Raw genomic sequence first — 144,179 nt, forward strand, 5'->3', positions numbered from 1 at the left:
CTTTGGTGTCTCTTTATAAATATGCTTGTATTCTCTGCAAGCCCACAAGAACGCAACGCCAATCAATACACTAAAGAAAGATATGAGCACATCACTCAGTAATGTGAAAATCGATTTCAGTGAATTGATATATTTCGCGCTCCAATGCAATGGACAACCGAGTGTTTTATGTTTCTAGGAATAAGACAATGAACGCAGCAAAGCAATTTGTTTTTAGGTTCTTCCGAAAGGAAGGAACTAATCAACTTAACTTTGATGTTCTGGGAATTTCATCAACAGTATTTCATAACGCAATTGCAACAGTTTGACAAAAGAAAAAAAGTAAAACTTTGGCAAGCTTCGTCATTGGGATCTTCACCCTAATGACTATATTTTTGGTAAATGGAGGGTCTCATGGGAGCCCTTATGGTGTGATACAGGTATCCCTACGAATTATAATCACAGACTAAATAGGTTACATCTTTAAAACCGTCAGGGTGTATGATTGATATATTATAGATAGAAAGGACTAAATATTAACAACCATTGCAAAGCTGCAGGTTTCCCATTGGAAAGTCATTACCCACATTTTGCCTTTGCCAATGCTTATTGCTGAAGCAACAGCTTTAGCAAAAATCTAAAAGCCCAAATGACCTGCCCCGATTTATGACATGTATGCCTATTTGAATTAACAGACAGAATTCATCAATGCATCATGGCACTGCCGCAGCCATTTGTAACGTTTAAGTTACAGTTTCAAGATGGTAGATGCCCATCCCATAGTGTTATTGTTAGATCTGCGGGTCTCTAGTTGGCAATGGTATTCACCTTTGTCCAAATAGGGACCCTTATTTCTAAATCAGGATAAGGGGATTACACTCCTTAATACCCCTCCTCACCCCCTTGGTAGCTTGGCAGGAGCAGACAGGCTTATCTCAGAGGCAGTGTGTTAATCATTGGTGAATATACACAGTAATACAGTGAAAACACTACAGATGGACACAACACAGGTTTGATAAAAATAGGTATTCGTTATATAGATTTAAACACAAGACCACAAACGACAAAAATCCGCACTACTACACTTAAGATTGCTTTAAAGATAATAAAAGTTACTTATTTCAAGTTGATGATAAATGCGACAAAGTTCTTAACAAAGTACCAGGATGTGTAACGCAAAGTAAGGAAAAGGCTCACAAAAGGGGAGATGCGTTGGTTCCGTGATCCGGGGGAGATGCTGTGTCGTGCCTCAATGCTTGCGCAGAGTAGGGGATGCGTCGTAATCCTTACCGGTGCGGAGGTGATGCGTAGATTCTCAGCCTGCGGGCCCGTTGCGATGCGCAAGATGGCGCCTTGATGCGATGTGATGATCCGGTTGCGATGCAAGAAGATGGCGCCCTTGATGCGGCGATGCGATGATGATGCGTAGACGCCCTGGCAGCCTTGCGGTGACTCTGTACTTTGGAGCCGCGACAGGCTCTGCGACACACTTCACCGGTGATGAGATGGCGACTCTCATGATGGGGTCACGCTTCTCCGGTGATGCGACAGCAGGCAGCTTCAATGAAACCACACTTGCAGGGAGATGCGGCGAAGGCTTCCTTCTCCGGCAATGCAACTATTTCAGCTGAGTCGGCGACATGCTTCCTCGCGATATGTCGCGCTTACAGCGACACGCAAATGTCTGGAGTTGAGAATTCCCTGCAAGGAAATTCCAAGGGGTGCTGGAGATGAAGTCTTTTGTCCCTGAGATCCCAGCAGGAGGCAAGAACAGTTAAAGCCCTTGGAGAATATTCTGTAGATGAAAGTCCTTACAAAGTTCCTTCTCCTTTCCCTTGGCAATGAAGCAACCACTGCAGGCCAACCCAGCAAAAAGCACACTGGCAGAGGGGCAATAGAACTTCTGCATCTTTCTTGGTTCTTCTCCTTGGCAGAAACGTTTCTTGTCCAGAAGTGATCTAATTTCTTGGGACCAGGGTCCCAATATTTATACCACAAAATAATTTGTTCTATGAAGGCAGAGAGGCCTCTGCCTAGTCCAAACCAGTTACTGAGCACTCTATTTACACTCTATTTACATGACTCTCTTCTTCCTTTCACTGTGCAGGGCAGAGACATCAGACACCCCACAGGAGGTGGAGCCAGCACAGGGGAGGGAAGATACTGCTCTGGAGCACTTTGTTGACATGATACCTTCTCTCCTTTCATAGTGCAGGGCAGAGACATCAGACAAGCCACAGGAGGTGGAGCCAGCCCTATTCAGGTCCCAGGTGCAACTCCTCCCTCCCATCTAGAGGCAGATCTCTCTATTCACCACTGGGCTGCCCCAGCCTGTCTCCTGAAATCCCCCAGCCCTGTCACTCACAAACCCAGACAAGGAATACACAACCAAGCAGAGGCAGGCCTGGAGAGTTAGGCAAGAAAATACCTACTTTCTAAAAGTGGTATTTTCAAACACAGAACATTAAAATCAACTTTACTAAAATATGTATTTTATCCATCCAAGCATACTAAATTCAAATTTCTACTATGTTCCCTGAGTCAGTTAGGATTATAAGAATGTAATCATCTAACTGCCCATTCTAGCCTACGGAGAACAGGTAGCCTTCAATAGTGAAAACGAAAATGGCTGTAGTTCACTATTAGGACATGCTACACACACCAGAGCCTTATACTTACAATGCACCGTGCCCGTGGGCCTACCATAGGGGTGTGTAATATGAAGCAAAGGGAAGGTTTAGGGACAGGCAAGTGGGTACACTTGGCCAAGTCGACACAGCAGTGCTAGACTGCACATAGGCCTTGCAATGGCAGGCCTAAGACCCACTTTACAAGCTGCTTCTGTGGGTGGCACAACCAGTGCTGCCAGCCCACCCCCAGCATTTGATTTACCAGCCCTGGGCACACATGGTGCACTGTACTAGGGGCTGACAGATAAATCAAATAACCTAATCATGCAATCACCAATTAGTACATTAATTTAACATAGGGAGCACTTGCACTGTGGCACTGAATAGCAGTAGAATAAACAAACAATATCTCAACAGTTATTATTGTAGAGACAATTAGGCATTTATGCTAAAAGCATTACTAGTGCAGAAATAAGGAGACTGAAGTCATTTTTAGTTTATGTGCATTGCATCATATAATCAAACAAATCTAGGGAATACAGTTATAGCAGCACTGTATAAAAATGAATCAAAAAACAACAACCCGAATTGCACTTGGTGCTTGGTATGTGCAAGTGACATAGGTGGCGACGCAAGTGACAATTGTGAACAGCGTGGACGGCGTGAGAAGTAGAAGTGTGTGCAATACATACAGTGAGTACAAACAATGTGACTCAAGGGTGATTCAAAGAGCACGATTTTTATGAATTGCACTTCAAATGAGCAACTGTAGGAGCTGCGCCATGTATTGCGCTGTGTTGTCGACGACATTTCGATCCTCGTGACTCGGGACCGTCTTTAGGACGGAGTTGTGTGGTTTATACAGTGCTGCCATAACTGTATTCCCTAGATTTGTTTGATACAAATGCACATAAACTAAAAATGACTTCAGTCTCCTTATTTCTGCACTAGCAATGCTTTTAGCATACATGCTTAATTGTCTCTACAATATTACCTGTTGGGATATTATTTGTTTATTCAACCCTTCTACCCAGATCCCAGTCTGGTTTATGGGTCACACTCCTGTAGTATTGTACTACTGAATAGCAGTGGCACAGTGCCCAAAGCATAAAACCAGCCAAAAAACATATCAAAACAGAGGAGGCATTCCATCAAAATGGAAGGGAGACTCACGCCAAGGATGCCAGGTGTAACAGTTACAATCAAAAATATAACAAGCATTGGCATAGCCAATAGGTCTCGCTTTTTGGACCTTATAAGTGTTTAGCCATGCAACTCTTGATGTTGTTGCATCAAGGATAAAGTGCAGGATAAGTAAACACTTATAAGGTCCCAAAGGCGAGACCTATTAGCTATGCCATTGCTTGACCATTTTGAGTTTTCTTGTAGTTCTGCACTTTGGTAGTTTTTTGTTTCTTCGGTTAGAAATGTAAAACGGATTCCGAAAAATTAGTTTTATGCACACAGGTGTCTAATCCAAGGAAACAACATGCACCCACTGCTTCTGGGTGAGGCAGACAAATAGACTGTTATTTGGAGGGTAGAGGCCCCGTTCAAGTCCATGGGCTCGGTGCCACTGCACCTGCTGCTTTACTAATAATCGTTACGCCCCAGAGAACAAGATGGGTAAAGAGTGGTACTGCAACTTCAAGACGTACATTGCTCACAAATAAATCATTGACTCCAGTTTCTTTGGGAAGCATGGGATGGGTTATTAATACCTCAAAATACTCAATAACTCTGAGGATACTAAGAACCCTCCTGCAAACCACGATGCATTTTTAAATGTTCGACATCTTTCCAGAGGCCAGGGTTATGGGTGCCAGTGAGAGCACTTGTCACTTACCTCTTAAGAGGCATTCTTGTGACCCCCAGTAGGCTCATCCTGCTCTCCACTTGTGAGCATCAAAGATGTCTGATTCAACAAATCTTGGCCTGAGGCAACCCAGTGCCTGGTGATTCATTGTTATTGCTCGTGTCTATTACCAAAGCCATGAAGTTCTGGAAGAACAGGGCATGAGCCCTAATAGACAACAAATGCAACAATATGCATAACAGAATTAAAGCAGAAACCTTTTACAATACTCATCAAGAGATGTGAACTCTGAGGGCAACCATAGACGCCTGGTTACCCAGCTGCGGCAGCATGAACGTACAGTTGCCTGCTAGGGGCGGGAGGGAGAGAGAGAGAAAGGTAAAGAGTGAGAAAGAGAGAGAGGGGGAATGACAGAGCAAGAGACGGGGAGAGAGAGTGAGAGAGAGAGAAAGAGCGAGCGGGAGAGACAGAGAGAAAGAGAGAGAGAGAAAGCGAGAGGAGAGAGAGAGAGAAAGAGAGAGCGAGAGAGAGAGAGAGCGAGAGAGAGACGAGAGAGAGCCCGGGAGTGCTGCATGTGTGCACACCCAGTCTGCTCATTTTTAAGCATTTTAAAACGAATTTAGTTGCGCGCACTGCATCACATTTGGTGATGCAGTGTGCGCAACGAAATTCGTTTTATGTATTTAAATGTTTACTTACCTGTAAAACTCCGTAATCCATACATTATTTCCCCCCACCCTGCCCCTCCTCCTGCCCACGTCACCGCCCTATAGAAACACCTACTGCCGACCGCTACTGGTAATGGATAGTACAAATATTACTGCCATTTTATTGTTAGCTCTCTCCCATTCGATTAGAAAGACTCAACTTCCAATTGATGGTAAACTATGTGCCCCCATGGTGTTGTGTACCTGTTTGTGCCCCATCTAAGCTAAACCCTAACTTTTTGTGGTACATGTCTGAATACATTATTCCCTTGTAATCCCCGTTACTTGACCTGCAATGGAAGAAAACGGATGTATATTTAAACTGGGGTCAGTGCAATTGCTGGAGATCTGACCTGGTTAACATTATGTATTGGCTATGTGATTTGCATAATTTGCCTTCGTGAAGATATGCAAAATTATGCATAGTTATACAAAAAGCAAATCAGTCCTGTTGCGTGTTAATCTAGGTTCCTGATCGATACTGTGACCTTATGCCCCTATTCGGCTATAAATACCTTTATTCCCTATATTGGCATAACCGTTCAAGTGCGATTTTCTGAAAAGTCATCTCTGGCCTCACACGAACAGAGCCACATTCCAGCATGACTCTCTGCTACTTCCTTTGCGACCAATTAGTGCAATGACAGAGCAGCAGTCACTATCTGATATTCCTAGATAACACTCCGAGTTCTTCAACAAGATAAAAACTTAGCAAACCTGGAAATCCCCGCTTGCTATGTTTTGATTAGTAATGGAACTCTAATGAGCAACTGATAACTATCACTTCCTAGTGACATCTTTAATTGACGTCTTATGTCCAGCAAACTTGCGTCAAACCCGGCACCTGTCAGGTATAAATATTACCAACTTTGCCTTAAGCAATGTTCGTTGCCTGTTGCTGATGCCAGCTGCCTGCATGACCCTGTGTTGGTAACTCTAGCACTCTGTCGCTGCAGCCTGCTATCCTGTGGTGGTGAAGCTGCTGATACCATTATCGCCGCTAAAGCGCGACCTATGGTGCAGTACGCTTAAGGAGCTGAACAGCCGTCCTCTGCGAAGACATCCAGCAGATTCCAGCTGCCCGCGGACGCTGTCCCCCCTCCTTCCTCGACGCGCTGAAGAGAGCCGCTGCCTTTCTCGTGCAGAGAAATCCAGTCCCGGCGCTTCCGGTTTACCCTCGCGGGTGACTGGGATATCGAGAGAGACCCCTGAAGGAGATACCAATCCTCCATCATTCTATTCAGAGGTATGGTGTTGACTAAACCCTTAGACGAGAATTCTTGAAACAAACCTTGGCAAAACCAACTTAACTTAAGCTACTTACTTACTCCCCTTTTCACGTGTTAGGCTTAGGTCAGGCACACTGGGGTAGGCTTAGTTAGAAGCACCAGTTGAGTATGTTAGCCTAATGTATATATGACTGTACATATGTTTTACTACTTTAAACCATTGTATGGCTAAGAAACCATATCAATGCTTTTACAGTTCTATTTCGCAATACTTATCTTACTGTACGTACTTTTTATAATAACAATTATTGCAATTGTGGCAATTCATTTCTCTTGTACGAGAAGAAAGACTGTTCAATAAATGTTAACCCTTTATTGACAAACGCCCGTCTCTCTATTCTCTACATCTCGTGAAAGTAAACTGCACTAGACTGACTGAGTGAAATACATGTCTATTGTTTCACACGACCCTAGAGATCGACTCTTGATCTGAGGAGCAAAGTTGTCATGTTGCACGGTTGTTGGAAAACTGAATCCCTTCTTGTCTGTGCCAAGGAAGCTGATCACTTCCTATGCAGAGTAGAAAGTTTCCAGTGACCTCTGAGCTAGTTGGTAACACAACCCAATTAAGTTTAGCATAGTCAGTGGAGGCCTGGAATATAAGCAGTTCCACGTCGATACTACTGTTTATGTTATTCCAATGCGCAGGGCCTAGTGGGAAACTAGGAACTACACTACATGGCGCCCAACGTTTGGTAAGGCGATAAACTAACGCAAGACGTTAGAGTAACTCAGTCGTGCATATTTCACACAGACCCCTTTCTCCCGTAAATACTCCAATAGACGTCTGGAGTGGGTGAAAGGTTAAAATCCGCCCGACCTTAGTAGGAAGAGATTCCTATGTAAAGCTCTGGTTTATTCAACGTTGAAGGATACAGTGTTCCAAAATATTGTGCACCTAATCTTTGTCTCCTTGGAGACCTACTCTGCAAACCTGCATTTTTAAAATGTCAGTAGAAAACAACGGAACCTCTGGGGCCGCAGTAGACGCGACTCAGCAAGGTCCCGAACAAGCAGACCCGGATGCTATTATCATCCCGGTTCACTTAAGAAAATCTATAACTTTAAAACTTATAGAAAACGGACTGACACCTCAAGGTGGTACAGTAATTTTCGTGATAGAGGCTCACGAGTATCGGCAGATAGAGGTATTCTATTCATGGATAAACTTTCCAGCGGCAAACGCTAGAACACAAGAGTTTCACTATTACAAAATAGAGGAACCTCCGGGAGAGTACGCTCCTTTCAAGGAGATTGAAATCCCACTTAAATTTCAAGAGCACCTGCTCTGGTTTAATGGCGCCCTAAAACACAATGATCACATAACTAGGCTCGGTCCACTAGGTAGACCAGGAGCCACGTGGCCGGTTCTAGCCAGCTACACACCACATCCTGACATTGCAAGAATGTCTAAGGAAGAGCTGTTAGTACAGCTAAACACATTAATAAAAATACATAGGCAATTAGTCCAATATGTAATGTGGACTGCAACAGTCCAGCCAGCTGTTAATTCACACCAGCTGACCCCTCATCAGGGGAACAGAAATAAAATTACACCACAGAACATACAGTCATGTCTTGGTAAAACACCCGTAAAACGGGAACAAATTCCTTTCTGGTTAGCACAGAAAATCACTCAAATAGAGGCAGTATTTCCTGATACTACCCCTATAGAGAAACACAGAATCTTGACCATCTGCCTTCCTATGGGAATCGCACCACACGTGGAGGACTGCGACACTTGGGGTACAGGCTTTGCTTCCATTTATACAAAAACACACGGTGTTCCGTCTATGGCGGTTATACCAGAAGTGCTAAAACAGATTCAAAATGAATTCGGTCCAGAGCCCGCTTTAAATCTAGGTATGAAATTACTGAAAGACTTCAAGCAGGTCACGGCTATATTATTAGCCAACATTAAAGGGGAAGCAGCATCTGTGGCGATTCGCCAGAAGTTGAAGGAAACAGATATAAAAGATCCTGTTGAGCTTGCAAAAATCATAGAAAAGTGCTATGAAGAATTAGGTAGAGACAGCTTGGGTGGGAAACCAGTAAAACCCCAACTGCTCGAAAGCCCTGAAAAATTATTTATTAAAAATAATTTAAACATTCCTAAAAAGAGCTGGGATGGAAATAAACAATCCACTCCCAAGGAAAAAGTTTTCCAGTCCAGAGGAAGGTCTCCTCGACGGAGGGAAAGAACTCCGACTCGAGAACGCCAGTCTCCCCAGCGGGAGCCCTCTGAGAAAAGATATAACCTTAGAAATAGGGATAATCTGAAAAAACCTGATAGATATCAAAGTATTGATACACGTCCCTCTCGATCTCTTCCACAGAATTCGGAAAGAAGAGGACGGTCAGACCCAGGAGAGCACACCAAGTCCAAAGACAAGGAACCTGCTCAGAGTAAAAAATCTCAATTTCCTAAAAAGAAGGTAGCCAGTATTAGAGTAATCAACCATGCCGAGAATACTGAGGACACAGTTGAAAAACGGGGAGTGGGCATTGACAATGTTGGACAGTGCAGCAGAAATCAGTATAGCGCGCAAGAACTTGATGAGTATCTGGAGACAGTGGACACGAATGAATACATTCAGGTTGAAACTGCCGACACCAGACTTAGCGAGCCCCATAAAATATACGAAATAACATTGCGTATAGAGGGTGATAAGACTAGGAAAATTAGGGGTCTATTTTGGGATAAGCTCTCAAAAGGCTATGATATTCTGTTAGCTGAAAAAGATTGGCCCCCGGAGTTTGTCAGGGAGTGCCCTCGTGGCGAAGAAGTGATTATGCCTGCCTTCTCGAATCACATACCGATTCACAAAAAATATACATATGCACGGAAATGGACAGTAGCACAGGCACCTGCATTGTATAAAAATCATGTAGGATGGGATGAGGATTCACCTCCTCACAAAATCCAACTAAAAAGTGAACCAACTGCCCAACGGCAGTATCCCATAAAGCAAGAAGCTAAAAAACAGGTCAGGGAGATCTTAGATCAACTTGAATACCAGGGGGTGATTGAAACATGCACCTCTCAAATGAACAATCCTTCGTTTCCTGTCTCCAAGCCAGACAATTCATATCGTCTAGTTTTGGACTACAGACACCTTAATACATGTTGCAAAACTTTTGCAGTACAAAACTCGCATAGTGCAGCCCTAATGAATAACATAGTTAGGAAAAAATATAAAACGACATTAGACATATCTAATGGTTTCTTTTGTCAAAACATTGCACCAGAAAGCAGATATTTGACCGCTTTCTCCGCATTTGGGTCGCAGAAAAAATTCTGTCGACTCCCACAGGGGTTCAAGAACAGCCCAGGACTATTCTCAGCTAGGGTAACAGAGTTACTACAAATCTATGATGATGAAGCATTTTCTTACGTAGATGATATTTATCTCACAGATGACGACTTGGATACTCACTTGAAGAGAGTGAACACCATTATACTTGGGTTTGCAGCAGAGGGTTACAAATTCAACTTTAAAAAGTCCCGAATTGCCCATCTGACAGTACTATTTTTAGGGTACGAATTATCAAGTGAAGGGAAAAGCCTAGCGGACAACTTCTTAGAGAAGTGCGCTGTACTCCAAGCTCCAAAAACGCTGAAGAATTTACAATCCATACTAGGTTTTCTGAATTTCGGAAGAACTTACATTCTAAATTACGCAGAGAGGGTTAAACCTCTCTACGAACTAATAAAACCTGATTTAAAACAAATCAATTGGACTCAAAAACACACAGAAATTTTAAGATCACTGCAAACAGACATGTTAGCAAAAACAAAATTAGACACACGTGACAACACGATCGATCTTGTAATCCGATTCATCCCAGGAAGATGCGGATTCACGTACCTAACCTCTAATGAGGGAGAAAAAGGTACCTATTTCAATTAAATCTCACTTGTACACACAAGCAGAAAAAACATTCAGTCACACAGAAAGAACTGTGAACGCAGTGCAAATCGCATTAGCAAATGAACGAGAACTAGCACACGGCAAAAGGATTAACATCCTCACAGCGGAATCCGCCTTCGAAGCGCTATTCAGCCCAGTAAACCTGCCTACAGTGTCACTGGATCCGAAATGGATACAGTGCATAGTTTCTCTAGGAGCGGAAGACGTGAAATACTATTTCGCCCCACAATTTGAAGAACTGAATGATTTAGAATATGAAGAAGAATATCCTCTGCCAATCGAAATTCTGCCTCTCCCACTATATGCCTGTATAATCTATACAGATAGCTCTGTACAGCATTTCAACGTAGAGAGAAAATCCTACGATGCAGCATGTGCGATCATTAAATGTCGTTGGCTGTGCGGTAAAATCAAACCGAAAATAACAAAAACTGAATCAGTAAAGTACTGTTCGGCTCAAAGAACTGAAATCAGATGTTTAAAGATGGCGCTCGAAAATGCAGAACGCGAATTCCCCACACTTATCGTGTGCGATTCTCATTTTTGCGTCAATTCTTATAACAATAAACTGCAGAGTTGGATCAAAAACGACTACAAAGATGACACAGGTGCCACAATAAAGCATAAAATGCTCTGGAACGAGGTAGCTCTTTTAAGAAAAGAACTACAAAAGACTCACGTGATTCACGCACAGAGTCTTCAACGTGATGGCGTTCACGTTGTAGGGAATTCATTGGCTAATACAGCCACCGCGGAAGCAACTAAACCGGCTTCCGTAGCCTCAAAAAAGTGTACAGATAAGTACATAGACGGGGAAACCATGCTGGCAGTAAAAACGACCGTAAAAGGCGACTGTGCAGCACTACCCGTAAACTATCCACTCAATTATGCATAGATAATCGATGCAAACTCTGTTCCTTTTTGCTCGAATCCCTGGAGTGGGGGAGTAATTCCAAACACGAACAGGAGAATATTTTTAATAGCAGACGCACATATGGGTTTGGGTCTGAGACACCAAACAATTAAGGTTTCTCTGACTGAATTACAATCAGTATACTGGTGGCCGGGAATGAGTGTAGAACACCAAATATATGCAAACAACTGTGAAAACTGCAATAGGGATCGCAGTAGTGAACAATGCTACCGGCTACCGATCAGAAAGAGCGTAACGCTGCCTGCACCCCAACCTGCGTCCTATTAATCAGTTAAGGCTAAACACACTTAAAAAAATGAGGCCCCCAGCACTCGGCTGACGCTAGAACGGTTATAAAAGATTTGCGAGTCTTTATCGGCACATACGCAATTACCACGTTCCATTCTGACCAGGGTCCTGCTTTCAGCTCTCGAGCGTATAAGGAGGCCATGGCTAGCATGGGAATTGGGTTGCGGTATTCTTGTCCGTCGCACCCCGAAGGGAATAGTGTGGTAGAAAGAAAAAACCGGGACATAAAGCAATCTATAACAGCGAAGGTATTAGGTTCAGGCGCTGGGTGGGTCAAACATTTAATAAGTGTCCAGACTAGTCTTAACAACATGCCAAGAAATTCTCTAAAAGGTTTCAGCCCATACGAACTATTGTTCGGAATTAGAATGCGAGTTCAGGACCTCGATAGTCAGATGCCAGTGGTACAAGAAGAAACAAAGCACTTTGATGTAAAGGATCGTTTGGCTGTTTTACAGGAACTGAATGAAACAAGAAAATCATTAAGCAACATAAAGTTAAAGCAACAGCCAAGTACCACTGACGAGGCACCACCCGCAACAGCCCCAGCAAGGCCTGTCTGGATTCCAAAGATTGGGGATCTAGTCAGAGAAAATATCGCGGTTAAGAAGGAATTTGGGCCTTCTTACAGAAAAGCAGTACCTGTCTTAGCAGTCACCGGAACAAGATCAGTTGTGCTACCGCCCCTTGCTGGTAAAAAGGAGAACAGAGTCGTGTCTATCGATCTGGTAAAACCACAAGCATGTGGCCTATAATCAACAGTAGGCCCAGTGGACTCCCAAGAAACAACAGAATACCCAAACTTGCAACAATCCAAGAGGTTCAAACTGAAAGACTAATCACATTCGATCAGCCTGCAGTGCACAATGAAGGACTATGCAATAATGCCATGGAACTCGTGCCTCTTGAAACACAGATTGAAACAGTTCGTCAAGAAACAACACCAGTCTACAATGATGTGGCATCAGAAAGTGCTACCGAGAGACAGATTGAAAGAACAATCCCATCAATTGACAGAACTGCCTCTGGTTATTTCATCAACTTCGACAACTTCTCTGAAGATTTAAACGACCCCGAAGTGATGCCAGAAACAAAAAAGATTTCTAAAGAAAATACAACAGGACTCCTTCAACAAATCAAAGAACTATATCTGGATTCACCGTTGATTGAGCATTGGATTATCTCAGGGGTATTCATACTCCTACTATGCCTAATTTTAGTTTTAATTTTAGGAAAGTTCATTACAATTGAATGGACACAGCAAGTCAGAACATCAACCTAGTCCTGAAACCACACAGATCATCCCACGTGAAGAAAAGAGAACTGTCAACAGTAAATGTCACAGCAATTCCAATACCTGGTGGGGTAGTATGGGAGAAAACAGACTATGAGATATATGGTCCGGTCGAAATCCTGAAGTATCCTCATCAACTAAAGGTTTCCTTAAGTGACTTTGTGACACCAAGTACATTCTCTGATGATTGGGACTTTAACAGTATTAATGACATGATGTCTGATTTAGTAATGTCAGCTAGATTCACAGATCATGATTATTTACAAGGTTCATCTAGTTATGAGCAATTATTCTGTTACACCCACTATGGGGATCATTACTTGCATAAATCTGCACAGCCTAGAAATGTTTTTATGTATAATCAATGGGAGCATTGTTCTACACCACCTAAAAGCAGTTCTAAAGCATTTTTTGAGAAATTCAAATACTTCTCAGGGTTTAACACCAGTGATGCAGAAACGTTTTATTATAAACTGTTAGATAAAACAGGAATGAAAACAATGCTGACAAATTCTAAATTGATATATTCAGAAGCATTTTATGACAAAATGATGACATTTGGTTTTGATTATTGGAAAAATAATATTGAAACGAAAACAATTTGGGGTACAAAAGATTGGCAGGTGCAAGGCATTGAAGCACTATTTAGAACCTGCATATACCTGAACAAATGTTATTTTTAAATGACACAATACACCAAACATCTTGTCTTGGCCTAGCTAAGATCAAAGACCTTAAAACACCGTCTATACCAAAGCCAATACATGAGAATGCAACCACAGATATTGAGTTAGACGTGTCAAAAATTTTACATTTCAACAGAACACAACCTGATTGGAAAAAGTGGTTAATCTGGCCTACTGACACAAACAGCTGTCAAGATAGATTCCTGAATAAAACACAGGGTTTAAAAATGACCAGATTAGACTCGAGATATTCCCAGAGACAACATCCAGGGATTATAACAACATACAGTGTAGGGAAACTCTGCCTAGAATGGCTAACTACATCCACACTGGCTGAAATTAAGCAACACTTGTCTTTATTAAAAGATGGTGCTGATTTGCGCGATTTCATTCTTGGACCACGCAAACAGCGTCAAAAGCGTTTCATAGCGACCAGTATCTATGCTGCTTACAACGAGGCTTGGAAAGTAAAGCAAATTGAAACTGCTGAAAAAATACGAGAAATTGATCGTATTAATTTGGAGAAATCACTTTCTGTGGTTGACAATGGGTTAACGACTCTGTCTTCCAGAATATATTCGTTGGACAATATTGTATCCTCTGCCTTTGATGTGATAGACAGAGATTTGCTTATGTTACAACATGGCCAGTCTCAATTACGCTCTATTATAGAATTAGGCTGGACGCTGCAAAATCTTCGTTCAGGCTATGTGCCTTGGCGTTTAATCAACACAACGTCATTATTTTCCAGTTTTAACCTTACTGATAAACAGATCAGTTTGGCGCAGAAAGGAGCAGACTATACAATCCTGAGCATCGAAAAACTCGAGAGATTACCATTGACAATGTCAGAGAGTCCTGTCATTGAATGGATAATACACGGAATTATCACAATTCCGATAACAACTTTCCGATTTAAAAAGTGCCTTGAATACATACCTGCTGGCCAGTATGAACAATTGGGTAAAGGATATGTAAAATCCGAATGGAAATTACCATACACTCATTCTTGCTATAGTGACAGCGACAAAAATGTATTTCTTAGTGGTGATAACTGTAAACACTCACTAAGCGGTATACTTTTGTGTCAGGGTATTAATTTACACGGAGCATGTGATGGAAATTCAAACAACCTTTCATGCCACCAGCTAGTCACACCTGCAACTCAGATAGAGCCCTTCTTTATGCAACTCGCGAACTGGAGTTACATTCTTAGAACGGATCACAGATGTTGTGGCCTGACGCCAGGGAAAAGTTATCTAATAGAAGTAACGTCCATGGTCAAATGTTATATGCAAGCATTGTTCCCGAGCGGGCCTCCAGACATAGTGACTCCCCTCTGGCCTCGTCTGAATCTCTATTCTATACGAATTGATACATTAAGCAAAGTGAAATCTGTACTTTTACAGACAACAGTGCCTATAACGTCATCTAAAGAGACGTATGATCTTCTAGTCGCAAGGACGGCTACTGAGGTTCATGACCTTTTATCAACAAATTGCCCCGTGCATTTCGTAGAAATGTTCAGCCAACTCCTTAACATGTCTAGTGCAACAAGCATCCCAGGCATATTTAAGACAGTCTTTACGGGACTGCTAACACCCTTCCAGGCAATTTTGGGAATCTTTCCTAATTTTGTGCACTCCATTTTTGGCGGCATACCATTATTTTTGGGACTCGTCGCAGGGATTCTATTTTTGACCCTCCTGCTACGTTATGGCAAGCCTCGGCTCAGACATAGCTCCCATGGGAATGGAAGAGACAATCCTAGCAATGCGCTACCGGGACAGGATAACTAACGTCCTCGGATTGGCCAGGCTGAGAGATCTAAACATGACCTGGTTCCTTTCATTCGGACCGATATGGCAAAATTGCATTTTACCTGTACTACGGTGTATGCTTTGCGGCGATGAATGCGTGTTGGACATCTGTCTTTCACTTCCATCAGCAGTACCAATGGACGTCGATACTTTGCTCAGTCCAATAACGGCTCACGCATTGTGTTGTCCCCAGCGGCTACCAATCCTGATGACGGCATTTGTGGAGACTCCTGTACTACAGCCAAGTGGTAACAGTGGAGCGAGTGACAAAAGCAACATCACCCAGGTACAGCGAGCTGTGAGCATTGCTGCTCCCGAATATGATGACAGCAATCATTCTCACACCTGCCAAGTTACAGCGCTATCTAATTTGGTTGAACTATCACCTGAATTTGTAGACCAATTCTTTGAGAGCCTGTCTGATACGATGTTCTCACCCGTAGAGAAACAATAACTTTTAGAAGCTTTCCGACACACAGCGTTCCCATGAACTCTGAATTCGGCCTTCAGTTTTGATCAACAAAAACTGCCAAGAGCTTTGGAAATCTATTTTCTTTGAATTGGACAATTTTTTCTAATATTGACCCTTTTTGGCACGAACAATTCTTTGCTTAACGTAAAAACGATTCTTAGAGAACAGAAGCTTTACACTTCTATTTTTACACACATCTAGAGACATAACAACATTACACCAGCCTCTAGCACACATGTTATTACAATGCATTTTTATGTGATGATTTATCTCGCATTTCTTCTGTCAGAGATACTTCATGTGTAATTCTTTATGCATAATCGTTCAATGATTTCATATGCAATATTTTTTGAATGATTACTATGCTTTAAAAAAAACGTACAGTACCTAAATTCCATGTATTACAAGTACGCCTATTTCGAATGCATTTATGTATTTTGGGGTGGGCAATGTTACACATGCATCTAATTGCTTAGTTTTAGTAATTTTGATGGACATTAACCCGTGGAGTGGGTGTTGCGTGTTAATCTAGGTTCCTGATCGATACTGTGACCTTATGCCCCTATTCGGCTATAAATCCCTTTATTCCCTATATTGGCATAACCGTTCAAGTGCGATTTTCTGAAAAGTCATCTCTGGCCTCACACGAACAGAGCCACATTCCAGCATGACTCTCTGCTACTTCCTTTGCGACCAATTAGTGCAATGACAGAGCAGCAGTCACTATCTGATATTCCTAGATAACACTCCGAGTTCTTCAACAAGATAAAAACTTAGCAAACCTGGAAATCCCCGCTTGCTATGTTTTGATTAGTAATGGAACTCTAATGAGCAACTGATAACTATCACTTCCTAGTGACATCTTTAATTGACGTCTTATGTCCAGCAAACTTGCGTCAAACCCGGCACCTGTCAGGTATAAATATTACCAACGTTGCCTTAAGCAATGTTCGTTGCCTGTTGCTGATGCCAGCTGCCTGCATGACCCTGTGTTGGTAACTCTAGCACTCTGTCGCTGCAGCCTGCTATCCTGTGGTGGTGAAGCTGCTGATACCATTATCGCCGCTAAAGCGCGACCTATGGTGCAGTACGCTTAAGGAGCTGAACAGCCGTCCTCTGCGAAGACATCCAGCAGATTCCAGCTGCCCGCGGACGCTGTCCCCCCTCCTTCCTCGACGCGCTGAAGAGAGCCGCTGCCTTTCTCGTGCAGAGAAATCCAGTCCCGGCGCTTCCGGTTTACCCTCGCGGGTGACTGGGATATCGAGAGAGACCCCTGAAGGAGATACCAATCCTCCATCATTCTATTCAGAGGTATGGTGTTGACTAAACCCTTAGACGAGAATTCTTGAAACAAACCTTGGCAAAACCAACTTAACTTAAGCTACTTACTTACTCCCCTTTTCACGTGTTAGGCTTAGGTCAGGCACACTGGGGTAGGCTTAGTTAGAAGCACCAGTTGAGTATGTTAGCCTAATGTATATATGACTGTATATATGTTTTACTACTTTAAACCATTGTATGGCTAAGAAACCATATCAATGGTTTTACAGTTCTATTTCGCAATACTTATCTTACTGTACGTACTTTTTATAATAACAATTATTGCAATTGTGGCAATTCATTTCTCTTGTACGAGAAGAAAGACTGTTCAATAAATGTTAACCCTTTATTGACAAACGCCCGTCTCTCTATTCTCTACATCTCGTGAAAGTAAACTGCACTAGACTGACTGAGTGAAATACATGTCTATTGTTTCACACGACCCTAGAGATCGACTCTTGATCTGAGGAGCAAAGTTGTCATGTTGCACGGTTGTGGGAAAACTGAATCCCTTCTTGTCTGTGCCAAGGAAGCTGATCACTTCCTATGCAGAGAAGAAAGTTTCCAGTGACCTCTGAGCTAGTTGGTAACACAACCCAATTAAGTTTAGCATAGTCAGTGGAGGCCTGGAATATAAGCAGTTCCACGTCGATACTACTGTTTATGTTATTCCAATGCGCAGGGCCTAGTGGGAAACTAGGAACTACACTACAGTCCTTTTGTGCTATATTTTAGTGCAAAATCTGTCCTTGTGTCAATTTTTGGCATGAGTTTGTATTTGAAGAAAAGCCCGCAAAAAAACAGCTGTTGTTGTTCAGTTGCTCCTGTGCATTCACAGTAAATGCTTACTATGAATTGTGTATTTGTGGTAACTTTTAACAATGAATGATGCATAATTACATAAAGTGACATAAAAGCATACTTTCAGGAATTCAGTGTAACAAGCATAATGCGAAATTCCAAAAATTAGGTGAATTACAACAGTGTAATGTAAACTTCAGCCAGTCCTAGTATTGCCTTTGCAGTGCCACCCTTACTACATAGCAGTTACTTATCAAATTCATTCATTCTGATAGAAAAAAGTCATACGTGAATGCTGACTAATCTCTGCAGTTTAGTCACGCAAACAGCCCTTGTGAAACACCGTACTCACCCCAAATCCCATGGCAGAGATCATCATGTAATTATATTGAACACGTTTTGTCTCTCCACTAGGTAATGCCTACTTGTTTACCGGATCGGCTTCTCCTATTGTAGAGCTGTAAGGAAGTATTGAGCATATTTTAATGTCATGGTCTAGAAAAGGCTGGATTTTCTTCCTCTATAGTGGCTGCCGACTGTCCACATAGCAAGCTAGCTATGGCCAGTTCAACCTACTAAGAGAGCAGTCTGGTTAATGTGACAGTCCATTCAACGAGATTATGTTGCGATTAGAGTAGTGCATACCAGCATCACACTACTTCTTAATATATTCATAACATCGTGGGGCGTTATTTTGGAAAACATCCTAAGAAATTACCGTGGACTTGTATTTTGCCAGTAATGGGAAGCTAGTCTCACCCTTTCACATCCTGCTGATTGTCCAAAGGAAATGAAAGGAGACTTTCTTCTTCTTTGTCAGAAGGGATGGGGGTGGGGGAGTAAGTGGTACATACTTCATGTGGAAGGGTCTCATTGTAACGTAGATCTACATACTTCCCGCTCTAGAGATTATATTGTAGAGTGTTCATACAAACACAAAGGTTGATATTGAGTTCTCATCATGAACAGGGGTGGCGAAGTGAGCTAAAGAACGAGGATGGATTCAAGCAAGATCTGTGACTGTGGGTTAGCGTATAAAAAGCTTCAGCGCTCCGTCAATCATCTCCTTGTGTTTGCTTTGTTCGCTCTAAGTTGGCAGAGTATGTCCAGACGTGGGTCCTTTGCTCACTTCGCCACTGGATCCAAGGTAGCCTGGCTGATGAGGAGTGTTACCCCAAAACTGGTCCGAGGATGCTTGTTTCCAGTCTAAGGCTGGCTGGACTATTGCCATTAGTAATAGGGTCAAGACTGATTTGCATATGACTAGGTCTGAACTGGGGTGGCGAAGTGAGCTAAGGTATGGGGATGGATTCAACCAAGATCTGTGACTGGGGTGAGAGTCTGAAAAGTTTCAGTGCTCCTTCCATCATCTCCTTGTGTTTGCTTTGTTCACCCTAAGTTGTTAGGGTATGCCCAGACATGGGTCCCTTGCTCAGTTTGTCACAGGATTCAATCAAGGCTGGCTGATGAGGGGTGTTACCCTGAAACCGGTCCCAGGATGCTTGTTTTCAGTCCAGGGAAGGGGCGTCTTTGCTAGAAGGACAAGGCATGGTCCCACATTAGCGGCTGCTGGGAAAAAGTGTAGTCTAGAGCAGCATGATTCAAATGAATGAGACTAATAATGATTCATATAAATGAAACAAATACATTCTTCATTCAAGTTTCTTGTACCTGTACTCTTGGCAGCTGTGTAAGAAACGTGCACATGGGCAATTCTTTTACAGGAAGGATATGTATGGCAAATTAGCAAACAGAAAAACACCTATGCTTTTCACAGAGCACAGGTGAAAAGCATAGGTGGCCCCTTGTCACTCCCAGCTTGGCAAAATGGCACAAATATGTGTTTAAAACACATATTTTTGCCATTTTGTCACCCCCTCAATGATGACACTTGCCACCCTCGGCTTGACAAAATGGCAAAAACGTGTGTTTAAAACACATTTTTTTGCCATTTTGTCACCCATCTCAGTGATGACACCCGGGGTGGCCCGCACCCACTGCACTCCCCTTTGTTAGACGGACCGGGAGGGTCGGCCGAGGACAATGGGAGAGGTCTCCAGGGAGAACCCCTCCAGCGATCGTACAGACAAGTAACTTCCCCCCCACAGACGTACACCACACAGAGATAAGGTTTAACGTTCTTTATAAGTGATCTTTAAGTACGGTAGAATGGTACAAGGAGGTCTGGACTCAGGGGTCCCCTCGATTCTAGTCTCTTGGATGGGAAGGGGGTAGCGGGACAGTCTTATTACCAATCTGGTAGATGCGATAATATGATGAATAGCTCACAATCCTCGAGCTCGGCGTTCTAGATGGACGGGCCGCGGCAGCGCCGGTAGGTCCCGAGATGATCGTAGGTAGCGACGGTCCGCCGCGGCGCCAGCAGGTCCCGATGAAGGTGGTAGTTACAACGGTCCGCGGCCGTGCCAGCAGGTCCCGACAAAGATGAAGGATGCAGAGGGTTGCGGCAGCGCCAGCAGGCAGGACGATAGTTCGCAAGGCAGGACTACGGCAGCGCCAGTAGTCCGTCAAGGATGAGTTCTTCACGGTGTCTCTCGACTCCAGGATACAACTGCCTTCCTGCTCTGGAGCTGCCCCAGTTATAGGTCTGGCGCCCTTTGATGTCCGGACCCTCGCACTTGGAGGTCGGGAGGTCCGGGATGAGGGAGTCCAGACACCCAGCAGGGGGGTGGAGCCAGCGCCCGGGGGGAGCTGGGTGCGATCGGCACCTGGCGGGGGAGAGCCATCGACACTTCTTTCTCCCATTGACCTGCCAAGTGGTCCGTTCACCTCCTGGGTGGATGGTGGTGCCGGGATGTCGGGGCCTGGCCAGGCCCAGGGTTAGGGTCGATCTGAGGCCACGCGGCCTCGTGGTGCAGTGTCCAAGATGGCGGCCGGGCCGGGCGAGGCCCGGTAGTGGTTCGGCCCCATGATACAGAGATGTCCGGGGGCAGGAGTCCCGTATGAGACGGGGTGCGGGGTACTTCTGTGGGTAACACCTGGAGGGCCGGGGCTCGGGCCCTGTCATGCTGGGAGGGAGCGAGCCCTTCCTGTGGCCTGTCCAACATGCGTCCCCCCCAGCTGAAGGCGGGGAGAGTCACCCATCCTCTTGGGGACTCTCCTCGTCGAGGCGGAAAAAGCGTGACAGGCCATCTGCGTTGGCGTGGTCTTGGCCAGGTCGATGTTCCACAGTGAAGTCCATCCCCTGCAGGGAGATGGACCAACGCAATAGTTTGGGGTTTTCCCCCCGCATCTGCATTAGCCACTGCAGGGACCGATGATCTGTCTGCACCCGGAAGTGGGTACCGAAGAGATAGGGCCGGAGCTTTTTGAGGGCCCACACCACTGCGAAGGCCTCCCTCTCGATGGTGCTCCAGCGCTGTTCTCGGGCCCGGAGACGTCTGCTGATGAAGGCCACTGGTTGGTCAAGTCCTTCGGGGTTCAACTGGGAGAGGGCCGCCCCAATGCCATGGTCGGAGGCATCCGTTTGTACAATGAATTCCCGACTGTAGTCGGGGGCCTGGAGCACAGGGGCAGTGCACATGGCGGCCTTCAGCTTCTCGAAGGCCGCTTGACAGTCTGGGGTCCAGTTGACCTCCTTAGGGTGGTTCTTGGATGTGAGTTCCGTGAGGGGCCCCACAATGCTGCCATAATCCTTCACGAACCGCCGGTAGTAGCCGGTGAGCCCCAAAAAGGCTCGGACCTCGGTCTGTGTGACGGGAGGCTGCCAGGACTGGATGGCAGCGATCTTGAGTGAAGAGGGGCCACCAGACCGCTTCCCACCTGGTGTCCGAGATAGGTTACGGACCCCTGACCAATTTGGCACTTGCTGGCCTTGATTGTGAGGCCGGCCCGTTGGAGGGCCTGCAGGACCTCTCGGAGGTGGTGGAGGTGGTCGGACCAGTGGCGGCTGTACACAGCGATATCGTCCAGGTAGGCGGCGCTGAACTCCTCGAGCCCCACCAAGACCTGGTTCACCAGTCGCTGAAAAGTAGCTGGAGCATTCTTCATGCCGAACGGCATGACCTTGAAGTGGTAGTGGCCATCGGGAGTGGAAAAGGAGGATCGTTCTTGAGCCCGGGGTGTGAGACCGATCTGCCAGTAGCTCGCCGTCAGGTCGAAGATGCTGAGGTAGCGGGCAGCCCCCATGCGGTCGATCAGTTCATCTGCTCGGGGGATGGGATGAGCGTCGGTTCTGGTGACAGCGTTCAAGCCCCGGTAGTCGACGCAGAATCGGAGCTCAGGGGTGGTGCCGGGGGCAGCAGCCTTGGGGACCAGCACGACCGGGCTGGCCCAGGGGCTGTCCGAAGGCTCGATGACCCCGATCGTGAGCATCTTTGACACCTCCTCTTGGATGCAGGCCCATACCCGATCTGGTACGCGGTACGCCCGATGTCTGATAGGGGGACTGTCCCCAGTGTCCACGTCATGCAAGCACCAGGGGGTGACCCCTGGGGTGAGGGAAAACAGGGTCGCGAATTGCAGCAGGAGGTCCGGGCAGCCTTGGCGCTGTTCCGGGGTAAGGGCATCTGAGAGTCGGACCCCGTCCACGGAACCATCTTTTTCCCCGGTCCTTAGGAGATCAGGGAGAGGCTCGGAGTCTTCTTCCGCTCCGCTGTCTGTAGCCATCAGGAGACTGAGCTCCGAGCGCACAAAGTGGGGTTTGAGTCTATTGGCGTGGAGGACCCGGAGGGGGTTCCGTGGAGATTCCATATCGATGAGATAGGTGACGGGGCTCTTGCGCTCGACCACTTTGAAGGGCCCCGTCCACTTGTCCTGCAAGGCACAGGGTTCGGTGGGGGACATCACTGTAATGACCGGATTTTCCGCTTAGATGGAATCCGCCCCTAGGGGCCCCTCCAACCCAGTCAGAACGTAACCACCTCTCTCCTTAGAACGTATTTACAATGAATATAGATACATATATGTACATCTCACACCTAAGGATAGGGGAATAGCAATAAACATGCATGGGTTTTCTATCATATCTTATACATATCAGCTAGTCTCGCGGCCACTCCGACCCAGACTAATCTACCCTAGGGCAGATATGACACACAATCTGGCGTGTCTACACATGGGCCTGCAGTCCCAATGCTCTCACTTACACTCGGTTCACAATCCGGCGAACCTCCACGTTGGTCTCCCCCCCAACGCTCTCACTTACACTCGGTTCACAGTCCCGCGAACCTCCACGTTGGTCTCCCCCCCAACGCTCTCATTAACGCCGCATATCAACGACGACCACTTTCCTATGAACACCTATGGGAGAAACTTCTCATTTATCTACTTGGGATAAAACTAGGACAATGTAAATTTAGTATGTTTCTTCTAATTGGAATATGTACCTTCTGTTCCCGACATCAAAGGTCCCCTCGCTTCCTATTGGCTTGATCACTCCTTACCTGATCGGGATTTCACATCCGTTCATGCAAACAATGCCAGACAACAAAGATCAGTTACCGCGATTGAACAGGAACACCAGGCACATGTTGGTTCACAATAAACCAGGGTATTTATTGACAATAATTACAAACACAATACTATGCAATATATATATTCTGCAAAGGAAAGGTAAAGGTTAGAATGAATTAAAGAAAGGGCGGAGATCACCTGGTTAATATGAAGTCGGGGCTCGGCAGTCATCTAGGTTCCCTTCTCGTCTCTGTGTCTTGGCTCGTCTCAGAGTCACACCCCAGCCGTCACAAGTACACGTCTGCACCGCTAGGCTCAAACTCGTCTGCTTCCCTCCAAGTCACTGGAACCTTGCTGGTTATTGGCTACCGGGTCTCTCTCTCTCTCTGTTTCTATGCGTTCCGCGCTATTTCTCCTTCAAACTTTCTCAGAGAGTCTCGGTGGTAAATCTTTCTCGGACTTCAAAGATGGCGACTGTCCGCCGAAGAAAATAATTAATGGCAGAGATGCTAACGGCTAGCTGCCGCCTATGAACTAACTCTCTCTCTCTTTAACACCTTCGCTAATATCAAAGCCTGTTCCTTCATGGAAAGTTACGGCCAGTAACCTGCCGCCCACCAAATTCTTGTACCTCCCCGTACCAAGGACACGTTCCCAGCCGGCCGGCCTGAAGTTGTGTCTTCGGAGTGGAGAAAAATACATTCCTTCGATAACGGCCAGCCTGAGCCGGTTCTCTCCAAGCGAACAACACCTTGAAACTAAAATATTACACTTGACCTAGAAAGCCTCTCAAGCTACCAGGCAGAGAGCAAGATGGAGTCTGTCCCGTTTAAGGCCTACAGGGCCCAGAATACGTATAACTCCATGGAAAATATCCTAACACACTGGGAAAAGGGTGGATCATGACTAATACTTATATATCTACTCCCTAGCTTAAATTCGTAAGCCCTACTCTAAGAAAAGGGGTACGAATATACCCTACCATGTCTCCCAGGGAGGTCCTACTTATAGTCCTAACCCCTACACTATAAGACTGATAGACTGGAGTCATTCTCCATCATTCTCCCTCCAAAAAGGGCCGGAAAAAGTCCGTCATTACATTACACCCCTTGACTCCAGTCTATTAGCTATATTCTATAAAGAGCTAACATCAGTGGAGGAATAATAGGAAACAAAACTAACAGATTTATATCTCTTGCCAATTCTACAAAATTGTAGTAGGGAAGGAATACACTGAATAAAGCAGCAAATAGCTATTAAAATACAAATGGAAACAATAATCCCCCCTAAAATCTGTCGTAAAGAATGCAAGTCAGGTAACCAATTAAAGAGCCAGTCGAACCAGCCCTGATCAATATGCTGTCTAATTTCTGCAGTCAAGTCGTGGAGTCTGTCAATATGGGCTTGGATTGATTTAGAATGGTCAGACAAATTAAAACAGCAGAGGCCTTCAAAGTCAGAACAATCATGTCCATGTTTCAGCAACAAATAGTCAATCGCAGCGCGATTTTGTAAAATGGCTCGTCTTTCACCCTGGGCATCTAATAATAAATCAGTTAATACAGTCGAGGTGTGTTTAATTGATTTAACCATCCAGCAAGCCATCTTGCCAATGGTTTTAGCATTGTAAACAGCCAATGCCGGGACACCAATAATAGAGAATGCTAAACTAAGATACTCCGACTTAGAGTAAAGATGAACGGAGGAATCACAGTCTTCTTGCAATGTCATAGAGTCTCGTACCATACGGGAATGGGAACCAGGGTGTGAGGAAAACATTAGTAAGCTCAGTCTAGTGATAGCACACGGACCTCCTGTAACATTAGCAGGAATATAGGGCCAAGAAGTATTGCCACAGGAAAACAACCAGCCATTAGACAACAACATAGGACGAAAATAGCTAGGAACAACTAATAAACGTTTACATGTCATATTATTTTTAACAGAAATACATGAACTCGGAAGTCTTCGTAAACAAAGTAATCGTTGGTGAGCAGAAAAAGTCGTGGCAGCCTGTAATTTTAAACGTAGGCATTCCGAAATCGCTTTAGGATCACAAGTAAAAATAAAACACAAGTCGCCCTGTGTAATATTATAGGTGGTAATTCGGGAAGGAATCGGAAGGGCAGAATCAGAAAGGGTAGAACATAGAGGACAAAATTCATGGGCGGGAAAATCGCCCAAAATAACATTAGGACGGGCACTTGACATATTGAAAATATGCTGTAGAGTCTCAGTGGAAGCAGGGACAGCAACCAGGCAGGTCGCTAAAATATCAGTCACAGATCTCATAGGGGTAAGACAGAAATGTGGAGAGTTCGTAACCCTTTTTGCAAGGGTGATCCAGAAATTCGCGGAGGCATCCCACGCAGCGAAGGAACGCGGGACTCGGGTTCTCCAATCAACCGAAGTCGGTGGGTCCTCTCCTCTCCCGGCGTAGCAGACCAAAAGGAGTCCAACGCCGGCACATCCTGCAGCAGCAGTCCAAAGAATGATCTAAAAGAATACAAACACAGGCCTTAATCATTCTCGTAAGTAACATTTGTCAGCTGGGACAGCTTCCCAGCTATCTTTCCCTGGCTTCATTACCAAAATGGTGTTGTCATGACCGGTCGCAATAACTTCAGCCTGCTCAGGGGGATGTTTCGGCGATTGCACCCATATCTTAGCTCCGGGGTTATCAGAGGAGCCGAAGCCCTTTTGGCCACGTGTCGTTAGCAACATTGGGGCAGTGCCTTTCTTAATCTCACCACTGAAGACAGGCATAATCAACAATTGAGCAACGCGGTCAGACTTTTTGAATGATAAATCAACCTCACTGCTATTAAGCAGAAGGACCTTAATCTCTCCCTGATAATCGCTGTCAATCACTCCTCCAAGAACTTGGACACCTTTTAGGGCAAGGCCCGATCTAGGGGCAATCAATCCAAAACTACCGGCAGGTATACAAATACCAACGCCAGTCTCAACAATGACTCGGTCTCTGCCTTTTAGGACAATGTCATCCATAGCATGCAGGTCCAAGCCTGCAGAACCTGGGGTCGCTCTGCATGGAGCCAAAGCTCCGGGGGTAATTTCCCAATACATCACGGATTGAACAAGGGTATTCGGTTTTGCATCAACAGCTGGAGGAAACAAACGCATTAAAGGAGATTCAGCATGCAACAAAGGACGATTGTTTAGAATCAACAATGCCTGCATTAAAATATCCCTCCATTGTTTGTAATGTTCGTCTGTTAACTTTCGCAACTGATCTTTTAACAAACCATTCATTCTCTCAATCAATCCCGCAGCCTGTGGATAATATGGAATGTGAAATACCCATTCAATGTTATTTTCCACACAGAATTCCTGCACCAATCTTCCACGGAAATGGGATGCATTATCAGATTGAATTTGAAATGGAACACCATAATATAAAATGAGTAATTCCAAGGTTTTGATAGTATTAATTTGGGTAGCATGTTTACACGGGAAAGCGACCAAAAGGCCACTATAGGTATCAACAGCGGTACAAATGTATTGACAATTCCTGCTCATAGGGAGCGGGCCAATATAATCAATTTGCCAAATTTGAGCGGGCAACTTTCCTCGATGTAAATGGCCCTGAACAATGTGAGGCACTTCTTTCTTTCTAGAATGCTGGCAAGTGGGACAACGCAGAATGACATCCTTGATCAAATGTAAAGGAATATGAATTCCTCGGTCAATAGCCCACCTGCTAGTGGCTCTCTCTCCAAAATGTCCCGCTTTCTGGTGGGCCCATTTCGCCAATCCCGCCAAATCAGAATCTTGCATGTCCACCACTGCCTCAGAAATTTTAGACTCTTCATCTGCAATATTATGAAAAAACTTGTCAAGGGAGTCTATCGGGGTATGAGCATCTACGTGAAAGATTGTCACAGTACTCTGTGGGAGCAAATCCCAAATTTCTTGCCATAATTCTTTTCCCCACAGCTCCTTTGAATGCAATTCCCAATTATGAGAATGCCAAGTTGGTAACCATACCGCCAGTCCATTAGCAGTGGACCAGGAATCAGTGAAAATATGACATGTGCCGGGTAATTCCTGTTTCAAAACTTGGTAAACTGCATACAATTCAGCATATTGGCTACTCTTTCCATCACCAGTGGTACTCAATAATTTCTTCGTAACCGGATTATACGACACTGCTTTCCAATGTCGTTTCTCACCAATGAACCTCGCTGAACCATCCGTAAACCACACATGTCTTCTATCCTCCACGGACAGATCATCAAATGATTTACCCCACTTGACAGGAGATTCCTGCACTACAGGTACAGAACAATCACTTTCAGTCTCGTTCGATGGCGCCTGCGCCACTCGCTCATGCAACACTGCCACGCCTTTCGGACCCATACGTGCTCTGTCCTGAATGTACCATTTCCATTTAATCACACTCGCCTCTTGAGCATGTCCAATCCGATGGGATTTTGGCGAACTCAAAACCCACTGCATTATAGGAATTTCAGGTCTCAAAATCACAGCATGACCTAAAGTCAATTGCTCGGTATCCACCAGAGCCCAGTAACATGCAAGCAACTGTTTTTCAAATGGTGTATAACGCTCACCAGCTTCAGGTAACTTTTTGGTCCAAAAACCTAATGGTACTTTTTGTCTGCCCTGCTTTTGCCATAAGCTCCAATTGGCATACGGACCTTCCACGGACACATTCAAATCAACATCACCGTCGCTCACCGGCCACAGATCCAAGGCGTACTGAATCGCTTCTTTCGCCAAATTAAATGCACTCTGTTGTGGTTCTCCCCATTCAAATGCATTCTTTTTCCGAGTGACTCGATATAATGGAGCCAAAATCTGACCTAAATGAGGAATATGTTGACGCCAAAAGCCAAACAAGCCAATGAAACTGTGAGCCTCTTTTCTATTCCTTGGAACTGCAAAATCTAAAATCTTTCGCTTCACTTGTGGAATCACTTCTCTGTGACCTTCATGCCAATTAATACCTAAAAATTTTACATTTTGGGATGGACCTTGTAATTTATCAGGATTAATTTCTCAACCTTTTGTTCGTAAACAATCAAGGATCTGGTCTAAATGAGACTGTACCTGATCTTGCGTCTCACCTTGAATCAAAATGTCATCTATATAATGGCACACCTGTATTTGTGGATTCGCGGGCACCTCAGACAAATGCTCGGCCACCAATCGTGGGACTATGTACATAACCTTGAGGAAGACTCCGGAACTTCATTTGACATCCATTCCAGGTAAAACTGAATTGTTCCTGACACTCGGGGGCAATGGGAATTGAAAAGAAAGCATTAGCAATATCAATGGACGCATACCATGTACCTGGATGCTTCTGAATTCTCTGGATCAAAGTAACAATGTCTGGTACTGCCACAGCTAAACGAGGTGTATGTTTGTTCAACTCTCGATAATCAACAGTCATGCGCCAAGAATTATCACTCTTGCGCACGGGCCAAACGGGATTATTCCAAGCAGAAGTAACCGGAGTTATAACTCCTGCATCAACCAAATCCTGAATTGTGGCACTGATCTCTTCATGACCACCTGGGATACGATATTGTTTCTGAGAAACCACTTTTGTAGCTTGGGGAATTTTAATGGGGGGCATCCGTAAACGACCAACCCGTACGGGTCTGGACGAAATGTAATGCTTAGTTCCAAATTGGTAACAGCCATCATCTAAATGCAAAGTCATTCCTTTCAAAATGTCAATTCCAATTATGTACTCCAAAAGCGGTACGACTAACACAGAATATTCTCTACGGGGAATCCTACCAATTTTCATCTCAAGTGTAGTCTGCACTGCGGGGGTCTCTTTCCCACCTAAACCAGTAATTGTGAAGAATTGTCCTTTGAATTTCCTTGCTTTACCATGAATTAAAGTGGCCTCCGCTCCTGTATCTACCAATGCTCGGGCCCTTTGGATATTACGATGTTTCCAAAAAATCTCAATATCGACATAGGGTCTGTTGTCTCTGTGAGCCCACCTACGTACTGGAGCTTGACCTACTTCCTAGTCATTTTAACTGCGTTCCGCTAGCCAGGACAAATCAGGATAAATGCTCTCATGTTTCTTGGGTATCAGAATTTCCTGTTCATATCCATCTCCATTACGAAATGGATTTTTGTCATTCACATTGTACTGTGAATTACGATCAGCAAGCCTGTGACGATCCTCCCTTTTCCTCAGCTCAGGGGAATAATCTCTCTCATTTCTATATCGGGTGGAAACACGATCATCTCTCCCCCTTTCTTTTACCCCCTCCCTCTCTCTCTCTCTCTCACGATGATGGGACCCATCACGATCAAAACGCCGGTCACCACGGCGATCAGAATCCACACGACGCCTCTCATCACCACTGTCATCAGAACCACGACCACAATCATTCTTTCGAACACGACGGGCACCCTCCTTCCGATCCAAACCACGCTTACGGAAAATATCCCACAAGCGATTATTAGGCTCCCCATCGATATCTTCCCTCTTCACACCATCAGCCAAAAGAGCCAGAAACATATCACGTCTAGAGAACTTATAATCTCCAGCAGTACGACCTTCAGGACGAGAAGGTCTCTCAGGTTTAAACCAATCACCCAACTCACCAAGCTGACGAACCGATTCAAGCACCGCAGACAAAGGATTGCCAGTCTGATTAATCAACAAAGTCATCATAACCTGCTTGTAAGCAACAGGGGACGAACGGATAATGCGATTGCGCACAGATGATGTCAAAAGACCGTCCAACAGTCTGTCAGAAGTACTGAGAAAAATAGCAGTTTTCATCACCTCCTCCTTCAAGCGTTGCGACGCATCACGCAAAGTGTACCACGGCTTGTCATTGACAGGCCAATCAGATTCAGTAGGATATTTATGGTTACAACCATCAGACGCAAGCTGGAGCAAAGAAATCTGACCAGCACCATTATAGTTCCGAAAATGATCTTGAATGGTAGAGTCGGAACTCAAAGAGCAAAACCGTAAACAATCAACAGCATCGAGCATAATACCGGCAGCGCCCAGTTCATAAAGGCGCACCATCCACGTAAGCAAAGCCTCACCAGGCCGTTGACGAAATCGTTGTAAAATGTCACTCACCTCCTGTTGAGTAAAGTCTTCAATACTATCCAGGGCAACACCACCCGGATTACCAGGAGCTTGTTGTAGTTTGCGACGAAATACAGGATGAGCAGAAACCTCCGGCAGAGCTCCCGAAGAAGCCCCGTCCTTAGATTTAGAAGGACAATCAGGGTAAGACATGTCATCGGAACGGGAAGAACGACCACGGTCGCTAGACTTGACATCTTTGTCACAAGAAGCAGATTTACAGTCACGTCCGGAGCGAGAAGACTCGCGCCTGTCAATCTCCTCAGCCGAGGAGTCAGAAGCATTAGAATCCCAGATATTACCATCCCACTCATCAGGGTTCCAATCAAGTCCGGCTTTCGCCACGACCATGCGCACCTTCCGTGTAGACACCCGACCACGACGATGTTTGTATTTATACCGCGCAATGCGAACTGCAGCCCGTTCGGCTATAGTTTGATAAGTTTCAAGTTTGTCGGCAAGCAACTTATTTTGACACCGCAATAAAGTATGCGCATTCTGCAACTCAACAACCTGTCCTTCCATATCCTTACTTTGCTTTCGCAACTGAACAAACCTCTCATGAAGGATCCGATACGCATGGAGTACAATCCAGCCTCTGCGTCCCAAAATAGGAAGCTCATCACCCTTCACCACTGGAGCTTTCTGCAAACAAGAAACCACATCAGCAGGCTCCGCCTGCTCCAAACAAGAAATCCAATTCTCACTCAAACCAGTAGAATCGGCCCACTCGCGGGCCAAAGCCTCGTAAGGCGTAGACTCCCAGCCGGGAATCTGAATAGGCAGTTTGAAAACAGAGCCTGACTTTTTCGAAAACATATCGATATACAAAAAGAAAAATATATACACAATATAAACAAAAATAGATACGTACGAGCCGAGCGCAAACCAACAAGAATAAAACAATACAGCGCACACAGGCTTCGTAAACAGTTCGTGACGCCAGATGTAATGACCGGATTTTCCGCTTAGATGGAATCCGCCCCTAGGGGCCCCTCCAACCCAGTCAGAACGTAACCACCTCTCTCCTTAGAACGTATTTACAATGAATATAGATACATATATGTACATCTCACACCTAAGGATAGGGGAATAGCAATAAACATGCATGGGTTTTCTATCATATCTTATACATATCAGCTAGTCTCGCGGCCACTCCGACCCAGACTAATCTACCCTAGGGCAGATATGACACACAATCTGGCGTGTCTACACATGGGCCTGCAGTCCCAATGCTCTCACTTACACTCGGTTCACAATCCGGCGAACCTCCACGTTGGTCTCCCCCCCAACGCTCTCACTTACACTCGGTTCACAGTCCCGCGAACCTCCACGTTGGTCTCCCCCCCAACGCTCTCATTAACGCCGCATATCAACGACGACCACTTTCCTATGAACACCTATGGGAGAAACTTCTCATTTATCTACTTGGGATAAAACTAGGACAATGTAAATTTAGTATGTTTCTTCTAATTGGAATATGTACCTTCTGTTCCCGACATCAAAGGTCCCCTCGCTTCCTATTGGCTTGATCACTCCTTACCTGATCGGGATTTCACATCCGTTCATGCAAACAATGCCAGACAACAAAGATCAGTTACCGCGATTGAACAGGAACACCAGGCACATGTTGGTTCACAATAAACCAGGGTATTTATTGACAATAATTACAAACACAATACTATGCAATATATATATTCTGCAAAGGAAAGGTAAAGGTTAGAATGAATTAAAGAAAGGGCGGAGATCACCTGGTTAATATGAAGTCGGGGCTCGGCAGTCATCTAGGTTCCCTTCTCGTCTCTGTGTCTTGGCTCGTCTCAGAGTCACACCCCAGCCGTCACAAGTACACGTCTGCACCGCTAGGCTCAAACTCGTCTGCTTCCCTCCAAGTCACTGGAACCTTGCTGGTTATTGGCTACCGGGTCTCTCTCTCTCTCTGTTTCTATGCGTTCCGCGGTATTTCTCCTTCAAACTTTCTCAGAGAGTCTCAGTGGTAAATCTTTCTCGGACTTCAAAGATGGCGACTGTCCGCCGAAGAAAATAATTAATGGCAGAGATGCTAACGGCTAGCTGCCGCCTATGAACTAACTCTCTCTCTCTCTAACACCTTCGCTAATATCAAAGCCTGTTCCTTCATGGAAAGTTACGGCCAGTAACCTGCCGCCCACCAAATTCTTGTACCTCCCCGTACCAAGGACACGTTCCCAGCCGGCCGGCCTGAAGTTGTGTCTTCGGAGTGGAGAAAAATACATTCCTTCGATAAGGGCCAGCCTGAGCCGGTTCTCTCCAAGTGAACAACACCTTGAAACTAAAATATTACACTTGACCTAGAAAGCCTCTCAAGCTACCAGGCAGAGAGCAAGATGGAGTCTGTCCCGTTTAAGGCCTACAGGGCCCAGAATACGTATAACTCCATGGAAAATATCCTAACACACTGGGAAAAGGGTGGATCATGACTAATACTTATATATCTACTCCCTAGCTTAAATTCGTAAGCCCTACTCTAAGAAAAGGGGTACGAATATACCCTACCATGTCTCCCAGGGAGGTCCTACTTATAGTCCTAACCCCTACACTATAAGACTGATAGACTGGAGTCATTCTCCATCATTCTCCCTCCAAAAAGGGCCGGAAAAAGTCCGTCATTACAATCACCCACACTTGTTGGCCAGGTTCGAATTCGATGGAGGAGGCATTTTGATCGTACCATTTTTTCATGTCCTCCTGACTGGCCTCCAGGTTCGCTTTCGCCATTTCTCTGAATCGCCTGGTTTGATTGCGTAGGGTCAGGAGGTACTTGAAGACATCTGGGGGGGTCTTTAGGGGGGCCATCTCCCAACCTTCTTTGACTAGGCTGAGGGGCCCTCGCACCGGGTGTCCATACAAGAGTTCGAACGGGCTGAAGCCGAGGGACTTCTGGGGGACTTCTCGATATGCGAAGAGGAGGCACGGCAGTAGCACATCCCACTGGCGACGGAGGGGCTCTTCCAACCCCCCAATCATTCCTTTGAGGGTGTGGTTGAACCGCTCGACGAGTCCGTTTCCTTGAGGGTGATAGGGGGTCGTGAATCGGTAGGTGACCCCGCACTGTTGCCAGAGGGACTTCATATTTTTTGAAATAAAGTTTATGCCTCTGTCGCTGACGACTTCTCGGGGAAAGCCCACCCGGGAGAAGATCCCCATTAAGGCCCGGCCGACCACCGGGGCTGTTACAGTTCGCAGGGGAACAGCCTCGGGGTAGCGGGTGGCGTGGTCCACCAGTACCAGGATGAACCGATGTCCTTGTGCTGTACGGGGGTCCAGGGGCCCCACACTGTCTATGCCCACCCTCTCGAACGGGGTGGTGACAACTGGGAAGGGTTGCAGAGGTGCTTTAAGTTTGCGGCCGCTTTTCCCGCTGGTCTGGCACGTGGGGCAGGACCGGCAGTGGTTGAGGACGTTGTTTCTCATCTTGGGCCAGAAAAAGTGGGTCACCAGGCGACTGTAGGTTTTGTCTTGACCCAGGTGTCCAGCCAGGGGGACATCGTGGGCCAGATTTAACAAGAAGTCTCTAAAACGGAGGGGCACCACCAGCACTCGACTGGCCCCTAACTCCGCGATTCTCTGTTCACTGTACAACAAGTCGTTGTCCCAATATATCCAATGGGCTCCGGTGGTGTCCCCTGCGCTCTGGGCGAGGGCTTGCTGGCGGAGTCCCTCTAGGGAGGGACAGGCCTTCTGTTCTTGACGGAACTGTTCTTGGGTGGGCCCCCCCTCTTGACACCACTGAGCCAGGCTGGGAAGGTCCTGGGGTTGAGCGAGCCCTTCGGGAGTTTGTTCCGGGGGGTCGGTGTCTTCTACTGGAGCGATCGGGGGAGGGGGTGCTGGCCATTCGGGTTCTTCTGGTCGGGGGATGGTACGGGCGGCCATGGACCGGGTGGTTACACACGCCCAGTCCGGGTGGCCCAACATCCCCAGGTGTTCTCTTCTTTCTACGGCGGCCCACGGGGAACTCTCAAGATCATTTCCCAGGAGACAGTCCACGGGGGCGTCATCTCGGACCGTCACCTTCAACATGCCAGATACTCCTCCCCATTCGAAGGGGACGCAGGCCATCCGACATAGACTCTCCGAATTGTCGGCTGAACGGACGCGGCAGAGAATGTTCGGCAGGATCTGCTCTGGGGTCACCAGGTGACAGCGGACGGCCGTCACACTGGCCCCTGTGTCACGTAGGGCTTCGGCCCTGCGCCCATTAATGTTCACCCACTGACCATATTTTCTGGTGTTGGCGGGTAGGGGAGCCCGCGGGACCATGTCTCTTCCCCCTAGGCACGCTAGAACCATGGCGGCCGGTTCCCACTCTTGTTGTTCTTGTTCGCACTCCTCCTGTTCTTCGGAGATTTGTTCTCCCCCCAGGGCGGCGGCAGCTACCTGGCGGGGTCTCGGAGTCTGGTTCTGTGGACAGTTCGGGTCATTGGCGTAGTGGCCGACTCGCTGGCATCGGTGACATGTGACATTGGCTCGGAACCCCGGGCGCACCGGGGGGTTGCCCCGGTTGGCCGGGGGCGGGGTGCTTGCAGCGGAAGCGGCCGGGACGGTGTCTCTTCCTCGTCCCTTGCCTCCTCCTCCTCCTCGGGGACGGTGCTGACCTTGGTTGTTCCGGTTCTGTTCGTGTGGCCCACTCCGGCCTACTCGAGTGCTCTCCCACCGGTCAGCCTCGGCGGCGAGCTGCCGTGGGTCAGTCAATTTACTGTCGAGGAGGTGCTGCCTGAGCTCGACGAAGCAGTTGTTAGAGAGGTGCTCCCACACCATGAGATTAAAAAGTTGCTCGTAGGTTGTTACATGGCTTCCCTTGATCCAACCCTCGAAGGCTCGGCTGAAATAGTTTACATATTCCACCCAAGTTGTACCTGGGATCCGGGTGCAGTCTCGGAACCTCTGGCGGTACATTTCGGGTGTGAGCCCATATCGGGTGAGGAGGGCCGCCTTCATGTGGTCATAGGAGGTCATCAGATGGTCTGGGAGCTGTAACAGGGCATCGCGGCCTTCATTGACGAACCTCCCCCATAGACCGGCTCCCCAGTCACTTCGATCAATCCGGTGGGAGGTCATGGCGATCTCGTAGGCCTTGAACCACTGTTGTATGTCGTCATCTCGGAAATATTCTCGAACGACATCCTTGGGGATGTGTACTTTCTTTTCTGTCGTTCCTGGGGTGCGCGGTTGCTCGGGCACCCCCAGTTCTTTGTTCTGTTTCCGTAGGTTTATTTCTGCTAGATTGCGCTCGTGTTCGTACGCTAATTTTTTTTCTTCAAGCTCTCTCTGCCTCTGTTTTTCTTCCCGTTCTTCTCTGAGCTGCAAATGTTCTAGGTTCAGTTTCTGTTCGGCTAATTTGAGCTCACTGTCCATTTTGATTCGGGCCATTTCTAACTCATGCAGTCTGCTTTTTTCTCTCTCTTGGATCTCTTCCTGCGAGAGACCCGTTCTTCGCTCCTCGGGAGCCGTGATGTTCCTCTCTGATGCTGCAACGTTTTGGTCCGGGGGTCTGACGGCCCCGGTTTCTGCCCATTACTCAATGGCGTGCTTGAAATCGTCTTTAGTACTCAGACCGGTGGTAGCAATGCCTAGTTCCATGCAGAATTGTTTCAATTCACGATGGCTGTATTCTTCCAATTTCTCCATCTGGAATTTCTCGGTGGATCCGCTCTCTTTGGTTGTCATTGTGTTTTCGTCGTGGGGTGAGCTACTCTCTGTACGATTACGCGTTGATTCGGATCGCGCCGCTGGCCACCAATGTTAGACGGACCGGGAGGGTCGGCCGAGGACAATGGGAGAGGTCTCCAGGGAGAACCCCTCCAGCGATCGTACAGACAAGTAACTTCCCCCCCACAGACGTACACCACACAGAGATAAGGTTTAACGTTCTTTATAAGTGATCTTTAAGTACGGTAGAATGGTACAAGGAGGTCTGGACTCAGGGGTCCCCTCGATTCTAGTCTCTTGGATGGGAAGGGGGTAGCGGGACAGTCTTATTACCAATCTGGTAGATGCGATGATATGATGAATAGCTCACAATCCTCGAGCTCGGCGTTCTAGATGGACGGGCCGCGGCAGCGCCGGTAGGTCCCGAGATGATCGTAGGTAGCGACGGTCCGCGGCGGCGCCAGCAGGTCCCGATGAAGGTGGTAGTTACAACGGTCCGCGGCCGTGCCAGCAGGTCCCGACGAAGATGAAGGATGCAGAGGGTTGCGGCAGCGCCAGCAGGCAGGACGATAGTTCGCAAGGCAGGACTACGGCAGCGCCAGTAGTCCGTCAAGGATGAGTTCTTCACGGTGTCTCTCGACTCCAGGATACAACTGCCTTCCTGCTCTGGAGCTGCCCCAGTTATAGGTCTGGCGCCCTTTGATGTCCGGACCCTCGCACCTGGAGGTCGGGAGGTCCGGGATGAGGGAGTCCAGACACCCAGCAGGGGGGTGGAGCCAGCGCCCGGGGGGAGCTGGGTGCGATCGGCACCTGGCGGGGGAGAGCCATCGACACTTCTTTCTCCCATTGACCTGCCAAGTGGTCCGTTCACCTCCTGGGTGGATGGTGGTGCCGGGATGTCGGGGCCTGGCCAGTCCCAGGGTTAGGGTCGATCTGAGGCCATGCGGCCTCGTGGTGCAGTGTCCAAGATGGCGGCCGGGCCGGGCGAGGCCCGGTAGTGGTTCGGCCCCATGATACAGAGATGTCCGGGGGCAGGAGTCCCATATGAGACGGGGTGCGGGGTACTTCTGTGGGTAACACCTGGAGGGCCGGGGCTCGGGCCCTGTCATGCTGGGAGGGAGCGAGCCCTTCCTGTGGCCTGTCCAACACCCTTCATACACCACTGCTCCCTCATTTGTTTGAAAGACAACCTTCAGCCTCCATTCTCCTGGAGTTTTGAGAAGAGCATTCAGGGAATAGAAAGTATGCCCGATTAAATAACCCTATTGTACAATAAGCAAGACTGCATGTTGACAGAGATGCATAGCCAAGCATTGCAGAAAGAGTATAGAGGGTACTTTTGCTGAACTGATGTTTCAGAGCTAGGCTATGTGTGCAAGATTTGTGAAAGGAGAGATAGTCAGCAGCATGTTCAATTTTGAATAGGGTGACTTAGTTTGGCAGAAAGTACAGAGCTTTGTTGAAGAACGGGCAACCCAGTGCCAGGGACTTTACAATCTGCATCTTTAAACACAACCATTGGCATAACCAGTAGGTCTCGCATTTGGGACCAATATAAGTGTTTAGCCATGCAGAAAGGCATTCTAATGATACAGTCAGAAAGACATGTGCCTCGATGCAAGTCAACAGCACTATAGAATTCTGCATCACTAGAGTATTGAACAGTGTTTGATAAAAAAGCAGTCAAGTACTTTCCAATGGTGGAGACGTCCCATCCTTCCACCCCCAGGTCTCTGTGAAGTAAGCTTTTCTTGTTGAATTACTTAAAATCATTACAATATACTATAAATATTAAAAGAAAGAAAGATAAAATTCCAAGCATGTTGCTACAACCTGGTAGGGCATAAAACCAAAACTAATATCAAAATCTGTTTATAAAGCACAAGTGCAAATGCATTAGACTTAAAAGGGAGGCTTGTCCGAGACTCTCTTGCTCAACTGGTTTCTTTTTGTAGCTTTATTTTCAGCGATAGTGCGGCTCGAATTGATTCTATAAATTTCCCCAGCCACGCAACTGTTTGAGCTGTGTTAGGAGAGAAAGACAAGTCTGAGACTTCTCTATATCGTATTAGGCCCTGGGCTCTGCAGAAAGAAAGAACTAGTCAATGCCTCTCGCTGGCTAACTTGGGACAACAGCACAGCAGATGGAGCCAGGATTCCTGATGGTAATTACAGAGTAGGCATGCAGCTAAATTGTCCTGCCGGGACCAACCTTGATTAAAGTCCACAAAGGGCAATGCAAGAAGTCTCATGTAAGTGATTTTTTTGGGGATGGGACTGTCAGTGCCTGCTTGAAATAAGGCTGTGGTTTTCCCACTATGTAGGAGGCGTCCAGTGATGAGAAATTAGAATGATGGTGTAAGCTTTCCAGATCTCTTTCATGTGATAATTTCTTGGCCTGTCTGTTCACTGATCTTTTCCATGCAGCTACTGGAATGTTTGAGTGGTGCACGTTTTGCACATCAATTTTTAACAATTTTGTGGCTGCTGTCAACTGCACCTGCCATGGGGATCCACTTTCTTCGAAGATTGTTTAAATTTGCGCTTTCAAAGATGTTGCTGGAGCTCGCAGGATACTAATATAGTATTTTAAAGTGTCCCCTAAGCAGGTAATGTCCGGACGAGTAAGACCCAGCTCCAGCCTTACTCTTGCTCTCCCTGGGGATTGTCTGATTGTAAACTTTAATAGACCCCATGAGGCCTCCCGTCTATTCTGGGATGCAACAGAGGTCAGAGAGGATAGGATAAGAGCAGTCCCCTTAGGCTTCTTCTACCCTCCACCAGCACCACCCAAGATGCTCCCTGAAAGGGCTACTCGCAATGCTATACCAACTAAAACCAATTCTATTAGCTCTTGGGCGACCCAAACAACTGGTATGTTACCTAAAACAAATGTAATACAGGGATGCGAAACAAGAAATGGTTTGGAGCTAACAAACAGGTTCTCTGCACTATCTAATTTGGAGGAAATTGATTGACTAGCTACTTGTGATATTACCAGTGACCCATTGCCCACAACTAACACTAGAAACGAAAGGGGTATTATCACTAACCTAATGAGCTGGAATATCGCAGGACTCCGCTCGAAAAGGGATGACACAAAATGGTTGAATCTATTGAAAAAGTATGATGTGATAGCCCTACAGGAGACATGGGATGTGGATTGCGATTTTTGGTTAGATGGGTATACATCCTATTTCTTAGCAGCACAACCTTCAAACTCTGGACGTAATAAAGGAGGGTTGCAGTTTTTAATATCAGTCAAAATTAATGGATCTGCGAAGATATTAAATACGCTATCCCAAAACTTTCTAGTTTTGGAAGTCACATTGATTAATAAATCTAAATGTGTTTATATTAATTTCTATAATGCCACCCAAAGTACAGGTGATATCGAAAATCTCAATTCCCTGAATGAGTTCATGTATAATTTTAAAGAGAGTCAAACCACGCCGATATATTTTATATTGTTGGGAGATTTTAATGTACATTTATGTCAACAAAACTGTCAGTTAAGAGACACTCTGAATTTAGATATGTTTCAACCCCCACATTTTGAACATTCTGTTAAAGGGGCAGCTTTGGAAGATCTTCTCCTTGAGAATGAACTTTATGAACCAGAGTTATTTGATAGTAATGAAAGGGTCCCAACCTACAGAGCTAGGGATTGCAATACTATCATTGATTACATATTTATCTCACCGGTTATGTTGCAGAATGTTATTTTTTATAATGCTATACACACCACACACAGTGATCACAACCCAGTTGTGTTGAACATGGAGGATCTTATTTTTATTTAATAAAAACCATGAAGTAGACATTGCTGCAGATATAATTACAAAGGATCAACGGAGACGGGTGAAATGGAGTAAAATTATTCCTGAGGATTTCCTTTACTCCCTTAATGAGAAAGTGGGTAGCGACATTAATGTCTGCAGGGAGCCACTGAAATTCAAAGGGAATATTATTGGGTCCTTTGAAGCCATCTGCCGCCAGGTGGCAGATGATCTAAAATGTAAATCCACAAAGAGAGAGAAAAAGGTAGAGGGGTGGTTTAACAATGAATGCTCCAAATCACATCGAGAACTACATAAAGCTTTGAAAAAGGTACCCCGTGATAGATCAGAGGTGGTAAGGCTTAGGAAACAGTATAATCTGGATATCCTAATGAGGAAAAGAGAAATAAAGAAACAGGCTTGGGAGGATCTGTATGAGAAAGCAACCTTGAGGGATAGCGCAAAATTCTGGACCATTGTCAATACACCTCTGTTCAATGGGAAAGAAAACGCGCCACTGGAGGTAAATATCCCTGAGAAGGAATGGCTGGACCATTTCGAAAGAATCTATGGCAGCAACCTCGACTCAGGACAATCAGACCTAACATCGATTGACACACAAGCCTCCCTACTAAGTTTTACCATTAAAGAGGTACAGAGTGCAATTGAGGATATGTCATCACAGAAGGCCCCCGGTCCAGATGGCGTACCCGCCGATATGTTTAAAACAAACTCAGCAATGTGGTCAGTTGTACTTACTAATGTTTTTAATGTAGTTGGTATAGACAAGGTAAGACCTCCAACTACCTGGTCACAGTCTGTCATCATCCCCATATTTAAGAAGGGTCAAAGGGGGGACCCTAGATGCTACAGACCCATATCTTTGTTAGATTCTTCATTTAAAATCCTTGGTAAAATTATACTAGAAAGAATCTCAGCTTGGACTACTGATAAAAACATCTTGTGTGAAGCTCAGTATGGCTTTCGATCTGCCAGAGGTACAGAAGATCAATGCCTTAATTTACACCTTATACTGAGCAAATATACTGTAGCATCAAGGGGGATGATGTATTTGGCCTTCATGGACTTGTCCACAGCTTTTGACCTAGTCAATAGGTCAAAGCTGTGGACAATACTCCTTGAAAAGGGACTGGACCGTGCACTTGTGGATTTTTTGGCGCGACTCCACAGTGATTTAAGGGCAACTATTCGCATGTCTCAAGAAGGGAACTGCACCGCCTTTTTTAAATCGGGAAGGGGAGTGCACCAAGGGTGCATTTTGGCACCTATGCTCTTCTCCCTTTATATCAACTCATTGGGAGAGTCCCTAAAAGCTGCCTCTACAGACGTGCCTCGCATGGGCGGTTCCGTGATGCCGGTACTGTTATATGCCGACGACACGGTACTGATGTCAAGGACCCCTAGGGGTCTACAACATCTATTAAATACATTTGGGGCTTTCATGCAAAATCTGGATTTAGTGATTAACGTAGGTAAATCACATGTTATGGCAGTGGGTAATTGCAAGAGTAACACCAGAACCCTGTCCTGTAATGGTTCCGCACTTACCAAAGTTAAAGCCTTCACATACTTAGGAGTGGTGTTCGACGAGAAAGGGACATGGGCACCACAAATCCAGAACAAGACCGCTGCAGTAAAACAATCATCTGCTGCTATACTGGGGTTCGCAAAACGCCTTGGCGGTAAACCACCAGAGGCTATACTATCAATTTATAAAGCTAAAACCCTGGCAATAGCCAGGTATGGAGCCTCTATTTGGGGTTATAAGAACACAACCCACATTCAAAGAGCAGAGAATATATTCCTGCGATCCGTCTGGGTTTACCAAAATCCACACCTGCATTCTCTATCCATATGGAACTAGGGGTGGGTTATATTGAAGACATGTTGTCCCTGGCACCATTAAGGGCATGGGTTAAAACTTGGCTTAATCCCAACGTAACACTTAATCACAAGATCATCAGAGACTGCATGGGGCGGGATCGAGTGACAGAGATTGAGTGGCTTTCATACATTAAAAAAATAGCAGGATACCTGGGCCGCCCTGATCTATATACTAACCCTGAAGGCCTAAAAAAAGATGACATTAGTTGGGTAAAATTGGAATATATAAAGAAAAGAGAAGCTGAAAGAGAATCATGCGAAATTACGAAGCCAACCGTGAGATCATATTTTCTGACAATTACATCTTTAGCTATCGAACCATATTTGGCGATAGTAAATAAACCTTTCCACCGGTGGCTCCTCACTAAATTTCGCTTCAATCAGGCTCACCTTTTGATGGGTGAATATAGTAAATGGTGTAAGCCCAACGAGAACGCCCTCTGCAAGTGTGACGATTTCTCAGATCAGGATTCTTTGCACTTTTTCTTTTTTTGTCCATTATTCAGAAATGCTAGAGAGAAATATATTAAGCCTATACTAAAAGATCAAAGGTTTACTCAAGTCAAACCGGCTTTTCTGTTTTTACAGCTAATGGAAACACCTTTAATTATGTATGGGGTAGCAAACTTTCTTACAACGTCTATTAGGTCCAGGCGAAAAAGACTTCAATCACCGATCACCTGATTTAGCTTCTTGTAAAAGTCTGTACGCCCTGTCAGGGTAGTACTAAAATGATTGTATTATAGGTCTGTAAATATAACTGCAAATAGATCATCCAGCAAAACTCCTTAGTACAATCTGTGTAAATGAAGTGAAAATATGAAGGAATCTATAGACAGTGTAAATATGATGTAAAATCTTTGTATATATATCTTGATTACTATTGGAAATTTGTACATAATGTCTCTTGTTTTAACGTTGTTTATATAAAAATTCTTTTTTATATCCCAGTGATCAACTTTGAATGTATAGCATACTTTTATGATTTTAACTTAATCGAATAAAGTGTTTTTGACTCTGACTCTCCTGGCCTTTTGTGGGATGCCTAATACTTTCTTGTATACCGAGATTTGATGGCTCATGAGGAAGTTAGTAAGGGCACCAGGGAAGATTAGGTGGCCATAGATAATGGAGGGCATTACTTTTGCTTTTAAACTTTCAAGATAGGTGCAGCAGTCGGGCTGTGTAGTCTTTGATTGAGACTTCTCAGGCTACAGATGATACCGGCCCCCTTTTTTCTTAAATGTTTCAAATGTGCTACAGTATGGCCCCTTCCGAAAGCCTGAGACCCAAATAATTATAGCTTTTGCAGGTTCTGATTTGCAGGTCACCTAGGCGCCATTGCACTGTCTTCTTTCAATAGTACTTCCCAAAGATTATTATCCTGGTCGTCTCCTGATTTACCAGCAGGTTATTCTTTTGATTAAATCTGTGCAGCGCTTTTAAGGCTTTCTGTAGACCTGTCCTAGTGTGATCCATGATAACAAGGTCATCAGCATATTGGAGAATTTGGAGTGGCACGTTCCCCAGCTTTGGAATGAGTAGATTTGCCCCCTCCAGGGCTTGTCCCAAGTCGGCTGTGTAGATGTTGAAAAGTAAAGGGGCAAGAACGCACCCTTGTTTGAGGCCATTGTTGGTTAAGACCTTAATTGTTACTGACGTTTGGCTAGTTTTAATACCCACCCAGGTCCCTTCGTAGAGAGCAATTATTGCATTTAACAGCTTTTGAGGAATACCCCAGGTCTCAATCCACCATGCACCCTCCTCCAGAGTTTTCCTTTGAAAACCCTGCTTGCACCATCCGTTTACCAGCAAGCCTCCAGCCCTGCCCTGTGTGAGCCCCCTGGGTATAGATCCTCTGGACATAGCAACAACAAGAAAATGCTCTTATTTGTCAGGTAGAGGGGAAATAATGAATAAATAAGGGTTGTGTTGCCATCACTTAATCTCCTCGCACCTTAAAACAACCTTTTTTACCTGACCTTGTATAATATAACTTGCTTCAATACCTTTAGGGTCAGTCAAGTTTTTAATCTATGAAAATGCCCCCTAAATTAATCTGACCGTGTGAAATTTAACTAGCACTCATGTGAAGCTCTTCAACACTTTTGGGTAGCTTGAGTTCACATTCTATAAACAAGTGTCAGAGAAAATGCAACAGGAGTTGCCCAAGCCTTGCACTTAACCGAGCTGCAATGTTGGGCTGCTGAAGGTCCGGTGACCGAGGCTCACTAAAGCAACAAGCAGCAAACAGGGAGAAGTTTGGGGGGAAATCCTCGCACTTTGAAGTCAGAGAAAATTAAGGAGTGGATTTCGAAAACAGGATCTAAAGCATCTGACATTTTATCTCAGTATTTGAATGGGAAGGTGAGATTAATTGACGGGCACTGAACGACCGAAGACGGGCAAACAGTGACACGAGCAGGAATCAAAGAAAAAATAGTCCCCCAAATGAACACATGAATGCAGAAGCATAATGTTAACAGTAATTGGGCGATGCTCTGTGGGAGGAAGCCAAATGCAAAAAAGAGGTACAAAGAGACGGAATTAACCACTAGAAAGCAACCATTTTTGAATTACTATCAAAGGACTGAATAAATATGCAATGGGAGGGCTGTAAGCCCACAGAGTGAATACAATATGTCTCAAAGAGAAAGTGCATGCAATGCCTATGCTCGACCTAATAAGACCTCTAGCCACTGAAAGTCAGTGACCCAGCTGGAGGGCCGGTGAAACATGGTCCTAAATAGGTAGGATAAGAAGTTACCTGGTGGCTGCAGTCTAATTTCTTTATAGATTGTTAAGTAGACAGAGATGGACTCTGATGCAAAGATCATTATTGTATTCTATTCAGAAGAGGTCCGATGTAATGGTGAATTGTATTCTTTGAGGGAAGCCTACTTATAAAAAGGTGTTGTGAAAAGACATGGAAAATAATGATCCATCAGTCACTTGGTTTACTTTTGACACAAAAAGAGGTTGGAGTGCATAATTAATGTCAAATTCCTCACTTGAGCAAAAGGATTTGGGGTGAATGGGACTGAGTGCCTGTATCCAGGAGGAGTGATAATTGGTCTTCTTTCCACATGCAAATATTTGATAAGTGTACCTTCAGATGTGTGATTTGCATCTACCGGTTATTAGCTTGGGCAATGGTATATGATATAGAAGTCAATATCTGCTTGGTTTTCCAGCTCTAGGATGATATATGTATCTCACAATGCAGATTTAAGGAGGCAATGAGGTCCATAGAGTGTTTAGAGAACAGTGGGACAATAGGGAAACCTGCTCAGACACCAGCTGTTGAGAACATGAGTAAGATATTGGGTTGTTGGTTGGGTACGGTAAAACCCCATTCGAGAAGAAACCACAATCTTTGTCAGAGTGAAGTCACAAGCAAACCTTAAATTAGCCTGTGCTCAACCCCCTCATAGCTTGGCATACGACAGTCAGGCTTAACTTAGAGGCAATGTGCAAAGTATTTGTCTTGTACTTCAAACAGTAGCACATTGAAAACACACCATACAAGAATCTGACATTTGTTTCGACAAAGAGTAATTTTAATAAATAAGAACAAGACCAAAGTGACAAAAATCTACAAAGTACAACTGGAAATATGCAGGTTTTAATTTTTTAGTCGAAATAAGGCCAACATGCCCAAAGTGCCAACTGTGGATATCTGGTCTTGACAACCAGAACAAAGTCACAAGTTCAGGCCGACTGTGATGAAGCACAGGCTGGCTACATGAACCCAGTTAGGCCAGCTGAACAAGAGTACCTTAGGTCCTGGTTCAGAGTGTTGCGAGTTCCCACGCATAGCATGCATCGCACATAGGTATGGGCGAATTTTGCAAATCTCGCGTTCGCGAATTTTGCGGATTTGCGAACTCGCAATCCGCAAAATCCGCGAATTCTCGCGAATTTGCGATTTTTTTTTTTATGTTCGCACGGGTTTCTGCAAGTTCGCGAGGGTTTTGTACAATTTCGCAAATTGCGAAATTGTACAAAACGCGTGTGAACTTGCAGAAACCCGTGCGAACACAATGTGCCCAGTAGGGTATGTGCCTCTTGTGTGAATAAAAGGTCAGAGAAAGATCAGTTCAGCAGATGAAGAGAAAGAAGCTCCTGGTCACAGGAACAGCACGGGTATTGCGCTCGTGAAAGTCAAGGATGCAAAGCCTATCCAGCATCACAGCTGATTTTCCACGGTAGATTTGGGAAGAAGGCACACCTGTCTAGCCTGGACGACGCTCACGATTGTTTTTGGGCTAATGAATGAGTCACTGAATTTGAGCATCAACTAGTTCGAGCGACCATGTGTGTGTTACTATGCAATCGCCCCAAAGGGCGCAGGGGTCCCTTGAGTGAGCTGCAGACCTGTGCCCAGCCATGCAACTATTTTACAATGGCGCCAGCAAGCTGCCAGCGCCGTTGTAAAATAGTTACAAAGTTAGCTTGCACAGGAAGCACTTAGATAAAATAAAGCAGCACGTGCTTCTTTTTATCTAGTGGTTCCTGTGCAAGCTAACTTTGTAACTATTTTACAACGGCGCTGGCAGCTTGCTGGCGCCATTGTAAAATAGTTGCATGAGTGGATTTTTTTTTGCGGATTTTGCAGAAAATTCTCAACATTCGCGGATTGCGGATTTCCCAAAAATCCGCAAAATCCGCGAGCGTAACGGATTTCCCGCTCACACTTAATCGCACAGCTGAGGCGATGCATCGGCTACAAAGTGCTCCGAATCTATGATGCTCAGTACTGGGTTGCTGTTGAGGATACCGCAGATGAGGGCTTGTGATGCGAAGTCCAGATTCTAGGATGCATTGTGCAGTCAAGTCAATGTGTTGGTTCTGAAGAGCTGTGAGGTCATGATGCGAGATTCTGCATTGTCATCAAGGCTGCCGTTGACAAGGGATTTGTAATGCAAGAGCAAACGTTGGGAAAGCTTCATACAGACGGTGACTCCAATACAGGCTGCAGGGTAGATGCGAAGTGCTTGAGTTAGGAGAACTCTCACAGCAGAAAGATATGTCGGTTCTGCTCTGAATTGTGCTGCACAGCAGATGGTATGCATTGGTACTGCTGGTTCCACACATGGGCGAGCAGAGCACATTCAGGCCCATTTCCAATATTCAGGGCAGAGGTGGTACTACTAAGCATTGTAGGACTCACAGATTGCAGAGCCAAAGTGCTGAGTTCAAGGTTGTTGGAGGGTTCTGTCCCTGAGGCTTGAGTCAGGAGGCTAGCCAAATAGCCCTTGGTGTCACTCTGGGGTCCTGGGTTCAAAAGATGCAGATCTAATCCTACTAACCTAGGCAAGAAGGCAGAAGGCATCAGTTCAGCACAGCAGGGCAGAAGTCCTTAAAAGCAGCAGTCCAGCCTAGTGGCAGTCCTTTAAGCACCATAGTAGTCCTTCTTCCTCGCTGAGTATTCACGAGTCCAGAAGTATATTGAGGAGGTGGCGTCTAAGGTCCAATTTTTATACTTGGTGCCCTTCCTCCAGAAGGTGGCAGCTATTCTAGAAATTGTCTTTGAAGTCCACAGGCATCCAGCCTTCCCTGTCCTGGCTTTAGGTTAACTACAGGGGCCATGTGGCCCTTTGTGTGGAGGCAGCACGCAGCCTATTCAGGGGTGCACAGTTCCTCCTTGCCATCCTGCCACTCATGGCCCATCCAGGCACACCTAAGCTCTCTATTGTGGGGCTGTCCAGGAGGAATACACAAAGCTCAACTGTCAGGTACACCCAGTCATGTGACTCGGAGACAGCTGACAGGCACTAAATGGTAAGGCAGAAAAATGGCAACTTACGAAAGTGGCATTTTCAAATTTGCAATTTAAAATCTGACTCCTCCACGAGAGAGGATTTTTCAGAGCATTTCCAAAGACAACAAACATGATCTGGTCACCTGCTCCCATTTGGAAATTATCACTTATTAGATGTAATAAGACCATTCCAATGTTAGCTATGGGAGAGGTAGGCATTTCAGTAGTTAAAAACAAATTCAGGTTTTTGAAGTAAAACTTAAAGGTGCCTGTCCCACTTTTCAAATACAGTACACCCTGCCCTCTGGGCTGTCTAGAGTCTCATTCAGGGGTGACTTGCATATATTCAAAGGACGGCTTTGACCTATGAAAAAGGTTTATTTTGCCAGATTGAATTGGTAGTTTAAAACTGCAAAAACATGGTGTTATGAAAGGTCTAATACATGCTTAAAGGGCTACTAAAGTTGATGGCACAATCAGTGCTACAGGCACACCAGTAGCATTTAATTTGTAGGCCCTGGTTACATGTAATACCACTTTACTAGGAACATACAATTAAATTAAATATGCCGATACGAGATAAGTCAATGTTACCATATTTTGAGGAGTGAGCATATGCACTGGTTAACAGTGGGAAAGTGCTTAGAGTTCTAAGCTCAGCAAAAATGAGATCAGCAAAAATAAGAGGAGGAAGGGAAAGCATTTGGGGATGACCCTGTAGAAAGTTTCAAGTCCAAAAACAGGATATTCATGGGAAAGGAGGAAAGGAGATAATAGGGGATTGCTGTAAGCTATATAATAGTCAATGTAATGCAGAGTAGCTCCACACATTACTTAACTATCAAGCCTCCAAGACACTGCAGAGTGAGGTGCAGTAAGAAAGGCAGATGAGAATGCTAAGGTTAGCTCAACCAATGAGAAACAAAAATGGACTTTAACTACCGCTTTTGGCCTGCCCTTTAAGTTTTCCATAGATCCGTGAAATTCTGAGAAAGGTGCCAATAGCCTTATCGCCCACATGATAGTATTCATTAGGGGCTGCGATTTTCACTCACCCTCATCTCTGATTTGGAACAAAAAATTAAGAATAAGTTTAAAAAATCATTCCAAGATCGGGAAAAGGCTATGACTGGTATAACTGTATATTTCTGCAGCTTCTAGCTGTAATTTTCAGCCATAAAAAAGTAAATGATAGACGTAAGAGAAGTATTGTCAAGTGATCGGAGGAGGAGGATGCTGATTCTGCAGTTGGCTACCAGGTTCTCGGCTCCTCGGATTTTGGAATGCTTCAAGGCTGTTTGTGGCTGTCAGAACCGAGATCTGCTGAGTCCTGGTCCAGTGGCTGAGGGCTTCAGGTTCAGACTTGCAGCCGTGGAGGTCACCAAATTGGCTGGTGGCTGGAGTGCTCGAGCTGACTGACAAACCCTGGCAGAGTAAGCCACTCCTGTGTATCCCGCACTGAATTGCTGTGTTCCTCGACCGTCCCTTGGAACGGCAGGGCATCTGGTGTGCCCCGGTAAGTCTCCTGGGAGAGTAGTGGGTGAAAAACGTATCAGGCTCGGATGGGCCATTCTGGGCAGCAGGTGTTGCAAGGTGAAGCCGAAGGCCTTTTTTGTAATGTTGCCAGATTTGAAGCTTGTTTACCCTTCTCTCTGGATTTAGGTTTAAAACTCTCTGTTGGGCTTTCTGACACCGCTCCCAGTCCCTGACTACCTCTCTACACACTTGTTGTAAAAGGAGGAGTAAGTGCAGAGAGTGGTGCTCTGATTAACATAGAGGGGCATATTTACTAGGAAGTGGTACAGTGCGGCGTTAGCCATCTTGGCTTAACTCCAGGCTCTGCCACTTCCAAAATGCAGTGCTGCATCATATTTTCAAGGATACGATGCAGCCCTGCATTTCCCCCAGCTCTGGTGCTAAATTTAGCTGCCTAGTGCCAACACAGACACCCTTACACCATAGTGCAAGGGTTCCTGCTTAGTAGGGTAAGATTATTTATGTGTAGGAAGGGACAAACAATCTTTAATGGCATTTTGAAACTACTATGTGTGCTGCTTAATGTAGCACACATAGAAGTTGTAATACATATTTTTTTTAGTGATTGTTTATGTGCAGTATGGATCACCTTCCTGCACACAAACAATCAATGGCCTTTTGCTGTTTCTATGGGTGCTGCGCAATGTAGCACACATAGAAAAGACAAAAACGAGGAGAAATGAACCATTTTGTCTCGTTGTTGCTGTTTAAGACAAGATTTTCCCTGGTCTTAATTTTGGCACTGCCCCATATAGGCGCTGGTCTTGTAAATATGGGGCAACATCAAAATCAATGGGTGTTGCGGTGGAAAGCCCACCGTAACACTCATTGCCCACCCTCTTCTTGCTAAATATAGCATGAAAGGCAGCCTTATTTACAAGGTAGGGTTAAGTCACGTTACCCGCTTAACGCTGCCTTGTAAATAAGGCGAAGCCCCTATTGCCACCACAATGTCACACAAAGTGACATTATGGTAGTGATATGCGCTTGTAAATATGCCCTAAACTGCTATATCTCTGTTGTTTTAAGGGGTAGGTGGAACTCTGCCAAATCTTGCAGAGTTTATTTGGAACTCCGTGCAATTCCACAGAGTGAAACTCCACGAGTTCTACCCACTCCTATTTGTTGTTTGTTTTAACATACAGTTTCCATATTTGTGTACATTTTAATCTAGCCTATATTCTGTTTTTTATCACAGTGAATATCATATCAAGTTTATAAAAAAAAAGCATAAGACGGAACTATGTTTATACAATTTAAAAACCGGTGTCGTGGATGCATGATGTCTGCTTATAGTGTACATTTGGGAGGTTTGACCCTCACTAATGACAAAAACATAAAGGTGTTCTATGCGAGGAATACTTCAGGAAAAACTTTCAAAAATTGCTGCAGTGGGAATAACAGTAATTGTCATTTTATATTCAATTGTAGGCAACAGTAAAGGCAAGGTCAATGAAATACCATCTATAGTGCAGGTTGTATAAATCTCAGTGATGAAAGGTATCAGTACTGGTGGCCTCGGCTGTGAGAAGTACATAACAGCTTGGCGGGAACCAACACCACAGTGGAAACTGAAAATACAAATCTACGCTCACCTATACGTGCATACCTAGACGATATAGCAGTAGTCAATTTTCTGCACTCAATATTGTCGCAGGGTGATTTTTTGTCACTCTATATTGTGAAATACAACCTAACATACCATCACGGCATGGCTCCAATCTGCAATGGAGACCCTGGCATCAGGCGTGGAGGCGCCCTGTGATAGATGACAGGTTTGAGGCCGTCTTAAAGGCAGACTGTGCCTTGTTATATCTGTGCCAACTTGACATAAGTCTGTAATGCACAGCCGCCATCCGACTCCTCTCAGCATAAGCACCCTCTTTCAAGAGAAGTCCCTCCACCTTTCTTCTGTCCTGAAAAGACGCACCGACTTTTGATTTTCTGCCCAGGCGGACCAACAGAAAATTCCCATCTCTGCACTCCTTGTTTACCATCTTAACGAGGACACGCCACGTCTTACAAAATGCTAATCCCTGAGTCAATAAAATATGGATGGCATCAACCGGCACGAGGCTCCCAGGAAGCATTTGACGCATTTGCATAGAAAGTGCTGTTTGACATTTCTGAGAACCTGGATTACTTTCTGTACGAAAGAGGCCTTTTTCAGAATTAATTGTTGCACAATCTTGACAAGGCCAGCAATACCACAAGAGGTAATAGATTTATTTTTGCAATGTGATTGTTCTAAAAACAGTCACGTGATGGGGCACAGCTAAATATACGTCCCCAAGGGACATTTAAAGCTTTTCAGACACTGACAACACACAGCAGCACGGTCTGCTGCCTTATGGAGCCCGCTCCTTCTCATTAAGAAATGAAATGTTGAAAAGAAGGCATAGTGGGTTTAGCATCTCAGCCTCACGCATACAATGATTGCAACTTAGTCGCCTGGTTTATAAGAGTGAAAACTGGGTTTACAGTTACTGACAACTCTAGGGGGCAAGGAAGGGATGCAGATGGGACCGAATGTGTATGCATCAATGTATGTATATATCAACACACATATAAATTCAGATTTGCACATTTTAACATATATTTATATATATATATATATATATATATATATATATATATATATATATATATATATATATATATATATATATATATATATATATATATATATATTCACTGAAAAAACCATAGGTTTGACACATGTTATAGTTAGCTGGAAATTTTACTGATATAAAACCAATGAAATTCCACGTTATAGTTAGTTGGACTCACTATAACTTGCGCGTGCAATGAGTGATGTAATATGCTGATGATGTCACATATTACATCACTCATGACATGGTCAGTGACATCACTCATGACATCACTGATGACACCATCCAGTGAATATGTGTCTTTCTGAAAAATAAATATTAGTGAGTAATGTTTAAATATTTAAATATATATATTAGTGTTTCACTTTGTGTATAAGTGGCTACATGTGTTGGTAAGTAGCTACATGCGTATGTATATGGGTTATTAGATGTTTCTCTTAGTATCGGTATGAGTGTCTATATGGTTTGGTGGGGGTATTACTTAGCACATAGATGCATGAGTGACTGACTCTCTGCTTGTATGTGTTTTGAAGACAGCATATGTGCAGGACTGTATGGGTGGATGAGTGTGTATATGTGTTTGTTAGTGAGTGAATGACTGTCTCACTAGTGTCTTTATCAGTAACTACATATGTTTTAATCAAGTATATGTGAATATTGATGTATATAAGTGAGTATATGTGAGAGTAAGAGATTGTAAGAGTTCTTGTTTAAATAAGTATGTGTTTCTATAAGTGATTGTTTAAGAGAATAAATATGTGTAATTTTCAATAGAAGTAAGGTGGAAGTGTGTGTATAACTCTATATTCAAATAAATGGATGTTCAATGGTTTATTTGCACGTGTGAGTATGTGTGTGAGTAACTTTTGGATGACTGTCGGTGTGTAACAGGATGTATAGGTGTATCACTTCATATGATGAGTGAGTATATGTATGAGTGACTATATAGAACTGTTGGTGAATGACTGGATGTGTATATAGATGGTGGAATTACTGAATTGCTTGTTGTAACTGATATGGGTATCTCCATTTTTTTTTAAATTTCAGTTTCTATTTTTGAATATATGTTTCAAGGGTTACATTACAGTGAAAGGAGGTCTGTCACTATGTCACAAGGATGGTGTCATCAGTGATGTCATGAGTGATGTCACTGACCATGTCATGAGTGATGTAATATGTGACGTCATCAGCAGTGCATTGCACGCGCAAGTTATAGTGAGTCCAACTAACTATAACGTGGAATTTCATTGGTTTTATATCAGTAAAATTTCCAGCTAACTATAACATGTGTCAAACCTATGGTTTTTTCAGTGAATTTCATAGGTTTTTTAAATGCTACTTCCTAACTATAACGTGTGTAAAACCTATGGTTTTTTCTGTGAATTTCATTGGTTTTTAAAATGCTAATTCAGAAATATGTAGTGTATGCAACCTATACTTTTGTCAATAAAGTTCTGGCAATATTTTTTTCGAAAACAAGCCGTTTTCTTCACTGTTCAAGTTGCATAGAGACTCCTTGTAAAGCGATACAGAATTTGAAAGTCTGTACCTTGCCTTTTTTTGAACGCATTAAAATTTGTCTGTAAATAAAAATAGCCTTACTAAACTTTCGTGCGCGACCCGGTGTGCGCACTCTCGGCAACAGTTGTCAATAAAATGGATATCGCATTTCCAGGCTTTCGTGCGCGACCGAGTGCGCGCACCTGCCTATATATTTCGTGAAAACTTTACAATTTGAACTTATTGAATTTCTTCATACACCCCTCAAAGAACTTATAGTACGTCAAAGAGACTGTACCTAGACTTCTTTTTTATTCTTATGAAACTTTTCAGTAAATGGAGCCGAATGTCTTTTTAAACTTTCGTGCGTTACCGGATGTACACACCTTGGTATTTTTTTTAGAAATATAAAACGTTTCATACTTTAACAATTGTGTGCTTATATCCAGCTCAGAAGATATACAAAATCAGGATGGTAGTTGGTTCAACCCGGACCGTTTATTAAAGGTAGATCGTCCGACTCCACCGGAGGACACCCCTAATAAAAAGGACATATATATAAAATGCGGACTAGCCGCTGTATCGTGCTAACAAACTATAACATATAAATCGTTAGAAAAAACAAAAGGAATCAAGCAAAATCAGTAGGCCACTGATGGGATCTCTTTTTGACCTCGGTAAAATAGAAAAATTAGGAACAACCCCTCATGAGAAATATGAAACTAGTGAGAAGAACCGAGCTCGACGCCATGATGGCTGCAAGACAGCTCGGCTCCGCCGCCCACCCCACCCAAAATAACGACAAACACTATGCAAATATTATAAATATATACAACACACCAGCAAAGTAACAGGGTAAAATGTTTTATTGAATTACTATTTACATGGCAGCCTGCTGCAACATGAAAACAACACTTTCAATTGGTTCTTAATAGTTTCAATTCTGGAATTTACACGCAGCACTCCACCCACTTCCCTCACTATCTTTTCTACTCTCAAGAGAGAACAACGTCCTACATCTTTCGGAAGACTTTGGTGAAATGGCTACCGTATCTCATTCATCTTCCGAATCTGACCAAAATGATCGACTACCTTTAATAAGAAAAAATAAATCTTTCATCTGGCAATTTTTCACTTATCCTGAAGATCAAAAGAAAGTGAATGCACTGAAAGTAACCTGCACGATATGTGACTTGGTTCTCTCAAGAAGAAATCCAGCAAAAAAATATTCCTTTTCCATACATACCATGGTGCGGCATGTCAAACAAGTGCACCCTGTGCAATTTGCAGAGGCAACGACAAGAGCCCTGACCACGCTATTACCATTAGAGGTGGCCAGCACATCTTCTGATCGACGACCTGTATCTCCATCGAGTGCAGAGATGGACTTCAGATATTTAACTATATATGGTCTATAACCTATGGTTTTTTCAGTGATTTTTCAAGGTTTTGTAAATGCTAATTCCTAACTATATATGGTCTATAACCTATGGTTTTTTCAGTGAATTTCTTTGGTTTTTTAATAGCAAATATCAAAAGCTTTTTTGTGGAAAATGACTAAAATTAGGTATACATAAGCAGCGTTCATTTATGTTCACCACAGCCACTGTTAAAAGTAAAGTGAAAGTCGCGAAACAGTGGCCACACCATCTAGTCCCTTTTAGGCCCCATCATGCACGTAAGTAACAGCCATTTTCTGTGTCATGGCCTCTCTGCCCACTGCCAATAGCCTATGATTGTTCGAAATTGGTTCTCTTTGGGTCATTCTCTGTTCACAAATAAGCACAGAGTCGCAATACTCTGTTTAGTTTTTGCAGATAGTGAAGTATAGGTAGTGCACACTTTTGTCCCCTTTGTAACCCGTCATGCCTATCTCTGCCCCGTTTGTTGGTAGTTGGTTCAACCCGGACCGTTTATTAGAGGTAGATCGTCCGACTCCACCGGAGGACCCTCCTAATAAAAAGGACATATATGTAAAATGCGGACCATCCGCTGTATCGTGCTAGCAAACTATAACATATAAATCGTTAGAAAAAACATGAAACTAGTGAGAGGAACCGAGCTCGACGCCATGATGGCTGCAAGACAGCTCGGCTCCGCCACCCACCCCGCCCAAAATAACGACAAACACTATGCAAATATTATAAATATATACAACACACCAGCAAAGTAACAGGGTAAAACGTTTTATTAAATAACTATTTACATGGCAGCCTGCTGCAACATGAAAACAACACTTCTAATTGCTTCTTAGTAGTTTCAATTCTGAAATTGAACACCCAGTACATCCAGAGGTGATGTCCGACAAGTTGTGTGGGGGGATGCCTTGCTAATGCCACCACCCCCACCACCTTCTGTAGGAAGGACTCTGGATATGCTTGGTCCCTGAGAGGCTTCGATGTCCCTGCCTTGCACAAATGTCATAAGTTCTGGATGTTGAGTGCCATACTTCAGGGTCCGACAAGTTGTGTGGGGGATGCCTTGCTAATGCCGCCACCCCCACCACCTTCTGTAGGAAGAACTCTGGATATGCTTGGTCCCTGAGAGGCTTCGATGTCCCTGCCTTGCACAAATGTCATAAGTTCTGGATGTTGCGTGCCATACTTCAGGGTCCGACAAGTTGTGTGGGGGGATGCCTTGCTAATGCCGCCACCCCCACCACCTTCTGTAGGAAGGACTCTGGATATGCTTGGTCCCTGAGAGGCTTCGATGTCCCTGACTTGCACAAATGTCATAAGTTCTGGATGTTGAGTGCCATACTTCAGGGTCCAAGAAACGGCGAGGGGTGCACTAGAAAGGAGAGGTGGCGCGAACGAGCCTCTCCCACCTCCCCAGGTGGAGGTTTCTTAGCTACACCCCAGCGCTTCACTCGACAAGCTGAGTTGCGCCCGCTTCTGCAGCACATTGCCTCGCTCGGCCAGCTGAATTGCACCCACTCTTGCTTGCCGGTGAGAACAACTGATCTGAAGAACGGCTGCCTGCGGTGCCTCCCTGAGCCGCTTGACGGAGGCCCCCGAGGGGCGGTGTGGTGGCACGGACTCGGAGGGGGCGCTTGGCTCCTGCCCCCTCCCCAAGTCTTGTTGCCCTGGTATGGCCTGAGATCGCCCACGACATAGGCGGCCGGCTCCCGGGGTCAGGCGGAACTTGTTGCCTTTTGATGCCTCTTCCATTCTGGACCTTGTCCCACAATCCGTTTGACCTAAAGACACGTCCTGCGGTGCCCTGGTCCAACCATCACATATACCTGCGCCAGGAGACGGCGTGGGGTGCACTGGAAGGGAGAGGCGGCGCGAACGAGCCTCCCCCACCTCCCAAGGTGGAGGTTTCTCAGCTACACCCCAGCGCTTCACTCGACAAGCTGAGTTGCGCCCGCTCCTGCAGCACATTGCCTCGCTCGGCCAGCTGAATTACGCCTGCTCTTGCTATTACAGCATCTCACCGCCATACGGCTGAATTGCACCCACTCTTCCGATACAGCGACAGGCGGCTGCCACGGAGCTCAGGAAATGGCGGTCGGCTCCACAGACTTGGGCCTGGCCTGCAAGGATGGCTCTGGGCAACCCTGGAACTCGGACGCTTGACTGCTAGGGCATGGGCCCCATTCCCAAAGCGTCCCCTCAGCCTTGAAGATTCTACAAGAGTCACCGAGGCCCCCGACTCCTGCAGACTTCCGGTGGGGAGCGACTGCCATGATTGCTCGCGGAATGGCCACGACGTAGCCACGGGGTGCTCTCATGCTGACGCCAGCTTCAGTCTGAAACATCCAGAAACACTGTAGACTACCAATTCGATCAGTTCCGGTGGAGCCCCAACGACGTATTGCGTTGTTGCGTAATGCGTCATATGACGCGCCGCGTTAGCGCACCCGGAAGTGCTCCGGTGCGCGAGGCGCGAAGCGCAGCTTCCCGGAAGCAATCCGGGGCGCGGCGCGGAGCGCGTAACGTAAGCATTTACATTTCAGTTGGTTCTCCCTCACAATATTTTCAATGTCACATAAAAGTCACCCATCACCCACTGCCATCTCTGGCTGTTTCCATGGTAACACCTCATTCTGCACCTGGCTGAAGGCACAGGTCAAAAGTTCATATCTCAACGTTCTACAGCAAAGTAACAACACTGTTTTCCCTCCAGAAACACCTGCCTATCCACAGCTCTGTTACATGTCATTTTTTTCACACCCAATAGTACTTTTAGTTTTACATAACATTAACATGCAACGTAGTCTTCAATCTTCACGTATTAGAATCAACCAATCATTTTTTGTTTTTCAACCACACCAAGCCTCATCCATTTTTTTATCCTGACTTTCAGCTTCTAACTGCCATTCCACTTGCAGAACCCATCGGAGTACGAGTGCATCTGCCTTGAAAATGAAGCTTTGGCTTTTAGGACACAGCTATATTCACTGGACTGGAAAATATGCAGCAAGCAGACGAATTTCCAACCTTGATTTACCAAATGTGCAAATAACGTGGATTGGCCAAAGAGGATTGAGATGTCACCAATTAATCCCATTGGTGAAAACTTTTATGCATCTCCCAGAACCAGACCTTATAATTGTGCACTGTGGTGGGAACGATCTAGGCACATTGACTGGGGTAGGTCTGGAAATGCTTCTAAAAGACACCTTTCAACAATTGATGACACTTTTTCCTCGAACTGCCTTGGTATATTCCAATATATGCTAAAGACAGAAATGGAATTGGTCCAATCAACATTGTGCACAAATTGAGAAAGCAAGGAGACATGTAAATAAATCTGTTTCTGCATTCCTCAGAGATTATAGCATGGGTTCTATTTACCACAACGACTTGCGTTACCACATGCAAGACATCTATAGGAGAGATGGTGTTCATTTCACGGATGAGGGAAACAGAATCTTCCTCTGCAACATCAGGCTCTGCATCGGTACTTACTTATAAATGCAGAAAAAACTCAATTAACACAAGGGCTCTTTTCAGAGCCACCTTATATCAAAGCACTCAAACTTCTGATTTATCTCCATTTTCACACTCTTGTAAATAGGTGTGCGCGACCGGGTGCGCGCACCACGCAACTTTAAAAAAATATATATATATATATTTTCGCCTTTAAGGGCCTAACTGCACACCCTGAGAAAACCTACGCAGCAAAACAATCTCTACCTTCTCCCCTTTCCATGTTCCAACGCTTTGAAATCAACAATATATTTACTCGCAATGACAAAATGGCGGTCAACACTTCCTGATTTCCTTCGAATCAAACGTTAACAGACGTCACGCAGCAAAATTCCGCTCGCGCGCGCAGCCGCTTGAGTGCGCGCACCGTCCGCGCGTATAGATATATAATTGACTTTAACTTTAATTTCCTCAGCAACTACTGAACGGATTTACACCATTCCAAAAAAAGCGTAATCTGCGAGCCGGACTGTACAGTTTTGCCTAATTTCTTATAAATCCATTCAGCCGTTCGATCTGTAGCCGAGTCTAAAGGTCCTATGGAAAATAACATGGAGAAAACACGTTTTGGGACCCCCCTTTTATCTCAGCCCCCACTTGACCAATCCCCCCCAAACTTTTAGGGAAGGAGCGCAGCGGACCGAGCCATCTTCTTTGAGAAATTCGCTAAAATTCTTCAACCAGGGCCAAAGTTATTCCAAATAGAATGTTGAGGATTTCCTATGGAAACTAGGTCCTAACTATAACTACCTACTGGCGACCGCCAGTAGGTAATATATATATATATATATATATATATATATATATATATATATATATATATATATATATATATATATATATATATATATATATATATATATATATATATTGTTTACCAATCCATTTCCCTCTGATTCAAGGAAGGCACTGACACCGTGACTTTAACTCAAGGAAAGTTTTTTAATCCGACATGCTGCACAGACGCGTTTCGGCGGAAGCCTCCGCCTTGCTCACTTAACTCTGCAGTAATTGGCATACGCTTATATACTGAAATTACATGCTGACACATCAAGAGCAACGTCATACAACATGATAGGTTGTTGGTCGTTATGACAACGGGTGAGTCATGGCTTAAACATACTACTGGCATAGACACAGAAGAGTCTGTAGTTTTTAGCGCACAAACATACATTTCCTCGCATTATTTCTACTACATCTCATTTGTCGTTAAATTACTACCCAGACGCTGCACGCTAAAATTTATAAGTACATTGTCTGAATATAAACTATATGAACTACCAAAGTTACCATGAAAAAACGCCGGTTTGCGGACAATTATTACATTGTGCTATGCTGCAGTCTATTGACTAGTCATGTTATAACACTTTGGTAAATAAATAAATTGATACAAATGATAATACCGATACCCGGTCAAAAGCGTCTAAAACATTATCTCCAAGTGGACATAATAGTTACTGTTTAAACATATAACAGTTATAAACGACATGTCTGTGCCTGACATTCAGATGTATGTATCCGTTGACTACCTTATCATGTAATAGTACTTGTATGTGGAACAGTGTCTAAGGATACTAGTAACAAAACCAAAAAATTAGCTCACAATGTGTCCCAATTACAGAAGTGAATTGTGTGTTCCAAAGGTGCAGAGTTATAAACTGGAATGGGATTATATTGTCGGGTTGGGCTCTACTTTGAATCATAAGTGGACAGTCATGGCTTCATCTGAGTTCAATCCATTAGGGATTTTTGAATTTAGCAAGATTATGTATCTTGACTCAAGACGTCGTAAGGCTAGTCTGCGATTTCCACCCCTTGGGTTTTTTGGGACACTGTCTATCACATAATAGGAGATATGTTTTATATTCCCATCATGTATAGTATTTATGTGCCTGGCCACAGGGTACGTTTGGTCGTTGTTTGTGATGGCGCGTAAATGTTGCAGTACTCTCACATGTGCTTGGTGGATAGTACTACCAACATATCGTTTGCCACAGCTGCAGACTAAAACATATACGGCATACTCTGTTTTGCAAGAGTAGCCGCCCCTAATCGTGTAAGTTTTGTTCCTGAAGGGTACCTGTACCTCCTTCATATTGAGACCCTGTTTACAAGCTTTGCACTTGGTGCACTTTCTGAAGCCTTTTTGAGGTGGTGGCCATGTGACCGGTTTTTTCAAAGCTGGGGAATTACATACCAGTTGGTCACGCATGGATTTGGCCTTCCTAAATGTAATGCTTGGTTTAGTTCCGCTCAGGTGTCCTATAACAGAATCATTTTTGATCAGGGGCCAGTGTTTCTGCAGGATTTTTCTGACCTGATTGTGGTACATGTTGAAGCCAGTTATCATTCTTGGGGGGTTACCAGTCATGGCAGAGGTTTTGGTCTCCAAACCTTTCTTGAATAATAAATCCTTTCTATTTTTGGTTTTACATTTGTTCTCAGCCTTTTCGAGGGTATGTGGTTTATATCCTCGATTGCTCAACCTGCCAAACAGATCTTTTTTGGCTTTGGTTGCTCCTTCCTCTGTGCTACAGTTGCGTGTCATACGCAAACATTCCGCATAGGGGATCGATTCTTTAAGTTTGGTGGGGTGGAAACTTTGTGCGTGAAGCACTGCATTTCCCGCTGTTGGTTTCCTATACGTTCTAGTTTGGATTTTGTTATTTTGCACATATAGTTCTATGTCCAAGAATTGGAGCATTTCTTTACTTGTTGTTGTAGTAAATTTTAAGTTTAGGCTGTTTTCATTTAGGTCTTTGGCGAATGCCTCAGCACTCTCAATGGTACCCCTCCATAGGATGAAAACGTCATCGATGTAGCGCTTATAAAGCACCACATTATGTGTCATTTCCATCTCATGTTTAACGGCCAACACTTGCTCCTCCCACCAGCCCATATGCAAATTCGCATAGCTGGGGGAGAAACAAGTGCCCATTGCCGATCCCTGCAGTTGTTTGTAGTGCAGTTTATCGAATAAGAAAATGTTATTATTGAGGCACCACTCCACCATCTGTAATAACATCAACGAGTGTTGGTGCAATGTTATTGGGCGTTTGTGCAGATAGTGTTCCAAAGCCCGCAACCCATCTGTGTGTCTAATGCTTGTGTATAAAGCTTGAACATCCAGTGACATAAACACAAAATCCTGTTCCCACTGTAAATCATATATGTGCCTTAAAAAATCACCACTGTCCTGTATGTAGGCCGGAAGGTCTTTAACAAAAGGTTGGAGAAAATAATCCACAAAAGTACTGGTATTTTCAAACAGACTGCCAATGGCAGAGATGATTGGTCTTCCGGGTGGTACCTTAGGGTCTTTGTGAATTTTGGGTATGAGGTATAATTGTGGAGTGGTCGGATAGTCGTTTTTTAGAAAAGCCAATTCTGCTTTACTTATGAGACCCAAGTTTCTCCACTTGTATAAGTCACAGTGATATCTCTCCTGTATGCCCACTATGGTGTTGGGGCTCACTCTACAGTAGCAATCATGATCTAGCAATTGCTTCATTGCTTCCTCATTGTACATACTTAATGGCCATAGCACCACATTACCACCCTTGTCAGACCACCGCACAACAATATCTGATCTTTTTTGAATTTTCACAATTAATGCACTGTACTCCATTCTTTTGTTGTGATCTTTGGTGCAAAATTGTCTTGTGCTCAGTAATGAGAGTTCTTTCAATTCTTTGATGACATTTTCAGAAAAAAGGTCTAATCCATCTTTCAGCAGTATAGGCATAAATATCGATTTCGGTTTGAATTTGGTTTGCACCGTTTGGTACGTGTTTAAGCCTGCTGCATTGGCTATTTCTCCTGGTGTCATTTGGCTTAGGGATTCCTCATATTCAAGGGCATTCATGTCTCCTAATACTGCCATATCCGCAATACTCAGGGTTTCAGCAATTCCTTGGCCTGTGGTTTCTGTGCCCGTACTTTTGCTGGTACTGTTTATAAAGTGTTTTTGTAGTTTGAGTTTCCTCACAAATTGGAACAGATCTATCCTGGTTTGGGTGTAATCAAAATTAGTTGAAGTACAGAAAGATAACCCCAGTGATAGAATTTGCATTTCCCTTGTCGTCAATTCCAAATCTGTCAAGTTAATAACAGTATTGTCTAAATTTTCCATTCGTTTGTCATTCATCATTGTTTCCTGTTCTTTCTGTATTTTGGTTTTGTTTGTTTTGTTGATCCGCCCGCCCCAGCGCCTGTCTTTTCTTCGTCGGCTTTTTGTTTTGTATTTTGTTTGGACTTCCCTTTGGTCCATTCTGTTTGTGACTGTTTCCGAGGCCTTAGCGATTTGAGGCGCTGTAACCGAAAATAACCCAGTTCCTGGGCAGGGTTGGGTATTTCTCCTGTGAGAACTAGGGAACTGACACTTTCTGGATCTGATTCCAAGGAGGCACTCAGGTCTGTTCCACTTGTTGCGGGCGTCATTTGTGACCCGCTCGCTGTTGCCGATAGTTGTTGTCGTTTGATATTGTCGAATTTCCGGGCAAATGTATAAATTCGGCCGTTAACATAGTCATTCCGGTCTCTTTGGAATTTTATCGCCTTCCTTTCCTTTATTTCCTCTTCCAATTTGGAAAGCCTGTTAACTATTTCTTTTAATGCCACAGTTATTTCATCTTGGTTTTCCCTGGATTCCAAATCCTTCATTATTTCTTCTATCCTGGTTATCAGTTTGTCACGGTCACTTGCTGCATATTTAACAAGGATTTTAAGCATGTTTTGTGATGCTAGGGCATTGTTGTCTGCCCAATCCTGTAACATGGCCGGATCAGGATTTTCGTAGGTGGGGGCAACTAATATTCTGAGTCCACGTGGTATTCTGCCCACGTCCAGGCATCTCTGCAATGATTTAATTTCCCACCATTTGGATACTTCCTTTTTTCTTAGTTTTTCTAGTTCTGCGCACAGATTTTTGATACTGTTGTCTTTATCGGTCACAGTTATTGATTCCGCCTTTTTGTTTTTCGACGCAGTGCTGGTATCTGCGTCCACAAATATATCCAAAGCGGCCGCTTCCCGCAATTTCTCCCATTCCGCAGACATGTTTGAAACAAGTATACGGATTTGTAAGTCTTCTTGTGAAAGTCACTGCCTACCGGTATGTAGTCGTCACACACTGTAGGACTACCTCTCCCATAAACCTCTGCAGTGTTATGCTGAGTTAGTAACACAGATTTTCGCCGTCTTACCTGGACGCCTACAACTGCTCTCCAGCCTTCGCAGGGATCCGGTTAGTCAGCTAATCGTCCGTGTCACCCACAGTCAGTTTCTTCAGGATTGCAGGTTTCGGGGGGCGCTGTGTTTCTCTCTTCTCGAAAGTTCAACCAAAAGATTTGTCCCAGTTCCACAGCGCTGCCAAAGCGAGGAGGGTCAGTGTAGGGATTCCCAGGAACTTGAATCCTTCGTATTGTTTACCAATCCATTTCCCTCTGATTCAAGGAAGGCACTGACACCGTGACTTTAACTCAAGGAAAGTTTTTTAATCCGACATGCTGCACAGACGCGTTTCGGCGGAAGCCTCCGCCTTGCTCACTTAACTCTGCAGTAATTGGCATACGCTTATATACTGAAATTACATGCTGACACATCAAGAGCAACGTCATACAACATGATAGGTTGTTGGTCGTTATGACAACGGGTGAGTCATGGCTTAAACATACTACTGGCATAGACACAGAAGAGTCTGTAGTTTTTAGCGCACAAATATACATTTCCTCGCATTATTTCTACTACATCTCATTTGTCGTTAAATTACTACCCAGACGCTGCACGCTAAAATTTATAAGTACATTGTCTGAATATAAACTATATGAACTACCAAAGTTACCATGAAAAAACGCCGGTTTGCGGACAATTATTACATTGTGCTATGCTGCAGTCTATTGACTAGTCATGTTATAACACTTTGGTAAATAAATAAATTGATACAAATGATAATACCGATACCCGGTCAAAAGCGTCTAAAACATTATCTCCAAGTGGACATAATAGTTACTGTTTAAACATATAACAGTTATAAACGACATGTCTGTGCCTGACATTCAGATGTATGTATCCGTTGACTACCTTATCATGTAATAGTACTTGTATGTGGAACAGTGTCTAAGGATACTAGTAACAAAACCAAAAAATTAGCTCACAATGTGTCCCAATTACAGAAGTGAATTGTGTGTTCCAAAGGTGCAGAGTTATAAACTGGAATGGGATTATATTGTCGGGTTGGGCTCTACTTTGAATCATAAGTGGACAGTCATGGCTTCATCTGAGTTCAATCCATTAGGGATTTTTGAATTTAGCAAGATTATGTATCTTGACTCAAGACGTCGTAAGGCTAGTCTGCGATTTCCACCCCTTGGGTTTTTTGGGACACTGTCTATCACATAATAGGAGATATGTTTTATATTCCCATCATGTATAGTATTTATGTGCCTGGCCACAGGGTACGTTTGGTCGTTGTTTGTGATGGCGCGTAAATGTTGCAGTACTCTCACATGTGCTTGGTGGATAGTACTACCAACATATCGTTTGCCACAGCTGCAGACTAAAACATATACGGCATACTCTGTTTTGCAAGAGTAGCCGCCCCTAATCGTGTAAGTTTTGTTCCTGAAGGGTACCTGTACCTCCTTCATATTGAGACCCTGTTTACAAGCTTTGCACTTGGTGCACTTTCTGAAGCCTTTTTGAGGTGGTGGCCATGTGACCGGTTTTTTCAAAGCTGGGGAATTACATACCAGTTGGTCACGCATGGATTTGGCCTTCCTAAATGTAATGCTTGGTTTAGTTCCGCTCAGGTGTCCTATAACAGGATCATTTTTGATCAGGGGCCAGTGTTTCTGCAGGATTTTTCTGACCTGATTGTGGTACATGTTGAAGCCAGTTATCATTCTTGGGGGGTTACCAGTCATGGCAGAGGTTTTGGTCTCCAAACCTTTCTTGAATAATAAATCCTTTCTATTTTTGGTTTTACATTTGTTCTCAGCCTTTTCGAGGGTATGTGGTTTATATCCTCGATTGCTCAACCTGCCAAACAGATCTTTTTTGGCTTTGGTTGCTCCTTCCTCTGTGCTACAGTTGCGTGTCATACGCAAACATTCCGCATAGGGGATCGATTCTTTAAGTTTGGTGGGGTGGAAACTTTGTGCGTGAAGCACTGCATTTCCCGCTGTTGGTTTCCTATACGTTCTAGTTTGGATTTTGTTATTTTGCACATTCAGTTCTATGTCCAAGAATTGGAGCATTTCTTTACTTGTTGTTGTAGTAAATTTTAAGTTTAGGCTGTTTTCATTTAGGTCTTTGGCGAATGCCTCAGCACTCTCAATGGTACCCCTCCATAGGATGAAAACGTCATCGATGTAGCGCTTATAAAGCACCACATTATGTGTCATTTCCATCTCATGTTTAACGGCCAACACTTGCTCCTCCCACCAGCCCATATGCAAATTCGCATAGCTGGGGGAGAAACAAGTGCCCATTGCCGATCCCTGCAGTTGTTTGTAGTGCAGTTTATCGAATAAGAAAATGTTATTATTGAGGCACCACTCCACCATCTGTAATAACATCAACGAGTGTTGGTGCAATGTTATTGGGCGTTTGTGCAGATAGTGTTCCAAAGCCCGCAACCCATCTGTGTGTCTAATGCTTGTGTATAAAGCTTGAACATCCAGTGACATAAACACAAAATCCTGTTCCCACTGTAAATCATATATGTGCCTTAAAAAATCACCACTGTCCTGTATGTAGGCCGAAAGGTCTTTAACAAAAGGTTGGAGAAAATAATCCACAAAAGTACTGGTATTTTCAAACAGACTGCCAATGGCAGAGATGATTGGTCTTCCGGGTGGTACCTTAGGGTCTTTGTGAATTTTGGGTATGTCATTTGAGATGTCATCAGTGATGTCATCAGTGATGTCACTAACCATGTCATGAATGATGTAATATGTGACATCATCAGCAGTGGATTGCGGGTGCGCGATATATAGTTAGTGGAACTAACTATATATGAAATTTCAATGGTTTTGTGTGAGTAAAATAAGGTTTTGAAAAGGCTAATCCCTAACTATATATGGTCTATAACCAATGGTTTTTTCAGTGAATTTTCAAGGTTTTGTAAATGCAAATTCCTAACTATATATGGCCTATAACCTATGGTTTTTTCAGTGAATTTCATTGGTTTTTTAATAGCAAATATCAAAAGCTGTAAAATGTCAAGTACGTGATAGGTAAAAACTTTTTCGTGTTTATGCACGCTGATGTGCTTTGAACGCTACCCCCCTCCCCTCTTTTCTCTTAGTAGTACTCTCTCTTTGCAGATAGTGAAGAGTAGTTAAAGCAGGCCTTTACCCCCGTTGTAATCCGTCGTGCCTGCTTGTCTCTCCATTTGATTGATTGTTATCCAAGCATTTACTGTTTTACAATTGATTCTCTTTGGTTCATTCTCTATTTACAAACAAGCACAAAGTCGCAATACTCTGTTTAGTCTTTGCAGATAGTGAAAAATCGTGAAAAATCGTGTAAAAAAATAAAATTAATCGAGCAAAATCAGTAGGCCACTAATTGGATCTCTTTTTGACCTCGCTAAAATAGAAATATTAGGAACAACCCTTCATGAGAAATACGAAAATAGTGAGATGAACTGAGCTCCACACCATGAGGGCTGCAAGACAGCTCGGGTCCGTCACCCACCCCGCCCAAAATAACGACAAACCCTATGCAAATATTAAAAATATATACAACACACCAGCAAAGAAACAGGGTAAAACATTTTATTAAATAACTATTTACATAACTATTTTATACTTTTTATTGCCCGATCCGGCTAGCTCAATCGATCGAGCATGAAACTCATGCACTCTGATAGCAAGCGTTGCTATTGATGCTATGCAGACCAAAACTGGTTTTCAGTTTGTACATTTTTCTAGATTTTTCCATCCAAGGTTGGTTGAGTTTGTAGAACGATGGCTTCAGATTTTCAACATACGGTGTGGTGGCGCGGACTGGGAGGGGGCGCTTCGCTCCTGCCCCCTCCCCAAGTAAGATTTTCATACGTGAAAGTACGTTAATGGTTTTGGTCCCTGAGTTGCTTCAATGTCACTGCCATTCTCAAATGGCATAAGTTCTGGATGTTGGGTGCCATAGTTCAGAGTTCTGAGCAGCGCTTGTAACACTGTCTGAAGCTTATTTCCACCTACTGCAGCTTCACTATTCTCAAAGTAAGTGAGTGTCGTTTGTGGACCTGACTGCATTTGAAAACAATGTTATATGGTACCTCCCTAAACCGCTTGACGGAGGCCCCCGAGGGGCGGTGTGATGGCACGGACTCGGAGAAGACGCTTGGCTCCGACCCCCTCCCCAAGTCTTATAGCACTGGTGTAGCCTGAGATCGCCCCCGACATAGGCGGCCGGCTCCCGGGGTCCGGCGGAACTTTTTGCCTTTTGATGACTCTTCTATTCTGGACTTTGTCCCACAATCCGTTTGACCTGAAGACACGCTGTAGTGGGGCGCCCCTTTACCGTTTTAGTTGCCATTCCGCCCGCTTTTGCTACACTGTGCCTCTTCCGCCATTCAGCTGTTTACCGCCCGCTCTTGCGACTACAGCGTCTCGCTCACCATGTAGTTGAGTTGCTCCCGCTCTTGCGATGCAACGATAAGCGACTGCCACAGGACTCTCAAAATGGCGGCCGGCTCTTCAGATTTGGGCGTGGTCCACTAAAATGGCCCTGGGACACCTTGGAACTCGGACGCTTCCCTGATAGGGCTTGGGTCCCATTCTCGAAAGCGTCCCCTCAGCCGTGAAGATTCTACAAAAGTCTTGGGGGCCCCCGACTCCCGCAGGCTTCTGGTGGGGAGCGGCTGCCATGTTTGCTCGTGGTATGGCCACGACGGAGCTACGAGATGGTAGTGCTCTCATGCTGACGCCAGCTTTAGTCTGAAACATCCAGAAACACTGTAGACTACCAATTCGATCAGTTCCGGTAGCGCCCCAACATGACCCGGTAGAGAAGAACTTGCCCTCCCCTCTTTGACTGATGGTTCTTGTTGCCTGTCCCTTCTGTTGTCATTTAACAGAACTTTTTGGACTGCTGAAAGGGGTTGTGTTCCGAACGCTGGTTGGTGGAGACATTTTGACTATATTCTTGACCTACGTTGTCGCGTAATGCGTTATATGACACGCCGCGTTAGCGCACCCGGAAGCGATCCGGGGCGCGGCGCGCAGCGCGTAACGTAAGCATAACAGGTCATGTGACTTGTTAATAAAACTTTTTATTGGTTCATTTTACTTTTGTTATTTTAATAATGAAAAGCTTGGTCATATGACCTAAAAAATACGCTTTTTATTGATTTCGAACTTTTTTTTTAAAAACATATATGTTATAATATTCCAGGCTAATGTACTTTCCCGGAAAATTTACAACTGTCCTGCAAGTAAAATATATTCCTTTTTCGAGAAAAAGGGCGTTTCTTCGTTCCATGACGGAGCCGTTGAGTAAAAGAGACTCGGCCTGCTGTCTTAGTCGCCGATACGCCTGATTATCAGATTCTTATCGATCACTTTATGTTGCAGGAGTGGAAAACACAACTGCCCTTGACCATTTATCTTTACTGCGTTCCTACATATTATACCTTTTATCCGTCATGTAATTGGACTGCTTTATTTCACTTGCCTTTTACTGATTCGAAAACAGTGACTAAAAGTAAAAACTTTACCAATGTAAATACTACTACCATGTTTTGTTTTAAAAACCTTTATTGTGAAAATGTCAGTATACAAATACGGGCCTATAACCACGTGGGCCGGCCACGGAGCAAACTGAAATCGTATATGATGAGGAGACATTTACATTATAGAGGAACGTAACGAGCGAGCCATTAGGTTGCAAGAACTAAGGTGTCTAACAGTTGCGGAATCGGTGGACTTACATTTTGTAATTAAAATACGACAGGGCCACTTACAAAAAAGTTATCTAGATATACATTTGCGTGCAAGTACCATGGGTGACGTTAATTCGAACTTTCAATAGTACAGTAATCAATAACACATCAGAACTTAATATCAATAGGGATGTCGAAATATTCAATCAATTCTCGTCCCCGCCCGCCATGAGCATCAAAACTGCATTCATATCTCGTGATATCAAGGTTGTTCAACCAGTACACAACAAGGAGTTACGAGTCCCATTTATACCGGCGCCATTTTGGGCGAGGCCGGGCAGGTCCAAGATATAGTCAAAATGTCTCCACCAACCATCGGCCAGACCAGAACCCCTTTCGGCCCTTTATGCTACAAGATGGTGTCTTCCATTCAGAAAATATTGTTGGCAGCATTTTGAAAGGAAAGATAAACAGCCGTTCTCCTAGTGAGTCTCACATTGTTACATTTAGGAAGAATGTTGAAGAGTAGTATGTGGAAAATCTGAAGCCATTTTTCTACAAACTCTCAATCAACCTTGGATGGAAAAAAAAATCCTGAATAATGTACAAACTGAAAACCAATTTTTGTCTGTATAGCATCAACAGCAACGCTTGAGTCAGCTTTGTGTCAAGCCGCCATTTTCATTCAATCAATAGCGTCCCCCTGCACACATTCAGGGACCTGGTCGTGTCTTCAGGTGAAACGGATTGTGGGACAAGAAGCAGAAAGGAAAAGGAAAAAAGTTCCGCCGGACCTCGGGAGCCGGCCGCTTATGTCATGGGCGATCTTTGGCCACACCAGGGCAATAGTGAAGCTGCAGCAGGTGCAAATAAGCTTCAGACAGTCTTACAAGCACTGCTTTTCTAAACATTTTTTGATTTTTTTGTATTTTTGCACAGTTTTATATATTTTTTTTGTTTTTGATGGAGGGGAAACAACAAAAAACAGGCATTGAAAAAGGCTCAACAGTGCAGGGCGCCTTGTGGTGGTTCCGACCTATTCACACATCTCTCCACTACTGACATCACCTCATAAGCCAACGGGGCACCCCACGCCGACTTTCGGCGCAGCATTGTAGGATGGCCACACCAGTGCGGCAACTTGCTGGACACCACCTCGGTGCCATCCGGATCTCGGCGCGTTCGAGTCACTGTACCGCAAGAGTGACCGGAACTCAGCTGGACACGCCGTCTTTCGGCGCAGCATTGTAGGATGGCCACACCAGTGCGGCAATTTGCTGGACACCACCTCGGTGCCATCCGGATCTCGGCGCGTTGTGCTGCCTTCGGCCTACTGTAGCCGCAAGTGCGGACGCAACTCAGTTGGACGGCGAGTGAAACGCTAAGGGGCGCTCCACTGCAGCCGAGGAGCCTCCATCTTGGGGGAGACGCACAGCCCCCACTGACTGACGCGACCTCACAGGCCAATGGGACGCCCCACGCCGACTTTCGGCGCAGCATTGTAGGATAGCCACACCAGTGCAGCAACTTGCTGGACACTAACTCAGTGCCATCCGGATCTCGGCGCGTTGTGCTGCCTTCGGCCTATTCGCACATCGGTCCGCTACTGACGCCGCCTCACGTGCCAACGGATTTTCTACGTTTTTTGTAGCCCTATGCCGCATAACAGGTCATGTGACTTGTTTATAAAACTTTTCATTGGTTCATTTTACTTTTGGTTTCCTAAAGATGGAAGGCTTGGTCATATGACCTAAAAATAACACTTTTCATTGGTTTAGAACATTTTTTTTTTCCCAAACGATGAAAGCCCCACCTTGTTTCTGGATGATTCAGACTGAAGCTGGCGTCAGCATGAGAGCACCACCATCTCGTGGCTCCGTCGTGGTCATTCCGCGAGCAATCATGGCAGCCGCTCCCCACCGGAAGCCTGCAGGAGTCGAGCGCCCCCAAGACTTTTGTAGAATCTTCACGGCTGAGGGGACGCTTTCGAGAATGGAGCCCAAGCCCTAGCAGGCAAGCGTCCGAGTTCCAAGGTGTCCCAGGGCCATTTTAGTGGACCAGGCCCAAAACCGAAGAGCCGTCCGCCATTTTAAGAGTCCTGTGGCAGCCGCCTATCGCTGCACTGCAAGAGTGGGAGCAACTCAACTACATGGTGAGCGAGACGCTGTAGCCGCAAGAGCGGGCGCAACTCAGCTGGATGGCCGCCACCTGGGGAGGCCCGTTCACGCCGCCTCCCCCACGCCCCCCCCGGGCCGCCCCACGCCAATTTTCGGAGCAGCATTGTAGGATACCAAAACCAGTGCGGCAGTTTACTGGACATCACCTGGGTGCCATCCACATCTCAGCGTGTTCTGCTGCCTTGGGACTATTCGCACAACAGACCGCTACTGACGAGGCCTCCCCCCGCACCACCCGGGACGCCCCACGCTGTTTTTCTGAGCTGCATTGTAGGATCCCAAAAACCAGTGCGGCACCCAGGTGACATCACCTGGGTGCCGTCCAGAACTCAGCACGTTGTGCTGCCTTGGGACTATTCGCACAAAAGACAGCTTCTGACCATTGTTGCTTTTTTTTGTCAAAAATGTTTAAATGTTTTTACAGTTTTTGTTCCGTTCGTTATATTTAAAAGTTAATAAAGTTTTATAATCCTACTTTGTTGGAGTGCTATATATTTTTAAAAAATCGGGTGAATGGGGCCTTGAATCGGGTTATTGTCATGTGTGGGCTTTGCAAGTGTACTGCTACAAGATCGGACATTTCAAACTCAAATGCACGTTCTTTTTCTTACCTTTCCGAAGCATGGAGCGCAATAGCAGGCAGAGAAAGGGTGATGCAAGTGTTGAACACTGCCTGGCCTGGCAAGTTGCTGGCAGTGCCCCCCCCCCCACGCCCGCTCCTGAAAGAGGACACACACACACCGCTGCCCCGAGTACTTCACAGATCTTTAAAAGACCATGCGCTTGTTCATGAGGCTTAAATGGTTTATCACCCCTTCTAGAACCCCTGCATCGACCCTCTGACGTTTCCTGGAAGAATTACCACGTAACACAATACCAAGCCTTGTCAGCTGAAACCCCCGAGGAATCGTGGGGCATATTATCAAGGGGGTTTATCTCCGCTTTTTTGGCTTTAAAAGCCAAGAAAGCGGAGATAAAATTATCTCCCTATTACCAAGCTGTCGCTAACACCAGTTAGTGACAGCTAAAAGGAGATAGCGACCATCTTGGGCCCCGCTTTGCATGTCAGTGATATTTATCACTAATGACATGCAAAGTGGGCGTGCCAAGATGTTAGCGACTGCAAACAGTCCCTAACATCGCTATCTCCTATTACCAACTTTTGGAGATATTCGCGCTAAGCGCGAATATCTCCAAAAGCTAACACCTGCCCTGAGCAGTTCTTAGCCATGTTATCCAATGGGAGGTGGATAACATGGCTAAGAGCATTTGCTCGATAATGCATGAATATCGCTGACTTTTCAGCGATATTCATGCATTACGGCCGTTTTTTATCGCATTTGCGATAAACCTTGCTAATAGCAAGGTTTATCTGCGATAAAAATCGCCGATGTGCGGCGATAATTTTTGTCTCTAAACAAGTTAGAGACAAAAATTATCGCTAGTTGTTGGTAATATGCCCCCGGGTTTTTGCTTGCAGAAATCGGGAGGCGGGAGACTAGCACTGAAATCAGTAGTCTCATGCCTGAATCGGGAGGGTTGGCATGTCTGGATTCTCTACAGCTGGGGCCATAAACTACATCCGCAGGGCTAGGTGATAGCCTGGGACCGGCCTGGCATCTAAAATGGCTGCCGTGCACGACAAAATTGTGGCATTGGAAAAAAGGCAAGATGGCGCAGACAATGTTTATCAATAAGGATTCATTTATAACAAAATATTTTATCGCACTGACAAATTGGCGGTCAACACTTCCTGATTTCCATCTAATCGAACGTTAACAGACGTCACGCAGCAAAAAAAAAAAAAGCTCACGCACAGCCGCTGGAAGACATGTATCAACATATATGAGCCTCCTCAGCCACCCTCAGAAAACATAAGGGATTAGGATATTATTATTATTATTATTATTAGTGTGTTTTGTAAAGCGCGCAGCGGCCCCAACGGGGCATCCCGGCGCTGGAAGACTCTGAAAACTAGAGGGACAGGTCGGAGGTACCAAACTAGGACGAAAAAAGAAGGGTTTTAAGGGATTTACGAAATACTGGTTCTGTCTGGCATGTGCGAAGAGCTAACGGAAGCTCATTCCAGTGCTTGGTAGCACAGACCTCAAAGGTTTTTCCACCAGCACGGGAACGCTTAAATCGGGGAGTTTCAAGGAAAAATAAGGAGTTGGAGCGTAGTGCCCTGGATTTGGTATAAGGGCGAAGAGTATTTTTCAGATGGGCCGACCCATTGCCTTTAGATGCACGAAATGCCAGCGTCATTGCTTTAAATACGCATCTTTTCGCAATGGGCAGCCAATGCAGTTTACGGAGGTGAGGGGAGATATGGTGTCTGGCAGGAATTCTCTCCACCAGCCGGGCAGCGGCGTTTTGAACCGTCTGCAATTTGTAACAAAGGCCAGCTGTGATACCAAGATAAAGGGCATTGGCATAATCAAGATGGGATATGATTAATGCCTGGATCACAGTCTTGCGGCATTCCTCCGGCAGATAGTTAATAAGCCGTTTGATTGTTCTGATTTTGGCAAAGCATGAGGCTGCGACTGTTTGTACCTGGGTATCGAAGCTGAGGTGGGTATCCCAGCGTACTCCTAGGTTTTTCACCGAGTTTTTAGGCGTGGGGGCCTGGCACAAGTCTTCGGGCCACCACAGGCTGGCATCCAAGGGAGAAGGAGAGTTGAAAAACAGAATCTCCGTTTTTCCTGCGTTGAGACGGAGGGAATTAGCATCCATCCAGTTGGAAATGTCTCGTAGGCAGGATTTCAGCGGGTCGAAAGCAGATGCAGAAGGGGTATCGAACGTGAAAAGTAGCTGGATGTCATCAGCATAAGATGTAGATTTGATCCCAGTCTGGGAGATCAGCTTAGCCAAAGGGGTGAAATAAACATTAAACAAAAGCGGGCTAAGGGAAGAACCCTGTGGGACTCCCCATTTAAGTGGCCTGGCAGAGGAAGTGAAGGGAGGGGTAAAGACTTGCTGGGTGCGATTAGACAGGTACGATGCCAGCCACTTCAGAACAGAGCCGCCTAGCCCTAAGTCCTCCAGCCTTCTCAGCAAGATCTTATGAGAGACGGTGTCAAATGCTGCTGAAAGATCCAGCAGCACCAACACCGCCCTCGATCCTCGGTCGAGTGTCCATCTCACAGAGTCGGCCATTTCAATGAGGGCCGACTCCGTGCTATGGCCCGACCTGAAGCCATGCTGGGAAGCATGGAGGAGCCCATTTGATTCGATGAAACTAGCCAATTGGGAATGAACCAGCTTTTCCAAGACCTTAGCTGGGGCAGGCAGGAGGGAAATGGGCCTGTAATTACACCTCCCGCACCCCCTTATACCTAGTAATTTAATTAAAACGAAGCACAAAATGGCGAATTCCCGTTTCGCTACCAGTTTGCGGCCCGGGAAGCGCTTCTACCGTGAAAAATATATATTTTTTTATTTTCCCCACGAGACCCTTTAATAACCCCAACAACATTCCTAGGGGGTCAAGAGGGGTATACCTTGCCCCCTTTCATTAAATTCCCCCTTCGTTTTTCACCTCTTCTTCTCTCTCGATCCTACCGAGAGATAAGATGGCGGCCGCTCCGGACTGTTTAGAATGTTGACAGACACCGGGGAGCCAATCAGCTTCGCATCGCAAAGTTCCGTTTCGCGAAAAGTAAGCGGACCGGAGCGCAGCCCGGAGCGCTATTACAGATATATATCTTGTTTTGAACGTTAATTTCTCAAAATCCACTGGAGCACATATATTGAGACCTAGCAAAGGCACATCGGGCTAACAGTCCCTACAATTTTGCCAAGTTTCGTGCAAATCCATTCAGCCGTTCGAGCTAAAAGTGAGGCCTGAGGCCCTATGGAAATTAACATGGGAAAAACGCGTTTTGGGACCCCCCTTTTTTCTCGGCCCCCCCTTGACGAAACCCCCCCCAAATTTTCAGGGGCTGCTCAGAAACAAAATGTGCCATTTTCCTGAGAATTTCAGCCGATTCCGTCCACAAACGCCAAAGTTATTAGACATAGAATTTTCAAAAGTTCCATAGACAAAAAATCCTAACTATATATACCTACTGGCGACACGCCAGTAGGTAATATATATTCACTGAAAAAACCATAGGTTTCACACCAGTTATAGTAAGGTGGAAATTTTACTCGCATAAAACCATTGAAATTCCCACGTTATAGTTAGTTGGACTCACTATGCACTGCTGATGAAGTCACATATTACATCACTCATGACATGGTCAGTGACATCTCACATTACATCACTGATGACATCATCCAGTGAATGTGTATCTTTCAGGCAGATTCGTCAACCGGCGCCAAAGTTATTCACAATAGAATTTTGAGATTTTGCATTGAAAAAAATCCTAACTATAACGACCGCCAGTAGGTAATATATATATATGTTTATATATATATATATATATATATATATATATATATATATTTAGTGAACAAGGCGGGAGTCAGCGCCTTCTTTGAATTAAAGTTTGGTATGGTAAAAAAAAATATATATATATATATATATATATATATATATATATATATATATATATATGTTGGGGCAAAAAGTCCTCTGCACTGAAAAGATGTGTATACCTGCCCAGAGTGCCAAACTGTGCTGATTTTTTGTCACAGGCGAACAAGGATCATGCATATACGCCATGACATAAGCCTGTCCCACAGATTGCAGTCTGGTTGTAACAAAAGGGAAACCCAAAGCGTAACATGCATAGTATTGGAATGCTATCACCTTCATCAGGAGTTAAGCTGACGTACTATAAAAATAACCTAAGGAGCTATACCTACCAATAGCCCCAATATCGTTTTACCAAAATAATCAGTCCGTTGGAAGTGAAGAAAGATCAATTGTTTATTAACACAAAATACTCTATAGAGGAGCCTCTCCGTCGCCACCCAGCCGGTGCGCAGAGAAGACTGCCGGTTCATAGTCAATACATGGCATATAGACCTTTATCATGATGCATGAGATCACCGTACATGGAAAGATACTAATTGGCACTGAAGCTAGAAGGAAAGACCATATACGGAACACAAGGCTAATTTGAAAGTCTGCTTCTATTATTATTGGGGAGGGTCAGGAGGGGTGACTCCCTTTCGTCTCGGCGCCTGGGAGCACAGGCACGGCGCCTTCAGGAATGCTCTTTTCACCTCTGAAGCCAGATGCGACCTTGGGTCTCAAGAAGAGAAAGAATAGTGTGCATTCAGCTGCTTCTTTTAACTCAACTAGCAGGGGCCTACTGACTACTTGGAGGACAGCACATGACCGCTGCCGAATCTAATGTGTGTACAAATAAATGGCGTCTGTCTGGTTCTCTGTTTGTGTTTAAGGAGTACAGGGAAACAACGGGTAAAGGAATTCCCTATCAACTTAACTAGGTAGATAAAAGCCATAGCGAATAATGGAGATTACACATACAGATAGATACATCATGCTAACAATAGATTACTGTTATTACAGGAAAATCAATTCTATCCCTCAAAGCAGCACAACTGTGGTGGTGGCAGCCTACCCTGAATTTATTTGTAAAGTTTTATATAGCGCGAACATGACCACCGGGGGTATCAGAGCGCTTTACAATATAAGAGGCAAGAGGATACATGTAAACAAGCAAGCGTAACTACAGAGAGGAGACATATACATACAATGAAATATCCAAGCAGGAGAAAATAGACGAAGTAAAACAATTACACAGTCCCAGCTGTCCAAACCTCCTTCAGAACCTTAAGTGTCCAACATGGTAAGCCCAGTTAAAATTTCACAGTCAAAAGTGATCACACATTCTCCTGAGTTATAAAATGTCAAGGCCATAATATACAGGGCGAGAATTCACCAAAATAAAGACCTAGCATTTAAATGGACCAAGGCCGTTGGGCCACGGATTGACAGTTAAGCCACGGCATCGAGTAACGAGGCCAGATTGAGGTAAGAATTTCTTCATTAGGAGCGTTTTGGCTTCTTTCTTGAAGAGGAGCGTGGAAGGATTCATCCTGAGTTCGTGGGGAATGAAGTTCCAGATCCTTGGAGCCATAACCGAGAAGGCATGGTTGTAGATCTTTTTTTTATTGAATTTATGGGGTTTGATTAATAGGGTGCTGGCACTTCCGGAGGCTCTCGAACCACATGAGGGCACCAATTTCAGTGCAAGGTATTGTGGAGTCTGATGGTGGATGGTTTTGTGAGCCATGCATGCGATTTTTAAGTGTATGCGGGCTTAATAAGGAAGCCAATTAAGGGCTAACAACTCCGGAGAGATATGGTTGATTTTTTTGTGCCAGTTATGAGCCTAGCAGCAGAATTGAGGGCAGCCCTAAGAGGAGCCATCTTCACTCTGGGCAGGCCACACAGCGTAGCACTACCATAGTCCAGCTTTGAGATCACTAGGGCTTGCTCTGCAACCTTAAGGTCAGGAGCAGGAAGGTAGGGTTTGAGTTTTCTGAGGATGTTGAATTGGTGATTCGCTCCTTTGGTGTGGGAACTGTGTTTCTGCATGTTTAGGCTTTTGTCTATGATGATCCCCAGAGAGGATGCCGAATCCACTAGGTCAGGTCTACAATGCAAGGCAGTAATCTGGGAAAGCCATTGATCCATGTTCAGGTATATTATCTGAGGAGAGATTAGGAGGAACTCAGGGCCTCATTTATGAGGCTGTGCGTCACTTCTACTCCACTGGTGCGTCACTGTTTGTGACGCACCAGTGGCGTAAAAAAAGTGCCTTGTTGTGCCATATTTACCAAGTGACGCATCTAGGTAGATGCGTCACTTTGCAAACCCCTGCGCCACATTATACCTGCACCAGGTATAATATATGCAAGGGGGGCGTTTTGATGTAAGAAAGGGTCATGGAAGTGACGCAGTGAAATCTATAAGATTTCACTGCATCATTTCCTGGCCCTCTAATGCGTCAAAATCTTATGCCTGCTTCATGGCAGGCGTAAGACTGACGCAGGCACTAACAAAATTTGACTTGCCCATGTGAAAGTACACATTGCTGGAGTTGCGTCACTTTTGTGACACACTCCAGCAATGCGTCACTTTTGCACCTACAGATACATCAGAAATACTGACGTATCTGTAACTCCTTGCGACATGATGCGTCATATTATAAATATGACACATCAATCATGTTGCAATTAGTGCGCACTGAGACATGACATATCGCTGCTTTCACGCAGCGATGCATCATTTCTCAAAAATGAGGCCCTCAGTTTTTGAAGCATTAAGCTTCAGGTGATTGCCAGCATTATGTTTCCAGCAGGATTAAGTTGAGGGATTGAACATCCTCAGGAAAAGCGATCTTCAGGTAAAGTTGAGTATCGTCCGCGTACATGTGATAATGAATGTTGGGTGATTTCAAGATTTCTGACAAATGCTCCATAAACAAGTTAAAGAGCGTGGGAGATAATGCTGACCCTTGTGGAACTCCAAGAGTAACCGGGGCCGGGTGAGATAGGGATTGGTTCACCTTAATGCATTGTGATCTATTGTAAAGGAAAGAGGAGAACCAATTAAGTACAGACCCAGACAACCCCATCCTATGTTCCAGGAGGACAGTTAGGTTATCGTGGTTGACCAAAAGGCAGGCCTCATTATGGTCCAACATTCTAAGTGCATCATCTACGATGTGCGTCAACTCTGACTCTATTCTATGACCTGCGCGGAAACCAGATTGACAATAGTCCTAGAGTTGGAAATGATCAATAAGTTTACAAAGTTGGGCGAGCACACATTTCTCCAGTAGCTTTGCCAAGGTGGGGATGTTGGAAATTTGGCGAAAGTTATGAAGATCCGTAGGATCTGCTGATGATTTATTTAGAATCGGGGTAACTTGGCCCGCTTTAAGGCAATCAGGAATATCACCTTGACTGAGAGAAGCATTTACGATCCGGGTCCAGAGTGTTAGTAGGGAGGATCTGACTTCCGGGAACAGGCTCGCATGTAAATAGTCGGTGCAATGATTGGAAGGTTTCAAGGACATCAACATTTTGCGAATAGTGAATTTACCCACCATTTGGAACGAGCTCCAGGAAGCATTGTTTTTGGGGAGATAGGGGAGCATATGGAGTGTATCTGCACTCGGGTGACATTGGGAGGTCTGTGGGCAGCTCGACAGTTGCTCAAGGGCTGTGCGTAAGTCAGAATCGATCTTCAAGGACTTCTCCAAGAAGAAGTTTGCAAACTGTTCACAACTCGGCAACGAACCTTGAGCCAGTGGTGAGAGGTTGGAATGACTGTGAGATTGAGCTATGATGATTTCGAACAGTTTTTTTGGTCGGTTTCTTGCTTGGTCAAGTTGCGTTCTGACGAAGGTAGCCTTTGAGCACATGATGATTTTATTGTAGAGGCACCTCCAGGATCTCAGTTGGTGTAGGTGTTCGAGGGAGGGATGGGAACATCATCGTTTTTCTGCCATTCTCAAGTTTCTTCTTTCAGAATTAAGACTCTCATTGAACCAAGGTTTGGAGGCTTTGGCGGACTGTCTTTTAAGCTGTACCGGTGCAACAGAGTCAAGAATATTAAGCATAGCCTTGTTATTGTGGTCTGTAAGGTCATGGACGTCCGACATGTTTGATGGCGGTGGCAGGATGTTATCTGAAAGGTTAGTCAAGTCTTGTGAGTTGTTGTTCCGTAGACATCTTTTCATCTATTTTGGGTTCTTAGTCTGGGCTCCATTTGCACTTCCCGAAGTCAGGGTGAGGAAGGTGATGCAGAAGTAATCTGTCCAATCACAAGGGAGGTTAGACTCCTGGAGGATGGTGTAGGGTGTGGCAATGAAAAGATCTAAGGTAGCTCCTTTTTTATGAGTAGGACTGTCACATAGTTGAATTAAGTTGAGGTCAGAAAGGAAAGATTTGAGGCTATTGACCCCCAGATCATTTCGATCATTCCAATGCAGATTAAAATCTCCCAGGAAGATCTGAGTGCCATGGAAATCCTCATTGTCGGCAATGATGTCCATGAGCTGTTCAATGAAGGGAAGGTTGTCTCTAGGTGGGTGGTAAAAAGTGGGCAATTTGCATGAATGCTTATTTTGAACGGATACTTCAATACAAAGGTATTCACACGAAGGCAGTGGATCAGCATGTAGTACCTTTACTGATATATTGCTACAGTGTAAACATGCAATGCGTCCCCCTTGGCCAACGCTCTGTCTAACCTGATGATATCAACATTGGGAGGCAATAGGAGGTCAAGGATGGGAGTAGCTTAGGGCCAGATGTAGGTGGCCGAAAATAGCCATTTACCGATCGGTAATGGCCGAATTCGGCCGTTACCGACCGGTAAATGGCCATTGACATGTAGGGGCCCTTAAATGTTGCATTTTCGGTAATTTTACCGAATCAGTAATTTTACCGAATCGGTAATTTTACCGATTCGGTAAATTTACGGATTCGGTAATTTTACCGAAAATGCAAGATTGAAATGTGGGTAGCCAATTTTCCATTGGCACATGGCTTTCAGAATCGGTATTTTACCATGGAATACAAATCCATGGTAAAATACCGATTCCTGTGTACATGCACATCTGTGCATGTACACATGTGCCATGTGACAGACAGACGTGCCCTTAGGGCATGTCTGTGTGCCACATTGCACACATGCCCGTTTTGGGGGTGCTAGAGGGTGTCAAAGTGACACCCCCTGACCCCCTTGACAAATTCGGTATTTACAGATTCTGTAAATACCGAATCGGTATTTGAATTGAATCCTATGGGCTTACAACATCATTATAGGATAAACAGCAGTTAAGACAGAGAATAAAAAAAGGCTTGAGGTTATACATATCATGTAAACAGATACTCGGAGAAAAGAGTTGAAATAACAATAAGATATGGAAGAGTGAGTTTAAGGTGCAGGTAGAAACCCCCAATATTTATTGAGGAGGTGAATCTTGAGATCTTTTTTTTAAAGCTGGTGTAGGAAGGGTTGCATCGTAGGTCTTTGGGGAGGGCATTTCAGATGTAGAGGGCATTTCAGGAGAAGGAGCGGGATTGAGTGGATTTTTTTTAGCAGGGGTGGGACAAGGAGGAGAGCGTTAGTGCTGCCCGCTTTGCAGAGTTTATTGGCAAGGTAAGGTGGTGTATTTTGATGGAGGACTTTGTGTGTGATGCATGCGTTTTTGTAGGCAAATCTGCCTTCGATGGGGAGCCCTTTTAGAGTTTTGAGGACTGGGGAAATGTGGTTGAGCCGTTTGCAGTCGGTGATGAGCCTAGCTGCAGGGTTGAGTACAGATTTGAGTGGAGCTAGGTGGACCTTGGGGATTCCGGTGAGGATGGCATTGCCGGAATTGATTTGTGAAAGGACCAGGGATTGAACCACTAATTTAAAATCTTCAGTTGGGAGAAAGGGTTTGATTTTCTTGAGATAACGGAGGGAGAAGAGGGCTCCTTTAGCCGAATTTTTGATGTGGACATTGAGGTTTAGACTGTTATCGATGGAGATACCAAGTTTTCTGAGTTGGACAAGGAGAGAGCAGTTGAGGGCTTTAAGGTCGGAGATCCAAGTTTGAATGGGGAGAGGGTTGTTTTTGGGGGAGAAGAGGATAATTTCAGTTTTTTTGGAGTTGAGTTTGAGATGATCAAGGTGGAACCAGGATTGAATTTTAGTGAGGGTGTTATTAAGGTGTACATGTGTGGTCAGTAAATGTACTGGATGTTTGTATGTTGACAGAAATACATTACATAGTGAGCGTATGTGCTGGCAATGCGTGTGTTTTAAAAAAATACACCCTGCTTAAGGACAGATAAGCATAAGTGCAATGGTACATTGTATGGAGCACCCTTTTGTTCCATTTTGGGAAGCACAGACCTGTCTGGTAAAGAAGTGCCAAATACATGAGGAGGAGAGGAATCCCCCAGACACATTTCTGTGAGCTGGGAGGGAACACACTGAAGAGAAAAGTATGAGACTCTTTTAATATTTCAAAAGACTGCTCTTTGATTCAGTGATAGATCACAAGGAAGAGGCTTGGATACATTTCAGGAAGGGAGATGGGACTGATAAGAGAATCATAAAGAGGAGGGTTGAGTGGTTTGGGATTAACCTTTTGATACTCATATCAGTGTGCCTGATATACAGGTAATTATAGTTAGGACCTAGCTTCCATAGGAAAAGGAATTTTTGCTTTTCAAATAACTTTAGCGCCATTTGACAAATCTTCAATAAAGTCTCAAAACTAGCTTTCCAATAACTTCAGCTGCTGTCTGGAAAGCTTTGGGGTGATTCGTCAAGCGGCGGCCAAGACATTGGGAGGGGTCTCAAAAAGCGTTTTCCCGTGTGATTTCCAATAGTTATGACTACAGCCCGAACCTCTGAAAGTAATTACACCAAGTTTGGCAGAAAGCTAGATCTTGGTCCAGAAAGAGTGTCAGGTATCAGCGATCACACAGACAGTAGCGAGGCTGCATGGACTGCCAGCTCATAGCTGCTACTTTTAGGTCTCATAAATAATATCTTCATCAGTAGTAAAAAAAACATAAAATTTATATTTTTAAATAAATTGCACAATGATGTCAAATGTTTCATTTGAAGTGTTGATTAAGTGAGAATGCTACATTGTTTTTGCTGATATTCACATTCCTTCTCCACCTGTTTTTTGGTTTACATTTTCGAATATACACCTTGTTGGCAGGTATGTTATTTTGATCCCTTGGTAGTCCCCGGGTGGTAATTTAGCATTTTTGATGCACCAGTTTGCATATCCTGTGTCAAAGGGATGTTCTTGTGTGCAGGGGGGAAAGTTCGGTTGAGGCAATGAGGTAACCCTTGCACTTAGAGCAAAGTGTCTCTCTTGTTTTTTTAGAGTTATTTTTACTACCTTCTTTTTGAAAAGACCAACCAAGGTTTGTATATCAAATCAAAGGGAAATTAATCATTATACAGCTAGAATATGGGCTGATCAAGTCAATAAACTGTGATATTTTAATTATGTAAACACTGTTGTTGTAAAGATCAGAGCTTTGTTTATTTGAAATGTTTAAAAATTATTGCACTCTACATAGCATTGTAAAACTCTCTCCTGTATTACCTGCTGTGTTATAGATATCATAGTTACCAAAGCAGAGCAAACCAGGGTGTTTGGGTATGTGAGTGGATGTATGGATCTGTTAGTGGTTGTGTCGGTGCATGACTGGTTCTGTGGAAGACATCATTAGTGATGTCACTGTGATGGGTCGCATTCCCGCATTTCCTATAGGGAGATGGGAGGTTGTGTTCATCCCTGCACCGTGTGGCAGACACCTTAGGGTACCTGTCACACGGTGCAGGGATCATCGGCCCCCGACCGGAGGCCGCAAAAAGAAGGGGGCCCTGCTAGAGGCCCCCAAACATGCTTTCATCCAGGCTTTCCTTGTTAGAAAACCCGGCATGGAAAGCCTGTCGTAAAGCGTGCATCATAATCCAGACGTCGGAAACACCATCCATTTGGATTACGGGCCGGTTTCTGATTGGCCGATGGGCTCGGAATTCAGCCAGAATTACCAGCCGGTTTCAATTCCAACCACCTATATTGTAATCAGCCAGTCGGAATTGAAACGTGATCATAATAGGCCCCTAAGACTGCAATATTTTCATAAGATTGGTTAAATAGATTTTACAGCATTAATTGTTTTATTTGTTATGCTTTATATTGTTTGATTGCATTAGCATTTTTCTTAATGATTATATTTTTTTGCAAATGTGTTTTTTGGAATTTTGACAATTTGTTATATTTTATTTATTTGTATATATTGCTATCGCTTTACTGTGAATGCATGTTATATATTTTATATAAATACAAACCCATATATATATATGCGTTTGTGTGTTTATTACCTACTGGCGGTCACCATAGTTAGGACCTCGTTTCAATAGGAAAAGCATTGTTTTTTTCTACTAATTACTTTGGTGCCATTCGATGAATTGTCAAAATATTTTCAACATTTATTTGACACTCACTTCAGATGCTGGCTGGAAAATGTTGGGGTGATTCATCAAGGGGTATCTGAGGAAAAGTAGGGGTCCCAAAATGTGTTTTCCCGTGCATTTTTCCATAAGGATTTTAGACAGGACTACAGCCCGAACTGCGGAATGGAAATAAACCAAATTTGGCAGAAAGCTAGATCTTGGTCCAGAAAGAGTGCCTTTTGTAATCTGGAGTAAATCTGTTCAGTAATTTTTGAGTAATTAACGAAAATGTTGTATGTATATCTAGAGATGTGTATCCACAAGCCAACTATAATTTCATTTATTGGCTGCTCACAACCTGAGAGAAAAGTTACAGGTGTGATTTCTGTGAATCAGTACACTGTTCCTGGGGGGAGAATAAAGTATCAATAGGATACACGCGGTCAGGAAAGACATATCTTGACCCTAAGGGGCTGATGGAGCGGGCTGTGAGAGTCACTTCATGGGCAAGAAATTGTCCAAAAGTGTGCAATTTTTGTGCATGAGGATCTGCTGGCCACTATGGCACTGAACGCGGCCCCGTGTGAGTCCATAGTGGATACGTGGATCTAGACCCCAAATAAAAAAAATCGCATACACCCACTTACAGACCCACTCACACACTCACGCATTCTCTACCCACCCAACCACTCACAAATTCATACAGCCACTCACACAATATCACACACACACCATACAGTCACTCATACATCCACTCATGGACCCAGAGAACCACTCACCCACTCACAAACCCAAACAGGCACTCACACACCCACACACACTCCCACTTACCCCACTTACACACCCACAAAACCACCCACATAACCACTCACACACCCACTCAGACACGCATACAGCCACTCACACACCCAGCCAGAGAAACCGCTCACATATCCATTTGCATACTCATATAGCCAATCACCCATCTACTTACAGACCCAGAGAATCACTCATACATCCACTCACAGACCCACACAGGTACTCACACACCCATTCTGACACTCACACACCCATGTCCATATACAGCTACTCACAGCCCCACACAGTCACTTACATAGCCTCTCACACACCCAGCACATACTTACACACACTTACACACTCACAAACCACTCACACACCCATACAGCCAGTCACACACCCAGTAAGAGACCAAGAAAACTCCTTGTACACCTATTCACACACCCATACAGCTAGTTATGTACCCATTTACAGACCCAGAGAATAACTCATATATCCACTCACTCACCCACACAGTCACTCACACGCCCATGTACACACAGTCACACACCCAGTCACAGACCCACTCACCAACCCACACAGCCACTCACAGATGTACTCTCACATACTCACTCACACACCCACTTACACACAACCACTCACACACCAATACAGCCACTCACTCACCCCCTCACAGATCCACAAAAGCACTCATACACCCACTCACAGACCCACACAGCCACTTATGAAACTGCCTCCCTCTCCCATAAAATGTTCGGGGTCCCTGGGGATAGGGTCCCCACTCCAAAATCGGCCCAGAGAGGGCAGATGCCTTCCCCCTCCCCGTTAAATTTGGCATTGGGCCCCAGAAAATGTGGTCCTTGAGGGTGAAGGAGGGCTGGGGAGGGGAGCTGTTCATCCCCATCCCCAGAAATATGTTGCCAGGTCCTATGGGATGGGGTTCCTGGGGCCAAAAGAGCCCGGGGTCCCGTGCCACCTCTCCCTAAAAATATACCCCCGGCTTTAGGGTTCCTGGGCCAAAAGCAGCTTGGGGAGTGGGCCGTTGGAGGGTTGGCTACAGGGCCTGACCTCAGGACGGGCATTGTGGACAACCCCTACAGGGCAGTATAACTATAAGGTAACTATAACTCATACCCTTGCCATGTACTGCTAATGGCCCCACATATTACATCAGTCATGACATATTCTATGACATCATTGATAATTTCACTGCAACAGTTGCAATAAAATTATTGATGAGAAAACTGTGCATGGTGGGGACACAAGTTATAGTTACCTTAAAGCACGAGCTACAGTTTCTTGACACAACTATAACTGCTGAATGTCTATGGGATTAAATGTGTATTAGTGGAATACATTAAATTTCTATATTAACATATGTAACATTTACTACTTTAAACTCATTATATTAAAAGATCTATATTTTGTCTGTTTTTGGATGCTTTTAGTGTCAATTATATTTTTTTCTGATATTTTTGTACTTACCATTATAAGTATAGGAGCACGATATTGTAGTAAACAATATTTTTGTTAACTATATTGTTTACCACAATATTATATAAGGGATCTGTTTAGTCAGTGGGAGTTGTGGGGCATGCATCTCAAAATTCTTTACTGAAAAAGCAATGTGCCACAGCCTGAATGGATGAGATGACCAAGATTTGGCATTGGCAGATCCTTTTAGGAGCGGAGTCAGTACTGATTTGCATTTGGTGGCCCTCTGGAGATCATTTGGGGCATGAAAGAAAGGGCACTCTGTTGCAACAGCAGTAGAGTGTCATGCCCACCAAACTCAAGGTCCACCCAATTTTGAGTCTGTTGACCTACTCGTTTTACACCAAAGAAGTTAAATTTGATCCATTGGTGCAAAACTTTCTTTGACAGCCCAATGGAGTAGCGGTAAGACATCTGACTAGCTGCCCTACTTAGAGTGGATATTTGGATTGCTTTTCAGGTTGCTGTAAGACAAACTCCTGCTTTAGCTGGTTTTTGACAAATTAAATACTTTGGAAAAATGTAACTGATGGCCTTCGTGTTTAATAGAGCCGTCTGTAAATATTTTCCTACATAAAAATGTATAGAGATGCCGGAGGGGCTAGTGGGCATCTCTAAATTTGGCAGGAGATTTAACGGCAGAGTGGCTAACATAAATTATGCTGCCACTCCCTCTGCCTTCACTCCATCCTCCAAACCCTAAATCAGGTCCTCTACCTAGAGTGGAACAGTGAGAAAATATAAGAATGGAATGCTACCTCTAGCTATTGCCATTGGTTAGGCTATTTGCAAGCACTTGCCTCATTACCTTTTTCTTCCTGTGTTTGTGAACTCAAAAAAATATGCAAATTCATCTCCATTCAAGGAGTACTTCAATGGGTGCATATTAACTACTTTTTTTGGCAAACTGGTTACTATATATATTGAAGGAGGCAGAGGGATGTCAGAGGAGTGACAGAACAAAAAACCAACAAAGCGAAGGGTGAAGCTTTGGAAGGAGCAGATATGTAAACCGGTTGCTCTCTTTCCTTAGCTCTCAGAGGGCCCTCAAGCCATTCACAGATCATCATTGACCATCCCCGGGAGCTAAGGGTGAGGAAAAGTGGGCAAGGGAAGGCAGCAGAGAGAGCTGAGAGAGGGGTCAGAGAGGCAGGAGTGCTGGAGCCAGGAGCACTGGAGCGCAAGAAGCTTGTAGGTACGAGAGGGTGGCAATTAGTGGCAGTTGCCGTCTTAGGTGGCAACAAGTGGACCTAAAAAAGAAGGTGGGACAGACAAGGCGCGTGGTTGCAGCACTGTGCCGAAGGCACAGCAAAGGCATAACAGCTGCACCAAAAGAGAGTGGGGAGATCTCCTGCACCGAACCACCCTACCATGCTTTGCCTTACACTGTATGGCTCTGTGGCTCCATTGCATCATGTCACCACCTTGCTAGTCACTGCCCCAGGACTATTATGACGCCTCATTGACCACGACTGACTCCGTTTATTGCCCTGGTACTTGCCCAGAGCTGAGCCCAATCCAATCATCCCAGATCATGGCCAGTCCTAGATACCAGGAGCTGCATGTGGGAGGAAATGGTGCACAGATGTGGCTGACTTAGGGACCGGTGTGGCTTGCACCCCTCCAATACCCTGAGAGGCCTTTGTGACTCTTCTAATCATTACTGGGACCCTAGAGGGTCCATCAAAAATGGAAACAACAGAAACCCTACAGCCGGAGAAGTAATCAATGGTGATCAAGGGTATAGAATGCAGCAAAGTTTGTGCAAACTAGCAACTAAACCAAATAAGACAATACTCACCCAAGACCAGACACATTTTTCCTACTATTGCTTAGACTGGAGTGGGAATAGTAAATGTCACCCCTCTGAAGTCCCACACTTTCCCTACTGCTGTGAAGAAGGGAAGTTAAACAGTACTAAAGAGTCAAATAACGACAAGGCATTTGCTCCACAGTAGAACAAAATATGATTGTCTCTGGAATATAAAACAAGGGGCAAACAGGATGCACTAAACCACACCAATATCCTCAACCTGTTGGCAGATACCCCAGGACATAACACCAACCGGGGAAATAGGAATGGTAATTATAATCACCAGCAGAACCGTTTTTTAGGGAACCGCCGGGGCAACACCCGTCCTCCATCAAGAGCACCCCAGACGAGGAACTACCGTCAGGGTCTGTGGAATTTTGATTTGCGATCTGAACATCATCTGCGCCAGCTTGTCACCTATGTATTACGTGTACGGCAGCCATTTTAGGTATCATGGTCTCCCTGTCCACGATCGATCGCCAGCACGTCCCTCTGACCTAGCAAGCATCCTCCGCGCACCCTGGCTCCCCCTCCCTCCTCCTCCTTATGAGCAGGACCCTTCTGCATGACCCTGTCCTTGGGAGTCACGCCAGCGCCTGACCAACACCTCCTCTCCTCCCATGAATGCCCCTCTGTTGACAAACCTCCCTCCTGCACTGGATTGTCCACGCGGCATGAATACCACTCCATTGATAGCCCCTCACCCCGTGTCCGACTGTCCACACAGGTCCGAGGCCATTGCCTAAGCCGGGAGATATCATTTACTGCCCTTTATTGTATGAGGTCGCTCTCCTTCAAAGGGCCCTCTATTGATCCAGGCCTCCCCACCCCCTGTGATATGATCAGGCGCACACATCCTAAGACTCGACGGAGCACTCAGCTGCGTGATGGTCCCCTGCTCTTATCAGCAGGTTGAGAACCTCTATTGTGAAGGTATATGGGGGTGGGATTGACACTAGGATTACGGGGATGTCTTTTTCTTGCCTCACAAAGATCTGATTGTATTAAAAGAAGGTCACATGCCATAAACCAGTGTATAAGAGGCCAGGCCTCCGAGAGGCTGTTAGAGCACCTTGACATGATACCTTGTTGTCTGATCTGATGTGTTCTGCTCCGTCGGAATAAAACTTCTGTTTCCTGCCTTCTGGTCTCCGGCGCCTGCCTCATTGCTTGGTAAACTCGAATGGTACAAGGGCGGTTAGCGCCGGGCAAATCTTGAGAAAGGTCCTAGCCCTACCTTTTTCTACAAATTGGCGTCCCAAAGCGTGGGGCCCATCAGCAACACGTGGATCCAGTGGGAGAGGTCCCGATGACAGAGTGAACGACTGCAACGATCGGGAAGAGCTCGTGTCCGATAGACCCTCGTCTGACAGCCGATCATCCGACCTTCACTAGTTCTGAACAGACCTCTCTCGAGTGATCTACGGTCCTGACTGGGAACCATCAGGAGTGCCGCGAACAACACGAAGGAGAGAGGACGATCGGGCGCTGGATCCAGAGGACAGGAAACCGTCCATGCGGTCCGGGTAAGGTCGTGTAAACACGACGAATTGAGGAAATTGTTTTTGTTTGGATAATACTAGTATTACGCTTTGTTGAAACCCTCTGGAGATTCACTGTCTGCAAACGGGGAAAAACAAACAGGCTCTCTCTTTGCAAGCAGTGAAGGATAGGTAACGCAGACTTTTGTCCCCATTGTAATCCGTCGTGCCTATCTTCCTCCCCCACTGTTTCCCGAACTATCGTTCGTGGATTATTGTCTGGAGATTCTTTGTCTGCAAACAGGGAAGAACAAGGCCTCTCTTTGCAGGTAGAGAAAGAGTGGGTAACGATAATTTTTCGTGCCCACTTATTCTCCCCACTGGATTGTTTGATTGGCCGATTATTCGGTATTGGTTCTTTTGAGGTATTCACGGCCTCCAAACAACGTAGAATAGAAATATTCTGTCTAGTCTTTGTCCGCCGTGATAAGATAGGTAGTGCAGACTTTTGTCCCCGTTGTAATCCGTCATGCCTGTCTTCTCCCCACTGGTTGGTAGCCTGTTTAGCCCGGACCGCTTATTAGAGATGAACCATCCAGCTCCACTGGAGGGCACCCCTAATAAGGACATGTTCACTAAGTATGGACTAGTCGCTATAGCTTACACTAAACTATGGCATAAATATACGAAAAAGAACCTTGAAAGTCAGTGGCCACTGATAGGTTCCTTTGACGAAAATAAAATAAAAACATTAGAAATAGCGCTCCAGAAGAATAAGACCACGCCCACTATGCTCGACAGTATCGGCATGTGGCGCAAAGAAACGGAACAACGAAAGAAAAGAGAAGAAGCAAAAATAGGGAAGGAATTACGAAAAGCAGCCCACCTAGCTGCAAAGCAACTAGAAGAAGAAATAAAAGAAAGGAAAAATACTATGCAAAACCAAGAATCAGGGTCGACAGGCCAATGTCCTGTTAGGACCCCCTCTGCGCTCTACCCTGAATTGCCCTCCAAACAACGAGCGAACGACGAGCTACTACTAGGTCCCCCAACCATCTACATGCCCCCTCCATATGCCCCCTGCCGACAAAGCTTTCACGCTCCGAGTGTGAGCGAAAGCGATCTCAGCGCTAGTGCACCAGCCCTCACGGCCTTTGCACCAGCCACATTAACAACCTCATCAGACGACCCCGAGTCTAGCAAACAATCATCGGCCAGACTAAATAGGTCGAGCAAAGATGAGCGGGATGGGATCGACAAAATAGCAAAAACATTAGTAGAACGAAGGGAGAGCGAAGATTATACAATGAACGTATATAATTCACATGCCGACAGTCACAGACGGCATTTCATCCTGCGATTCAGCTACTACACCCTGAACGCGTATGAAGATAGGTATCAGAGTAAGGGACCCGCTAAATTAACAACACTGTATAGGAAAATTGATGTTGGAGATGGGACTGAACGTGAGGCGACGGAACTCTTCATGCAGATGCTTGAGGTCTTCCGCCACCTTACAGAACAGAAACCAGAAGCCAAGGTTACGGTCCCTGAAACAACCTCGGCAGAAGTAGCCAATACTATGATGCCTATCAGAGAAGCGGCTCCTTACTGGATCCCGCCACGGGGCCAGGGAACGAGCGATGATATTAATAATGAAAATGCGAAGGGAAGGGTTGTGTACAATTGGGTATACCAACCATGGGACCGACAAGATATCCTAACCTTTAAGCAAACCCTGCCCGACTTAAGAAAGAACCCGACAGCATTTTATACCGAATTGGGTACAGCCTTGGGTTCGACAATAATGACTATAGCAGATATTGACTTGTTCTTTGGGCTATGTCTGCCAGCTGACGTGTGGAAGCAAATCCGGAAGGCTGACCACACGGATCTGTTTGGACATACCTGGGACCAACTCGGTAAACTAGACAGACAGCGAGAGCCGGGGAGTAAACCAGTGAAAGACATACTGGAACTCCCAGATAAAATAGTTCAGAAATTAAAAACACTGGTCCCGGAAAGAAAAGTAGACTGGTCGATAGTCACGGCCTGTCGACAGAAACCCCAGGAAGATGTGTCAGAATACTTCTCCCGATTTGAGACAGTGTTCTCCGACTACAGTGGCCAGGACATGACCACCGCAACCGGACAGCACCTGTTTGTGCAAAATTATGTAAAAGGACTGACTCAAGAAGTCTCCCAAAAACTACAGACGAGTGAGAGTAGTTGGGGGGCCTCCAAACCCGCAGCTATCCTTCAGATGGCTCAGTATTACGAGCACCAAAAGAATGAGAATGATAGGGCGTCCGAGAAAAAGAAGAAAGATTTGAAGGAAAGGGTAATGATAGCCCAGATACAGGGTATAGCGCTAGGACGGGAACATCAAAGGGGGAACTACCAATCAAACGCCCCCAGAGATCTACCTCCTAAGGATCACACCCCGACATCTCACACTGGACGAAGAGACATTAGCAATGACCAATGCGCCTTCTGCAAAGGGTTCGGCCATTGGAAAACCCAGTGTCCGGTTTTGCTAGAGATGAATAGAAATAGGGATTCCAGGGATGTGGCAGGTGGTCCGAGGAATAGAGTACAGGGACGAGGGAACTCCAACGACACTAACAATGACAGATCAGGAAGACTGAATACATTTGACCGTCCCCGACAGAATCAATATCAGCTATCCGAAGGTGAAAATGCCCCCGATTTTGCATAGGACTGCCAGGGGCAAGGGAGGGATCCAGTCGAGCTCAGTGTTGACCAGCAAGGTCCTTATGTCACCGCTAAGGTCTTGGGTACAGAGTCTCCATTCTTGGTAGACACTGGGGCGACACGTAGTGTGTTATCAAAACGACTGATTCCAAGGGCACCCTTGTCTGGCTCACACATAACGTCGATAGGATTCGATGGGACGCCCTCCACTAACCCCCTGTCCGTACCTATTACCTTTGACCTAGAAAGCAACACTGCTGACGCGACATTTCTACTCTCCTCCAACTCCCCTGACGCCATTATGGGCATTGACTTACTGAAACATTTTCGAGCTACCATTAGGTGTTCCCCAGATGGAATACGAGTCATTCTGTACGACAACCCAGACATGCCCAGATCCCGTCCCCCACGACACATGTGCTGCATAACTAACGCTGACCTGTCCCTGCTTGACACCCTGCCTCCGTACCTGTGGGCCAAAAATGACTCTGATGTGGGGCGAATGATGATTGACCCTATTCACATAACTGTACGACAGGACGCTATGCTCCCGAAACTCCCGCAATATCGGATATCCCCAGAGGGTGAGAAGGCACTGGTAGCGATCATTCAGTCTCTGGTAGATGCAGGAGTGGTTGAAGAAGTGGTTAGCAACGTCTGCAACAGCCCAATCCTACCTATTGTTAAGAAGCAAGGTGAAGGAGATGAGAAAGCGTACCGCTTCATCATCGACTTACGAGAGATTAACAAAGTGGTTGTACCCCAATATCCTGTGGTCTCTGATATTACCACCATTCTGACCCTCATCCCGTCCACTGCCACCACCTTCTCTGTTATCGACCTTAAAAACGCATTTTTCTCTATCCCCATCCATCCATCCATCCAGACAGCCGTTATCTTTTCGGCTTCACTTTAAAATCTCGCTCGTACCGATTTTGTAGAGCTCCCCAGGGGTACACAGAAAGTCCCAGCATTTACAGCCAGGCTCTCAAAAGACAGCTGGATGCCTTCCAGCTACCAGAGGGAGTGGTGTTGATCCAATATGTCGATGATATCCTTTTGGCGGCCGACACCACCCCGCTTGCAACGACAGCCACCGTCCAACTCCTACACTTCCTTGCAGAAAATGGCCATAAAGTCTCCAAAAAGAAGCTACAGTTCTGCCAGCCACAAGTAACTTACCTAGGCCATCTTCTGTCCAAGGAAGGGAGGAAACTTACCCCTGACCGAATCCAAACCATCCTAGACACCCCCATCCCAAAAACACAAAAGCAGGTCCGCTCTTTGGTTGGCCTAACCTCTTTTTGCAGACATTGGTTGCCTAATTACAGCCTCATTGTGAAACCATTACTTGCCCTGCTGACCAAAGATGTCCCCTCCCCGCTTCCTTGGACCACTGAGTGCCAAGCCTCCTTTAAGGAATTACGGGATGCACTCTGCTCAGCACCCGTCCTCGGAACGCCGGATTACTCCAAACCCTTCTCCCTCTTCACCCACGAAAGGGAGGGATGCGCATTGTCTGTCCTGACTCAATCGATTGGCCCTAAGCAGCGCCCTTGTGCCTACTTCTCCGCCACTCTTGATCCTGTAGCCAGAGCCTTACCTGCCTGCCTTCGAGCAGTAGCTGCCGCTGCTGTCTCCATCCGTCAGAGCGAGGGAATCGTACTTTCCAACTCCCTCACTGTATTAGTGCCCCATGCAGTTGACACCCTTTTGAACCAGACAAAGACCCAACACCTGACTAGCGCACGACTGACAGGGTACGAGTTGACTCTGCTTGCACCCCACATCACACTAAAGAGATGCACGACTCTGAATCCTGCCACATTGTTACCACTGCCCGAAAACGACCCCGACGTTCCTCCCCTACACGACTGTGTGACCCTCACAGACGAACAGACTAGGAGTAGGGGTGACCTCTGAGACACTGCTTTTCCTGACCCCGATGGAGAGCTATGGGTAGACGGCTCATGCATCAAACTCCCAGATGGCACCACTTCAGCTGCCTATGCAGTCACGACAGCCCGAACAGTAGTTGAGACAGCCTGCATCACACAACGATCCGCCCAGGCAGCAGAGCTGATAGCCCTCACCCGAGCATGCATCATAGCCGCAGGGACCACCGCGAACGTATATACGGACAGCCAGTATGCCTTCGGAGTGGTCCACCATTTTGGGCTCCTGTGGAGGGAGAGGGGATTCCTGACGTCCCACGGTACCCCAATCCTCCACGGAGATTTAGTGTCCGCTCTGATTGAGGCAGTTCTCCTCCCCGATTAGCGGTGATCAAATGTCAGGCACACAAAAGAGTGACAGACTTAGTCGGACAAGGGAATGCATTAGCCGACATCACTGCACGAACCACAGCTGAAAATAGGACAGTGACACGCATATATGTGACTAGGTCGCAAGCAGAAAAATGGAGTGACACAAGGGAAATGATCAGAGACATACAGTCGGCCAGCACCCCTCACGAATTGACTAAATGGGCAAGGGTGGGTTTGAAGGACGAAGAGGGTTGCTGGCGAACAAAAGATGCAAACAAATGGTTGCTGCCCGACTCATATCTGATTCCCATACTGACAATGGCTCACTCCCCCGCACACATAGGATCTGCACCCATGATCGAACTCATTTCCAAAGTCTGGCATAACGACAAAATCCCCGACTCAGCCAGACGCCTAGTTCAGCAGTGCCTCATCTGTCTGCAACACAACCCCGGGAAAGGGACTGTAGTACCCCGGGGAGGGTTCGGGACCCCCAATCACCCCTTTGAGGTCCTTCAGATGGATTACATCCAACTAGAGAGATGCCAAAACCTGAAGTATGTACTAGTCATTGTGTGTGCCTTCAGCAAATGGGTGGAAGCCTATCCAACCCGTGACAACACTGCCATGACTACTGCCAAAGTACTACTGAAGGAATTCTTCCCTCGCTATGGCCTTTGTCGGATTTTATGGAGCGACAATGGCCCCCATTTCATAGCTGAGGTTATCCAATTAATCCTAAAAGGGTTGGGGGTGAAGCAACGATTTCATGCGGTCTTCCACCCCCAATCCGCTGGTCTAGTGGAACGCCATAATGCCACGCTGAAGCTGAAACTGGCAAAAATAGTGGCCACCACTGGACTTAACTGGCCGGATGCCCTCCCACTGGCCTTGTTATCGATGCGCTCCACTCCCACCAAGCACCATTTGACCCCCTACGAGGTCGTGTTTGGGCGTCCGATGAATCTCTGGACTGCCCCCAAACCGACCTCCATTCATGACGTCCCAGACGTCCTACTATCTGATTATTTGTGCAAGTTAACTAAAACGTTGTCTGTCATTCATCAACAGGTGCAGCAGGCTATCCCCGATGCTTCCAGGGGCCCCGGCCACGACATCCAACCGGGAGATTTCGTATTGATACGAAATTTCCAGCGAGCCAAGAGTCTGGAACCCCGGTGGACGGGCCCCTGGCAAGTGCTGATCACCACCCGAACGGCACTCCGAGTGGAGGGGAAGAGGCACTGGCTGCACGCGCATCATTGCCGAAAAGTCTCTGCAAACCTGGCCACGACAGAAAACGTCAGCACCCAAGAAGAGCTCCTGAGCAAAGACCGACCGATATTGGACTGTTATCCCGATACTGGGGCACTCGAACTTGCAAAATTCTCCGATCCCACTGTGCCGTCCAGAGAAGGGTATTTCCTGCGTCGAAAGGGGGGAGTTTCGGCTAAGTAGGCCACGGACTAAGTTAAATCTCAGAACGGTGACCTAAACACAATCAAAGGTTGCCGGGAGAGAAGCTAAACGAAGTCTGTGGTTCTGCCCGCTACCGAGCTCCCTTGAAGGTGATGGAAGCGCCAGATAAGAAGATGATGGAAGCGCCAGATAAGAAGATGATGGAAGCAACAGGAAATACCCAGTATAGAAATCTAAAGACTGACAACTTGCACAAATCAAAGACAATCGCACTCTTTATTGTCTTCCTCTTCTGCCTCCTCCTCATGACCTCCTTCTGGATTCTGGAAGAAAGCACACCGGCTCATGAGGCATTGCTACCTACTGCACAGCCGACCCCCCTGAAAGAGCATCACCTAATCTCTCTGTCGCCTCAGCTCCGAGAAAGGCGCAGGGAATTCTGGAACAATTCCTTCGTGCAACTGTTGCACCAACACAACCTTGCTGCAAATGCTACGAACTGTTGGATCTGCGGGTTGCTCCCGCATGCCACTGGACACTCTATTCCCTTCATCCCTTCACCCTTCTCAGTTCACGGCTCTTGCCTCGCCTGGCTGATCCTCATGCAAGAGAGCCACAAGGACAACGCCACCTCTGGCCGGACAGTGTCACACTTCTACTTTGGGTTCTGGCTGAACAGAACCGGAAAGACCCCTGCTGCCCTGTGTCCTGCGCTCACAGGCGCCACCTTCATCAAAAACATTCCAGCCAAAGAACGAGTCGAAGTACAGGTGCTCCACAATCCAGCCAGGACCACCTTCTCTCATCTACAAAAACAAACTACCGCAACACTGACTGTGGCTCTGTCTGTCATCAATGTCACAGGTCTTGTGTGTCTCGAAGGCCATGGAACGCAGCTGGTGGGTCACAGCGCCTGCCAGACCACCAGAACATTGGACTCAGTTGACCCCCCTTCCTTTGTTGCTTCTCCAAACATGTACTTTGTGTGTGGCACCAAGGCCTACACCTGGCTCCCGAAGGGTTGGAAGGGTACCTGTTACATTGCCTTCGTTCTCCCACCCACATATGTAGCCCCTGCCAACCATCACAGGCAGAGGCGTGCAGACGACCTTGGACAAGCCGACTCCACCGGAGCACAGTTCCTAGACGCAGCAAAGGGACTTGTTCCTCTGTGGGGCCCAATGGCAAACAGCCGTGCTATCCGGCACCTGACCCAGGCAGTAGAAACAACGATCAACATCACTGCTGGTATCCTCGCCAACAACACTGCGGAACTTCAGGCGGTCCGCCTCGTGACCCTCCAAAATAGACTTGTCCTAGACGTGGTCCTAGCCGACCGAGGAGGAGCGTGCCGCATCATCGGATCCAGCTGCTGCACATACGTGCCTGACAACTCGCCTTCAGTCTACAAAGCCATTGAACACCTCCACAGACTTTCTTCCGAGGTTCACCAAGAACAAGAAGGATGGTCGCTTGGAAACTGGTTTTGGGACACTTTGAAGAATTGGGGTTGGAAGTTGTTTTCCTTTGTGTTGATACCTGTTGTGATCTTATGTGGGTGTTGTTTAGGTATCCAATGTCTGCCACCTTTGTGCGGCCTTGTTTCTAACTGTATGTGCCCAAAGACTTTGGACTTCCGAAACAAGCACATGAGTCCCCTCTATGAAGTAGAAATACGTGGCCTTATGGGGATAAATCCAAACTGACAAGTTGGCGAGATATGTTAAAAGGGAGGACTGTGGAATTTTGATTTGCGATCTGAACATCATCTGCGCCAGCTTGTCACCTATGTATTACGTGTACGGCAGCCATTTTAGGTATCATGGTCTCCCTGTCCACGATCGATCGCCAGCACGTCCCTCTGACCTAGCAAGCATCCTCCGCGCACCCTGGCTCCCCCTCCCTCCTCCTCCTTATGAGCAGGACCCTTCTGCATGACCCTGTCCTTGGGAGTCACGCCAGCGCCTGACCAACACCTCCTCTCCTCCCATGAATGCCCCTCTGTTGACAAACCTCCCTCCTGCACTGGATTGTCCACGCGGCATGAATACCACTCCATTGATAGCCCCTCACCCCGTGTCCGACTGTCCACACAGGTCCGAGGCCATTGCCTAAGCCGGGAGATATCATTTACTGCCCTTTATTGTATGAGGTCGCTCTCCTTCAAAGGGCCCTCTATTGATCCAGGCCTCCCCACCCCCTGTGATATGATCAGGCGCACACATCCTAAGACTCGACGGAACACTCAGCTGCGTGATGGTCCCCTCCTCTTATCAGCAGGTTGAGAACCTCTATTGTGAAGGTATATGGGGGTGGGATTGACACTAGGATTACGGGGATGTCTTTTTCTTGCCTCACAAAGATCTGATTGTATTAAAAGAAGGTCACATGCCATAAACCAGTGTATAAGAGGCCAGGCCTCCGAGAGGCTGTTAGAGCACCTCGACATGATACCTTGTTGTCTGATCTGATGTGTTCTGCTCCGTCGGAATAAAACTTCTGTTTCCTGCCTTCTGGTCTCCGGCGCCTGCCTCATTGCTTGGTAAACTCGAATGGTACAAGGGCGGTTAGCGCCGGGCAAATCTTGAGAAAGGTCCTAGCCCTACCTTTTTCTACAGGTCGCGGACAGCCGCAGATGTACGTACAGACTCGCCACCATCAATATTGGCGAACATAAGGGGGCTCCCTGTGTTCAACCTATCGAGTGAAATCATTGATCCTATGGCCATACAACTCCTAACGAGGGGCTTATCCTTTGTACCATCGGCTAACTTTAACAAGTTCGAACTAAATAAGGATTTGCAACTATTCATTAGGAAAGTGCGTCTTCAAAAATTCTTCTTGGAAGCTCCACCTACAAATAGCGAGAACAATAGATCCGGGTGCAAACCTCCGTCTTCATTCACACCATCGTTGGAAATGGTGGGCCCGGAGGTAAACATCTTTGAAAAGACGGTCATGAATAAAATCAATAAAGTGACCAAATATGTTCCCATACCAAAAGCTAGCCTTCCTTTATCAGAAAACAATGCCCTAAAAGAACTTGAATTGAACAAAAACATCACAATTAAACCGTGTGATAAAGGGGGTGGGATCACTGTATTTGACACCAAAGACTACAAAAGAAGAATGACCGAACTGCTCTCCGCGTCAGGCCATTACATTCGAATTACCAGGAACCCTGAAAACGCCCTGAAAAAACGAATTCTAAGCCTTGTCCAGAGAGGGGTCAATCAAAATCACATCTGCGAGGCAGAAGCTGAATTTCTTACCCCGAGTAACACCAAAATGCCCATCATATATGGGCTACCTAAGACCCATAAGAACAGCACCAATCCCCCCATGCGACCGATCGTTTCTACCATTGGCTCTGCCACCGAGCCACTGTCAAAATATATTGACAAATTTCTAAACCCATTGGTGACTGAACTTAAATCGTACGTGAGGGACACAGGACATCTTATTCAACAAATAGAAGGACTACCATTTCAGGAGAACTCTGAAATAATGGTTACCCTCGATGTTGAATCATTGTATTCTAACATACCTCAGAGAGGTGCATATGAAGCCATTGAAAACATACTCTCTAGAAAGCCCGAGATCACCAACGATGAATTCATCTTGCAATGCCTCAGGATAGTTCTCTTCGAGAACTATTTTGAATTTGACAACAACATATATAGGCAGGCCACTGGAGTCAGCATGGGGGCAAGCTGTGCCCCGAGTATAGCGTGCCTATACATGGGCGAATTCGAAAAAATTAACATCTTCAATGAAATGGCCCCCTTCTCCGAGAACGTCATGAACTGGAAACGGTTCATTGACGACATCTTTTTCATCTGGAGGGGGGCCGAAGAACAGCTATCTGAATTCATCCAATGGCTCAATTTAGCGGACGCTAATTTGAGATTCACTAGTCACACAAGTACTTCCAAAATTGAATTTTTGGATATTTGGATTGAACATGACAAAAACACCATCAAGGTATCACTATACACCAAACCTACGGCTCGGAATACCTTGCTTCAGTACTCCAGCTTCCATCCGCGGAGTCAGAGGGACAGTATCCCTTACAGTCAATTTCTCCGAATTAGGAGAAATTGTTCTGATATGCACGACTTCCTGACCCAAGCGGATATCCTGCAAGAGAAACTCCGATTTCAAGGCTACCCAGCTAGGCTGATTAAAGAGTCATTCAAACGGGCAAGATACACCAACAGAGAGGCTATGTTCACATCAAGAAATTCTGAGAAAACTAACCAACTTGTATGTGTTACTCGCCACTCTGAAATGAACCACAAGATTAGACAGGCCATCAACTCAAGTTGGCATATTTTGAATGTAGAGAATGAGAAACCACACCTGACCCGACCGATATTCGCCTTTAAAAAAAACCCCAACCTGAAAAGCCATCTGGTAAGGGGCAAATTCAGAGAAACGTCCGAAAACATTCAAACCCCCATAACCGGACTTGAACCCATATATGGCAACCACAAATGTGGGACATGCCACATCTGTCCTCAGGCTATCGTGGGAGAGACGGTCAGTACCAACAACCGCACGATATCTGTACGACGGAATGCAACTATGACAAACTGTCGCACTAGCAATATCATATATCTAATTCTGTGCCCATGCAACCTCCCATATGTTGGGGAGACGGGCAGAGAATGTAGAGTGCGGATAGGGGAACACAAGTCTAACATCAGGAATCAAAAAACCACTGCTCCCCTAGTAACCCACTGGCTTGAAAAAGATCACAAAGAACACGACCTTCGTTGGTTCATCCTAGAAAAAATAAAAGCGAACCCAGGAACTGACCCCGTAGGTCTAAGAAAAAAACGGGAGGTTTTCTGGATCTTTTTCTTGGATACTGTAAACAATGGACTCAACGAAGAATGTCCCTGGCACCAAGCATTTTTGTAAAACATGAATTTCGTGACAATTATGCCTGAAACTTCTTTTCCAAAAAACAGGGAAATAAATTAGGAGGTAACTGCCTTGCATATGATAATTAACTTAAAAATGAAGAGTCTTTGAACCCCTCTAGGGAGCATGCTATAATAATACTCTTACAACTCTGTATCTGGATTTAAATTGTGGGGTCTGGTTTAATAATGTTAAGCAAGACAGCAGCATCTGTGCCTCTCTGAGGGTAATAGTCAAGTGGCCTGCCCAATAGGCCCATTATTCACATCATTAGTACTTGAGTAGCCTTTCCAAGATGGCTACGACAATTTGATTAGTGATACATAAATCTGCCGGTTCGGTCATCCAAACTTATGTTGCCGATATATTCGAGGTAGAATCTAAAAAATAGGCTTGAATCTGAATAAACTATCGTCATCATAAACCAAATGTGATTATAGTAATGTTTTAAGGTATATGTTATTTAAACGAAGTAACATAATCCTCTTTAAAGATGGCGACCACAAGAATATAAGACCAGCCATTTAGCCACCGAATGCCCGCTTGAAGATGGCCGCCACCGAGCTACCGATAACTAGTTAGTCCGTCTTCGAATTCACTACCTCTAAGCAGCTGACTAGCTTCTATTTTGGCGCGATCCGTCGGCTATTTAAATACCTACAGGCTCAGTACTTATGCGAGTCCTGTCCCCCGTGAGGAAAGGTCGATCCGGCCAATCGACGGAACCCCATCTATGGACTGCGCGTCCATTATGCCAAGTAAGTGTGCTTAGCCGATACCCCGTTTTTTTCAAGCAGAATGTGCTAAGAAGTTTCACTCACTCTGCTCCTCTTCCTTATATCTAAACATTAGGCGGCTCCCTCGGCAGCAACGCGCCGTCCCTGATCCGGAGAAACATAGCGGGCATCACCTCTACATCTAACGGTGTGTATATGTTAGAGACTTTCTGACGCGACGATACCCATAGGTTATCTGCTATTGCACATATTTATTATTCTAAATTACCTATTAGGTACCTCTTCAAGAGATCCGTTGTTCGGCATATGCCAGCAGTTTTGGTGGACCTAGATCTTCCAGATTCACCACTTTTAAGTCCCTTATCATTCATGGTGTGTATAAATTATTAGTAACTATACCCTGTATTACTGAGTAGTTAATGGCCATTATGTATACTTACTACATTATTTTACTTTAGGGATGCCTGCTTGATATTGCCAAAATCTCCGAAGTATAGCGGTCCTTTATTCATCCTTCACCTGTAAACCCCTGCGTAGTGGAGCCTATTTTTTGGCATACAAATCCAAAGATTCAGGTAATAGAACCGTGAACATTACCCATTGTCTGGTTAAAACAAATTAATGAGGACTATTTATAATCAGAGCTCATTTATTACTTACCAGATCCCTGTTTCCCTGAAAATACAATTAATGCGCCTTTTGCTCTGGGGAACCCTCTGTATACCATTTCAGGTAAATTGAAGTCTTGTGCTATGTTGTGAGTTAAATAATGATAAACCCAATTAAGTGAATACAAACATCGAGGTATATATATACAGAAAATTCTTTATCCCAATTTTAGGTCCTGTATGGTAGCACCAATTTTGAAGGAATATTAGAAAATATCTTTCCGGAGATGCAAGATATCCGGGTTTGAGCCTCTATATCGTTTTCAACCAGAAATTTACAATAGGTAAAACCTGATTCAACATCGTGTATCCTTGGTGCAACAATGTTTAGTTAAGACTAACCAGATACTACCTAATGCCACCGTTGTTTGCTCTTATCTACTTTATTTAGTATATGCTTGCGTGTATTGGCACCTAAGGTTCAAGAAGTATCAATAATCCTCATTTCTTCATCTTGTTTAAACTTATCCCCTCCTCCAGCCAAAGGTTGGGCTCCTTAACATCGTAGCCCCTGGCTGCCAACCTGATGTACAATAACTTTTCTTGCTCTTGGTTAACATGTGTCCCAGAATGACTGTATGTTATAATGCTACTTAATGTGAGATATGAAAGATGCAAAATGTTTTCTTGATTGGATACTTAGCCCAGGTTATCTAATTGCCTTTCACAGACCTCACCTTACCGGGAGTCTGGTTTAGGGAGTGTCCCTAGGTAATTTGGTACTGCACACCTCCAAAATGGCAACCACATAGACATCAGACTAAAGATAACAATCATGGTCTAAATTCTGTTTTTTAAAAATGTATTAGAAAGATATATGTCTTGACAAATTCAATTGTTATATAGAAAAATACTAAGGCACTGTGTTTTATTTCTAGATCATTATCTCCTCCCCTCCCAGTCAACAAATCCCAGCCCTGACGAAGGTGTGGCCCACCCGGCCTGTCACCGAAACGCGCGTTGGCTCGTGTCTCCAGAAATACGGCATACTATGTGGCATTAATTAGGGGCCGTATTAAGATTATTTGTCTGGAATAATATTCTGTTCTATGCCACATACTTACCATCCATGTGTGGCATACACCAGAACGATGGGAATGTATGAAGAATGTAAGTGGAATGATAGAACTTTAGGTAGGATTAGTTTTTGAAAAGTTGAAAGAATGAAAGTATGACTGAAGTGTGAAGTGTTACTGGGTAGGCTTCAAAGTAGAATGCATCTTTGTCACTTTTATCTTTTCCCAATTTCTTATGTATGTTGTGCAATATTCTTAAGATAATCATGTGTTATTTATGTATATAAGTGTTTTCTACATCAAAATAAAAATACATATATATTTGCTAAAAACCCTCTTTTTGCATATATTTGGATTGAGCTAATTTTGTCACGTGCAGTGCCAACTCCTAGGTTTATCACCCCACATATATTGGGATCCCAGCTTCGGGACCACCACATCAATTGGCGGGGTACGTCCTTTGTTCTTTGTTCAGTTTTTTCCCCCCACGACCTGCCTACATCCAACAAGAAGCCCATTGGGGAACCCCCTTCTTTCACTTTTTCACTCACAGCCTTGTGCTGTGGGCGTATTCCGGGTGTCTCTCTTCTAAGTTAACCAATTGAGACGGGCTATGATAGATAGTTGTCATGATTTGAATGGTGTTGTGAATGCGGAACACATTGTTTGACCTATAACTGTTGAGGTTCTTAGAACCCTGATTGTAGAACCTACCTTATATGACATAGCTCTAATTGAACTGTATCTATTATGGATACCATAAAAACATTTGGTTTTACTGATGATGATTTTGCCAAGATGCTTGGTCTCCCAGCAGATGGCAACCAGGACTTCACCGTCCCTACAGGCCTAAACGGTGATTGGAACAAACTGTTAAACCTCCGTAAAAAATCAAAAAGGACGGAATTACATGCCAAATTTATGCTCGACTACCTACGAGCCGGCACTATCCCAATCGGACTTAGAGTCCGGAACATCCCTGGGATGTTTATTGAGATCAGACAGTTCCTGGAGCGATGGGCGCTTATATCCAACCGTTGCTCCAGGGACTGGATGATGCTCATTGTAGAAACAGCGCGTGCCGTGATAGATATCCCTAACAAGGAAATCTGTGAATTAGAAGACAAACTGAAAGAAGGAAATGCGGTAGATGACGGTAAAAGGAAACTTGAGGAGATCCAATTTGAACTGGAATCCTTCTCTGAATATCTTCTTAAAAGGAAAACTGAAAAATTAAGAAAAGACATTCGAATGTTCACCCAAGAAAGGGCATACCCATACCTGGCTACTAACTTTTATACAGTCCAGGAAGAGAGTGCACCTCGGGGACAGGCACCTAGGTGGGGTCAGGGAAGAAAAGTCACCACCTTTTCAGAAACTACTGATTCTGAAGGAGATGCCCCTGAAGACTATGATCCCATTTATGATGAAGGACACAACCCTAACCAGGGACATAACACCAACCGGGGAAATAGGAATGGTAATTATAATCACCAGCAGAACCGTTTTTTAGGGAACCGCCGGGGCAACACCCGTCCTCCATCAAGAGCACCCCAGACGAGGAACTACCGTCAGGGTCGCGGACAGCCGCAGATGTACGTACAGACTCACCACCATCAATATTGGCGAACATAAGGGGGCTCCCTGTGTTCAACCTATCGAGTGAAATCATTGATCCTATGGCCATACAACTCCTAACGAGGGGCTTATCCTTTGTACCATCAGCTAACTTTAACAAGTTCGAACTAAATAAGGATTTGCAACTATTCTTTAGGAAAGTGCGTCTTCAAAAATTCTTCTTGGAAGCTCCACCTACAAATAGCGAGAACAATAGATCCGGGTGCAAACCTCCGTCTTCATTCACACCATCGTTGGAAATGGTGGGCCCGGAGGTAAACATCTTTGAAAAGACGGTCATGAATAAAATCAATAAAGTGACCAAATATGTTCCCATACCAAAAGCTAACCTTCCTTTATCAGAAAACAATGCCCTAAAAGAACTTGAATTGAACAAAAACATCACAATTAAACCGTGTGATAAAGGGGGTGGGATCACTGTATTTGACACCAAAGACTACAAAAGAAGAATGACCGAACTGCTCTCCGCGTCAGGCCATTACATTCAAATTACCAGGAACCCTGAAAACGCCCTGAAAAAACAAATTCTAAACCTTGTCCAGAGAGGGGTCAATCAAAATCACATCTGCGAGGCAGAAGCTGAATTTCTTACCCCGAGTAACACCAAAATGCCCATCATATATGGGCTACCTAAGACCCATAAGAACAGCACCAATCCCCCCATGCGACCGATCGTTTCTACCATTGGCTCTGCCACCGAGCCACTGTCAAAATATATTGACAAATTTCTAAACCCATTGGTGACTGAACTTGAATCGTACGTGAGGGACACAGGACATCTTATTCAACAAATAGAAGGACTACCATTTCAGGAGAACTCTGAAATAATGGTTACCCTCGATGTTGAATCATTGTATTCTAACATACCTCAGAGAGGTGCATATGAAGCCATTGAAAACATACTCTCTAGAAAGCCCGAGATCACCAACGATGAATTCATCTTGCAATGCCTCAGGATAGTTCTCTTCGAGAACTATTTTGAATTTGACAACAACATATATAGGCAGGCCACTGGAGTCAGCATGGGGGCAAGCTGTGCCCCGAGTATAGCGTGCCTATACATGGGCGAATTCGAAAAAATTAACATCTTCAATGAAATGGCCCCCTTCTCCGAGAACGTCATGAACTGGAAACGGTTCATTGACGACATCTTTTTCATCTGGAGGGGGGCCGAAGAACAGCTATCTGAATTCATCCAATGGCTCAATTTAGCGGACGCTAATTTGAGATTCACTAGTCACACAAGTACTTCCAAAATTGAATTTTTGGATATTTGGATTGAACATGACAAAAACGCCATCAAGGTATCACTATACACCAAACCTACGGCTCGGAATACCTTGCTTCAGTACTCCAGCTTCCATCCGCGGAGTCAGAGGGACAGTATCCCTTACAGTCAATTTCTCCGAATTAGGAGAAATTGTTCTGATATGCACGACTTCCTGACCCAAGCGGATATCCTGCAAGAGAAACTCCGATTTCGAGGCTACCCTGCTAGGCTGATTAAAGAGTCATTCAAACGGGCAAGATACACCAACAGAGAGGCTATGTTCACATCAAGAAATTCTGAGAAAACTAACCAACTTGTATGTGTTACTCGCCACTCTGAAATGAACCACAAGATTAGACAGGCCAATCATTCAAGTTGGCATATTTTGAATGTAGAGAATGAGAAACCACACCTGACCCGACCGATATTTGCCTTTAAAAAAAACCCCAACCTGAAAAACCATCTGGTAAGGGGCAAATTCAGAGAAACGTCCGAAAACATTCAAACCCCCATAACCGGACTTGAACCCATATATGGCAACCACAAATGTGGGACATGCCACATCTGTCCTCAGGCTATCGTGGGAGAGACGGTCAGTACCAACAACCGCACGATATCTGTACGACGGAATGCAACTATGACAAACTGTCGCACTAGCAATATCATATATCTAATTCTGTGCCCATGCAACCTCCCATATGTTGGGGAGACGGGCAGAGAATGTAGAGTGCGGATAGGGGAACACAAGTCTAACATCAGGAATCAAAAAACCACTGCTCCCCTAGTAACCCACTGGCTTGAAAAAGATCACAAAGAACACGACCTTCGTTGGTTCATCCTAGAAAAAATAAAAGCGAACCCAGGAACTGACCCCGTAGGTCTAAGAAAAAAACGGGAGGTTTTCTGGATCTTTTTCTTGGATACTGTAAACAATGGACTCAACGAAGAATGTCCCTGGCACCAAGCATTTTTGTAAAACATGAATTTCGTACAATTATGCCTGAAACTTCTTTTCCAAAAAACAGGGAAATAAATTAGGAGGTAACTGCCTTGCATTTGATAATTAACTTAAAAATGAAGAGTCTTTGAACCCCTCTAGGGAGCATGCTATAATAATACTCTTACAACTCTGTATCTGGATTTAAATCGTGGGGTCTGGTTTAATAATGTTAAGCAAGACAGCAGCATCTGTGCCTCTCTGAGGGTAATAGTCAAGTGGCCTGCCCAATAGGCCCATTATTCCCATCATTAGTACTTGAGTAGCCTTTCCAAGATGGCTACGACAATTTGATTAGTGATACATAAATCTGCCGGTTCGGTCATCCAAACTTATGTTGCCGATATATTCGAGGTAGAATCTAAAAAATAGGCTTGAATCTGAATAAACTATCGTCATCATAAACCAAATGTGATTATAGTAATGTTTTAAGGTATATGTTATTTAAACGAAGTAACATAATCCTCTTTAAAGATGGCGACCACAAGAATATAAGACCAGCCATTTAGCCACCGAATGCCCGCTTGAAGATGGCCGCCACCGAGCTACCGATAACTAGTTAGTCCGTCTTCGAATTCACTACCTCTAAGCAGCTGACTAGCTTCTATTTTGGCGCGATCCGTCGGCTATTTAAATACCTACAGGCTCAGTACTTATGCGAGTCCTGTCCCCCGTGAGGAAAGGTCGATCCGGCCAATCGACGGAACCCCATCTATGGACTGCGCGTCCATTATGCCAAGTAAGTGTGCTTAGCCGATACCCCGTTTTTTTCAAGCAGAATGTGCTAAGAAGTTTCATTCACTCTGCTCCTCTTCCTTATATCTAAACATTAGGCGGCTCCCTCGGCCGCAACGCGCCGTCCCTGATCCGGAGAAACATAGCTGGCATTCACCTCTACATCTAACGGTGTGTATATGTTAGAGACTTTCTGACGCCACGATACCCATAGGTTATCTGCTATTGCACATATTTATTATTCTAAATTACCTATTAGGTACCTCTTCAAGAGATCCGTTGTTCGGCATATGCCAGCAGTTTTGGTGGACCTAGATCTTCCAGATTCACCGCTTTTAAGTCCCTTATCATTCATGGTGTGTATAAATTATTAGTAACTATACCCTGTATTACTGAGTAGTTAATGGCCATTATGTATACTTACTACATTATTTTACTTTAGGGATGCCTGCTTGATATTGCCAAAATCTCCGAAGTATAGCGGTCCTTTATTCATCCTTCACCTGTAAACCCCTTCGTAGTGGAGCCTATTTTTTGGCATACAAATCCAAAGATTCAGGTAATAGAACCGTGAACATTACCCATTGTCTGGTTAAAACAAATTAATGAGGACTATTTATAATCAGAGCTCATTTATTACTTACCAGATCCCTGTTTCCCTGAAAATACAATTAATGCGCCTTTTGCTCTGGGGAACCCTCTGTATACCATTTCAGGTAAATTGAAGTCTTGTGCTATGTTGTGAGTTAAATAATGATAAACCCAATTAAGTGAATACAAACATCGAGGTATATATATACAGAAAATTCTTTATCCCAATTTTAGGTCCTGTATGGTAGCACCAATTTTGAAGGAATATTAGAAAATATCTTTCCGGAGATGCAAGATATCCGGGTTTGAGCCTCTATATCGTTTTCAACCAGAAATTTACAATAGGTAAAACCTGATTCAACATCGTGTATCCTTGGTGCAACAATGTTTAGTTAAGACTAACCAGATACTACCTAATGCCACCGTTGTTTGCTCTTATCTACTTTATTTAGTATATGCTTGCCTGTATTGGCACCTAAGGTTAAAAAAGTATCAATAATCCTCATTTCTTCATCTTGTTTAAACTTATCCCCTCCTCCAGCCAAAGGTTGGGCTCCTTAACATCGTAGCCCCTGGCTGCCAACCTGATGTACAATAACTTTTCTTGCTCTTGGTTAACATGTTTCCCAGAATGACTGTATGTTATAATGCTACTTAATGTGAGATATGAAAGATGCAAAATGTTTTCTTGATTGGATACTTAGCCCAGGTTATCTAATTGCCTTTCACAGACCTCACCTTACCGGGAGTCTGGTTTAGGGAGTGTCCCTAGGTAATTTGGTACTGCACACCTCCAAAATGGCAACCACATAGACATCAGACTAAAGATAACAATCATGGTCTAAATTCTGTTTTTTAAAAATGTATTAGAAAGATATATGTCTTGACAAATTCAATTGTTATATAGAAAAATACTAAGGCACTGTGTTTTATTTCTAGATCATTATCTCCTCCCCTCCCAGTCAACAACTCCCAGCCCTGACGAAGATGTGGCCCACCCGGCCTGTCACCGAAACGCGCGTTGGCTCGTGTCTCCAGAAATACGGCATACTATTTGGCATTAATTAGGGGCCGTATTAAGATTATTTGTCTAGAATAATATTCTGTTCTATGCCACATACTTACCATCCATATGTGGCATACACCAGAACGATGGGAATGTATGGAAGAATGTAAGTGGAATGATAGAACTTTAGGTAGGATTAGTTTTTGAAAAGTTGAAAGAATGAAAGTATGACTGAAGTGTGAAGTGGTACTGGGTAGGCTTCAAAGTAGAATGCATCTTTGTCACTTTTATCTTTTCCCAATTTCTTATGTATGTTGTGCAATATTCTTAAGATAATCATGTGTTATTTATGTATATAAGTGTTTTCTACATCAAAATAAAAATACATATATATTTGCTAAAAACCCTCTTTTTGCATATATTTGGATTGAGCTAATTTTGTCACGTGCAGTGCCAACTCCTAGGTTTATCACCCCACATATATTGGGATCCCAGCTTCGGGACCACCACATCAATTGGCGGGGTACGTCCTTTGTTCTTTGTTCAGATACCCCAGGTCTCTCAGACACAGAATCAGGAAATATAACCACCAGGCAACACAAAGCAGTGTGCAACAAACCGAGCCTACTGTTGTCCCATTTTCTATGCACATGCATGTCAAATTGGTATATATGCACAGAACCATCTTCAGGAACTAGGGTATTTAGGTCAGTTGGCTTTCTAGGAATGCACATGTCTGGCTGCTAACAAAGTGAGGGTGGTCCAGGGCCCTTCTCAGAATAGAGGAGAATTTGGGTCTCCTCCATTGCCTCATATAAGTGTTTCTAACAAGATGTAAAATGAAACATTGAAAAAAATCCATGTATTAGCCGTACAGCTGATGGTATTTTAGCTACTGTGAACGTGGATTTTTCTTAATTGTCCATGCTTAACATTGCGCAAGTCACATCTTTTTTTCAACATTATTCTTTATGTGTGTGTTAAATTATATGGCAAAAATAAATCAGTCACCTTCAGGTCTTTCAATGGCATGCAATTTGATTTTATAATCTGTAAAGCCCAACTCAATTGCATAATTGATCATAGCTGGCTTTATCCATACTGGAGGAGAGACATGTCATTTTATATTATATAGAATGCAGACGATACAATAATATTCAGCAAATATATGTGAGGTGACAATGTGGTCATGCCATTATCCACAAGAGCTAAAGCGTTTACCAAAGTAGCCCTGACAATTTTGCTAAAAATTCCAGCAGCTTTCTCTTGGGAAACTTCAAAAATGTAATTGAATATGTTGGATATAACGCATTTATAACATGGTAGTCAAGGAACCCTGACGATATCTTGTAAATCCATGCCTTCATAAAGGAGAGTTAAATGTTCCTTAACTGCAGTTAATATGGAATGTTGCAACTATTTATGGCATAGCTTCCCTACACTGTAGATGGTAATCACTCCTGAGTATTGTGTCTGCGTATCGATGGTCTGGTCTGCTTGCTTTAAAACCCAGTGTGGTGTTTAATGAATGTGTCTGACAACCATTGGTGTCAACTGGCCACACTAGCCCCCCATCTGAACCAGAAAGTGAAGAATTATGTACCATTCTGTATCATATTATTTAGCTGTTCTTTTATGGCATTTGCAAAGATTTGTGGTTTGTCAAAATGTGCAAATGAGGGAATATTGGGTGTCTTCATGTTTTTAATTTTAGCCAAAGCCAGGCAGGTAGCTTGCTGTACTGTCTTGTTCAGAAAAAACATTTATCTAGGGAATAGACAAGCTCTAAATAAAGCCTCATTGCCCTGGACTTGCCAATTTTGTGTCCCCCAAATTGATTTTAATTTAATCTTGTCATTCCAATATCCATAGCCTTGTATTGCCAGCTAGGAAATGAATCAGTCTGAAAAGATTATTTTTGTTTGGGTAAAAAAAAATTATTTGCTGCAGAAGGAATGCGTTTATAATAACAAGAAACTGGGTCTAAAAGGTTGTCACCAGAAAAATATGCAAACATTTGCAAGTATGTTTTTGATACGAAAACTTCTTAGTGGTACCGAGAGTGAAGAAGGCCCGGGCAGGAGGCCGCCGATTCTCGGTGCATACAGCCAAGCAGTGGAATGCGCTGCCCCGGGAACTCAGAACGGAATCCAACCATCTCCGTTTCAGAAAAACACTCAAAACCCTCCTCTTCCCCAAACCCTCTTAATTTCCTGTCCTGTGTCCCTGCCCGACTACCTGGTATAGCGCTGAGATACTCACGGGTGATTACGCGCTCTATAAATACCTTAAATAAACTAACCACTTGTGGTGTTGAATGATGTTTCCATTGTATGTAATTGAAATTTGCATGTGGAGTACTAGCTCTGTGTAAATAATAGCGTACATAATGAGAATAACAAAACCTGTCACAATAATTAGAAGAATTTTAATATAAGTCCTCAGTTTTGAATACTGTATACGATGCGAGTTCAGTAAGAATGCTTTCGACACAGGACTGGGCCATGCTGGGAATGTTGGTGGCAAAACGTAATATTGCGAGACTGTGGGGTTCTAACGTACTGCCCACACTGCGAGACTGGTGTAGAGATATAGATGAAGCAATGGTGGCTTAGAAAGCAGTATTTATCCATCGGGGATGTCCTGCAAAGTGGGGACAAATCTGGGGGGCCTGGAACAAATTTAGAGGGGACATATGCGAACCGCCACGAGTTGACCCAGATGAGTGTCTTTTGGATTAGGAGTTCGGCCTGAGGTCTATGTGTGTCGTAGAGTAACTCTCCTGCTGTGATGAACTCCGACCTACTGATTATTGAATATCATAATGTGCGGGATGGGTCAGCGGTTGCACTGCCAATGTTCACTACGTTGCATACTTGAACATTGTTTTGTCGCTTGTGAAGAATTGAACGTTATTGACGTGTTTTTAATTTAATGTAAAGTTTTGTTACAGGGTTAAAACAAAAAATCATAGACCTAAGCCATATCGTATATTTGTATTGTCTGCATTATGGTACAACATGCTCCCATTCGCCGCCGGGCCCCTGTGTTATCGGCTAAACGGCTGTGTTATCCTGACAATAATACCAAGACTGAAGTGCTATTGCGGCTGGTCCAGGAGGTTGTAGGCCCTACATTGTGTCATACTGAAAATGTACAATAAAGGTCTTTAAAAAAAAAAAGAATGCTTTCGACAGAGGTGACATTCCAGTCATTAGAAATACTACCAGGAGTGATAATGTCATCCATTGATAATTTAAATACATGAGGAATTTTTATTGTTTCTGTAGGACCAACAATATCAAATGGGACCTTATGTCAAAAAATTCCATCCGGGACAAGAAAAGCAGAAATGTTCACATGGGACAGGTTCTTTGTAATTTATGTGAAGAAACATTAGACTTCATTTCCTCAGCTACCAGTTAAACAGCAGAACATTGTGGGAGATAATGTCCACTTAGTAGAAAAAAGAAAATGGTGACAAATCCAATCCAAATAAATCTGAAAAGCAGTGAAATGGAAATACACATACAGTTCTGGTACCTGCAATGCCAAGGACTGGCACTGGTGCTCTGTATGATGGGTCAAATTCCTTCTTTTCAGTAATCCTCTATCACACTAGATCTATATTTTAGGAATCTAGACAGGAGTTGCTGGTTGCTCCTTTACGTTATCAATGGCAGAAAGTTTAGTAGTTTAATTTGAGTACTCATCTTGAATGACTTATAGTTCCTGTAAGACAGCAAAATGTTCATTGATGTCGAAAAGGCATGCCTGCTGCCACTGTGCCAGGATTATAAAGGTCTGGAACATGCATCTAGTTGCGGAACAGGACATCATAAGAGGTTTGGCCACCCAAGGATCTTCAAGGCAGATTTCTTACAGCTCTTTGGTCTCTAAACAAGTGATGGTCCCAACTAATACCTGAACCTAACATTCTAGCCATTGATACTGATTTAAGTCACATTTTTTTCCACTTTTGAATTTCCCTCAGGATGAAAGGGGGAGGAATAATGCACAGCAACACCCAGGGTCCCCATGGTATCCCAGTAAGCCCTAAAGGTAAATGCTGGGCCCTGGTCAAAGTGGAATGCAGCTACTGCGGAAAGTACGCAGATTTGTACCGAGGCCGCGCCCCACTAACGGAAGGTGCGGCTGTTACCTGGACGTGTCGAGGGGCAGGTGTGGTGAGTGTGAGGTGGGCGGAGACTGGCGGAGGCCGTGCAGCTGGGTTGCTGCGAGCTGTGCAGTCAGGGAGCCGGGAGCTGGGAGCCGAGCAGGCTGAGGTCCGGATCGGGTCGGGACTCCAGCAGAGCGGTGGTGTGCCGGTAAGTCAGCTAATTGCGTGTGGTTGGGAGTGAGGGTGCGGAGAGGCGCCCCGCCACTGTTAGCTGTGGTAGGGCTGGTCTGGGCCGGATAACCGGCAGTAGGAGCAGCTAACAAACGTGATACAAACCCTCCCCCTCTGCCCTGAACCGCACGCACGTCGCATAGAGCCACAGCCTGCCTGCTGAGAGATCCCCAACCCTGTACAACCACCTACATACCTCCCAGGTTTCTCTTGTGTTGCTCCTGAGCTGCTCCAGATGGCCGCCCGGCGAGCAAGCCTCCCCTGCAGCGCCCTGTGTCAGTTTTCCTGCGCAACCTCACCTACTAGCCTGGCTGTCGGCCGTGTGAGGTATCTGGCCGCCCTTTTCAGCTCTGGGGCTGCTCCCCATGCCCTCCTTCCTCCCCCGAGCCTGCCCAGTGACGGCCAGCCAAGCTGCGAGCCCAGCAAGCTTAGGATAACAGTTGAGTCGGTCTGACCCGGTTACACACACCAACTTCCCATCTGTGTTCAGACTCCGAGCCCAGTTTTGAGCCCAGTCTTGAGGTGTGCGGCTTGGCGGCCAGCCGTGGGTTAGGCGGAAGGGGTTGGTTAGGGAGCAAAGGGCGGGTGGTGCCACATCTAAAGGTACCTTTAAGCGCAGACAAAGCACCTGTGTGCGCCTGGTGAAGGGCCACAGTGCCACTCAAATAGCTACCCATCATCTAGCTGGGCAGCCACCGAAGACCAGATCAACCAAAACTCAAGATAGTGGAGAACAGATGCGGAGAACATAAAGGAACAAAAAGGAAAGGAATACTGCACTACCAATCATAGCGGACACAGTCGGAGAGATCTGTACCGGCTGAACTGGCAGCATCTTTAGACTGAAGACATTGACCAGACCCACCAAAGCTCCAAGGCTACTAAATCCCTTCCAACTCCTTAACAGCAGAGCCATTGCATAGCTATCGGAGACTTAAGGCTATAGCAACCCCCTTTTTGGACTATTTTGGACTATTTTTAGGCTCCTATCAGCCTTGGCAGCTTACCCTATCTCCATTTAATTGAGGCGATGAGATCAGGGAAGGTGAGAAGGACCACAACGGCACCCAAATGGAGGAATACAAAACAACCGGCACCCAAAGAGAAACCCCATCCGGGTAGCCATTCAACCCTCCTGGGTCCCGAGGAAATAGTGACAGCGGTAAAAGCTTCTCCAACCAGTTGCTGCCACTCAAGTCAGAAATGCAAGAGTTCAGACATGCCAAAAACCATGAAGCACTCAAACCTGTTGGCTTACTTTAATAAAACACCAACCACGTTGGATACGCATCCACAGTCCCAGCCCCAGGATGCAGCAAGGGTTGGTGCTCCGGACCAACCGGCCGAAATAAGCGTGCCTCCTCCACAACTGTTATCCCCATTACAGTGGTCAATGAAATCCAAAAAGTCCGCCCAACCCCCGGGAGTGTATATCTTTGGATCAACTTTCAATGATTCTATCTCGGCTTGGCCAGGGGATGTAAAACCCTGCAGTCATTTTTCAACCACAGTTGCAATTAGGACAGCAACTTTTAGCCGCTGGAACAGACAAACAAGGAGTATGCCCGCTCCAGTCCTCCCCGGTGGACCTGCAACCCAACCCAAGTTCCTTTTCAGATCACAAACAGAGACCAGAGTCCCCTGCACTAACCTCTCAACAAGAGCACACCCCGTCAAATGAACTTACAATGGTTCCCCACTGCCAATCAACTCTTGCACAAATTCATGTGCAAAATCCCCATGTGCGTAATATCACTCTCCAAATGTCTCGTTCCCTCCAAGTCATAAACACATTAAATCAGCACCCGGTCAAGCTAAGTCCCCAGCGCATAGACAACGTCGTGTCAAGCCCTCAGCATATTGTATTTTCACCACCAGCAGCTAAAATATCATCCCCTCAAAAAACAGCCAAGAAAACCGATCCGAACGACCAGCTCTTAGCGGATCTGTCATTCTTTTTCAAAGACACCCAAAATTCCCCCAATCATACGCCAAACATTAATTCCAACAAAGAAGACCTAACAGCAACCGGAGTCTGGCCACAACTCCTCCTAACGGTTCAACAAACAGTTAACGCACTAAATTATCATTCGGACAAACTGGACGTGCAGGTCGACCTTTTGAATACTCTAGCCCTGTTCATGGCAGGGATAGATAACAAACTCGACAAATTGAAGAACCTAATATTAGGAGCACAAGCCTCGACCAAGCTCGTACAGTCTGTCTGCTGTTGCTCCCCAATCATTGACTCACTTTCTTCGCTTCCAGACTTTCTATCCAGTGTCATAAAGGAAGTCAAGTCGCTGAAGGGGGGTAACTCATCAACAAATTCTGGTCTGCAACAGCAAAAACCATCGGTAACGGACCAAGCCTCTACTAGCCCATGGTCCATTACTAAAAAAGGCATTAAGCCAAGTGGTGGAACAGAACCAAGTACAAACCAGCTAAACGATCAGCCAAAAAGCGGACACCTCCAACCAGCAACAATGGGTTCTGACCGAACTGAAGTGACGAGTGAAAACGCCGGGGCTTCCACAGGACACACAACCCGCATGGATAACCCTGTGACCAGGTCAATGGCCAGCCCAGTGGCCTTGGTACCCTCCAAATCAGAAGCGTTGTCAGCCCCCCCACCACCATGCAGCAAGAGAGAGCGCAAACGACAGCGCAAACATAGAAACAAAACAAGAGCCAAAGAAAATGCCGCACACCAGGACTTCTTTCCCCTCTTTGCGAAGGCAGTTGATAAGAAAGCCATAAGTGAGACGGATGTCCCACCAACTTTAACAAGTCCCAGTGCCCCCATATTAAAAGGGGATTCACCAGCAAGCGCCACCCAGCCATCCTCGGGGGGTATCCAAGATCTTACCGAACCAGCTATGGGAGCAGCAACCGAAGAATCAAGCATAGCTATGGAAAATCTAATGACCAAAACCGTTGAGCCAAGCCCAATAGAGCCCACAGTTACTTTAATAAAATCTAACCCAGTGTCGGCCACAACTCCTCCCCGCGTGGATACTGTAAAAACAAGAATGAATCTCACAAAAACAATTTACATCCAGAAAACAACTGTGCCCAAAACCAGTCATCCTTCATTGAAGGTTCCTAATTGTCCAAAGCAACAGGAGCAGAAAACAGATGCAGGCCTGTCTACTAATAAAATCAACAAGTCGGCCCCAAGCATACCCAAAGAAGAGAATAAATATGATTCGTCACTCTTCCACATCCTACTGGCACCAGAATATAAATCAAGGGGTCGACAAGATATCCTCAACAGATCTAACATAATAAAACTCGTGGAAGGTATCCCGGGGTTCGCAGGCCTGGCATCGGAGGACATAGAATCCATCGAATTTCTCCCACCAAGAGGCACCCAACGCTAGTGTCACTCAAGTCGGCCAGCTGGGCAGGAGCCTTTTTGAACCACAAGACCACCCTTCGGGACTGGGGCATCAGAGTGTATCCATATTCCACTCCAGGTTACCCCACCTCCCTACTAATCCAGCCGACACCTCCTCGAAATGCTGGTACTACCAGACCAGCGCCCTATCTCAGACCGTATTCGATCTTAAAAAACGCGGCAGGATCCGAGGAACTGTATAAAATTCCTCCAACGGTGGCCTCCAACGCCGACACAAGTCTAGGCTGGGAATGGCTCCCAGCAATCTTGTCAACCAAAAGCTCAGATTGACCCTCTGAAGTAGAGCTTTCTGCCCATAACTACAAACTCCAAGCAATGCCAATTCCACCAGTAGTTCCATCTACAACCGCTCCTATTCCAGAAGCTGTTCCCATTTTTCTTATATGTTCTTGGAACATTAGCGGCCTTCATCAGAAAATTACGCACCCTGACACTTTTTCTTTCCTATGCGAACATGCCGTAATAGCCCTACAGGAAACCTGGGCTACAGAAGGATTTCCTGTCATTGGCTATATTGAATTATGGAAACCCGCACTCAGGGACAGCCGCTACGGCCATGCCAAAGGTGGCCTTTCAATATACATATCAAACAACTTAAAAGGCCCAATCTCACGATTAAGCATCAAGGAAGACTGGCTACTCGGGGTTAAAATGAACTCATGGCGAAAAAAGCGCCCTCTTTTAATGTATATATCAACCCCAATACGCGTACAAAAAAAGATCACCTGGCACGCCTAACGGAAATAATGAGCGACATAGCTGCGGAACACCCCGACTCAGACTGCATTGTCACGGGGGATTTTAATATCAACTTATTTCAGGGGGACTTAGCAGACACCGATGGGCCCTTCTTATTCCCCATTACTGAGGCCTTGACACAAATCAAACCAACCAATCAAGCCTATTGCGGTCTGGGTGAGATCTGTGTGATGAAACTCTACAGCGCCGGCTACCTGGTAATGAATGGCAGGTCGTCGGGGGATATCCCCCCGAATTGGTCCTGGACTAACGGTAGCAAACACTCTTATCTGGATTACAACATCTGTAACGCGGACTTGCTTCATTGTCTGACCAGCTTCTGTATCCTTCCACGTTCTGAAAGCGACCACAGGCCCCAGGTCATATCCCTTAACACAAACACAGTGAAGCACAAACCCGCACCTTCAGCGTGTCGGGGAACATATACGGAAAATCTTAAGCGTCTTAAGTGGAGCGATGATATCAGCTCAATTATCCTACAGGTATTCATGGAACGTATAAAAGGCGGAAACGATCAAGATACCTCCCCCATCGTAATATGGACAACGCTGTGCTCCCATCTGACCAACTGTTTTCCAGTAATACAGCAGGCCCAAAGGACAACTCAGCCTCACAATTTTAAACTTTCATTACAGTCAAAGTTACTTAAGAAAGCCAGGAATAAGGCCCTGCGGTCACTTGCAAAATATCCTGGGAACAGCGAATGTTTAAATCTCTATCAAGCTGCCCAAAAGTCATTTAGTTTGGCGACCTTCAAAAACAAACAGAAACACGAAAATCAATTTTGGTGCAAACTGGTGTGGGAGAGTAAGAGCAAAAACCCAAGAAAGTTCTGGGCCCTAATAAATCACACCAATCCGAGCACCACTAGCTTCGGATCAGCAAATATCCAAGAGTCTGAATGGGCATCATTCCTCACAGACCACTTTAGGTCCCCAGAACATCTAGGGCCCATAGGATGTGGTCCGTTGAGAGAGACCGTGATCGGGGCCAGCATCCAGTGGAATACACCCATTGAGCTGTCAAGCTCACTCAATATGGATCTTCAGGTGTCCCAAGACAGAGTAGCGACGGTTGTGACTAAAGCAAGATCAGATGGAGCACCGGGCCCAAACGGCCTGCCACAGAACCTTTTCAAATCTGATGTAACTTTTTGGTCAGGAACACTAACAAACCTTTTCAACTACGCCCTGAGAACCGCAACCATCCCAGACTCATGGCGGGGTGCAATAATACATCCAGGGCCATATGTAGGTAAATGGCATTTACCGAATCGTAAATACCGAATTTTACCGATTCAGTATTTACAATTCGGTAAATGCCATGTAGGTAATTATTCTGTAAATATTACCGATTCGGTAATATGCGGTAATTACCGAATCTGTATTTACCCATTCGGTAATTGCCATTGATTCCTATGGGCCTTGAGGCCCATAGGAATCAATGGCAATTACCGAATCGGTAAATACCGATTCGGTAATTTTACCGATTTGTCAAGGGGGACAGGGTGTCACTTTGACACCCTGTTGCACCCCTGATTTTGGCTTATGTGCAATGTGACACACATACATGCCCTTAGGGCATGTATGTGTGCCACATGGCACAGGTGTACATGCACACATGTGCATGTACACAGAAATTCGTTATTTACCATGCCATTGTATTTCATGGTAAATAACGAATTTCTAAGGGCCTGTGGCACTGTTTCCAGTGCCACCTACATCCCAAATTTCCGATTCTGTACATTTACCGATTCGGTACTTTACCGATTCGGTAAAATTACCGATTCAGTAAATATACTGAATCAGTAATTTTCAGGCCCCCTACATCTGGAATTACGAATACCAGTCGGTAACGGCCGAAATCGACCGTTACCGACCGATATTTTGCCACCTACATATGGCCCTAAATCTATAAATCAGGATCCTGCGCTGCCCCTAACAACTACAGACTCATAGCTCTTTTGGACATTGAGGCTAAGCACTATGCAGGCCTCCTCTTGGAGGACCTGAAGCAATGGGCAACGGAACACAACTGGATTCCGATGAATCAAACGGGGTTCGTTGCCAACTCGGGGACTATGACCAATCTCCTAGCAGTGTCAACCATCGTCGACAAAGCACTCTTAACATCCAGGACAGTGCTATGCTGCTTTGTCGATTTCAAAGCAGCATTTGATAGGGTTCCTAGGGCGGCTCTATGGGAAAAGCTAAGGAAGTGGGGGATCCCTGACAAACTACTGGAGGCCATGATTCAACTTCACTCCCGCACCTGGGTACGAGTGAAGTTAGGGTCCGGCACGCATCTCTCGCGGAAAATTATGACAACGAGAGGTGTAAAGCAGGGATGCGTGCTGGCCCCCCTTCTCTTTAACCTGTTTATAGCAGATCTGTCACGGACCCTGGAAGAAACCAATAGTCATCGTCCAAAGGTGGGCGGCACGGCACTCAGTAATCTGTTATATGCCGATGACCTTGTTCTTTTCAGCCTTACCAGGGTCGGGCTGCAAAGGCTCCTTGACACACTGTTTCGTTACACAATGGTGAATCAATTAGAAGTCAATCTAAAGAAAACTCAAGTAGTCCCCTTTGGGAAGAAACAACATGTCTGCGGTGGGTGGACTTTTAACAACATAAGCCTCGCTATAGGTCAATCGTATAAATATCTTGGTGTCCACCTGGATTCAAGGGGCAACCTTTTAAAACAGCGCCATGAGATTGCAGTTAAAGCCACGACTCTTGCAGTATCTTTAACCAAGCTTTCGAAAAACCTCTCAGGTCCAACTCTTTCGCCCCTTCTGGAAGTCCTGAGAGCGAAAATCGGCCCAACCCTATCATACGGGATAGAGTCATTCAAGGGTAAATTGAATACGGCCCTAAACCAACATACCACCAAAATCTATAAAAAGGTCCTCCAGTTGCCAACTTCTGCATCTGCTGCACAGATACGACTGGAGATGGGGCTAACAAACTATGAGGTTTTCAATATTGGTGCATACCTAAACCTCTGTCACAAGCTGAGGCAGGCTAACCCAGGCTCATTAGAATCTCTAGTCTGGCTAGAAATCTCCCAGAAAAATCCAGGTGGAACCTTTGGTCGCCTTTTTAAGGATTACATTCAACAAATGTCAGCAGGTGACCTATGGGCTCTTAACCTCAGTCAGACAGCGTTTAAAATCGCCATCAAAAAATGTGTAAGAATGAGATCACTTATCACAGACAAAGCGCTCTTCTCAAAACGCAGCCATTCTTGGGCCCTTACTTTTCCTGCACATATTCACTGTATCTAAAACGCACCCTTATAGCCATTAGAATGGGTGATTGGCGTTTTCTGCAAGGCTTACCTCCCTGGAGACGGACAGCGGAAGATCTAACCTGCAGAGGGTGCGGTAAAACAGCCGAAACATTGCTACACGTGGTTTGCCTCTGCCCAGCCTTCAACCTCTAACGCCGGTGCAAACTAAAAGCCGAATGGAATAGGTTGGGCGCCCGAACCTGCAGGCAAGCCATCATTGTGGCTCTGAACCCTGAAAACACTGACTTAAATATCAGACTAATAAAGTTCATCCAGCAAGCATATCGCAATTTTAAGTTAAAGAGGTCCTGCTAAATCCTCCCTCTTATTTCCTTTTTCCTTTTTATTACTTAATGATTCTTACGATACATCCCAAATTTCTAGGGGGATGAAATGAAAAGAATATGAGTAGTAAGCCTAGGAGAATTGGGTCGTTTTTTAGTTGTTTGATATCCAATCCAGCAAGAGTAAAGAAAATGGGGTGAAGTTCCCTGTATATTAGATTTTAACTTTTGTACTACTTTTTCTTCTGGTTTTTATCCTTTTTTTTAAAAAAAAAAAAAGTTTTTTATGGACCAAGGAGGCTGAGGATGCGGAAGACCCCTATTCTTATCATGGCTGGCTAACTGATTGTCTTGCTGTTTTTATTTTTAATGAGTTGTATATAACGTGAACTATGTAATCCTCTTTTAAAGATATCTGTGTTATATCTAAATAAAGAATTTCTATTACTGCGTATTTCCCAAATAAAGGCAAATAAAGGCTTGCAAACCATTTATAACAGTTCAAGTATCAACCAATCACTGTGGCCACACCCATAGAAATGTAGAACATGAGTCCACTGCCAATAGAATACTTTTAAATTAATCTAGAGGTCCGCAGTGGTCAAGATAGGCATATGTCAATGGTTTGTTTGAAACTAAGAGAGTTGTCTGTGGTGGCCAAACTGCAGTGGAAATTTTGTGTTGCTGACAAATGTCACAACTAAAAATATATTGTTTGATCTTATTGTAGAGACCATGCCGCCATTAGTGTTTCTGTAGTAAGGAAACTGTAGCCGCCAGATCTGCATGGACAGACAATAATCCCTCATGAGCAGCTATGAAATATTCTAGCCTGTGGTCTTGACTCGATACCCCTCTCTGGGAAAGAGAGCATATGGTATGTTTTGGGCACCTGAGTAGATAGGAGTATTTTGCTGAAATTTCTTTAGATAAAGTTGTACCACTGAGTAAAGCATTGACAGCAACCATGATGCCACCATCCACTCTCATGTGAGAATGAGTAATTGCAGCTACTACAGCAATCTGAACTGGTGCTTTTGCAGCTTCACTAGCCAATGAATTCCCTTTAACATGCATTCCAACATGTTGGTGACTCAAAGTATGAATTACATGAGCCTGTGGCAAACATTTTTTAAGATGTGCCACCTTTCCCCAAAGTAATTTATGCTTGATAGCATTCCCATTTAAATCTCTGAATCCTTTCAAGTACCAATAATGTAAATGCTCATTAAAAAACTTGACACAGTAATACGAATCACACAGTATGAGTGTAGGGAATTTAGAAACAGTATTTTCTAGTGCCAGAATTAAAGGTTTAAGTTCAGTTAGCTGAGCGGTACAATCCCCTAATGTTTGTGTAAATGGTTTTTGAGGATGGAATTCTCCATTCCTCATGACAGTGCATCCTGCAGCATAAGCTGTTGACTATTTCTCTTTAGTTCCAACAGCGGGCTGGGCTGAAACTACAGTGTATCTGATATAGTCAAACTGATCAAGAGGCAAAATGTCACTGGGCACAGGATATTCTTGTTCATATTGGAGGAATTGTTGTGTTTGTAAAATGGGGTAAAAGACATAGTCAAGATCAGTAGCTGTTAGGGAGGTGTTCCACTGTATCCATCTTGGATGTAAGGCTTTTGTGTTAGGAACCCTGGCCTTTGTGACAACCTTTAAGGGTGAAATGGGAGCAAACACAATTATGCTTTTCCCCTGAGCCAACAATTTTTCCTTTATAAAAGCTGTCTGAACTACAGTTAGTATTCTTTCTGTAAAATAGCGATTTCTAAACATTCCTTAATTGTGACTCGCAAAATGCATGTCACATTTAAGGAATGGCTTCCTATGGAGCTGTGGCTTCCTATGGGCCTACAGGCCCATAGGAATGATTGGAAAATTGCATGCGCAATATGCAAGTACCAATATGTACATGCAATTTCAAGGGTGCAAAGGTGTCAAAAGGACACCCTGTTGCACCTCTGACATTGTGATGTGCACCCATGTTGCGCACACACATGCCACAAGGCATGTGTGTGTGTAACCTGAAAGTTTGAAAAATGCATCTTATTGCATTTTTCAATGTTTTTGCAAATTAGAGACCAGTTTGATTTCACTGTAATTTGCAGTCCCAAAAAGCAAAATCGCTATTTCAAAGTACTTCTTGAATTGTATTTAAGGAATCGCAAATTGTGATTCTTTAAATTCAATCGCAATTTAGGAACTCGCAAAAAATTGTGAATTCTTGAATTGCACTTGCCAAACACTTTCATGCATTGCTAAAGGTCAATTTGCGAGCGCAAACAGATGATTTTTCCGAAACGCACCTCTTACGCTCGCAAAAACCATTGATGGATGTGCCTGTATGGTATTCATTAGTGCCGGTCTGCGTGAATCTTGTATTACAAAACTGGGGTTATGTCTGTTTAAATGTCTGTAGTGTAAGACTAGGTGGTATGAATGATCTGGTTTCATTACTGGAAACAAAGGATTCGTCATTGGAGAGATACAAGGCTAAATTATACCATGATGTTCTAGTTGTGTTAGTATTTCTCTAAATGGACGTCTAGCTTTATGCTTAATGTATAGTGTGGTTTCACCTGTGGGCTGGACCATATGGCTATAACATGATGCAGTGAGTCTTTATTCCAACCTTCATAATTGCATTGTAATGCTGGGGCTTGTGCAAGATCACATTATGTGGCATAAGCTTGTTTGACAAATTTGGTAACAAGAATAGAGAAAGGTGGTATTCTTATTTCCTCCTCTTGTGGGACTTTCCTAACAAACTCAGGTGGCCAATCCACTTCAGCCAAGAGGATGTCATAAGCATTAGTTACATTTTCCCAGAAACTTTCTTTAATAGTATGCAGTATTTCACCCTCAATTTGGATGTCCAAATGATACATTCTGTTGGGAGGGCTAACCCTAATATGGTGTTTCAACTTGATTAAATTAATTTGCTGATCTCGCAACCAGAAACTCTTGAAGATTCTGGTGAATTACTGTTACCTGTGCTGTGCTGTCTAGCAATGTTAGTGTCCACATATTGTCCTGAAGTAGTGTCCTTAATATGTGTGGCTTATTGAGTGACAATATCAGTCCCTTTCTTCTATTGGAGTTGGGGTTTTTGTTGTGGAAGTATCTCTTCTTTTTTTATGATGATGTCACACGAATATTGTGGGTCCTATCTCTGTTTCACATACTCTTCTTATTTGTCTCAGCTCATCCTCCTATCTTTGAGCGTTTGTCAGGTGACTCCTGAAAGAAATGAGGACTTGTGTCAGTGTACTGGTACCTATCAGGTTGTTTAAGTGAATCACAGCTATGCAGGTTATAAAGTTTTTCAGTGGACTCCTGTTGTGGAGATCCATTCTGTTCTTTTAATTTTTCTTTATTTATTGTTTGACTCATCGTTTTTTAGAAGACTCAGGAGCCTCTTTGGTATTATCCTTTTCGAAATTACCCTTAAGCTGTGGCTTATTTGGTCTAGCTCCCCAATTATCGTGACCTATAAATGTATAGATTTCAGGAATCATTTTTGGTAGTTCACACTCTTGGTCTGCAACAGTAGCCTGTGTTAGGCGTTGGCACACTGACAGTGCTGCAGCCTCCCTTTTTATGTTACTTATTATATTTGAGGTGAAAGCAACATAGTTTCCAATTAATTACATCCCCTAATCCAGGGTAGGGGCAGCCCTGTATCCATTTTGAAGCTGTTTTAGCACTTCAGGCAAAACAGCAATAGATGGTGCACCATGGATTATGGTAAATATTGCAGCAAAGACTGTGCACCAGGTGACACATTCATTCGATGGGAGAACCATCCCCAGTGATTGGCACATTGTGAGAATCCTATGTTTGTCTTCTGGCCCCACATAGGAAAACACTTCTTCAAGTTAGTTGTTTTTTGTGTAATCCAGAACTGAATTTCCTCCAGTCTGGCAGGAACTTTCCCCATAACTACATTGATAGATACTGGATTCATTGCAGGCAAGGCTACATGTGGCTATGCAGCTTGAACAGTCCTCACTGTAGTTGCTGTTATTGTTCACAAAACAAACTGTGTTAAATGCCAGTGCAGTCTAACTAGACCTGTATAAAGAGCATGGAGCTCAACAACATTTAATTGGTGTTAATGTTGGGTATGGTGTATGGCAGGCTAGTACTGGCCAGGTTGCTCCCTCATTGCTAAGGGGACCCAATGTTACATTTTTAATGGATGTGGTAGCACAGCTTAGAAAGAATTCTGATGTTCCTGATAAGTTAATGGGATTTCTATAGTGGAGTGCTCATTTTAAAGGGTTCAAACTTGAACAACCTTCAAACAGTAACATGGGTTTACTATTTAGCTAAGGAGAATGAATCCCTTTACACCACAGACATCTCCATATTAGGTGAATAGGTGCCTTGGGCACATGCAAGAACTACTCAGGAGACCCAATAAATAAGTACCCAAACTAGAACATTGGTGGCAAATTAAGTAAGACTGGCTTCTGAACAACATAACTGTCAGAATATGGGGATTGATCCCACACATATCATCAGAGTATGTTGGTCCAATACGTAGCTAACTCTCAGTGTACTATCTGAGCCCTTACCCTTCCAGGATACCAGATGGTATCTGCAACCTCAGAACATGACCACTCTAACTTCCCTCTGATTCCCCAAGAAAATTGTGGAAACAGATCTAACCTTTGTTTATTACTCAGGCATGGCCAAGGGAGACACAAGAAAGATACAAATTGTTTTTTCAAACAACTATTGAAACAATTGTATACTTATACTCCAAATCAAACACTATCTACATTACGAGATCCTATTGGAAGTACCCTCTTTCAGATCTCTTGTGACAACCTAACTCAAACCCCCATACCTGTGTATGATGAATCAGGCAGCCAATATGGTGTAGAGCAGTCTATCGTCCTTTTGAAGGATGATGGTTAGAGTCAGCAGAACTGCATCTCAGTCATAGTGCACAGCATTCCAGGTTAATCCCAGCTGAAGTCCTCTGTAGGTTATGGCTAAAAGGCGGTTTATATCATAAGAGCACTGTTCCAATCACACTCTTTCAAAGGAGCAGCGCTGATGTGATTGTTTGGCTTGAGACTCAGAGCAGTATCCAACTGCAAAACATAAGAACATCATGTTCATTGTTCCTAGCCTTAGACAGACTGTATGGGCAATATGTTAAAATGCTTACTAAGAAATGTGCTGCATGCTGAAACATTTTTAAGAGTATTATTGTGTAAGTGCAAGGCATGTAAAAAGTCATCAGAGAGCAAAAAATAGACTTGTGCCCTGACCCTATTGAACTTTACAACAACATTTCTTGCCCCCCAGGTAAGACTACTCTTGACCCGGTCTGGCCACAAAACATTGTAACCGGGTATTGCGCTAGGCAATCAGTATGTCAAACTTCTGAGCGAAACTGGCACACAGCCGAACTATCTACAAATTGAAGCAGCAACTGAATTCGATTGAACGTCACCTAGCCCCAGGAACTAAGGGAACTAAAGATTTGTTCATGGAATCTTTGGAGCCTAGGCAGTAAAGCTGACAATGAAGACCTCACAGCAATTCAATGTTACAGCTCTCCAAGAAACCTGATCGCAAACCCCAGTACCACTAAAAGGGTACATTGAATACACTTGCACAGTCATTGAAGTAAAGCAGTTTGGCCGCCTCAAAGGGTGCATCTCTATTTACATCAGTTCCAGTCTCCCACCTTGCATTTACAGAGCCGGTCTTCCTTGCGATGCCCCTAGAAGGCTGAAAGACCAAAGGAAATACCTCCCTAATCATCATAAACTTCTATTTACATCCTCACCAAAAAAAACAAGACAGCAGTTGAAAAGCTATGCTAGTTGTAGTCGATGTGAAAGTGGTTTGTAATTTCAGAAATGATATTAACAGGGCACTTCCACCTCAACCTGTTCCACACCCAAGGAGAAGTGGTGGATCAGTGTGAGATTGGCTTTCAAGGTGGTATGTGAAACTCAATCTCTTGGTATAATCATCAAACAATATCTCTGGTATCACTGAAAAGTCAAACTTTATTTTGCAGGCTTCTAAAATTCTCCAATATTAGTCTCCCAATCGCTGTAATGTAGGCTCTTGTTTTTCTGATGCTTTTATATCGGTGTGCCTATCACTGTCATGGAGGTACTTGCTGTCAGATAGTGAGAAGTGTGGCTCACTGGTTAGAGGAGCCAGACCTGGAAGCAGAGGTCAGCCCGGGACCAGGGTTCAATTCCCGGCTCGGTGGGGTCTTGAGTCCTAAAATGTCCATGGACTTGACAATTCTCGCTCCGGTGCCTACTCGATTCACGGGTTCACACTCTGCGACTCTGGGCAATAGCTTGCTTAATCTCCACAACGGCCCCTTGTGGTGGGATGCCTGGCTTTCACCTTGCGGATACCCTGCCGGGGTTATCTCACAGGGGAATACCAGGACGGGTTCCCTAAGCAAGCGCTTAGAAACCGCTCGGTGATTTGCGCTATATAAATTCCTGTACATTTACATTTACAGATAATGATTTGCATATCAATTATGCACTTTATTCTCTTATTATAAACATACCAGATCAGTGGCAGCCGCTTCATTAGGGCATAGGAGCACTGCTTTTTCCCAGTGAGGCGTCATCACAAAATAAAATGGTATTTTAAATACCATTTTATTTTCTGCTTCTCGCGCAACGACAAAGCAGAAGGCAGGGGTATACCTGGTTGGGGGGCGGGCGGGATGGTATGCCTGGTTGAGGGCGGGCGGGTCGGGGAGGAGTGTCTTGCACCACTCTGAGTGCCCTGACTGTTTGGTCGGCCCTGGGGCCGACCAAAGAAGTCATGCGCACTCTATATTCTCTATATGCATGCAGCCTACATAAAGAAAATATCCTCTATACATATGCCCGGCTGGGCGCTGCCCCCAACTCTGCACCAATCACAATGCTGCCATGCTTTGTGATTGACTTACAGGAGGGGAGGGAGCATGCATGTTTCTGTTCCTGTTCAGGAGCAGCAGAGGCGACGCGGGACCCGGCCCAGGAGCAGAGGTGGCGCGGGACCTGTCAGGTAAGTTGTCATTGTATTTTTATTTTAATGTCCCCCCTCCTGCCTTTGCTATGAGTTCTGTGAGTTAAGCGATGGTAGCAATTTTGGAAATGTAGTCTGGATCCCGAAAGACTGGTTTGAGCAGGGAGTGGGGAGGCTGCATGCTGGGTTTTGCCAGATATCTTAGGGTGTTGTTACATTTTCATTCAGAGGCGTCATCACGAGCTACCCGGACGCAAAGGTGTTCATTCTGCACAATTGCAAAGTTATCAATACCGAAGAATCTATAAACTCTGGGGAGTACAGGTGGTGGCGGGTGATTTAGGTTGACTCAAGATTCAACCACATAATCCACCAGCACTTCGGAATGATCGAGAGAATTCACCCGATTTCTCCAGTAATTCCTCATTCTCCATAACGAGGTTCACAGTAACTTTGTAAACCTCATAAAATTACTGAAACCAAAACTGAAATTTGCTTGATCATGCACAATTTGCCCACTCTTTTTTCAAAATTTTCTCGGAGAAGGGGCAACCACCCCTCCCTAGCCACCCATAGGTGGTTCAGGCTAGCTCGCTACGCTCGCTCACCACAGTGCATTACAACAATAGTTTTACGCCTCACCACTTTCAAATGTCACCATCCGCCACTGTTCCAGATATACCTGTCATCACACAAGCCCCAGCAACTCTATCTATAATGGCTGTCAATTACTTCTCCCAGTTGAAAATCACTGCAAGCCCATCTTAAAATGCCCACTGAGAACTTTCAATGTAATTGTTGAAACATTCTGTGTTGACAGTTGCAAATATGTCTCAAAATGGCCACCGTGATGTAAACACTTGCGGTCAGCCTTGTTTAGTACTTGCTCATTCCTTACTTTACATCCCAGACCCAGAGACTTTACTCTCACTTTCTGGCTGTTCTTCTAAAGCCCCGACATCTGGTTCAACATGTGACACCACCTTGTCCGATGGCAGCGTTTTTCTTTTCAGAAGCCGCAAACATCTGCGATAAAATGGAATGAAATAAAAAATACATTTGTATAGCACCGCTATTCGGAGGCATCCCAGCGCTGGTAGCAGCAGATATATGGAGTTCGGACAGTTAGGGGAACAACCAGGTCTTTAACAATTTGCGATGACAGCTCAGGTTAGCAGCAAAGGTACAACAACTCTCCTAGGTAGCTGTTGGGGTTTGGGTTGGTTCGGTATGCTTCAAGATTGTCACCACATATATTAATATTTCACATTTATAAAGCACAAACAATCACCCGTAAGGGTCTCGAAGCGCTGGGGGCCGTCGGGAAGATTAAGCAAGCTATTGCCCAGAGTCACATGGTGCTGGGCTAATCTGCCACTGGCACCGGGGATCGAACAGTGATCCCCAGATTCCACACTTAGGCGCCCTGGCCGAGGCGCCACACCTCTCCACATAATGTTCTTGATTAAATCAACAGCATAGGATAAACTCAATATGGAGTTGATTATCATCATCCTAGCCAGTCCGCGTTACAGGAATAACTGACAAACCTCCCCTTTACATGCTAGAATTTCCCAGCTGAACAATGTAATCTTGTGTCATGTTCCAAACACATTCATGAGGACACCACAATTAACAACACATTTTTCAACACCAGGGGATTTTGCATGCCTGACAGAATGTAGAGCAAACAATACAACTTATATAACATTATCAAAGTCAGCAGGGCAAAAGCCTCTATAAGTCTAAAGTGAAACTGCACATGGCGCAACAAGAAAGAAGTGCCCCAGCACCCAGACATGGACTGTGCACGATATTAACTTGAACGACTTTAATCAACCGACCATTTGTTCAACTGACTATACCTGTGCCAATCTTCAGAAAATGATCAAAAATTCAGAGTCCAAATGTGCTCCATGCCTAGACTTTGTTCAAACAAGCAATTGCAATGCAATTGGTCTCGCCTTTTGTACCATATATATACATTTAGCTATGTAGCACATTATCCTGGGTGCTGAAACATCTATTGTTCTTTAACATGGAGGGAAAGTAAGCACCAAACTGCGTGACACGCATTCTATGGGAACACATGGAGAGAAATATTGCCTTTCAGCGGGAAATGGTATAGTCCAAAGCTCTGTTTTTACAATAAAAGCAGGGCCTTCGGTGGTCATATCCCTGCAAATACAAGATTTAAAAAATATATTATTGTCTACGGGTGCTCGTGGAAGACAATTTCAATGGACTGGAATCTAGAGAATGCTAAATTGATTCTGGAATTTTACTGACCTCTGCTGGTCGTTTTCTATCAAGAAAGTTAAATAGAGTCAGCTGCCAGAAAATTAAAAAAAGAAAGTCCCTCAGCAGAAAGCAGTTCTGGTATTTTACTGACCTCTGCTGGTCGTCTTCTCGAAAAACAGTTAAATAGAGGCAGTTGAACAGAAAAAAAGTCCCTAACCGGAAGCAGACAAGTCCTAGGGCTGATCTCCAGAGCCCACAAAGTACATACACATATGAGAATATTCTAAGTATATACTAAAGTAAATACAAGAGGTCTTGAATGCTCGACCTAAAAAGCACTCTACGTTGTGGGCTGATAGGCTCACAATACTGTATTGGTTCATTCTACAGACTGAAGATGTCCCAAAGACCTGGAGGGGCTCAATAATCTATCCAATATATAAAGTTAGGGGATCCTACGAAACCTAATAATTACTGGCTGATTGCACTAATTGATATTGAGAGCAAATGTTTTGCAGGACTACCATTAAACGTTCTTGAGTTGTGGGGTAACGATTGATCATCCCCATAAACCAAATTTTATTATGACAAAAGCAGGGCTGTCTATCAAACTTGATGGCCATCTCTATGCTTACAGATCACATTATACAGACACACTCACTCCTGTATGTGTGCTTTGTAGATTTCAAGGCAGCATTTGAATGGATTTTTTAAGGAAGCACCTTTGGGGAAAACTACAATCTTGGGGCATTCCACCAGGCCTCCTGGTAGTGATAGAACTTTTTATTCAGAAACCTGATTACAGATAAAAGTGGGTGATGATAGCTCTATTTCCTGAACAATTACTGCTGAAGGCTTATAGCAAGGATGCATTTTGACCACCCCTGTTTTTTAGTCTGTTCTTCTCTGACCATACTGGGATAATGTTAAGTTACACTTACCGATACTTGGGAGTACATCCTTATCTAATCTTTTCAATGTCGATGCCCTGGTGCTGCTGAGGCAAAGAAAAGTGGACCCGCTGAGACTGTTAGTGACCTTTCAGAATCCACAAAGGTGAACAGGTTGGAGGTGAACCTAGAAAATTCCAAAATCATTGTGTTTGTAAACAAATTGAACAAGCCAGGTTTGTGGAAGATGGGTGGCACTAACATTGAGAAAATTTCAGAATATAAATATCTTGGGGTCTGGCTAGACTCAAGAGGTACCTTTTAAAAACAAATGGAGTCCATTAAAAACAAGAGCTATGCCTCCAGGCTGCTTTCTTTTGTTTTAAATTCTTTTTATTGAAAAGAAGGCATGTTACATAAGTAAGGCAATATTAGGCAAACTATTGTCGTAAGTTCCACAGTGAATGGTTCCTTGGAATGCATACGTTGCAATACAGGTTGACAATATTCATCGTACAATGTCAAATCCCGCCAGTGATGTCCTCTCCGACCCTCTGAGGTTCACAAATCTCCCCCTGTAAACATTCCACTGCCCCCATATTTGCCTCCATTTGTTCGGGCACCCCCTGACTTGGATATGGATTTTTCTGTAACCATACACCAATCCATATCATTGGCCCATTCCACCATCTTCGGAGGATTCTGTGCTCTCCACAACCGTGCTAAATTTTTCTTTTAGCAACCATAAGCCCCATTTGGCGCACCACCCTGTACCAACACCTTTGGATCACTGTGCACTCCCAAAGAGTGTGAATAAAGGTGTTCTCCTGCCCACATTGTCGCCCACAGCTATTGTCCAGGGTGTAACCCATGCGAACTATCAAATGCCCTGACAAGTAGGATCTGTGGAGAAGCTATACCTCGATCAGGCGGAGCCGAGAGAAAATGTCCACCTCACGAGGGGAGGCCCCTGCCATTCGCCACTCCTCATCATCTAGACCCGCAACATTGTGATCCCACTTGGCTCTCAAGCAGGTCAGGGGATCCGCCATATTGTTGATGAGTTTTTTGTATTTGAGGGAAATGGCTTTTTCTGGTAAGTCACCGTCCAGGACCCTGTATTCAAGTGGGGAGGATTCAGGCAGAGCACCACCCTTGGGGTTAACAGCGAGCAGAGCATGCCTAATTTGGAGATATCTGAGATATTCGGACTGGTCTAGTTTGTACTCCTGCTGCAATCAGGGAAAGGGGACCACCTCACCCGACTTCCATAGATCCCTAACCTTGGAAATACCTATAAGGTCCCATCTGTTGAATCCCTTCGAACGGATCAGCCTACCCAGTTGTTCACAATGCCAAAGTGTTGTTGCCTGTGTGAGTTTACCCTCCCAGCCCAGACTCCTATTGGCCACCCTCTATACAAGCAATGCATGCTCCGTAAGGCGAGTCAAAGCTGGTCTCAAAGGTCGTGCGTATAACGCACCTTCGAAACCACCCCCGGGAGGAGCCACCTGTCGATCTGAAAGGCCGGGTCGTGCTGCGATCTATATACGCATTGGTTAATTGCTGCGAGTTACGAGGCCCAATAGTACCTCTTAATATCTGAGAGCCCAATGCCACTATCAAACCATCCTAGCGTAAGTTTGTGTGTTGTGATACAGGGAGGTTTACCCTCCCACAGCAGATCTCGAACAATGAAGTAGAGTTCCTTAAAGTACGAGGTGTTCTGAGAGCATATAAAAGTCTAGGAAGTGACATTACCTTGAACAGGGCCACGCGCCCCAAAAGGGTCAAAGGGAGCGGCTTCCAGTGTTGAATGTCTGATTTAACACCACTAGAGGTGGCAGGAGATTATTGTTGTAAAATCTAGATAGATCTTTAGATACCTAGATCCCAAGGTATTTGAAGCCGTCAGCATCCACCGCTAAGTGGCAACCTCGAGGGAGTGAGGGCCGTTCACCATAAAGGACGTAGAGCATTGATTTAGGCCAGTTTATCGTATATCCCGCAAACCTACCAAATACATGGAATATATCCAAGGCCACATTTATGGATGCCGCTGGTGAGGCCAAGTAGAGCAAGAGATCATCCGCATAGAGTGAGATGTGGTCCTCCCAGTTTGATATCCACCTAAGGCCTCTGATGGCGGGGTCTTGTCAGACCCACATCGCCAAGGGCTCCAGGGCCAAAGCAAAGAGAAGCCGAAACAAGGGGCAACCCTGTCTGGTGCCCCTGCCGAGAACAAAAATTGGGGATTTCCTATTGTTGACGAATACTTGAGCAACGTTTGGTGGTACAGAAGCGGCACCCAGTTCATACATTCGGGCCCAGAACTCAATTTTCAGAGCATAGCAGACATGTAGGGCCATTCAATAATGTTGAATGCCGATGCAGCGTCCAGAGACACCACAACAGCATCTTCCCTGATTTTGTCAACTCAGCCCATCACTCCATGGAGCCTGTGCAGGTTGAGGGAGGTATTTCTCGCAGGCATAAACCCCAATTGGTCTGGATGGACAAGGCGGATCAGGACCTTGAGCAAGCCAGTGGCAAGAACCTTCACTAGAATTTTTGATTCACAGTTAAGCAATGAAATGGGCCTATAGGATGAACATTTGTTGACTGGCTTGCCCGCTTTATGAATGACAACAATGTTGGCCAGTCTTTGTTCCTCAGGACGGAGACCCTCTTTTTTACTTTCCTGGTACATTTTGGTGAGAAAAGGTGCAGTCTTGCTCGCTGTGAGCTTGAACAGTTCTATGGGGATATCGTTGGGGCCCGGCGCTTCCCCCCACGCAGGTCATTTATAGCTTTTTCGACCACAGCTACTGTAATGTCATCTCATAAATCTACCCAGGGCTTCAGTGCGGCTCGAATAAACAGTCAGGGGGAACGTTTATCGGACTAGTATTCCCACACTACGAGAACAAGAGCCGAAAGCCGAGTGGGCCGCCAGTTGGAAACCCCATTGTGATAAGGGCTTGCATGCATTCCCAAGCATGTGAGTCTCCTGTAGAAGAACAAAATCAGGAGAGTGTGTCTTTAAAAACTGGACAACTACCCTCCTCTTAATCTTGTCACCCAGCCCGTTGACATTCCAAGACATTAACTTAAGCTCCAAGCCTAATCATGGTGCCCATTATTCCATCTCAGGGGTACATGTAATTCTGGAGAGGACCACCCTGAAAGGCCCGGGGGGGGGGGGGGGGGACACACTCCCAAACACCATGGTCTTTTCACCAACGGAAACTGGAACCAGCACCCTCCTTTGCCTGAGGCCAGTCAAATATGCCATGCCCAAACAACAAAGAAACTGCAATACAAATGAAAACAAATCTCCCCTCAACCTCCCCACAAACCTGGAAAACTTCCATCGGAACCCCCATCACTGTCTCCCTGCTTGGCGGTATCAAAACCTCCCACTCACCCGAACTAGCAGAGTGCCAATCGCCCACCCCTCAAAAACGTGTGGATGCGTATGACCAACCAAGCACCCGCCACTAAAAAATAAGCAACTGGTACTCACACTATGCAAACAAAAATTGTCTAGGAGCACCAATCAAACCCCATAAAATGATTTGCAACCATGATAGAGGCATCTGGGAATCATGGAAAGTCACAGTCAGTCTAATCTGAAGAAGTCCCCCAAGAAAACAGGTCACAGTTTAGTTGTGAGTTGCATAACTCTGAGGGGGGCCAATATCCTGACTCACCCCTCATGCAGTGAACAAGGCCACCACCCATGAGAAAGTAAACATACAGACAAATCATTCGGACCCTCCCGACGCTGCTTCCAGCTCTTCAGGCGGAGTGCCTCTGCCAGATTTCCCGGCGCCCTCCTCCATTCGTGCTCTCCGGGCGTGGTAGTTTTTCCGGCCTGCTGTGCGCCATCTGTCCAACCAGACCCAAGCCTCCTCGAGGGTGGTAAAAAAACAGGTCTTTCCCTCCGACTCCACCCGCAGCTTGGCTGGGAAGAGCATGGCGTATTTCAACTCATTCTCGTGAAGCGCCTTAATTATGTCCAGGAAGCTGCGTAGTTGTCACTGCTACTTGAGGGTGAAGTCTCGGAAAAAGGAGATACAGTTGCTTTGATATTCCATTAGTTGCGCCGAACAGGACTTTGTAGGATGACATCTCTGTCCCAGAAATTAAAGATTCTAGCAAACAAGGGCCACGGGGGGCCCCAGGCCCTGACCGGCCGCTCGGCACTCTGTGCGTCCTTTCAACGGAAAAGAAGTTTGAGAGTCCTTTCGGTTTGATATGGGTGGTGATCAAATCCTCCACAAAGAGATCTGCCGATGGCCCCCCCACCCGTTCCGGCACCCTCAAGATGAGGACATTGTTGCGCATAGACCGCCCCTCATAGTTGTACAATTGCGCTTTCAGTTTTGCAGTATGAGTCTGCATCTCGTCCATCCTGCGCTGCAGTTCAGAAGTATCTTCAACCAGAGAATGTGTTTTGATCTCAACGTACTTTAATCGCGAGTTCATCGAGCGCATGTCTACTCGGATAAGGGATAGCTACGTGGACACAGAGTCAATGCGCGACTCCAACAACATGCGCACGGTCGTAATGGCTTCAAGAATGTCCTATAATGTTGGTTCTTTCTTCTTTTCACCGGACTGGGGCTTCTCCTGCGCAGTGAGTGCCCCGTTTGGGCTCGCGCTGGGGCCGCCATCCCCTGCAAATTTGGTCAGTTTGGCCTGGACTGCCGCTTTGGAACTGCAACCCCCCTGCCATAGCGTGGCCTGTTCCACGCTATGGGCAATGACAAGGTTCAGACAATTCCTGCGGGGCCCACGGTTCCAGTTAAAGACGGACTACAAACCTCTGGTGAAGGTACTAACGTCCAGCGGACATGCGAGCGCCACTCCCAGGATTTCGAAGATGACACTGAAACTACTGGAATTTAGATACGATGTAGAAAGCATTCCCAGGCAGTCGGAACAGAGTGGCGGACTACTTAAGCAGGACGGCAGCCATGGAGCCTGGAGAAGAAGATCAGTCAGGTGGAGAAGAAATGGTAGCCCTAATGGAGGACCAGGAAAGAGTTATCAGTAATCAGGAATGGAGCGAAGCCTACAGTGAAGACCAGACCATGCAGGAGGTGAAAACATACATTATAAAGGGCTGGCCAGAAAAAAGACAAACCAATGAGAACCTAAAACCGTACTACGAGGTCAGGGAGGAGCTATCAATGGACGATCAAGGAGTGTTTGTGTACAGGGGAGACAAGGTCATACCCCCAGCAGGCATAATTCCAAATTTATTGACAATACTCCACAAAGGTCATTTAGGGATAGGAAAGATGAAATTGAGAACTAAGCAAAATTACTGGTGGCCAGGCATGGACCTACGGGCAGAGCGGCACGTCAGGGATTGCTTACAGTGCCAAGGAGCAGAAAAGACACTCAACCCCCTACGACCAGCGCTGGGAAAATTCGACCCTCCACAGAAACCGTGGGAGGAATTGTCCATAGACATCTTGGGCCCGATCTTGGATGGACAAGGCATCCAAAAGTATGTGTGCGTCCTCATTGACAGATATTCGAAATGGCCCGAAATGAAGATGGGGGAGGGGATGGACACAGAGACGATCTTAAGGTTTTTGACCGACACGTTTGTGAGGGAAGGCATTCCCAAATCCATCCTAAGTGATAATGTCCCCCAGTTTACCTCAGACAAGTGGATCAGCTTTATGGAAAGAAATGGCATCCTCTCCAAACACACTTCAATCTACCACCCCGCCGGAAATGGACTGGTAGAACGTTTCAACAGAGCAGTGATGGGGTCAGTGCAAGCAGGGATATCAAACAACAAGGACTGGGAGAAGGAAATATGGCATATGGTGTGGGCGTATAGAATCACCCCCACAGGAACAGGATATAGCCCCTTTCAAATATTGAGGGGCCGTGACCCCTTCACAAAGGACAACAGAGTATGGAAAGAAAAAACCATAACGAGTAAATGGTCCCCGGCAGTGGTCCAAGCCAATTTGGAAAAGGCACAGGCAATATATGCCAAACACTACAACAACCGCAGGAACGTGAAGGATACTGGGTTAGAGAAAGTCGAGTGGGTGCGAGTCAAGTTAGCAACCCTGCAAAGGAAGGGGGAGAGCAAGTACAGCAAACCACTGCAGGTCTAGGAGGTGTATGACAGAGCGGCCTTGTTGAGCGACGGAAACGTATGGTCTCAGGACTGCATGGCGAGATGCAACACGGTACTAAGGTGGAGCCAAGATGGATCGGATCTAGAAGGAGTGGAGGAACCCAATGCAGAGCAGGAACAAGTTGATGAGGAACCGGACGTGAGGAGAAGAGAATATGACGAGGAGCAAGGTGACAATAGCAGCCAGGGAATGGTGATAGAAATGGACATAAGGAGATCAGGGGAGAGCGCGGCTGCGCTGGGAAATGAAGGGGCGGTGCAGAGACTCACGAGAGGGAGACCGCACCTACCCCAGTAAGACTGACACGGAGGGAAAGAACTGTGGTGAGACCATCCAGGTTTCAAGACTTTGACATGAGCAGCGGACTATAAGTTAAAAAGTTTCATTGTTTGGAAAAAAGGGAGATATGTAATGTAGCGCTCTAGTGGATGCACGTCGCGTGATGACGTGACGTGCCCGCGGCCATTTTGACGGCTGTGCGCGCATCCGGCGGCAGAGGCGCGAATGTCGGAGAGCGGAGCACATCGGCTCGGCGCTCTCTAAGATAGATATAAGATTAAATCAGCGTAATTCCCCACATCTGTGTCCTGTCTTTCTTGGGTACACCTGCACCATCACAGATTATACCAGTTGCTTGATCATTTTACAACGGATATGTTCGTGGCACGCTCGGTCAGAGCCGCCTTAGGTAGCGCCCATTCCTCTCAGCGGTTGGCCACGCCACCCTCCAGGCTGCTTTCTTGAACTCAACCAAAAATGTGTGGGGCCCAGGCGGGGAACCAATCTTTCAGGTCCTGCAGGCTAAGCTTCTTCCGACTCTATCTTTTGGTAGCAAAATTATGCTGGGAATGATACTAAGCTGGTAGACGCATTGATGATTAGAATTTACAAATGTGTCTTCCGATTACCAAAATCAGCCTTGCTGACTCAGATTTATTTGTAGTTTGGACTTCCTAAGCAACTTGTCATCAGGAATGCTGCATTTATCAAGTTGTGTCATAAGATCAGAGCAGAAAATCGCAAAGCTCTGGATGGTGTGATATGGAACGAGCTAAAGAGTGCGGGAGGCAAGGCTGCTCATATATGATGTATGGGAACCTGCTTGGATGACCACACATTTAAGAGGTATAGGGGCAGAATTACCATTTTTTTGTGCAGTGCAGCAGTCACAAACGCTGTGCTGCACTGCGTGAAAAGGAGAGAGGAAGAGAGCGCCAAATTAACTGAAATACAGCACTCTCCTCCCCTTTCCCTAGCGCCAGCGCCATGGTGCACGGGTATCTCTGTGAGACGAGCATAGGTTTGTACTGGAATGGTACCCTTCCAGCAGAAAATACTATGTATAGATTGACTTAAACCATTTTCCCTCTTTGTATGTGTGCTGTACAGTGCAGCACACATACAAAGCCGAAAAGAGAAGAGAAATGAAAGCATTTCTCCTTCCTTGCGCCTACTTTAAAAGGGTGCCGTTTTCTGACGCTAAACATTGTCTACTTTAATTAGTAAATTGAGATTTGTATCAGAAACCTTAGGTGGTTGAATTTGCGTTACTTACACGTTAAACTTGTTTAGCGCTAGAAAGTAAATCGAAGACAAAAGGATTTTGCTCCAATTTGCATCACTTTTGTTACACAAACACAGCGCAAACATCTCCCCATAGTGTTTAATGCACCAGTCAGAATGAGTTAAAATAAAATGGTGAACATCAATGCCTGGCTCATGGGCAGACTCTTGGGCAAAGAAACATTGGCTCGGAGGCGACACACCTAGGTGGTTCCACCTTCTTATAATACCCTGGGAAAGCAATCGTAGCTACTCAAGATAAGCAAAAAGTAGACAAATGGCCTTTCGCTTGGGGGCCCTCGCACACACTGGACATCATTCAGAAGGGGCCAATTCGACCATCTAAGTCGAAACGTAGACTCTGTGAAAAGGATCAGGAAACAATCTTACATGTAACATGAAAGTATCCGGAGCTACTAGAAGCCCGCAGACAACTGCTTTGTTCAGAGTTCAACACTTTAAAAGTTTTGAACATGCAGGCAGACCAATATAGCAGCTCTGAATCCATTATATATTGCCCTGAATGCCAGATTACTTCAACTCTTGTCCATATTCCTGTGCATGCTCAGGTTCCTAGAGAATAAACCTCGAGAGGGGTGGGTATTTTTTTCCTTCCTATTAGGTGCACCTTTCCCTTTCTATTTGGACACAAGATGATCTTTTATCCTGGCAATGCTTACACTCTGTTACTTAAATCGTTTATATTAGGTGTGTCCCCCTTCACATGCCAACCTTTTTATCATATTTAGGGCCATATTATCAAGAACGGTGCAAACATTAACGCCACTTTACCGGCAAGATACTGCTGCCAAAGCGGCGATAAGGGGCTTGATAATATGCCCTAGAGAGTTCCAATAGAAGCCCAGGCTCTGGTGTCAAGGACATCAAACCTAGGCTTCCATTGGAATTCTCTAGGGCATATTATCAACCCCTTTATCGCCGCTTTAGCTGCAATTTCCTGCCGGTAAAGCGGCGATAATGTTTGAGCCGTTTTTGATAATATGGCCCTTGGTTTTTATCAGTCAAAATATATAGCAATTCAAACTGTTATTTTCAACACAACTGACATATCTATCAGTGGACACGGTTGTGTCATGTTGACACTTTTGTCTTTTTGACAGGCACATCAGCACTTTCCAGACTATCTGTGTTTTAGCCTTTTTGTATTAGGCAGCATTTTGGCTGTGCATTGTTTTTAGTATATGCTTGCTTGTCTTGCAAATGTTTTTATTAACCATACAAAAAATAAATATTACATACATATAATTAAGTTCCTGATCCAAAGCATGAACACGCTTAAGTCTTAGAGACATCAGGATGACGAGAAACCAACAGAGATAAAGCAGTTTCTTGAGGGGTGATACAGAGAGATGTGTCTTCACCTAGGATGGCAAAACCCCTACCACTGGCTGTAGGAAAGTAGGATCTGCTTCTTATGGTTACCCCCACTTTTTGCTGAATGTGTTTTAACTAGTCTGACTGGGATCCTGCTAATCAGGACCCCAGTCTATCTACTTTCTCCCTAAACTGTTATGTCATGTACTTAGGTACACTCAATATTGGATACTGGTGTACCCTTGTCAGTCCCTTGTATGTTCTACCCATGTACCCAGGGCATAGGTACCACAGAGGCCTCCCATGGGCTGAAGCATGTATTATGCCACCCCTGAGAGGCTATGCCAAATGGGACTACAGGTTTGCCTTTGCAGCCTGTGTACGTTGGTGTATGCACTACTTACTTAAGATATATGTTTACTATATTTAAGGTCACTACACTTACACCCTATAAGTCAACCCTATAGCAGGCCTTAACAATCCTGTAGGCAGGATGCTTGGTTCTAAGGGAAAAAGTGCCACTGCATGAGCAGGACATCCCTGCAGCCTACGGAGTCCATTCTCCCGGGTTGTTAGTGAAGCAGCCATTTATGATATATAGAGTGGCATTATGCGACCACGTGATGACCAACTCTAAAACGGCTGAAAGTAACTCTATTGTGTTTGGTTTCAACCTCAGAAGCGAGCTTTGTTGGGTCCCTGGTGTTCCCGGTACCAGTCTTCTAGTCCCGGGCAGCCCAAAATGGATGCTTCCGACCAGAGTCACATTTCTGCCCTCCTGCTGCTGAGCCAAGCTCGAGCAGGGGAAGGCAGAACAATAGGCATCCTGTCACAGGGGGGTGTGACCACCTCCCTGACAGGATTTAGTGTATTAGGGCTGGGTGGGTGTGCTTGCCAGCAACCGAAAGTCTGCATGAGGGGCACATTTGGTGTCCTTGTGCATAGTCCAGTTCAAACAAGTCCTGGGAGCTGTTGGCTCTTGCTCGGGCATGAAACTGGACAAAGGAAATGAGAATAACCTCTCCACTGGCAAGACCCTCCCCTGGAATGGTTGCCTGAATCTTTCCAACCCTCTCCCATAGGTATAAAATGGCTTACCTGGCTGTCAGACCCTAGATTCGATGTAGACAAGATTCTAAATCAGAAACCACTGAGCTTCAATGGTCTGGATACTCTGGACTTCACTTGACTTCATTTGGTCCCAACTTCATCTCCCTCTCAGTCTGAAGCATCATCTGTTCTTGTGCACCATACAGGCTCCAGGCAGAAACTGTGGAGCATAATGGACAACCGAGGATATCTCCCTTGGAGTGAAGGAGTCACTCCCCTGAATTCACAGGCACCACATCATGACTGATTGGTATGCTGCTCCTGAGCTACTATGAACTCCGAAGGCTCCAGCAACACAAGAGGTAGGCTCCTATATCCCTTGAGGCCTGGGCTGCCATCTTACCATGTTTGAGGCCAGAATACCTCATGGGGGCTGCAATACCCATACCCCTATGCACTGAGTTCATTTGCAAGTGCATATGCTCCTTGGCATTACCCAAGCAAGTGCATTGGGCTCCAAGTAGCCCATACCTCTGGCACCATTTCCTATCAACAACTCTGGCCTCCTCACACCGAGTGCTTCGTGGGCTGCTGTTTGGTAAAATCGCTTGAGGTCCTCTCGCGACTCATGTGCCTCCGGCCTGTGAGTCTACTTGAGGGTAAACTTTGCTCCCCTGGTTGCTCCCGGACTGCCCTGACTCCTCTTGCTGTGGTGAGTCTCCTGGAGCTTTCTGGTCCAATCTGTAACCTTCTTTGACCTTCTGTGGTGGTTGCCCTTACCAAGGCTTTTTGGTGCTCCCACCGGACACCGACCCCTCAGCACTCGACATCCTTTGTGGGAAAGCTTGTATCCAGCTCCTGGTTGCCCTCAATGCTTCCTGGTCCCAGTGGCTGCAGAGTCAAGAACCCCCTTAACACCCCAGAAGCACCCGACATCAGTGGATATTCATCTACCAAGCCCCTGGTCACTCTGAGGAACCCAGACTCTGTGCCCTTTGCTTTCAGGTACTCTCTGACCAGAATCCACCTTTGGATTCCAACTGACTCTTTTCTTCCTTTCAGCAGTGGCTATTCTTCAAAGTCCTCAATTGAGATCAACGGCGGTTCTCGACGTCACTTCAGACCTTTGCACCCGGCTCCTCTGGGATAGGTAACTCTGGGACTATGGTATATACATGTGGGGTGGCTCTCCAACCTCCTGTCTTTCATTGGGTTTCTTGGACGTCCACTGGGAGGGTCCTTAAACTTTAAAACTTCATCCGCGACTCTCCCATCCAATTATACAGAGCACACAGTCGTGTTCCTACACTGCACCTGTCCTCCGGGAGGTCCCTACTTACTCTACTTGGGTGGTTCCTTGGGGTTCCAGCGATTCTACGTCCTCTAGACACAGCCCTGACTCGAGTCGTGGTTGTTATACCACTATTTTAGTACATGGTTTTGTTTTCCCCTGGAGCCCACTGTGTATTAGTGCAATTAACTATAGTTTCTGTGCTACAGTATTGTGTGCTTTGTGAGTATCTTTGTGTAGAAGTCTAAGACCACTCTGTTTCAGTACTAGAGCCTCCCTCTCCTTGCACTCTCAGACAGCACTGCGCGGAGATACACCTTCGGGTGTGATTCCGGCGCGTTACAAACCCATAAATAAATAAATAAAATAGAAGTTACTGTGTCATACTTGAGTTTGTTATATTTATAAATACATAATGTTTATATCTATTGTGTGGTTCTTCTTTCATTTAACCAATACAGTAAGGTTGCACTCTGGTAAAACAAGCTGCTTAACATTCCTTCAAGACTAAGCCTGAAGGCTGCTCTCCACAGCTACCACTTGGCTAGCTTTCTAAGGTTATCTTTGACCTCTTAATTTACCATAAGGGTTGTTTGTACTGGTGCAAGGTGATCACTTTAATTAGTGAACAGCATATACCAGGCCAACTTCTCACATTGCTGTGCAGTGGTTGGGATTCAAGCTTGCATTGTTTTACCAGATAAATCTTGTTATTGATTAACTGAAAACAACTAGTACTAGGTACA

This window comes from Lissotriton vulgaris, chromosome 2_1, assembly GCF_964263255.1.
Source record: "Lissotriton vulgaris chromosome 2_1, aLisVul1.2, whole genome shotgun sequence".
Taxonomy (NCBI): domain Eukaryota; kingdom Metazoa; phylum Chordata; class Amphibia; order Caudata; family Salamandridae; genus Lissotriton; species Lissotriton vulgaris.